Below are 144,179 nucleotides of genomic sequence, written 5' to 3'. Positions count from 1 at the left end.
TAGTTTTGAGGGGAAAGCGCGAGAAGAGGTTCAAAAATGTCTCTGAGCACTGTGGGACTTCTGAGATCACCAGTCCCCTAAAACTTAGAACTACTTACACCTAACTAACCTAAGGACATCACACACATCCATGCCCGAGGCAGGATTTGAACATGCGACCGTAGCGCGAGAAGAGGTGTTTTGGTAGTTCTGCCGAGGAGGCGCAAGATCACCTCGATACGGCTCTGATCGGAGCTGGTCGTTTAGTGCTGAGGATATATCACAAGTTGTTTTGCACAGTGCCCAACAAGCACAGAACACTTCGATACAAGTCAAAAAATGGCTCTGAGCACTACTTCAACCTAACTAACCTAAGGACATCACACTCATCCATGCCCGAGGCAGGATTCGAACCTGCGACCGTAGCAGTCGCGCGGTTCCAGACTGAAGCTCCTAGAACCGCTCGGCCACTGCGGCCGGCCCATACAAGTCAGAACACTTACTACGCGTAGACCGAAACCCAAGTACCCAGCGTAAAGCGAAAAACAGCTAGAGCGCATCCCACAGGCAAAGCCAGTCTGTTGCGAACCTCAGTCGTAAGGTAGGCCAGTAATGGAAACCTGGCTACGTTACGTGCACACACACACACACACACACACACACACACACACACACACACACACACCTTTGGAATGCTGTCATTGCGGTGATGCCTCGTTCCCTTATCTCGGCCAGAGAACGCGGGATGCCTCCGTCACAACGGGCACGTTTCTGTTTCCGTCACTTTCTGTTACAGGCTCTTGTACTGAGTTACATCACCTTCGGCGCACCTGAGCAGCACATAGGACGATTCGCACATGCTGCGGTGTTGCTATAGACAATAGGTATACCGACAATGCAATAGCAGTAGCAGCACGTTTGGAGGAACTTTAAGAGAAGGACAACACGGTGGTCACGTTAGTCAAGTCGCTGTAGCCTCCTCACATTAAAAGCAGTTCACAGTTCAGAAACCACGACTACGCGAAAGTCTCGCTGTTAATAAAAAGACGACACAGTTCTACTCCCAGGAGTTAATGAATACATACAAAGAGTAATAAAATTATAAACAGCCGACCAGTTGCAATGCATAAAGAAATTCCTTACCTAGGTTTCGACAAATATAAATTTGTCTTCTTCAGAAGGTAACAATTTTACATTAGTAAGAACAAATGTACTATCGCTGTTTTTACAACTGTCGGAATAGATCCATGTGTCAAAAATAAAATGTAGCCCTAGAATTACGGTTTGTCACGTTAATATAAAATAGCTCATGGATCTTGCAGAGCTCACAACCGACCCTGGAGTAATCTAGGTAAAGAATTTCTTTATACGTTGCAACTGGTCGGCTGTTTATAATTTTATTACGTGAAACCGCTGCTATTGTGCAGCTATGAAAATACAAAGAGTAGTTAAAAGTTATAACGGTACCGATCCTGGAGCTGGGGCTTCCACGTGTAGTGGGCGTTGCAGAGTCTAAGGGTGGCCTACCTCGGAGTCGGGTGCTATTGAACTGAATTGCTCAACATAAAACGGTTCCGTCTATAGCACGAGCGAGATTAAGTCATGCGGAGAGTCTCGGATGAAATATTAGAGGCGCAACTATGATGATTCTGTATATTTTGTGATTTATCTTTGATACTGATTTGCTATCAGGACGAATACAGAGTAAGTCTAAAAAACTAACTTACATTTCGTACAGCAGCATACCCGCTTATCAACCGAAGTAATTCATATAGTCGATCTGAAACGGCAACACGTTACATAGCTATGAAACAGATGTCGCGCAGTAAGTGACAAGAACAGTACAATGTTGCGCACTCAGCTCAGCACATCGAAGGGTACGTGGAGTACGTAATAATATAGCTTACTTTACTGTTCCAACTATCGGCCGAGCACATCGAATGGTACGTGGAGTACGTAATAATATAGCTTACTTTACTGTTCCAACTATCGGCCGGTGTAGAACAAGGAAATTACTGAAACTTCCTGGCAGATTAAAACTGTGTGCCGGACCGAGACTCGAACTCGGGACCGGCACACAGTTTAAATCTGCCAGGAAGTTTCATATCAGTGCACACTCCGCTGCAGAGTGAAAATCTCATTCTGGAGGGAAATTACTGTCACTGACGGACAGTGGCTCAAGGAATAATAGACGCAACGTGTAACGTTTGTACATATCAGCAATTTCAGATATGAGATCTACTGTAAGGGTACAACTAAGAGGGCACCTTAAATATGGCTCGCTTTAAAGGACTGGGTAAGTACCAGGCAACGTTATAAAGCCATTCGACCATACTATGCAGTGTGGCATGGTGGCTTCTTGCAGTGCCGTTCCTGTGGAAAGCTTGCCACGCTGAAAGCAGCTACATCTCCTCTCTCTCACTGGCGTCCGTTAACTTGTTGGATAGAGCAGGCAAGATTATCAGAGTTCATAGGCAAGAGCACGAAAACAAGTGTATCTGGTAAGTAGTTATCCAGCATTCCATACAGCAACTGGATCATAAGCTGAATACTGTCGTCCACCTGATTTTATTACTCCACTACAAGTAGGTTATGGTAAATTCTCGGAATCCGATTCAAGTATGCCCATTCTGATGCATTGCACACACGCATAGCTTTAAAAAGTTAAAAAAAAGAAAGAAATACTGTAGTGCTGTTTGATCTAATGACAGTCTGTGTGATGCAATCTTATCACACAGAAAATTTTTTCTATTTGTGTACTCTGTTGGAATCAAAATAAAGTTTTTTGTGTTGTAGAAATAACTTACAGAAATGATGTGAGTAGCATCTTCGACTGCCACCGATATTTCGACTGGGGCACACTCCGTCACGTTCAAGGCACAGTCACAACGGGAGATGGCTGTGCATGGCAGTTTAAGCACTCAGTTACCAGGACTGCGCCTGACAGAAACCAAAACACGGCGAAAGAAAACACATAAACACATGCCTTGAACGACTAGCACCACTACAGAACCAAACATTACCAACATTAGACATTACGGACAGTGAGACATTAAACCAAGTACAGGTGAGAAAGTACACTATATGATAAAAAGTACTGTAGTTTGATCCCATAATACCTTACCACAAATTTCCAAATTTTTGTGGGGCCACCCTTAGCCTTGATGACAGTTTCCACTCTCACAGGCATACATTCAGTCAGGTGCTGGAAGGTTTCTTGGGGAATGGCAGCCCATTCTTCACGGATTGCTGCACTGAGAAGAGATATCGATATCAGTCGGTGAGATGAAATCGCCATCCCCGAATTGCTCGTCAACAGTGGGAAGCAAGAAGATGCTTAAAACATCAGTGTAGGCCTGTCTGTGTTAGTGCCGGGCAAAACAACAAGGGGTGCAAGCCCCTTCCATCAAAAACACGACCACACCATAACACCAGCGCCTCCGAATTTTATTGTTTGCACACACTGGCAGATGATGTTCACCAGGCATTCACCATACCCGCACCCTGCCATCAGGTCGCCACATTGTGTGAGCGTGGGAGTTGCTATTCTGTCATTCTCCGCAACGGATTAATCTGAGATGTGCCCTTTACCCTGTGGCTCCTGCAAGATGCAATTTCCACCCCGACACTACTACAGAAGTCAGACAGACGCTCCTAACGTTCTAAAGAGAAATGCCTGAAAAACCTTCAGCAATAAATATCTTCTGGAGTCGTCTGTTGTAAGGAAATGACACAAAAATTCACAAAATTTCTTACGTAACTAGTGGGATACTTGGGTACTGGAGTAGTGCTAGTTAGTGTAAGAAAAACATGAAACTAACGAAAATTATTATTTATTTTGCTAAAATTCTGAGAAATCACAATGGCACCTATAGTTATGAACTGAACAAGTTATTTCCGGGTTCTTTTCGGAATGTGAAGTTACCTCTCAAGGATAGGATTCGCTAATGAAATTTCTATACAAAGTTTACGATTGTTATTGACTTGGCATAATGGCTGAGAGCCGCGGCTACTCAACTTGAATAATTATCCATTAGAATGTTGCTAGGTATGGTCAACGCTGTCGCATGTGAAATGCAGTGAAGTGTACTGTTGTGGAGGAAATATGGGGCTCGCAAGAGCTATAGCACACAATACCGTAAGCTGCGATGACTGCTGTCTGCGCCGCTCACTGCTGACAAATAAGATAACTCTCGTTCTATCTGGATTGACCTTCGCCAATCAAACTCTCCCTATGCCTTGATGAAGTCAAGGACTCCTATTCGCTCCTAGTCTAACTATAGGCGTGGTACACCGGTCAGATATCAGTCCACTGCGATGCCACTCAAAAATTCGCTCGCAGGCGTTTAACTATAACTCTCTCCGTTCACACCGCACAACAAGTGTGGCGACCAACACAGTGAACAATGCTTAATCGCAAGGACTCAATATAGAGTCACACTATGATTTGTTCTCGACAGAGGTGCTCTCCCAGTGAAGTACTGAGGAGAGACTTGTTCCTCGCTCTTTGAGTACACGTAAGAGTGCGCACGCTCCAAGAGCGACAACGGAACGGCCCCTCTCCATGCCAGATGTGAAGGGGTATATCTTTCGGTCTCTTCCATTACTCCTTCAGCTCAAGGCATCAGAAATATCGTCTGCCAATCAGCATTGCTCTTGTAAAACAGGAGAATGACGTTTCGTTTAAGGCGACCAATCCAGAAATATGTAGCATTGGCGTTTGGCGTTTGCTGTCTCCCTGTGAAAACCTCTGAAACTGCGTGATATATTTGTAAAGAATGCATAGGCTGGGCACTCCCACACAGCGTAGCGGAATTTGCTTTTAAGCCGAACATGGGGTCATTCTTCCTTTCACTCGGGCAAATGCTGTCTGCTCTGTGGGCGGTCACCGGCCGACATAGATAGGTTGAGTCGTCCTCTGATGGGACCAGCCCCCCGGCGTGCAGTTTGCGTCTCCCGAACTAAAAGCCCCTGCGACCCTGTGTGTGTGTGTGTGTGTGTGTGTGTGTGTGTACGCCAGCCTCTAGTATTTCAATCTCGGAGCGCATTTGCGATTTACTAGTTATTTGCATATCGTTTACTTGAATTCATACAACATTGACTTTATCTTATCGAGTTTGGGTTCGAATGAAGCGTCTTGATGTGCGGAATATGATTGTGACTGCGGAATATGTAACCAATGAAGGTCAGGAGACCACGATGTCTTACAATTGTTTACTGTGATTCGACACTCCACACAACATTTTTACACTGTTCAATTGTTCAATGTTTACGCTCCTTACATCAAGCGAGGCGTCGTTTGGCATTTGCCAGCGTGATGTGTCTCTTCTGAGCAGCTGCTTCACAATGAAATCCAAGTTTTCTCAACTCCCGCCTAACTGTCATAGTACTTGCAGTGGATCTTGATGCAGTTTGGAATTCCTGTGTGATGGTCTGGATAGTCAACTGTCGGCGGTCTCTATCAGTCAACAGACGAGGTCGGCCTGTACGCTTTTGCACTGTACATGTCCTTTCACGTTTCCACTTCACTATCACACCGGAAACAATGGACCTAGGGATGCTTAGGAGTGTGGAAATCTCGCGTACAGACGTATGACACAAGTGACACTTAATCACCTGACCACGTTCGAAGCCTGTGAGTTCCGCAGATCGCCCCATTCAGCTCTCTTACGATGACTACTGAGATCGGTGATAGGGAGTACCTGGCAGTAGGTGGCATCACAATGCACCTAATATGAGTATGTGACTGGATACTTTTGATCACATGTGTAGTTGTATCTCTGTCTCTGTGTTGTTTAACCAGGAAAAGAACATAATTCCAAGAAAAATTTAGGAAAAATCCTCTACAGTGTCTGACAGAAACGCTGAAACACCCAGAAGGGAAGGAGGAGCGGAAATAAAGTATAACATGTTAAGAGAATATTTGATGTTAATGCAGTGGTTACAAAATCGATTGAAGTTTAGAAAGAACTTAACGGAATCAGCCCACTTACCACGATGACGTTGCGCCCGCCCCCACTGGCTTGGATGCAAGCGCTGATTCGATTGGGAACAGCGTCAAAATGTCTACATCTACATGTTTACTCTGCAATTCACATTTAAGTGCTTGGCAGAGGGTTCATCGAACCACAATCATTCTATCTCCCTACCATTCCACTCCCGAACAGCGCGCGGGAAAAACGAACACCTAAACCATTCTGTTAGAGCTCTGATTTCTCTTATTTTATTTTGATGATCATTCCTACCTATGTAGGTTGGCCTCAACAAAATATTTTTGCATTCGGAAGAGAAAGTTGGTGACTGAAATTTCGTAAATAGATCTCGCCGCGACGAAAAACGTCTTTGCTTTAATGACTTCCATCCCAACTCGCGTACCATATCTGCCACACTCTCTCCCCTATTACGTGATAATTCAAAACGAGCTGCCCTTTTTTTGCACCCTTTCGATGTCCTCCGTCAATCCCACCTGGTAAGGATCGCACACCGCGCAGCAATATTCTAACAGAGGACGAACGAGTGTAGTGTAAGCTGTCTCTTTAGAGGACTTGTTGCATCTACTAAGTGTCATGCCAATGAAACGCCACCTTTGGCTCATCTTCCCCACAATATTATCTATGTGGTCTTTCCAACTGAAGTTGTTCGTAATTTTTACACCCAAGTACTTAGTTGAATTGACAGCCTTGAGAATTGTACTATTTATCGAGTAATCGAATTCCAATGGATTTCTTTTGGAACTCACGTGGATCACCTCACACTTTTCGTTATTTAGCGTCAACTGCCATCTGCCACACCATACAGCAATCTTTTCTAAATCGCTTTGCAACTGATACTGGTCTTCGGATGACCTTACTAGACGGTAAATTACAGCATCATCTGCGAACAACCTAAGAGAACTGCTCAGATTGTCACCCAGGTCATTTATATAGATCAGGAACAGCAGAGGTCGCAGGACGCTTCCCTGGGGAACACCTGATATCACTTCAGTTTTACTCGATGATTTGCCGTCTATTACTACGAACTGCGACCTTCCTGACAGGAAATCACGAATCCAGTCGCACAACTGCGACGATACCCCATAGGCCCGCAGCTTGATTAGAAGTCGCTTGTGAGGAATGGTGTCAAAAGCTTTCCAGGAAATCTAGAAATACGGAATCAACTTGAGATCCCCTGTCGATAGCGGCCATTACTTCGTGCGAATAAAGAGCTAGCTGCGTTGCACAAGAACGATGTTTTCTGAAACCATGCTGATTACATATCAATAGATCGTTCCGATCGAGGTGATTCATAATGTTTGAATGCAGTATATGCTCCAAAACCCTACTGCGAACCGACGTCAATGATATAGGTCTGTAGTTCGATGGATTACTCCTGCTACCCTTCTTAAACACTGGTGCGACCTGCGCAATTTTCCAATCTGCAGGTACAGATCTATCGGTGAGCGAGCGGTTGTATATGATTGCTAAGTAGGGATCTATTGTATCAGCGTAATCTGAAAGGAACCTAATCGGTATACAATCTGGACCTGAAGACTTGCCCGTATCAAGCGATTTGAGTTGCTTCGCAACCCCTAAGGTATCTACTTCTAAGAAACTCATGCTAGCAGCTGTTCGTGTTTCATATTCTGGAATATTCCATTTGTCTTCCCTGGTGAAGAAATTTCGGAAAACTGCGTTCAATAACTCCTCTTTAGCGGCACAGTCATCGGTAACAGTACCATCGGCACTGCGCAGCGAAGGTATTGACTGCGTATTGCCGCTTGTGTACTTTACATACGACCAGACTTTCTTCGGATTTTCTACCAAATTTCGAGACAATGTTTCGTTGTGGAACCTATTAAAGGCATCTCGCATTGAAGTCCGTGCCAAATTTCGCGCGTCTGTAAATTTTAGCCAATCTTCGGGATTTCGCGTTCTTCTGAACTTCGCATGCTTTTTCCGTTGCCTCTGCAACAGCGTTGGGACCTGTTTTGTGTACCATGGGGGATCAGTTCCATCTCTTACCAATTTATGAGGTATGAATCTCTCAGTTGCTGTTGCTAGTGTATCTTTGCATAGTCAGTTCGGAACGAATGGAGATTGTCTCTTAGGAAGGCTTCTAGAGACACTTTATCCGCTTTTTTAAATAAAATTATTTTGCGTTTGTTTCTGATGGATTTGGAAGAAACGATATTGATCCTAGCTACAACGACCTTATGATCACTAATCCCTGTATCAGTCATGATGCTCTCTATTAGCTCTGGATTGTTTGTGGCTAAGAGGTCAAGCGTGTTTTCGCAACCATTTACGATTCGCATGGGTTCGTGAACTAACTGCTCGAAATAATTTTCGGAGAAAGCATTTAGGACAATCTCGGAAGATGTTTTCTGCCTACCACCGGTTTTGAGCAAGTATTTTTGCCAACATATCGAGGGAAGGTTGAAGTCCCCACCAACTATAACCGTATGAGTGGGGTATTTATTTGTTACGAGACTCAAATTTTCTTTGAGTTGTTCAGCAACTATATCATCGGAGTCTGGGGGTCGGTAGAAGGAGCCAATTATTAACTTAGTTCGGCTGTTAAGTATAACCTCCACCCATACCAACTCGCATGGAGTATCTACTTCGACTTCACTACAAGATAAACCGCTACTGACACAGACACAAACACTGCACCACCAATTCTGCCTAATCTATCTTTCCTGAACACCGTCTGAGACTTTGTAAAAATTTCTGCAGAACTCATTTCAGGCTTTAGCCAGCTTTCTGAACCTATAACGATTTCAGCTTCTGTGCTTTCTATTAGCGCTTGAAGCTCAGGGACTTTCCCAGCACAACTACAACAATTTACAACTACAATTCCGACTGTTCCTTGATCCAAGCACGTCCTGTATTTGCCATGCACCCTTTGAGATTGCAGCCCACCCCGTACTTTCCCGAGGTCTTCTAACGTAAAAAACTGCCCAGTCCACGCCACACAGCCTCCGCTACCCATGTAGCCGCCAGCTGAGTTTAGTGAACTCCTGACCTATTCAGCGGAACCCGAAACCACACCACCCCATGGCGCAAGTCAAGGAATCTGCAGCCAACACGGTCGCCAAACCTTCTGAGCCTCTGATTCAGACCCTCCACCCGGCTCTGCACCAAAGGTCCGCAGTCGGTTCTGTCAACGATGCTGCAGATGGTGAGCTCTGCCTTCATCTCGTAAGCAAGACCGGCAGCCTTCACCAAATCAGATAACCGATGGAATCCAGAGAGAATTTCCTCAGATCCAAAGCGACACACGTCATTAGTGCCGACATGTGCCACCACCTGCAGCTGGCTGCACCCTGTGCTCTTCATGGCATCCGGAAGGACCCTTTCCACATCAGGAATGACTCCACCCAGAATGCACACGGAGTGCACACTGGATTTCTTCCCCTCCTTAGCCTCCATATCCCTAAGGGGCCCCATTATGCGTCTAACATTGGAGCTCCCAACTACCAATAAGCCCACCCTCTGCGATTGCCCAGCCCTTGAAGACCGAGAATCATCCTCTGAAACAGGGCAGGCAGCTGCATCTGGCTCAGCTGGAGGCAGTACCTGAAACCTGTTTGTCAGACGCACCGGGGAGGCTTTCTGAGCCTCCGGGGACGTCTTTCGCTGCCTGCCACGCCTTGGAACGACCTCCCAATCAACCACAGGCGAGGTCTCAGCCCCACTGCGGGCAGCAACCAGGGCAACCACAGCGCCAGACCGATCTGGCGACAGATGGGACGAGGTTGACATCCCCGTGATACCCAAGTCCGGCTCCCCATAGTGGTCCCCATTGGCAACAGTTTCAAGCTGCGCAGTCGAAGTCAGCACCGCCTGCAGCTGTGAACGAAGGGACGCCAACTCAGTCCTCATCCGAACACAGCAATCACAGTCCCTGTCCATTCTAATCGATGTTGAACAACAGTTACTCAAACACGAGTCCGTGCCTAGATAACGCAAGGGAAACACGCAAAGAATTTATGAATTAACTTGTACAAATGCCTAACGACTGCGCTACAATCTGCCTTAATTTACGATTACAGTAACTAAAACTCGAAATTACACCTCCTACACGAAACTATGTAACAAATAAGTGAGCTAGGAGTATACGACTTGCTGCTGGCAGCTGCTTATTCAACGGCGGCAGAGGCAAGCTGCTGTGTAACTTTGCAACTGGTCCTTGATATGCTTCATACTGGGACGGATTTGATGTTCGAGGTGGTCCCACACATTTTCTATCAGGGACATATCTGGGGATACTGCGCACCATGCAAGTACCTCATCATAACGCAGACGCTGTCCCACTTGCGGAGGAGCGATGTCCTGTCGAAGAATGGGATCATGATTCTGTAACATTAGAGGTAACACGACAAGAATCAGGATGACCTTGACCTACCGTTGAGCTTTCAGGAAACACAACCGTTCGTGTTGTGGAGTCAGCGGCAACCTATGCATGGGACGGTAATTCGCCTGTCCAGCTGCTGTCAGTCACCAACCAATGGTGCGGGATGAGACAGAATGTTGCAGAGAGTAATTGCCTGGTCTTAAATGGAGACATATATGTGATGGACTATGTTCTTGGTGCACAATAAGCCGATCCTCCCTTGTTATGGTCAGTCGATAGAGACACATGCCATTGTACTCCTGAAAAATGACATCACTATGCTGTCCCATGAGATGTAGCACTCCAGGATGCAGGAAGTTCATGAAGTACCTTCCTGTCGTCACAGTCCCATCAATCATTCTCAGCCGTGAACCGAAGTCACACCTGGTGGGTTTCCACATCACGACGCCAGGAATATTGAAAAAAATGCGGTTTCTACCCAGGTTACCACCGTACTCACTTAGATGGGATGCGGGGCACAGTCCTTGCTTTCCGGCATGATATCTCCCCAAACGCGGCCGTTTGTGTTCTGGCGTACACATGGAATGGTGTCTCTATGTTGACTGCTGGTTATCTCCAACCAATGGTGCGCAATGACACAGAATATTGCGCATAGGCCAGTATTTGTTCTTCCTTCCTTCTAGTGGACAGATGTGGTCGTCTGGAACCATGACTACGAGTAAACTTGCCGTCAAGTCTCCAAGAAATTCAACATCGGCTCATTATTTTTTTTAAATATCTCACAAATCTGGAAATTATAAGATTCGATCAACTGCCCAAGTGGAAACCCACAATGAGACCATTTCAAATTTCAGTCAGATGACGATAACGCTGTCTGTCACGAGAAAACGGCATCTCCGTGTCCCTCACAGTAATCACTCAACTTCTGACGCTGCTAACGCCCCTTGCATGCTTCACAAGTCCTTGTAACAGCGCTGAACACAAAAGTCGTTAACTCACTCTGGTGGCCTTTCCTACCTGTCATAGATAATTGCATTTCGAATCTTTTGGATACCCGTCGATGGTACAGGGTGTTTCAAAAATGACCGGTATATTTGAAACGGCAATAAAAACTAAACGAGCAGCTATAGAAATACACCGATTGTTGCAATATGCTTGGGACAACAGTACATTTTCAGGCAGACAAACTTTCGAAATTACAGTAGTTACAATTTTCAACAACAGATGGCGCTGCGGTCTGGGAAACTCTATAGTACGATATTTTCCACATATCTACCATGCGTAGCAATAATATGGCGTAGTCTCTGAATGAAATTACCCGAAACCTTTGACAACGTGTCTGGCGGAATGGCTTCACATGCAGATGAGATGTACTGCTTCAGCTGTTCAATTGTTTCTGGATTCTGGCGGTACACCTGGTCTTTCAAGTGTCCCCACAGAAAGAAGTCACAGGGGTTCATGTCTGGCGAATAGGGAGGCCAATCCACGCCGCCTCCTGTTTGTTTCGGATAGCCCAAAGCAATCACACGATCATCGAAATATTCATTCCGGAAATTAAAGACGTCGGCCATGCGATGTGGCCGGGCGCCATCTTGCATAAACCATGAGGTGTTCGCAGTGTCGTCTAAGGCAGTTTGTAACGCCACAAATTCACGAAGAATGTCCAGATAGCGTGATGCAGTAATCGTTTCGAATCTGAAAAATGGGCCAATGATTCCTTTGGAAGAAATGGCGGCCCAGACCAGTACTTTTTGAGGATGCAGGGACGATGCAACATGGGGCTTTTCGGTTCCCCATATGCGCCAGTTCTGTTTATTGACGAAGCCATCCAGGTAAAAATAAGCTTCGTCAGTAAACCAAATGCTGCCCACATGCATATCGCCGTAATCAATCCTGTGCACTATATCGTTAGCGAATGTCTCTCGTGCAGCAATGGTAGCGGCGCTGAGGGGTTGCCACGTTTGAATTTTGTATGGATAGAGGTGTAAACTCTGGCGCATGAGACGATACATGGACGTTGGCGTCATTTGGACCGCAGCTGCAACACGGCGAACGGAAACCTGAGGCTGCTGTTGGATCACCTGCTGCACTAGCTGCGCGTTGCCCTCTGTGGTTGCCGTACACGGTCGCCCTACCTTTCCAGCATGTTCATCCGTCAGGTTCCCAGTCCGTTGAAATTTTTCAAACAGATCCTTTATTGTATCGTTTTTCGGTCCTTTGGTTACATTAAACCTCCGTTGAAAACTTCGTCTTGTTGCAACAACACTGTGTTCTAGGCGGTGGAATTCCAACACCAGAAAAATCCTCTGTTCTAAGGAATAAACCATGTTGTCTACAGCACATTTGCACGTTGTGAACAGCACACGCTTACAGCAGAAATACGACGTACAGAATGGCGCACCCACAGACTGCGTTGTCTTCTATATCTTTCACATCACTTGCAGCGCCATCTGTTGTTGAAAATTGTGACTACTGTAATTTCGAAAGTTTGTCCGCCTGAAAATGTGCTGTTGTCCCAAGCATATTGCAACAAACGGTGTATTTCTATCGCTGCTCGTTTAGTTTTTATTGCCGTTTCAAATATACCGGTCATTTTTGAAACACCCTGTATGTATGTGTACGTGTTACATTGATACTCGATCTTCTTTTCTGTTGCTTCACTTGTTTTGTTAGGCAGTCTATGAGGCCACTTGCTAGTTCACTCTGAACAGCCTCCTCAATAGCACTATCCCAATAACTGTAAGTAATCATCGGAATATATACGTTGTTGTACTCCATTGGATGATCAGTAAATATCAAGGCATTGTTCTAGAATAGCAGATTTGCCTGGCTGTTGTAAGCTTATCTGCAACACAGAGATCCTCTCAAGGTCGCCACGTTCGAGGCCGCGTAAATGAGCGCCGCCACCACATCTCTAACAAACAATTAATAATTCATAAATCATCAATCTAATTACCTACCCACGACTGATTTCGTATTAGTACTGTTATTATTTTTTTTCAAACTTCTTTAAATTTCATTTCGAAGTGAACCCGTTAGTAAAGATCCCAGTGGCAAGGGGAATGTAGTAAACAGATTCATAAACTACTCAAGGACTGAAACCTGGAATTAAATTTATTGAAATTTTGCAAAATTTCAGACGGAATCTCCTTCCTCGTGGAAGACAAGGAACAGAGTGATAAACTGTGACAAAATCCGAAACTTCTGTCGGTATAACACTCGGTCTGTTCCCATTGTCACAGCTCCCCCGTGCTAGTTGCCATCGGCCCTATTTTTTGCGGATCTGACGTTCACTTGCGAGCTGTGTCTCCGATGGCAAAAAATTCCGGAGCACAGTGCTCCAGCACATACTGGTTTGCTTGCAGGACGCACTTTGCTCGTGCCACTTGCTGCCTTGCAACTAGTTACAGCCGGCCGCGGTGGCCCAGCGGTTCTAGGCGCTTCAGTCCGGAACCGCGCTGCTGCTATGGTCGCAGGTTCGAATCCTGCCTCGGGCATCGATGTGTGTGATGTCCTTAGATTAGTTACGTTTAAATAGTTCTAGGGGACTGATGACCTTAATGTTAAGTCCCATAGTGCTCAGAGCCATTTGAACCATTTTTTGAAATAGTTACAGTTTGCCTGCTGATTACCTTGAGAGTAATTACCCCACTCGCGTGCAGATGTCTCTGTTTTCATCAAGTATGTGCGATCACTTTGCACCTTAGCAAACGCTAACAGCCTCATGTGATGAGAAATACCACAATCGTTTAATCAGTGATTAAAACTTCAATAAATGAACCTTGTGTTTCTGTGTATTACGAAAAAATCACTGAATGCTAATCGCGGCTCATGTTTGTGGATTTGTATTATCTTCTTCTTATTATTATCATTATTCTTCTTCTTGAGTCACAGCCTCTTTAGGATCACAGGTAGCCCCTTCACGGATTGTACTTTGTTCTCCTCTCTGGACCCCATCATCATTGTCCTCTCCCTTGCCGTTCTTCCTAAATCTTCGGTATCCTCTTTTCTTGTCTACTCCACTGTTGACTCTCTCCTCTTCCTGTATACTTCTCTGTCGTCGAACGCTGGCGTATTGGTCAGTGTGTACTTGCTTCTCCAATTTTCCTCCCCTTCCATCCAGATCTCCATTTCTGTCCAATCATTCCATTGGCCAACAACCCTCTTGGTCCGTGTCTTTCGTCTTGACACACCTGTTGTTTTCCATACTCTTATCGTCATTCTATCCATGTTCGTCCTGATCACAGGTGCAGCAAACACTGTCCTTTTCAGTCTGATTTCTCGTGACACAGTCCATTACATTTCTCTCGTAGTATTTTACTTAGAGTTTTCGTCTCTACTTTCTCTAGATATTCTGCATAATTTCTTCCCAATGTTATCACCTCAGCTGCATATATATCGGATTCGTTTCCATTGCCTTGTGGTCTGTAATCTTTAGGTCTGTACATACACTCTTTTTATTGTACAAGTCTTTCGTCATACAGAAGTCTAGCCTAGTCTTCTACATCCGCCCTATTTGTCCCTCTTTACTTATGTTTCTTTCTGTTACATATTCTCGCAGTTACCTAAGTTTTTCCACGTTACGTACGTTACCATCCCCTGCGATATTAAATGTCTTTGTCTTGTTGCAGGCGACCCTCAGTGCCTGTGGGTATCATGCTTAGGTCGTCGGATTGTGTCTTTGCGTTTTCTTGCGACTCACGATCGCCACATCGTCTGCAAAGACTAGTCAGTGCACTTGGACCCTATTGCTTTTTTTGTTTACCACGTGCGTCTTTGGTATTCCTATTTTCTCTTTTATTGCTCTTCACTGCCTGAACACCTACTCCGCTGTGTTGAACAAAATGGGTAACAATCAGTCTCCCTGTTGACATCACTCATGGTTTCCCATATCATTCCACGGAGGCTGAGCCTTACAACCGTTAGAATTTCCTTTGTTACTTCCGGTATACTTCCCTGTTCTTTAGAGTCCTTAAAAGTGTCTATCTATCTATCCATCATCAGAGTATATTTAATCGTAAATGTTTAACTTGTTCTTCAGTTCGAGTCTTAACCCCTATCCACCTGCATCAGTCTCTTAATTAATGTGTGACCCAGCCGTAAACATATTCCATGATACTTTCTCGATTTGGGACTGAGCAGAAAGTCAACGTAGACCTCATAGACTGGGTCGAGCTCTTCACAGACTGCCGCCTTTGGCTGACCGTTCACTGCAGAAGATACAACGCTTATCCTCTATGCAGTGGTTCTTCTCGGTCCTGATGGTCTAACTCATTTACGACATTCCACAATTGGAGGGTATTTGACAGTCACCTCCCTCACCCAAACCAAGATCGCTCTTGACAGACACGAAAATGGCCCTCATCTTAGACAGTGGTAGAAAAATATACTTCAAACGTTTTTTCTTTAGAATATGACCAATACTGTCGGAAATGTTCTGCCTGTGGCAAAAAATGCTCGAGACTCACGTGCCACCTCATTATTCTCATCAGTTGCCCAATTCACAGTTGAACGGTAGTGCAACATTGATCTGTGTCTCACTGTGACCTTTCTGGTGAAATATAACATGAACGTAGGCTAAGTCAGCTGACAGACTTTCAGGCTCCAAGATGATATGGACCCTAGGCATCTACATACAAAGTACTCCGGCAAATTGAGCTGAATGTTGAAAATTATCAGCCTGTATATAAAAATCAGTGCCAGTTTGGTTTCTACATTGAGCAACACAATTAAAGAATTACGTTTTCGATACCCTGTAATTGACACCCATTGTGACGTATAAGTTTGAAAGTGGATTCGAAGGTGCCTACAACCTTCCTCTGTAATAGTGCAAAAGCGTCGCGATCCACGTTGGACTCGGATATGATTCAGACAGCAAGATGTCGACAAATGTGAAAAAAATACCATAACTCAGAAGTCCATGAGACATGTAAGGCCACGTTGGTTCCAAATTTCTGCCCAGCCCCTCCGTGGACGTGTCATTCGACGAGAAGGTCGTCACAGTCCCTCTCACCCACATGCCACCCCTCCTTTTGACTCCTCTGCGATAGTGGTCTGAACGGCGACACCCAGTGCTGAAGTCAAGCAATTTTCTTATGTGTGACCGAGGGAAAGACGTCAGGAGGCAGCGTAAAGGGCATCAATGAAACCAGCTGTTTCCCCGGAGCGTTGCTTCCCACACATTTAGGGGTAGAAACCTTTGACGCTGCAGACAACCTCGGATGTTTAAACCCCTGTCTAAGGACATTGTGGAGCTGAATACCCATTGAACGTGAAGGGAGCTCCTTGGAGAACAGCGTGACTGAAACATTTGCTGAGATATACAGGGTGGAACCACTAGGGGCCGCTGAAAACCATTTGACGAAATTTCAAAGTGATGCGAAGCAGCAAAAGGAGCTTATACTTTTTGAGCCCTCCTGTTTACGCCCTCCATTAGCGTGATCATGGAGGATGAGGCATTGAGTCATGTGTAAATACTACTAGTTTTGCAGCACCCTCTGCGGCACCTACCCCCATTTATCGAGAATTTTTTAAAAAAAGAAATGCCTTTACATAGACAACCTTCGAAGTAATCCTTAAACTCTGCAGGCAGGCAACCATGTGACACACCTCCGATGTCAGCTGCTTGCCTGCACGCTTTCAGGTATACTTCAAAGATAGTCTCTGAACAAGCACATTTTTTTAAAAATTCTCAATAAAAGTGGACATGTGTCACAGAGGGTGTTACCAAGTTGAGAGTCTCAGAGGGACCTTTCGTCGTAGGACTCACGCATGTGTCAATGCAGCACCCCTCCGTGATCACATCAGAGGAGGGCGCGAAAATGAAGGGCTCAAAAATCATGAGGACATTTTGCTGCTTCGGATCACGATCAAATTTCGTCGAATGATTTTGGACGGTCCGGAGTGGTTCCAAACTGTACACAAGAAAAAAGCGATCACGTTCAATTGCGATGCAGCCCCACACTGCTCTTAGAGACGCCATGTAACGTCCGCGGTTGTCAGCAGCGTAAAAGGTTGTCAAGAACGTCATTCTCTTGCTGATCGCACTGGATACTGTTGTTTTCGACCAACAGGAAGCAACGTCCCAAGCAAAAGGCTGGTTTCATTGACGCTCTTTACGCCACCACCTCAGGCCTTTTCATATCGATTCAGAGCGGCGGTGTGTCTGAAATTTTACCCTCGGTCACCCACAAGAAATTCGCGTGATTTCAGCGTTGAGTGTCGCAGTTCTGACGACCATCGAAGAGGAGTCAAAAGAAGGGCTAGGTTGTGGGTAAGTGGGAGCGTGACGACCTTGGTTTCGTGTGACAGGTCCACCGTGGCGTTGGTCAGAATTGTGGTGAAATTTGGAGCGAGTCTGACACCATTAACGTATCGTACACGTAACATGAACTTTCTTTTAGCGTGTGTCGATACGTTTCTACATCTACATCTACCTCCCTACTCCGCAAGCCACCTGACGGTGTGTGGCGGAGGGTACTTTGAGTACGTCTATCGAGTCTACCTTCTGTTCCAGTCTTGTATTGTTCGTGGAAAGAAAGATTGTCGGTATGCGTCTGTGTGGGCTTTAATCTCTCTGATTTTATCCTCATGGTCTCTTCGCGAGATATATGTAGGAGGCAGCAATATACCGCTTTGCTCCTTGGTGAAGGTATGTTCACGATACTTCAACAAAAGCCCGTACCGAGCTACTGAGCGTCTCTCCTGCAGAGTCTTCCACTGGAGTTTATATATCATCTCCGTAAAGCTCTCGCGATTACCAAATGATCCTGTAACGAAGCGCGCTGCTCTCCGTTGGATTTTCTCTATCTCTTCCATCAACTCTATCGCCGGCCGGTGTGGCCGTGTGGTTCTAAGCGCGTCAGTGTGGAACCGCGTGACCGCTACGGTCGCAGGTTCAAATCCTGCCTCGGGCATGGATGTGTGGAATGTCCTTAGGTTAGTTAGGTTTAAGTAGTTCTAAGTTCTAGGGGACTGATGACCTCAGTAGTTGTCCCATAGTGCTCAGAGCCATTTATCAAATCTATCTGGTACGGATCCCATACTGGTGAGCAATATTCATGCAGTGGGCGAACAAGTGTACTGTAACCTACTTCCTTTGTTTTCGGATTGCATTTCCTTAGGATTCTTCCAATGAATCTCACTCTGGCATCCGCTTTACCTACGATCATTGCATTTTAAATCACTTCTAATACCTACTACCAGATAATTCACGGAATTAACTTCAAATGGTTCAAATGGCTCTGAGCACTATGGGACTTAACAGCTGTGCTCATCAGTCCCCTAGAACTCAGAACTACTTAAACCTAACTAACCTAAGGACATCACACACATCCATTCCCGAGGCAGGATTCGAACCTGCGACCGTAACAGTCGCGCGGTTCCGGACTGCGCGCCTAGAACCGCGAGACCACCGCGGCCGGCTCGAAATTTACTGCTTCCAGTTGTTGACTTGCTATATTGTAGCTAAATGATAAATGATCTTTCTTTCTATGTATTCGCAACACACTACACTTCTTTACATTGAGATTCAATTGCCATTCCCTGCACCAAGCGTCAATTCGTTGCAGATCCTCTTGCATTTCCGTACAATTTTCCATTGTTACAACCTCTCGATATACCACAGCATCATCCGCAAAAAGCCTGAGTGAACTTCCGATGTTATCCACAAGGTCATTTGTGTCTATTGTGAATATCAACGGTCCTACGACACTCCCCTGCGGCACACCTGAAATCACTCTCGCTTCGGAACACTTCTCTCCATTGAGAATGACATGTTGCGTTCTGTTATCTAGGAACTCTTCAATCCAATCACACAATTGGTCTGCTAGCCCATATGCTCTTACTTTGTCCATTAAACGACTGTGGGGAACTGTATCGAACGGTTTGCGGAAGTCAAGAAACACGGCGTCTACCTGGGAACCCGTGTCTATGGCCCTCTGAGTCTCGTGAACAAATAGCGCGAGCTGGGTTTCACACGATCGTCTTTTTCGAAACCCATGCTGATTCCTACAGAGTAGATTTCTAGTCTCCAGAAAAGTCATTATACTCGGACATAATACGTATTCCAAAATTCTACAACTGATCGACGTTAGAGATATAGGTCTATAGTTCTGCACGTCTGTTCGACGTCCCTTCTTGAAAACGGGGATGACCTGTACCCTTTTCCAATCTTTTAGAACGCTACGCTCTTCTAGAGACCTACGGTACACCGCTGCAAGAAGGGGGCAAGTTCCTTCGCGTACTCTGTGTAAAATCGAACTGGTATCCCATCAGGTCTAGCGGCCTTTCCTCTCTTGAACAATTTTAATCGTTTCTCTATCCCTCTGTCGTCTATTTCGATATCTACCATTTTGTCATCTGTGCGACAATCTAGAGAAGGAACTACAGTGCAGTCTTCCTCTGTGAAACAGCTTTGGAAAAAAGACATTTAGTATTTCGGCCTTTAGTCTGTCATCCTCTGTTTCAGTACCACTTTGGTCACAGAGTTGTTTTGATCCACCTACCGCTTTCACATAAGACCAAAATTACGTTGCCGTTTGAAGTGTCGCAGAACCCGAGGGTGAAGTCGCAGGACACCATGCTTTTGCATCTGTACATAGGAAGCCTGTAGGGACCTTTGACCCTACTTTCAAACGTATATTTCGCAATGGGAGACAATTACGGGGTTTCTAAAACGTGGTCTTTTAATTATATGGCGCTCTCTATAAACGGCACGTTCCAACGTAGCTTCAGTATTCCTCTTGTCGAACGTCTCAGGTAACGAAAGCATTCGCCTACAGTGTTCTGTTGTGGTGCCAGTGTGTGTTATCTGTCTTCATGCTTCGTCTTCTGATTTCCACATTGAGGGTTTAAATTACCATCAACAGAGATTCCTCGCTGAATGTGTGCCTTGAAAACGACTGAGCATTTATCTACCGTAATATCGGCGTTTGTAAAACTCATTTAAACTGTCGATACGCAGATAAAAGCGCAAGTTAAAAAATTATAAAATGCAATGAACTATAGGAAGTATCTACTGAAATGGCCTAAGGCAGCTGACATACACTTTATGGTTCTTTATTTTTTGAATATAAATTTAATAATTTGGATTTTCACCTAGCGAATGTGTTTCGTTGTTGTGCCTGGCAGACGGCATTCCTGGAGGTGGTGATCCCACCGGACATCATCTACGAGGAGACGTCCGGAGACCTCATGGTTCCCGAAGGAGGCTCGGCGAAGCTGGTGTGCAAGGCGCGCGGCTACCCCAAGCCCAAGGTGGTCTGGAGGCGGGAGGACGGTGGCGACATCGTGCTGCGCGGGGGCCAGAGCTCGAAGACCAGGGGTAAGCACAAGCTCCACCAACACTGCTCCGCTAGAGTTGTCAGAGGATCCACAGTGAGGGGCACGACGCAATTATTCTCACGATTCCCTTCAAACAAGATTTAGCAACAAGCCCACATTAGAAGCTTGTGAAGTTACATTATTTACACCACACCTGTCCAAAACTTCTTCACGTCATCATTGTCCAATGATTTCAGCGGCTTCCTACGGAACGATTAAATGAAAGTTTTCCATACAGTCTCAGAAAGAGTGACGTATGATATTGTCTCCTGAGAATGAACCCCACTTGGCTCACTTTAGTCTCTTTCTGTAACAGAGTGCATCACGATCCTCAGTTCACTACTTATCATTAAGGCACCAGCTGTTCTTATTCAGGGTGGGACTACCTTCCGAACTATCAGTACCTACAAAAAGACGCCACCTATTCCCTGCTGAAAAATACATAACTTATTAACACAGTTTCGATTTCAGTGCTGAGGTTAGACTGGACAAATATGAAGACTGTATGCCTCACTGGTTGCTGTGCAGCTACTGTCGTCTGAAGATGTTTAGTACATTAATTTAAATGGTCTCATTGATATTGTTGCAGTGGATGAGATCTTCATTCAGAAGATAACTATGCTACATCCCTCCAAGCTAGTGTATCTTGAGAAAGGGTCTTTATACGTAACTACTTTAAGCTAGATCTATGTGAAGTTTATTGTAGTACTCAACCCTTCATCTCCATCTACAATTTTTACCACCAACACTTGTCTCTGTTACCACCTTTACCAATCATCGATAACCCAGAATGTGTCATATCAACTGATCCTTCTTTTAGTCACATCTACATCTACATCTACATTTATATTCTCCAAACCACCCAATGATATGTGGCGGAGGGCACTTTACGTGCCACTGTCATTACCTCCCTTTCCTGTTCCAGTCGCGTATGGTTCGCGGGAAGAACGACTGCCGGAAAGCCTCCGTCCGCGCTCGAATCTCTCTAATTTTACATTCGTCATGTCCTCGGGAGGTATAAGTAGAGGGAAGCAATATATTCGATACCTCATCCAGAAACGGACCCTCTCGAAACCTGGCGAGCAAGCTACACCGCGATGCAGAGCGCCTCTCTTGCAGAGTCTGCCACTTGAGTTTGCTAAACATCTCCGTAAAGCTATCACGCTTATCAAATAACCCTGTGACGAAACGCGCGCTCTTCTTTGGATCTTCTCTATCTCCTCTGTCAACTCCTGGTACGGATCCCACACTGATGAGTAATACTCAAGTATAAGTCGAACGGGTGTTTTGTAAGCCACCTCCTTTGTTGATGGACTACATTTTCTAAGGACTCTCCCAATGAATCTCAACCTGATACCCGCCTTATCAACAATTAATTTTATATCATCATTCCACTTCAAATCGTTCCGCACGCATACTCCCAGATATTTTACAGAAGTAGCTGCTACCAGTGTTTGTTCCGCTATCATATAATCATACAATAAAGGATCCTTCTTTCTATGTATTCGCAATACATTACATTTGTCTATGTTAAGAGTCAGTTTCCACTCAGTGCACCAAGTGCCTATCCGCTGCAGATCTTCCTGCATTTCGCTGCAATTTTCTAATGCTGAAACGTCTCTGTATACTACAGCATCATCAGAGAAAAGCCGCATGGAACTTCCGACACTATCTACAAGGTCATTTATATATATTGTGAAAAGCTATGTTCCCATAACACTCCCCTGTGGCACACCAGAGGTTACTTTAACGTCTGCAGACGTCTCTTCAGTGAGAACAACATGCTGTGTTCTGTTTGCTAAGAACTCTTCAATCCAGCCACACAACTGGTCTGATATTCCGTAGGCTCTAACTTTTGTTTATCAGGCGACAGTGCGGAACTGTATCGAACGCCTTCCGGAAGTCAGGGAAAATGGCATCTACCTGGGAGCCTGTATCTAATATTTTTTGGGTCTCATGAACAAATAAAGCGAGTTGGGTCTCATACGATCGCTGTTTCCGGAATCCATGTTGATTCCTACAGAGTAGATTCTGGGTTTCCAGAAATGACATGATACGCGAGCAAAAAACATGTTCTAAAATTCTACAACAGATCGACGTCAGAGATATAGGTCTATAGTTTTGCGCATCTGCTCGACGACCCTTCTTGAAGACTGGGACTACCTGTGCTTTTTCCAATTATTTGGAACCTTCCGTTCCTCTAGAGACTTGCGGTACACGGCTGTTAGAAGTGGGGCAAGTTCTTTCGCGTACTCTGTGTAGAATCGAATTGGTATCCCGTCAGGTCCAATGGACTTTCCTCTGTTGAGTGATTTCAGTTGCTTTTCTATTCCTTGGACTCTTATTTCGATGTCAGCCATTTTTTCGTTTGTGCGAGGATTTAGAGAAGGAACTGCAGTGCGGTCTTCCTCTGTGAAACAGCTTTGGAAAAAGTTGTTTAGTATTTCAGCTTTACGCGTGTCATCCTGTGTTTCAATGCCATCATCACCTCTTACATAGTCGTTGTGCTATAATTTTTTTCTCATTGCTATTCAGTATCTGTTCATCTTAATTCTGCCTATCCACGTGACTGTCAGTATTTTTAAAATTTTTATGTTTCAGAAAATACTTTTGCTATTGCCATTCCATATATTATATCGTCATTAAACTTCAGCCACTGTCAGTTACATATTTCAAAATTCAGCTGTAGACTACTCCACATGACATTGTGTCAAATCTTTACTGAGCACTAATCTTGTTATCAGATGTTATCATGTTCGTTCCCTGATTTGTACCTCTTCATCAAACTTCCATCAGCAGTTGTGGGTGGTTACATAGGAGTTCACAGCGTAAGTGGAAATGTGTGGGTGTTTGAGGCCCCAGATGGATTGCATTATCTTTCCTGGTTTTCAGGTTTCTGTGCTTCTGTCCTTTCTTATACTATCATATATTGATTTATAAATGCACTGCAGCTATAAATCTCTTAATTTAGAATGAAATAAATGTAAACTATATATCTAGGAATTGAGTGATAAATTTCGTGCAGTTGGGGATGTTTACAGCGAAAATTTTTTATTACAATATGTGTCTGGCATGTAAATATTTTGATTGTTTTCTTATACATAATAAATGTAGTTTAGTTCTTTGACTGTATGCATTCACTGTGCTGAAGAGTACAGGTATTGTAAGTTGTAAATTCTCACTCAGTCATTCCTGTGCTGTGGCCACAGGCAAAAAGAAAGTAAATCTCAGGCAACAAATCTAGTTCTGTGTCACAGTACTTTTTCTGTCACTGTTTGGTTGTTTACCTTTTCTCACTGATTTGTAAATGTGAAGTATGCAATCAGTCTTCATGATTCCACAGTGTAGAACTTTTGGTCCATAAAACAGCAGAAATTCAGCCAAATTTAGCCTTCTGCTGTTACAACTGAAGTCTGGCATTGTTGCTGATGATGAATGACAACTTGCACCACAGTTCCTAATCAACAGTCAACTTGGAGTACCACTGTAAATAAGTGTGTAAGTTAGTTATGAGGTCAGAGGATTGCAAGTGCATGCCACACCTAATACCACAGTGACTAGTGAAGCACTGTGGTGTCCAAAGCAGTCTTCAGTTTAATGAGTGATGTACCTTTCCCTGTTCCAGCAAAGAGCAGGTGACACATACACATACAAAGATGTGTAGTTGCCTAGACTTGTAGAAACTGTTGCAGACTTGTACACTAAGTGTAACTAATAGTGTGGTGACTGTAGTAGCAAGTTAGGGATAAAGGGCAGTACGAAAGACAGTTCAAGGTCACCCCAGAGATGGTGATGTGAGGTGGGGTGGGGCAGAGTGGAGTGGAAGGGTGTGGCTGGCCTTGAACAGTTCAAGGTCACCCCAGAGATGGTGATGTGAAGTGGGGTGGGGCAGAGTGGAGAGGAAGGGTGTGGCTGGCCTTGAACTGTCCTCGTACTGTCCTCTGTCTCCTGCTGCAGCAGTGCTGTGTCTGCTGACTCTGCCACTCTGCCGTGTGCCAGCAGTGCAGTCGGTGGAGGGGGAGGTGCTGACGCTGACCAAGGTCACCCGCTCCGAGATGGGCGCCTACCTCTGCATCGCCGCCAACGGCGTCCCGCCCTCCGTCAGCAAGAGGATGATGGTGCACGTGCACTGTGAGTCACCCAGCACCTCAAATATGTCTGCTGCTGCCAAACGCTGCTGTTTGTGCTCGTAACAGCCTGTCTTCATTCTAACTGAAACAGTTGTGAGTCAACCACCTGACATAATATGTAAGCACGATTGCTACCCAGGCAATCACATTTACACACTGATGTGAAGTGACACATCATGACACTATTTTCTAGCATTTGATGAAATGCTCATTTTCACATTAACTTGTTTATGAACTGTTAATCTTTTTCAATAATTACACACTGTGGGAGAGTACAAACTGTACTGTAGTTATTCAGTGCAACGGGGCAGGGTCGGGGAGGGGGCAGGCGATAGGCAGAGACACAAGGAAAGCAGCGACACTTCAAAAAACAATAACTCTGATAGCGTCTTCACATTTCAAATTTGTGTGAATTTCTAAGGGACCAAACTGCTGAGGTTATCAGTCACTAGACTTACACACTACTTAAACTAACTTAAATAGTAAATAATAGATTTCAGCTATCAGTCGTCCTTTTTTAAATTTTATTGGCAGATTTATATTTCAGCTAGAAACTAGCCATTCTCAATGCACTATCATTTTTGATCAATGCATTGAATACTCAATGAGTATTCAATGAACTGTGGATGGAGCCTGACCAACAGGCATTATATGCATTGATCAAAAATGATAGTGCATTGAGAATGACTAGTTTCTAGCTGAAACCTAGATCTGCCAATAAAATTTCAAAAGGACGACTGATATCAGAAATCTACGCTACTGTCCATTAAAATTGCTGCACCAAGATGACGTGCTACAGACGCGAAATATAACCGACAGGGAGAAGATGATGTGATATGCAAATGATTAGCTTTTCAGAGCATTCACACAAGGTGAGGAATGTTTGCAACTGATTTCTCATACACAAACAGTAGTTGACCGGCGTTGCCTGATGAAACGTTGTAGTGCTGCCTCGTGTAAGGAGGAGAAATGCGTACCATCAGGTTTCCGACTTCGATAAAGGTCGGATTGTAGCCTATCACGATTGCGGTTTATCGTATCGCGACATTGCTGCTCGCGTTGGTCAATATCCAATGACTGTTAGCAGAATATGAAATCGGTGGGTTCAGGAGGGTAATACGGAACGCCGTGCTGGATCCCAACGGCCTCGTATCACTAGCAGTCGAGCTGACAGGCATCTTATCGGCATGGCTGTAACGGATCGTGCAGCCACCTCTCGATCCCTGATTCAACAGATGGGGACGTTTGCAAGACAGCAACCATCTGCACGAACGGTTCGACGACGTTTTCAGCAGCATGGACTATCAGCTCGGAGACCATGACTGCGGTTACCCTTGATGCTGCATCACAGACAGGAGCGCCTGCGATGGAGTATTGAACGACGAACCTGCGTGCATGAATGGCAAAACGTCATTTTTTCGGATGAATCCAGGTTCTGCTTACAGCATCATGACGGTCGCATCCGTGTTTGGCGACATCGCGATGAACGGACATTGGAAACGTGTATTCCTCAACGCCATACTGGCCTATCATCCGGCCTGATGGTATGGGGTGCCGTTGGTTACACGTCTCGCTCACCTCTTGTTCGCACCGACGGCACTTTGAACAGTGGACGTTACGTTTCAGATGTGTTACGACCCGTGGCTCTACCCTTCATTCAATCCCTGCGAAACCCTACATTTCAGCAAGATAATGCATGGGCGCATGTTGCAGTTCCTGTACGGGCCTTTCTGGATACAGAAAATGTTCCACGGCTGCCCTGGCCAGCACATCAGATCTCTCACCAATTGAAAACGTCTGGTCAATAGTGGCCGAGCAACTGGCTCGTCACAATACGCCAGTCACTACTCTTGATGAACTGTGGTATCGTGCTGAGGCTGCATGGGCAGCTGTACCTGTACGCGCCATCCAAGCTTCTTTTGACTCAATGCCCAGGAGTATGAAGACCGTTATTACGGCCAGAGGTGATTGTTCTGGGTACTGATTTCTCAGGATCTATGCACCCAAATTGCGTGAAAATGTAATCATATGTCAATTCTAGTATAATATATTTGTCCAATGAATACCCGTTTATCATCTGCATTTCTTCTTGGTGTAGCAATTTTAATGACCATTAGTGTATTATTTACAAGTCAGTATAACAGTCGCTGCATGCAACAGTCTCTGAATGGAGGGTAACCTGATAACTTAAAGTAACTTATGCTAAGAACAACACATACATCCAAGCCCAAGGGAGGACTCGAACTTCCTACGGGAGGGGGCGCGCAATCCATTACACGGCGCCTCAAACTGCGCGACCACTCAGCGTGGCGTTAGCGTCTTCCAGGCAGACTAGATGAAGGTCTAAGGGATCCATTCCAAGGATTCTTCCTACTCTGCACTTCAGCGATTGTACTAGGACAGAGGAAGCAGTGAAAAGGTGCATGGAGCTTTATAAATATCACCAACTAAACAATAGAAACTTCCTGGCAGATTAAAACTACGTGCCGGATTGGGAATTGAGCTTGGAAGCTTTGGGTTTCCTGTGCAAATGCTCTACTGACTGAACAATCCAAACATTACTCACGAACTATTCTTACAGCTTTACTGCCGCCAGTTTTCCTATCTTCTAAAGCTGACAGTATACCCCGCAGTACAGGCACCTGTGGGAGAAAGACTGGCAGCAGCCACTAGTGCTGGCGAAACGTTAGAAAAATCGTTAAGCAGACGTCGGCCTAATTTCTGAAGACAAAATAGCAGTGGGCAATACGACAAAAGTCATCAAGGAAACCTCAACAATTTTACAATCTGGTTTGTGTTGTACGAGTGCCGTTTCGAAAGTCCTGCACCATGCACATGCGCTACCGTTACGGTGGCTTAATCACGTCGAAATTCATGTCAGTTATGAGCAAGACTTTAGGAGTGGTGATCGTATTTGTGTTTGCCGTATCGCGTGGCTGCGTCGTGAGTAATGCAGTTTCAAAATTGCAGCTGAAACCAACACAGGCCGGATTATACGCGTAGACCAGCGTTCCTACATGAAATCGAATCTCTACGTGGAAACACCACAACGGAAATTTACGACGCTTCGAAAGATGAGTGCGGATATAGTGTAGTGGATCGCAGCGCAGTATCACGTTGGTCTTCTGGATTCCGTGAAGGTCAGATGAAAACTGAGGGAAAGCCAAGAGCTGCAAGGCCATCAACGGCAACAGACTACACATCTCAGGTTGTTATTAATAACAATTTCAGAGAGGATTGAAGAAAAAAATGAGACGAAGTGTATATCAGACCAGAATGTCTCTCACTTGCGTTTACAGAATCGTAGTTGAAAGGTCAGAGGTGAGAAAAATTGCTGCGTGACGGGTTCCGCATGAGCTGAGTGAAGAATAGGAAGCAGACTGCAGAAGAATTGCTTCAACATTATTGCACACAAGGCGAACAGTATATGAAAAAGATTGTCGTACTTGACGAAACCTGGAATCGAGACATTGAGCCAGAATTGAAGTTTCAGTCGTCACAATGAAAAAGTTTCGACTCTCCACACCCGAAAAAATACCTCCGCGAACAATGATAGGTGTAACTGATGAGGAGCTTTGCGTGTGGCATGGATGGAGTCATAACTACGAGCAGAGGGCCCCAGGGGACGTATGTAATAGGCACATACTACAAACTGTTTCTGCAAAATGTTTTGCACCAGAAAATTCGGCAAAGAAGATTTGAAATGCTTGCAGCTCATTTTGCACGATAATGCAAGACCGCATATTTCCCTACCAGTGACAGAAACGGTCGACAAATATGGATGGGAAATACCTCCCCACCTACCATACAGTCCTGATATGGGGTTATATTGAAGGCTCAAAACGGGATTTTGTAAAACAAATTGTTTTCTTCAATTCTGTCTTACAGCGAGCAGAACTTTTGAAATGACTCTCGTATGATTTCAACTGAGTGTGGTAGCATAACTGACCATGGTTTGGTCGCTTATTAGCAGATATGAGGAGTTATTTCCGTTTTATTTTTAGCAGACTCCATAGAATTTATAGTCCTGCAATTTTCTATTCTTTTGCGGTTAAAGTGCATAATTTCTACGTATTCAAAGTTGTCATCTGTTATTCTACACCACTGTCATGAATTTGAATTAATTAATGCTATAAAATTGTTTCTGTTATGTTATATGTGGCCTAATACAAAAATCCGATTGAAAAAGTTCTGATGGACCCCCGTGGTACTGTTTCAGATACTAGAGCATCCAGATGCCTAGAAACTATGTCCAGAAAACAGAAGAATTAAGCACCTAATATTACCAGTCTTACAAGGGGATCGCGCCTACATCACCGATTTCATACGCTTTTATTGTGTATGCAGGGTTGAAAGTGATGGAAGTGATGGCTCCAGATGGTCAAGCGTTTTGAGGAAAAAAACAGCGCTTTTGGCTCGGGTAGGGCGTTCAAAACGGGTCAAATGGCTCTGAGCACTATGGGACTTAACATCTGTGGTCATCAGTCCCCTAGAACTTAGAACTACTTAAACCTAACTAACCTAAGGACATCACTCATATCCATGCCCGAGGCAGGATTCGAACCTGCGACCGTAGCGGTCACGCGGTTCAAAACTGAAGCGCCTAGAACCGCACGGCCACACCGGCCGGCTGGGTAGGGCGAGACAGAAGAAAAGAGTACAGAGTGGCAATGCGAGGGTCGTGGGTTCGAATCACTATGTGGAAATTCTTTCCTTCTTATTTTCAGTTTTTACGTTACTGCTCTAGAATAAACAGAGATGACGCTCAGAGTATTGTATTTGATGTGATGAAACCCTATGTGCAGGTAAACAAATTTCATGTGTTAACTGAGTCGTCTGCAGGACAGCCATAGTTATACGACGACATTTTTCAAGATGGGGGAGGGTTACCATCGTGCGGTATTAAAGTGATTTCTCCCTAAACGCACTCCGCTAGTCCAACCCTGCAAATGTCCAATTTTGCTCATCAGTTGAAGATATTGATCAAAAAGCTTAAAGACTTCTTATCTCTTCGAGAGAGGAAAAGAAATGTCATGCCGAGAAGACTGCATCAAAATTCATTTCGCTGTATATCAACAGCCATCCCTGCCGATATTTGGCGAAACCACGCGCTATGCGTGGTTTGCTGCCAGATTGTGCGGTGATACAGAAATTTTTGTGAATGTAAACCATGTTTGTTTTTGTTACAGATACTTTAAAACAAATACGTAAGTGTAAAAATGCGGCGTTTACAACGTGTACAACATGGCTAGAAAATTACTGGTTAATAAAGCTTACAATTTCATATACAAAGGTCTCACGTATGCAGTGCATTACATTTCTGGAAATGTATTTGCAGTCCGAGGTTTTCCTCTGCCTTTACTTCTATTAAAATATTAATAAATACAATAGATTAAGCATTATTTTGGTTACTGTAAGTAACGTAAAAACTGAAAATAAAGAAAGAAATGTTTCCACGAAGTGACTTGAACTCAGGACCCTCGAATTACCGTGCTGTGCTTTTTCCACTGCAGTATCCGCTGACTACTTCAACATAAATGCCTCATGTCGCGCCCGACCAGCGTCAAAAAACCTATTTTATTTTCCAAACGCTTGGCCCACTTCTGTCAGTTTCATTTCCGGCCAAAACCATGTATATAACATAAATGTAGACGAAATCGGTACTGACGAGTAGGCGCGGCCCACCCTTGTTAGAAAGCCTACCTCGATGGCTAGTGGACTAACTGTTAATAAGGTCAACGAAGACAAAATTTTAAATTCTCAAAATAGTGCAAGTAAATCAGTTTCATCCTGATCATAACATGTATGTGGATGCAACCGTTGACTGTTCAACGCAAGAACACGAAGTCAATGGCGTTAATTCAGATGAAATAGAATTGATGGCTAGTTTCGGAGTGTCTATGTCGACAATGGTTGTTTTATGCCGCTAGATTGGGAAAAATACGGAAGGCTTCAGAAGAATGCATATAGGCCCTACTTGTTATCTATGTTTTACGTGTAAATACTTTTTGTGATAGCTAATGTCGATTAAAAATATGTAAGCGACAAGCTTCTATCAACAACCGTGGTTTGGTGAAAATTCAGTTTCCGTTTCAGTGGCCACTTTAGTGCTCCTTCCCCTACGACTTCGCGTTGTTTCATATCAAACATCGCATACTGAACAGAACTTATAAAAGCCCCGAATTCAACAGGCAGAGGATTTGCATATCTGCCTAACAAATTCTCTCATCCTTTAGTTCGAAAGATAATGGAAGCCTTACTTTACAGAAACTTATAGTGGCCTGTCTGATGAACGTATTAGATTCAGACAGGGACATTTTTCAGATAGAAAGACGGTATGAAAGAAAATGTGTATTCGTACATTAGTGGATGATAAGTGTTGTGGACTGGCAAGACAGCCAATCCACAGTGACGGGTAGCCGAAAGGCACGCGTTTAAGCTCACGCAGGCTGGCGTGAGGTCTGGAACTGGACAAGGTAATTAATATAGCCAATAACGTACGTAGCTGCTGGAATACTTAACTTTAATCCACAATTGGTGAACATCGGTCTGACGGTACATGCATCACAAGATACATAGCAATTGATAATGGCGCCTTGCTAAGTCGTAGCAAATGACGTAGCTGAAGGCTATGCTAACTATCGTCTCGGCAAATGAGAGCGTAATTTGTCAGTGAACCATCGCTAGCAAAGTCGGATGTACAACTGGGGCGAGTGCTAGGACGTCTCTCTAGACCTGCCGTGTGGCGGCGCTCGGTCTGCAATCACTGACAGTGGCGACACGCGGGTCCGACGTATACTAGCGGACCGCGGCCGAATTAAAGGCTACCACCCAGCAAGTGTGGTGTCTGGCGGTGACACCACAATAAGAAACAGACAAGAAAGACACCGAAGGAGAAAAGTATGATGTATCCCTCTGTCTGGAGACCCATTTCTCCACACAATGCAGGCGTTCGGGGAAGGTAGTTGCATGCTTTTTGATTTTCTTATGCGCATTATGCTTTGCTCTGAGGCGTGTTTCCCTGCCAAACGTTCCGACTCATAATTCCTGAAATATCGTCAGAGGCTACCTAAACTCAGCAAGCCGAACTGTTTTAAGTTTGAAAGTGCTGTCAGATTCTTTGTAGTCTCTGATGATGCCTCCGACATTATGAGACGATATATTATGCAGACCAGTATGCCGTGGACCACGGCCTAATGCCCATCAAACAAAAACCACCGGGGCTCACAAAAATATTCATTTAGAATAAACGTTACAGAGCGAATGCCACGAAAAATTGTGCCATATGTTAGTTTTAGGCCTTTTTTTAAGTCAACTTAGTAACATCATAAAAAAATTGGTCATCATCATTATTTAAGACTGATTATGCGATTCAGCGTTCAGTCTGGAGCATGGTCCTCCTTATAAAATTCTTCCATAATCCACTGTTCAGTGCTAACATTGGTGCCTCTTCTGATGTTAAGCCTATTACTTCAAAATAATTCTTAACGGAATCCAGATACCTTCTCCTTGGTCTACCCCGACTCCTCCTACCCTCTACTGCTGAACCCATGAGTCTCTTGGGTAACCTTGCTTCTCCCATGCGTGTAACATGACCCCGCCATCTAAGCATGTTCGCCCTGACTGCTAAATCTGTAGAGTTCATTCCCAGTTTTTCTTTGATTTCCTCATCGTGGACACCCACCTGCCGTTGTTCCCATCTACTAGTACCTGCAACCATCCTAGCTACTTTCATATCCGTAACCTGAACCTTATTGATAAGGTAACCTGAATCCACCCAGCTTTCGCTCCCATACAACAAAGTTGGTCGAAAAATTGAACGGTGCACATATAACTTAGTCTTGGTACTGACTTCCTTCTTGCAGAAGAGAGTAGATCGCAGCTGAGCGCTCACTGCATTAGCTTTGCTACACCTCGCTTCCAGTTCTTTCACTATGTTGCCATCCTGTGAGAATATGCATCCTAAGTACTTGAAACCGTCCACCTGTTCTAACTTTGTTCCTCCTATTTGGCACTCAATCCGTTTATATCTTTCGTTTTGGAGATGCTGATCTTCATAACATAGTCCTTACATTTATGATCTAGCTCTGAAATATTACTTTGCAACTTTCAATCGAATCTGCCATCATAACTAAGTCATTCGCATATGCGAGACTGCTTATTTTGTGTTCACATATCTTAATCTCTCCCAGCCAGTCTATTGTTTTCAACATATGATCCATAAATAATATGAACAACAGTGGAGACCGGTTGCAGTCTTGTCTTTCCCCTGAAACTACTCTGAACCATGAGCTCAATTTACCGTCAGCTCAAACTGCTGCCTGACTACCTATGTAAACACCTTTAATTGCTTGCAAAAGTTTGCCTCCTATTCCATAATCTCGTAGAACAGTCAAGATCTTCCTCTTAGGAACCCGGTCATATGCCTTTTCTACATCTATAAAGCATAGATACAATTTCCTGTTCCACACCAAAAAATTGATCTAGTTTTCGAAATCCACTATATAATACGTATGTAAAAAAAAAAGAAAAATACTCTAAACAGGTTAGAATTCAGCAGTCAGCTTGTTTTATGATGATGATGTTTGGTTTGTTGGGCGCTCAACTACACGATCATCAGCGCCAGGCTTGTATTACAGATGCTTGTTTTATAGTTGTGTGCAGTCAACTATTATACATAAACATTAAGAGTCAAGTTTCTAGACCGGTATTCAGCTGCACCGTTTCGCACATGCTGTTGTCCGCAGAAATCAGTCGCGTACAGTGTACTCTCCCATGTAGGCACGCTGCCACTCCAGACAGCCGTAACAGCGTAGTTTCCGCGCAGCTCATTACGCCAACGCGAGTCGTTCTCCTGGCCAGGACACGGTCAGATAAGGCCACCACTATCGCCTAAGTTGCGTAAATTACCGTTCCTTTATTTTTTTCCCCGCTTGTGAACACAGCTGTGTATCACTGAGGTCACTGTTCACTTTTATCACGCTCTTTGTTGCTTCCTCTTATCTTGAGCACGTAACCTAGAACCTCTTGCGAGCAGTTTCTAAGAAAACAGTACAGTCGTTTGAGTTCAGTCTGTTGCGCAGTCCAGAATAAACAATAGACCCTGCATAAGTAACATTTTCGTAGGATTTTACTTTGCGTTAGCAAATGGGTCAGCAGTGACGGAACTTAGATTAATTTTTAATTCTACTGTGAGTTTCATGGAATACCTTGTCTAGTTGATCGTGCTGTAATTTTAACGTCCACTTTTTCATATCAGAAAATATATTTTTATACTGTACTTTTAAAGCTCCTTATTTTCTATGAGTCTGAATGTTCCTTCTTCAGTGCGTAACGGATCTAAAATTAAATTAAGCTTATTACTTCTCCTTTTTTGTATCTCCCCCCCCCCCCCCCCCCACGTTTAAAATTAGTGATTCAGTGTAGTTGGTGTAGTGCCTCGTTCTTATAAATCCGAAGGATGTTTTCATTTGTTGATAACGAATTTCACAGCCAAACCTTCCTCGGTCAGTCTCTTGCACGCTTTAGCATAAATATTTGAAATGAACAACTCTCAATTTCTTCGTATGTAGTTTCCAGTATTCTGGGTGACAGATTCTTCCTAGAATGCCTGGTGCTCCGCAGCTTAAAATAGTTATTAATAGACATTTAAACACCGTGAGCCACAACTGAAACCATTGTCTGCCAAACCGGTATCTGTATGCACAACCCATCGTCTGTGGCATCTGATGCAGAACAACAAAGGCATGCATATCAATTTCTACAACTTAGTGCTTAAAAGATGTCCTTTCATAGATTCTTCCTAGACGTGTACCGTATTTCTCGACATGATGTTTGGAGACCCTATCTGTTTCTTTATTTTATCATATCATACAGCCATCAACGTATTACACGTTTTTAGCACAAATATATTACAAGAGTTTCTTCTCGAAGCTACAGTTCTTTTTTTAATAAATGAGTTATCGTAACACAAAAATAGTATTTTACACCTGCTCGTATCGTTACTGAACTACAAACAGTAGACAACAGTTTGTAGCTGTTGCTTAGAGTAAATACTAGTAAAAAGGTCAGTCTATTTCACAGCTGATAGTCGTACCGCGTCCAGTAAGAAAACACATGTAGTTCAAATCACCAACAGGTCATACTGGGCCTCAGTAATCCTTACTAGCTGCCGATGACTAGGGAATGAACTGTGGGTGAACATCATTCTTCCTTTAAATGAAGTAAAACGTCATTCCTCTTTTCTGGCTCGGGTGGTGGTTTGATAGTTTTGCAGTTATCGGTCCTTGTGACGAGCACACCTAGAAATGGTAGTTTTTTGTCCTTTTCTACTTCCATTGTAAATTTTATGTTGGCATTGAGGCTGTTCAAGTGTCTTAGGAAGTCACCGAGCCGTTCTTCAACATTTCTCCACACAACGAAAGTATCACCGACGTATCCGTGCCACACCTTGGTTTACAAGTCGCCAAGTCCAGAGCCTGTGCTTCGAAATGTTCCCACTGGACTAAGGGGACCACCCAAGGCGACGCCTTCCAGCTGTGAAATAGCTCGTGGTGGGACACTCATGAAAGAGCTTTGTGATGTCTTGCGGGAAAATGGAACCGATGTGCCCCAGAGAGTCCTTGAGTTGCACTTTTGTAAACAAGGAAACAACATCAAAACTGACCAGGATGCCCTTTGGTGCAAGTTTCAGTTTCTTCAGCTTCTCAATGAAATGTGCTGAGCCTTAATGTATGTGTCATCTTCACCACGTGCGTTTGGAGCAGAGAGGCCAAGTGTTTTGCCAGTTTATACGTCGGTGAGCCAAGAGCGCTAACAATCGGTCTTAGTGGAACGTTGTTCTTATGGATCTTAGGTAATCCATACAGCCGAGGTGGTAGGGCTTCTGCGTTGCGCAGGATCCTCTGTAAGTCTGCCGACAGAGAAGAAGCCTTGATTAACCGATTCGTATACCGTGTGATACGCTGCGTCGGATCTGCGCTTGGTTTTCGGTACGTCGTCGGATCTAATACGTCATAGATCGTCAAAGTCTTCCGTCTTCATTACGACGGTCGCATTTCCCTTATCGGCAGGCAGTACCAATATACTATTGTCGGCAGTAAAATCATCAGACGAACGTCGGTTGAAGAACTTGAGACAGAAGCCAATGGGCAGTTTCTCATTTCGGGGAATTTCTTCCATACTTTTGCGCAACATTTCCTTTTATAAATTAGGTTGACAGCTTCGTTATTTAAAGATACTGTTATTTCAGTTCGTGATAGTTTGAAATAAGTGTTTGTGAGTATACTTGTTGACTTTTTGTAGGTCTATCCAAGTGCTCATAGAATCTTAACCCATATGTCGTCCCTCACTCAAATTGATTGTGCCTGGCGCCCACCTTTGCTGTTTTTCCACTTCTTGCATGATATCCAGAAATGTTTGTCGGGTCCCTTCTTCATACTGAACCACTACATAGATTGAAGTATGCTCTTGGTATCTGATATGATAAGGAGGGTGAGCAGTGCGTGGCTCGTGTTCCCGCCATCATGCATTTTACACCCTGTTTTTAACGTACTTCCACCTCATTACGTTCATTTAAATTACTACTGTCCCTGAGTTGGTGCTTTGCCTGACCGTGACCGGCGCTAGCAGCGCGTATCGATATAGCCCCTCTCGTAGTATCTTTGCTCGACTGCTATTACTTCCCGTTCGCTGTCCGTCGTAAGTGAGTTCGAGTCGCGAGTTCGGGCTACCAGTCAGTTGGAACGTGTCTGGAGCGCAGTCCAGACCTACCAGTCGGGGAGTTGCAATGCGGCCCTAGCGCAGTCGGGTTGGAGCAGCAGTGAGGTCTGCTTCGACATGGCTCGCCCCACCATTGCCGCCATGCATCACTTGAGCCGGGCCACGGTCTTGGTGGATCGTCGGTCGGTCGTCCTACCAGATGACGCGTTTGGGCTCGCCGATCGTTCATGAGTCGGCTGTGTGTGTGTGTGTGTGTGTGTGTGTGTGTGTGTGTTTGTGTGTGCATCGACTCCCGATTTGTCTTCGTGCTTGCTTAGTTACCGTTGGGTATCGTTCAGGTCTTCGTGCAAGTGTATGTCAGGTTGCGAGTCTAGTTGGCGTTATTTTCACAGACAACTATTTTAGATGTTGTCGGCATTTGCGGAGAGTCTGTCGATTGTTGCGGACCAGGACGTCAGAGTTCAGTATTGGTTTCAACTACCAAAGCCACGTCCATTCATGTTGTGGTGGTTCGTTTCGGTGGTTCACTGTTGGGGAGGTTTTCATGTGAGCAACACCGAATGTTTCTGTTGCTGAAATTTAGCCGCCATGCGGTGCAATTTTGGTTGACTACAATTCAAGTGCACCAGCGGAATTTTCTGCCTTGTGGCCGTTAGTGTTTTGGGTTACCTGCCCTGGCCACTAATGTAATTTCAGGCAGCGCCCTTTCCTCACATGTTGTCGCTGTCCAACATGGTGTGTACTTTTGACAGATTAATACATATTTCATTGTGGATAATCACGTTCGTGACTTTTTGTGTTTGAGTTCTCATGTACCGATTGGTTGCAAGCAAGTCGTTTTGTCGGTCGGTGGGTGGCTGTCCCGTGGTTGGGTTCCGACGGCTCAAGTGTTGTTGGGCTCACCACCTGTCTCACCTAAGTGAACGAGGGCAGTCCGACCTCCCTGGAGGCTTCTGAGTGCCGTTTTCTTTACTGTCCTTCTCACCGGTGTTTGTCTGTTAATAATCTATCATAGCCAATGATTTAAAAATTCTTGTTTTTACTGGACTTTAAGTATTTTGAATTTAGAAAAATCAACTGTGGGCCTTAATCCGCTTAAAACCTTATTCTTGAAATTACCTTTTAAGCAAAATCATTGCGGCATTCTGCCGTAAAAGATTATGGTTATATATTTTAAAATATTGAAATTTAATTCTTGCCCTCAGCCGCTTGTATTGCACCTTGCATATGTTTGTTGTATCTACTTTTTTCTTGATGCTTTACAGCCTAGCTGTGATAACATAAATATTTTAATTATTTTATTTGCTATTTTAAGTGCATTTTTATTTTGACTTTTAAGATTTCTTGTTTGGAGACCCTTAGCCGTGAAATAATTTCCTTTTTGAAACTCGTAGGTCTAAATGTTCGGCTACGTGCCGTTTTGGTTTAAAGGTGGTATTAAATTATAATAAATTACAATTTTGAGTGAACCTGACCAACACCTTATTTGGCCCTTTCCACAATCCTAATCACCTGTTCTGTCTGCGGGTTTAGCGGGCGTCTCAGAGGGGCTTAGGAGAGACTTTCCTAACATACAAGTATATCACTTTATTTCGAATGATATACGTGGTCCGCTTTTGATACCGTTTCACTATCTCTCAATACATTCGCCTTCAGAGTTTACACATTCTTGCCTGCACTCCAACCAATCCTGGAAATGTCTTTTTTTCTCTTTTCTATTGTTTCTACAAATCATCCTGTTGGAAAGATTAAATAGTATTTCTTGTAGTGATTTTGTCACGCATTTTTTATTCGACGTAAGGAAAGAAATAGATTTCTATATCCTTTAAATCAGGTGAATGGAGACGTTTTGTCCGTCAAATAACTTTAACTTACTGTGTGACATTTGGCGTTGTCATGATAGATGTTGCGACGTTTGCCGGCCGGTATGGCCATGCGGTTCTAGGCGCTTCAGTTCGGAACCGCACGGCCGCTACGGTCGCAGGTTCGAATCCTGCCTCGGGCATGGATGTGTGTGATGTCCTTAGGTTAGTTAGGTTTGAGTATTTCTAAGTTATAGGGGACTGATGACCTCAGATGTTAAGTTCCATAGTGCTCCGAGCCATTTGAACCGTTTGTTGCGACGTTTCTGATTGGTTCTGATAAATTCATTAATTACTTGTGACAAGCAAGTTGTTCTATTCCATTCAGTATTCACTGCTCTTCGATCATCTGAGGCAGTGGTTGTAATATGTTGAGAGCAAGCAAAGAAAAAGTCGATCATATTCTCCAAAGTGCTTCGCGAACGAGCAGTTTTGTCGGCATCGGGTCTTTTCGAAACACCCGTACATTTATCGCTGCTTAGTTTGTGGTTGGTATGTATCTATTCACGTTTAGTCTCTCGTTACGATGTTGTACATTGATTTGGCACTTCCTCTGTCGCACTTCTTGAGCAATCTCTTATTCCAGTTGGTTCGGCTCTGTATTTGAGATTTGTTCAAATTTTGCGGAATCTGCGAGAAACAGGTCTTTTTAGCAGCTCATGCAAAATCGAATTTGCTGCAGTCTTTAATATACCTTATTTAGCTAATGCTGTTAGTTTCATGTTCTATGTATCATTTGTAATATTAATTGTGTTCCTTTGTAACGAGTCATTTTACATTCACGTTACACATTCATACGCAAGTATGACTACATAATGATCATTTAGATGATTAAAAAAAATACCGATGTGAGTTAGTTACACATACTAATCATCTTTTACGGATTGCAAAACCTGAAATTCTTCTGCAGGATAGAAGGAGCTATTAATAAGAAACTTTTTCACTTTGTTTTCTGATTTAACTTTGCTCTGTGTCAGACATTTTATATCAGTGGGTGACTGGCCAACAATTGTAGTGGCGGCATTGTGCACCCCCTCTCAGTGCTAAATATAACCTTAATGTAGGGTAATAAATGTCATTTTTTCTTCTCGTATTGTACTTATGTACATCATTGTTCATATTGAGCTGTAGTGGATTATTTACCACAAACTTCGTAAGAGAATAAATATACTGTGAATCAGTAGCCAAATGGTTCAAATGGCTCTGAGCACTATGGGACTTAACTTCTGAGGTCATCAGTCCCCTAGAACTTAGAACTACTTAAACCTAACTAACCTAAGGATATCACGTACATCCATGCGCGAGGCAGGATTCGAACCTGCGACCGTAGCGGTCGCACAGTTAGACTGTAGCGCCTAGAACCGCTCGGCCACCCCGGCCGGCAAATCAGTAGCCAAAAATGCCTAACGCATTAGACAGATGTACTGTATCTTGCGGGTTATAAGACTCTGCAAACTATAGGACGTACCTTAAATTTTAAGCAATTTTTTTTAAATAATATTTTTATCATTTTCATTGTTAGATTGCAAACCCAGACTAAAAAAAATTCTTAGCTTATAAAACCGAACTGACCTTTAAAATCACTGAAAATCGATATCTGAACTTTCTTCTTCTTTTTCGTTGTCATCTTGATATATAAGATGAGCTTCGCGTGTTTGATTGCAGGTCGTTTTAAAGCTCCCTTCGATGTGAATTAATGTTGTGCTCCGTCCATCGTCCATTTGTTCCATTCCTCTCTCATATAGACTTTATATCGTTTATTTATCGAGACGTCAAGAGATCGCAATATTGAAGTAAGTCCTCCCGGGATAGCACCAAACTCTGCATTTCCCTGTCTCAGTTTCTCTTCCGCAGAATTATTTAAATGACCACTAAACTGATGTAGCGCAAGAAGAGAACTCTTCTTCAGCACAGCTCCTTTCCTTCTCTCACACACTACGGTAAGCTGTAATTTCAGTATTTCGCGAGGCTATGGCATTGTTTTGCGATAGAAAATGACTACTGGGTGGAGTTTAGTACCGTCAGCACAACACGGAAGGAAAAAAGTGCACTGCATTTTTCTGATGACCACATGTTTTTATAGCTGCAGTTTTAGGATCTTTCATGACAACAGTTCTGTTAGTCGGCAGATCAAAATTCAGAGGAGTTTCGTCCATATTCGCTATTTGGCTTAGTTCCAACCTGGTTTTATTTAGATATTGAATAGTAAAGCGAGGGAAAGATATTTTCTCTTCATACTTTTGTGACATTTTCGAAGACATTTTAATTTTGGTTCACATGATAAGCCCATGACACTTCCTAAACATGTAGCACGAACCAACTCCACCCTTTGAGTCTGTTAAATTTTCCATTAGTATTAGCTTACGATCGTGTGTTTGCATCATCTTTGTATTAATTCTAATGACATTTTGACGATGTCCTCGAATCCATTTCAATGTTTTATCTTCTAGTTTTGGCCATTTTGCATTCAGTCCTGCATTTGCACATTTAGTCTTCCTCATTTCTTTTAGTTTTTCTTTACTAGACCGCCAATCACGAATGGAGTTTTTCTGTCGGTGAACGGCAGAAATGAAACTCAGTTGCTCTGTTTCCATATTCTTCTGCATATGTTACTACTTTCAATTTATAGCCCGCATCATATGAGTATCTGTAGTTTTTAATTTTTTTTCATTACAAAACTAGTTACTAACGTAAATATTGTACTGCTACCAACAACACAAGCCACTTTCAGTTCAATTTCACTGTTATCGTAGACTGCGTAGACTGCAATGACGCATCATAAGCTAGACAGTGTTCCGGGTTTGTCACGGTGTGGCTGGAGGAAGACAGTCTTAGCAAGCTTGGAATCACGCAACTCATGTTCGTCACATCGGTACACTGCTGCTGCTAGTTGAATCCACTGTTGCCAGATAGATAGGTTTCCTGCGGCATCGAATGGCGAGACTTAAAAATCAAACACTCGTCATTTTTATATTAATTTCGAACATAAGACGAACTTGAATTTTGGGGGCAATTTTTTGAAGAAAAAAATGGGTTTTATAGTCCGTACAGTGTGGTATACAACATGGTCGTGGGTGAGCACTATATATTCTTCTTAAAGCATGTTTTCGAGCAATGAAGACTTTCTTTCTGAACGGCGAGTTATCGCAGAACATTATTCCATGTGAGATTACTGAATGAAAATACGCAACATTTGTCAAATTACTGGTTTGTCTCCTCCCCAGATTTGCGATAATTTGAAATACAAATGTGGATGGGCAACGTTGTTTTAGAAATTCCAAAGTGTTTTTTTTTTTACTTTAAACTCTCATCAATATGGACATCTAAAATTTTTGAAGTTTCCACGCTAGTTGTTATTTATTTACCATATGTAAATCGCGAAGTACCAGTAGAAGTGAAGAATTTAACATGTTATATCATTCTGAAATGGGAGTGATAAGGCTATGCGCAGAAAATCACTTTTAAGAATATTGTTTACTATTTCTTCTATTGTTGTACGGATGTTCGGATTAATTACAATACTGGTATGACCCGCAAAAAGAACTAAATCTTCTTCTTGCATATCAGACGGAAATCGTTTACATACTTGTGAAACAATAGCTTATCTAAGATTGAACCTTGTGGGGTCTCATACGTAATATCCCCGCAATCGGAAGAATCTCACCTCTTACATTGGTTGAACTATTTGTAAGGCTACTGTATATTTTTGAAATACACGAGATACCTACAGATATGCTCTACTATCATCCCCAGGGACAAAGACGACCTGAATATCCACTACAACTTATGGATTTTGTTTAACTGGAACCGAAACGGAATAATAATAATAATAATAATAATAATGCTAGCCAACTGGAAAATGATTTAAATCCAAATAGAGGTGTTTTGCAGGATATGCTTCCTGCAACCACCCTAGAAGGAAAACAAAGACAGAGGATGAGATGGTCAGATAAATTTCAGCGACACCTCATGTTCTGTTATTACCAAGCAACAAACCTAGGAACCAACACAACTGGATACAGATCACAAGTATACGCAACATTTATTACCAGATACACGGAATTAAAATTTTTAACAGAACAATGACTAGCTGATCAGATCCGTGTAATAATAAAAAATAACAGGATACCACAGTCAGAATTAGAAAACATCAGACAACAAGTACAGCAAATTCTGGAACAAAATTATGTGCAATTAGAAGAAGAAGAAAATACAGTAATGGACTCAAACATCCCAGAGCAAACAAACAAAGAACAACACGCATCAATTAAACAATCAGAGGAAAACAAAATCTTAAGACAGCCACCAGAACAAGCACAAATAGAACACGAAGTGACACACATGTTAGATATAGAAGAGAAATTTCAGATGACATATATAGAATACAAAGACACAAATACAGACATTAGACCATTCTCGCATAGACCACCAAATAACCCACAAGTCGAAGCAACAATAACAACTATCAACACAATCATACAGAACAAAATTAATGAAAATACAACTATGGAAGAGTTACAACTACTGGTTTATGTAGGAGCACTCACTACACTAAATATACACACTAGGCATAGATCAGAACCAACCAACACACAGAAGAAACCCACAAAACCAGCATGGCAACACAGGCTACAGATCAGAATAAAAAAACTGAGAAAAGACATCGGACAGCTAACACAATTTATAAGAAATGAAATATCAGACAAAAAACGAAAAAGGTTAGGCAAAATCTCACAACAAGAAGCAATAGAGCAATTAGATGAAAAGAAGCAGAAATTACAAGCATTGGCCAAACGACTTAGAAGATACAGAAAAAGTGAAAATAGAAGGAAACAAAACCAAACATTCAACACAAACCAAAAGAGATTTTACCAAACAATAGATAACACACACATTAAAATAGACAATCCACCAAACATAACAAACATGGAACACTTCTGGAGCAACATATGGTCAAACCCGGTACAACATAACAGGCATGCACGGTGGATACAAGCAGAAACAGACTCATACAAGATGATACCACAAATGCCTGAAGTGATAATTTTGCAACATGAAGTTACCCGAGCAATTAATTCTAGGCACAATTGGAAAGCCCCTGGAAATGATAAAATAGCAAATTTCTGGCTAAAGAAGTTCACCTCAACACATTAACATCTAACTAAAATATTTAACAGTTACATTGCAGACCCATACACATTCCCTGATACACTTACTCATGGAATAAGCTATCTGAAACCTAAAGATCAAGCAGACACAGCAAACCCAGCTAAATATCGCCCCATAACATGCCTACCAACAATCTATAAAATATTAACTTCAGTCTTTACACAGAAATTAATGACACATACAACACAGTCAAAATTATAAATGAAGAACAAAAAGACTGCTGCAAAGGAGCACAAGGATGTAAAGAGCAACTGATAATAGATACAGAGGTGACATATCAAGCTAAAACTAAACAAAGGTCGCTACACTATGCATACATTGATTACCAAAAAGCTTTTGATATTGGAAATATACAAAGTAGATCCTAAATTGATACAGTTCCTAAACATAGTAATGAAAAACTGGAAAACCACACTTAATATCCAAACAAATTCAGATAATATCACATCACAGCCAATATAGATTAAGCGTGGAATATACCAAGGAGACTCATTAAGTCCTTTCTGGTTCTGTCTTGCTCTGAACCCACTATCCAACATGCTAAATAATACAAATTATGGATATAATATTACTGGAACATACCCACACAAAGTCACACATTTGCTATACATGGATGATCTAAAACTACTGGCAGCAACCAATCAACAACTCAACCAATTACTAAAGATAACAGAAGTATTCAGCAATGATATAAATATGGCTTTTGGAACAGACAAATGTAAGAAAAATAGCATAGTCACGGGAAAACACAATAAACAAGAAGATTACATATTGAATAACCACAGTGACTCCATAGAAGCAATGGAAAAAACAGATACCTATAAATATCTAGGATACAGACAAAAAATTGGAATAGATAATACAAATATTAAAGAAGAACTAAAAGAAAAATATAGACAAAGACTAACAAAAATACTGGAAACAGAATTGACAGCAAGAAACAAGACAAAAGCTATAAATACTTATGCTATACCAATATTGACCTACTCATTTGGAGTAGTGAAATGGAGTAACACAGACCTAGAAGCACTGAATACACTTACACGTTCACAATGCCACAAATATAGAATACATCACATACATTCAGCAACAGAAAGATTCACATTAAGCAGAAAGGAAGGAGGAAGGGGATTCATTGACATAAAAAACCTACGTTATGGACAGGTAGACAGTTTAAGAAAATTCTTTCTAGAACGAGCAGAAACCAGCAAAATACACAAAGCAATCAGTCGTACAAATACATCGGCTACACCATTGCAATTTCATAACCACTTCTACAACACTTTAGATCACATAACATCAACAGATACGAAGAAAGTAAATTGGAAAAAGAAAACACTACATGGCAAGCACCCGTATCATCTAACACAGCCACACATCGATCAAGACGCATCCAACATGTGGCTAAGAAAAGGCAATATATACAGTGAGACGGAAGGATTCATGATTGCAATACAGGATCAAACAATAAACACCAGATATTACAGCAAGCATATTATTAAAGATCCCAATACCATAACAGATAAATGCAGACTTTGCAAACAACAAATAGAAACAGTAGATCACATCACAAGTGGATGTACAATACTAGCAAATACAGAATACCCCAGAAGACATGACAATGTAGCAAAAATAATACATCAACAACTTGCCATAAAACATAAACTAATAAAACAACACATTCCCACATACAAGTATGCACCACAAAATGTACTGGAGAATGAGGAATACAAAGTATACTGGAACAGAACCATTATAACAGATAAAACAACACCACGTAACAAACCTGACATCATACTCACCAATAAAAAGAAGAAATTAACACAACTAATCGAAATATCCGTAGCCAATACAACAAATATACAGAAGAAAACAGGAGAAAAAATTGAAAAATACATCCAACTGGCTGAGGAAGTAAAGCACATGTGGCATCAGGATAAAGTTGACATTATACCAATTATACTATCAACTACAGGAGTCATACCACACAATATCCACCAGTACATCAACACAATACAGCTACATGCAAACTTATATAAACAACTACAGAAATCTGTAATTATTGATACGTGTTCAATAACCCGAAAGTTCCTAAATACAATGTAACATATTCCGTACAGTTAAAAGGAAGTCACGCTTGATGAAGGTCCGCGTCACTTTCCATTTTTAACCAGACTTAACGTCTGAGAAAGTAAAGAAATAATAATAATATTATGACGACTTTTACCGTCGATATTCATGTAAGGAAACTGCATTGCATAGGTAAAAGGAGCCATTTTTATTTATATAATGCTAGTACAAAGTAGGTAAAAGAAAGAGCACATTCGCATTTAAAACAATTTAACATTTCTCATAAATCTTTCATGCCTAGAACAAACCTCATGCAGGCATTCATGTTGGCTTATTTACATATTTTGCACTGGCGTGAATATTTTCACAAATCTTTCGGAGACCCAACGGTCTGTCATACATTTTCATGCATAGGAAAGCGAAATTAGATTTTAGCATTAAAGAATTTGCCATCGTAGATTCCAAAATATTGGTTTTTACACATGACCAGTACTTATTCATTTTTCCAAAATACTTTTTATGGGTGCATTTGAGCTAGGAAGGCAAAGGATAAACACTATGACTTAGGGAGGATTGTTATTTCAATGTTTTTCTCCTTGAATAGTTTGAAAATTTCCACCCATCTATCCTGTATCGCTACACTGTTAGCATTCCATTCACATAATTTTTCTAATATAATCGTTTTAGCCATACAAAATTCATCAAACGAGATTGAACAGTCAAGGATAACATTAACTGTGCCTTCTTTTGTTGACATCCTGGCCTCAACATCTATTTTGTTTTGATTTCACACCAACAGAAATCGGTGTCATATGAAAATTTCTGAATCCCTGAAACCAAATAGTCATATGCTACACAGTAGAACATATTTACAGGTGAATAAAATCTATCTACAGCTGGTCACTCACACTCACACTCAAGGATTTAGCTTGGAGTTTCAAAAAATTCTCTCTCCTATTTTTTACCTTTGTTTTCAGTAGCTCATGACAGCCTAACGCTTCTGCAACACAAATATTCTGCCTTTCAGTTTCTATAATTCTGATTTGAAAGATATGTAGCTGACTGTGCACAAACTGTAACCATTATTCTGACTCCTCGTTATTGAAAAATGAATGCAAAGCAGCAGGGCACACTGTTTCTGACAAGAAAAATGATTTTAAAGCAGGATACAATTTCACAGTCCTTTCAAGTGAAGGCAGTAATGCTAACCTGCTTGTGCTGCTGTGAGCCAGTACTTGCTGGTATGCAATATTCACTATTTGGCAGAATTCCTTTAGTCGTTCCACCCTGTAAATAGAAATACTTATAAATTTTACACACAGTGTTTTCTACGTCGATTGGTAACTTGCCTACTACTGTTTATACGTTTCTGTGAATTACATGTGCCATGCAACCAATCCATACAAGAGACATTTTCAGACTTACTTCTAATTTGCTTAAAACGTTTTCTTTACCTCCTTTCTTAACCCCAGCAGATTTACTATTCGCATTGCCATCTGAGAGACACACAGATTTTGACTCCAAACAGTGGGCCTATAGAACATGCTGTACACGCTGTAATAAGACAGCTGATGTTCCTTTTTCGAGAGAACAGAAATCTAACAACTTTACATGTAGCTCAATTTCAGGTTTGAAATATCTGACAATGAGAGGAAATAATTTAGTAGATTAATGATTGTCGGTATCGATAGAAATAGTTACAAAATTCGCTTCATTAAGGTATTAAGTAAGAAGCTCTTTGCACCATGGAGCCAATACATTGTTAACAATACATTTGGTGTTTTTTCCTTGCACAACTAAAGTTGATATCGTACAGTTTCTTAATCATTTTCGAGTCCGTGGAACTACAGCAAATTACTTAATTTGTTCACAACAGGTTTCGAAGCTTAAAGCTTCATCTTCAGGTGCCACCAAATAATTATAGGAACATAAATGTGAGGCGGTCGGGCCAGTCAGTCATGTGGGGATCACACCCGGCACGACACGGAAGCATGTTGTAAATACATGGGTGGGATAAAAAGTAGTGCTGACACGGCTATAGTTCATACAAGACGACACTGAAAGGCGTTCACCGTTTTACATGCGCTCATTAAATCGCCACACATCACTATCAACTTTCACCGCAGAGATGGAAGGTGTCGTACACTGTCAATGCATCCATCTCTGACGATATCTTGGAAGGACCACATTGTGGCACGAACGGTGTTTCATCTCGTGTTGTAGCGCGTGCCACGAAGAGGTTCCTTTGTTTTAGAGAACAGGTCGTAATTGCATCGGGTGAATACGGTGAACGTTCCGGCATCTCCCACCCCCATGTGAGCAGGAGCGCCTGCACGGGATTCGCCACGAAGCATTGTACACTGTCATGAAGAATGTGTGGGATGCAGTGCCAGAAGGAGACACTGTTGAGCCCTTTCACCTTGTGTACTTCACTGTTGATACACGCACGTTGTTCGTGTTTCTTAAGCATTTGGGTCACTCGAACTGGCATTCCGCGCTGTCAGACAGTACGCCCTGCAACAGACGTCGCCGTACATCGCACTACTTCAGCTGACCTACTGTCAGATACACACAGCGGACGTGCCAAGTGACGCACATACAACACATTACGGTGGTGTTGCCACTGTTCTTTATCCAACCTACGTTTTTATGACACCAGATTATGGTTTGTGGACTGAAACTGATTGTATAGTACGGAAATTTTTATCAGGAGCTGTTGGTGGTGAATCACGACTTTTTGAAATAACACGAGGTTTGGAACAGCACCCTCTTAAAATATATTGTTTCATTACTTGGAATAAAACTGTCTACGGAATTATTTACTTTTACAAAGACCCTCGTAGACGGAGATGAGTGTTGAGAAGTGTTACTGGTACGCAGCAACAGCAAATCGCGGGCTGTAAGCGGGCCTTAAGAGGCCCAGAGGGGACTGAAGGGAAGGAAAGGGATGGAAAGCCAGGGAAGGGAATGGAAGGGAAGTGTCACCGCTTGACAGGACTGGGGTTGGGGGTTGGGGGGTGAGGGTAGGTAGGCGTGGCGAGAGGATGCCATGTGTCTTGTCCGGGCAGGAATTCCAATAAACGGCACTGCGTGACCCGGGGCGTCTGTCGTCGCGTCCGCTGAGCGCCTCGCGTTTAAAAACTGTGAAGCGGGGGCGGGGGGTTGGGGGCGGGGGTTGGGATTGAGGTTGGGGTTGGGGGCGGGTGCGGGGGCGAGCCGAGCCAGTACCCGACCGCCTTGCAGGGGCGGCTGAAACTGTTTCTGCCGGCACCTGGCCGCTACAGTGTCAGTATCATCAGGCAGAAAAACAACTTAGGCGTTTGCTGATCCATATCTTCCATACTGCATCCTGTGATTAGTTCACTTTGCTGTGGTACCTTTCGCCTGCCCTCCACCTCATGGTGGCTTTCGCATGTACGCAGCACGGGATGGGGCCGTCCGAAAGCCACACGGAAACTGTGGCGTTAACACGGTCACGTGTGGGGCAGTGAGTGCTTCAGTCTAGTTTACATGCACGCACTCGGTTGCAAAACGTGTTCGTCGAAACGAGCGTTGCAAAAAAAAAAAAAAAAAAAAAATGGTTCAAATGGCTCTGAGCACTATGGGACTTAACTTCCGTGGTCATCAGTCCCCTAGAACTTAGAACTACTTAAACCTAACTAATCTAAGGACATCATACACAGCCATGCCCGAGGCAGGATTCGAACCTGCGACCGTAGCGGTCACGCGGTTCCAGACTGAAGCGCCTTTAACCGCACGGCCACACCGGCCGGCTCGAGCGTTGCAAAGTTACTCTGGAGCGCAGAGTTAACGATGAAGGTAACTTTTGCACGATGTTTGTCTGCGATGTAACTTAGCTCGTTGAAACTTGGACCACACATAAAAGAATTGGCACAGTATACTACAGATGGTAACTGAAAGAAATACGCAATGAGACGAACACAAATGACACTTTTATCGCAAGAATGTGATTCACTGAAGTCACCGCGAGTCACGAAGGTTCCTCAGGTCATTACAAAATGGGAAACGTGGTTCTTAATAGGGTGTCTGATCATAATCATCGCGCACGGCAATGCATACTCTGCAATGTGCACCCATGCTGGTCGCAAGGCGCTGTAGTCATGGACTATGCGGCTGGTCCCGGCGGAGGTTCGAGTCCTCCCTCGAGCATGGACGTGTGTGTTTGTCCTTAGGATAATTTAGGTTAAGTAGTGTGTACGCTCAGGGACTGATGACCTTAGCAGTTAAGTCCCATAAGATTTCACCCACATTTGAACATCTGATAACTGCTGGATGCTCGTTGTCACATGAAGACGTACTGTAATACGTCCTCGAAAACCGTCCCTTGAAGTCAGAGGAGTGGGAAGGCCAGTTTATTCGCAATACATCCTCAGTTTCCACCAACTCCACCTGCGCGTTGTCGAACATGATCATTTTGTTGACACACGTGTTACTGTATGTAGAGACATAATGTTGCGTTGGCATAGCGACCTCAAAATTTTTCAAAGCGTTATACTCAACAACCAGCATTATTATGGCACTGTACTCATTTCTCTTTCGCCACTTGTCAGGGTGCATTCGTCTATGACTTTGTACACTACTGGTCATTAAAATTGCTACATCACGAAGATGACGTACTACAGACGCGAAATTCAACCGACAGGAAGAAGGTGCTGTGATATGCAAATGATTAGCTTTCCAGAGCATTCACACAAGGTTGGCGCCAGTGGCGACACCCACAACGTGCTGACATGAGGAAAGTTTTCAACCGATTTCTCATGCACAAACAGCAGTTTACCGCTGTTTCCTGGTGAAACGTTGTTGTGATGCCTCGTGTAAGGAGGAGAAATGCGTACCATCACGTTTCCGACTTTGATAAAGGTCGGATTGTAGCCTATCGCGATTGCGGTTTATCGTATCGCGACATTGCTGCTCTCGTTGGTCGATTTCAAATGACTGTTAGCAGAATATGGAATCGGTGGATACCAACGGCCTCGTATCACTAGCAGTCATGACAGGCGTTTTATCCGCATGGCTCTAACGGATCGTGCAGCCACGTCTTGATCCCTGTGTCAACTATGGGACGTTCGCAAGACAACAACCATCTGCACGAACACTTCGACGACGTTTGCAGCAGCATGAACTATCAACTCTGAGACCACGGCTGCGGTTCCCCTTGACTCTGCATCACAGACAGGAGCGCCTGTGATGGTGTACTCAACGACGAACCTGGGTGCACGAATCGCAAAACGTCATTTTTTCGGATGAATCCAGGTTCTGTTTACAGCGTCATGATGGTCGAATCCGTGTTTGGCGACATGGCGGTGAACGCACATTGGAAGCGTGTATTCGTCATCGCTATACTGGCGTATCAACCGGCGTGACGGAATGGGGTGCCATTGGTTACATGTCTCGGTCACCTCTTGTTCACATTGATGGCACTTTGAACAGTGGACGTTACATTTCAGATGTGTTACAACCCGTGGCTCTACCCTTCATTCGATCCCTGCGAAGCCCTACATTTCATCACGATAATGCACGACCGCATGTTGTAGGTGGTGTACGGGTATTTCTGGATAAATAAAATGTTCGACTGCTGCCCTGACCAGCACATTCTTCAGATCTCTCACTAATTGAAAACGTCTAGTCAATAGTGGCCGAGCAACTGGCTCGTCGCAATACGCCAGTCACTACTCTTGATGAACTGTGGTATCGCGTTGAGGCTGCATGGGCAGCTGTACCTGTACACGCCATCCAAACTCTGTTTGACTCAATGCCTAGGCGTATCAAGGCCGTTATTACGGCCAGAAGTGGTTGTTGTGGGTACTGATTTTTCATGATTTATGCGCCCGAATGCGTGAAAATGTAATCACATGTCCGTTCTAGTATAATATATTTGTCCAATGAATATCCGTTTATCATCCGCATTTCGTCTTGGTGTAGCAATTTTAATGGTCAGTAGTGTACTTGTGGATGACAATTCGCCTATCCCATTTGCCCGACTGACATCCCTTCGAGGAAATGTGAATTGCCTTCGGAAGAGATATCGCAGCATGTCCACGCGCACCAACGGCCATCCAGCAGTTTTCAATTGCACTGGCGGAGAAATGGAACGCCCTGCCATAAGAATTCTTTTCCAGTGTTATGACCAGCATGGGAACACGTTGGTGAGCCCGTGGTGATCACACAATCTATTACCAACCATGTCCCGTTCTTTATAATGTCCAGGGGACCGTCACGAATCGCGGTAACTTCAGTACAGTCATTGCCTTTTACTGAAACTATCATTTCTGTTCGTGTCAATGTGCATTTCTTTCAGTTACCGTCTGTGCTGTACTGGAGTGTCCTTTACGGTAGTGTAGACGCATCGTCCAAGTTTCATCAAGCTATTCTACTTGGCAGTTACACATTCTGCGAAAGTTACTTTCGTCCTTACGTTCTGCACACCAGGAAGTGGTTTTACTGTATGGTGATGTGAGGGTACACTACAGTTCCGGTGTATTATGAGTACCACGAGTACCGAAGCTGCACCTTCGTCACAGTAATGAGTGTTGTCACCAGATGAAACTGTTTTGGTCTGGACATAGCTGTGGGTTCTTTGGTTTCTCTGGAAGCAGTCTCATCAAACAAAACACATGAAATATTAGTTAACGTTACTGCATAAATGAGTAAGAGATTTGCCTAACTTTGACACACTCCTTCGCCACGGGAGTAATGGGTAATTTACGCTGTCATGGAATGAGTTAGCGTCATTTGATGCACTAAGTAACAAACTGTTCTCTTAAGGTATAATCCCAGACATTTACAACAGTACAAGTTCGTCTAAAATTTTGACTGCCACAATGACGCTGACTGCTGTCGCAGAGCTCGCGGACTGGGCAGAGCTCACGTATGCTCCGCGCTATATTGGTCTCAGTGTGAGGGCGCTGATGTTGCTGGGGTGGAGGTGTGGTCGAGTGCCTATCACTGGCTGTTGGGGTTTGCAGCCATCCCTCCCTAATGCCTTTGTTTCAAGTCGCGCTGCTGACTTTGGTGAGGCTCCACAATCCCTGGACAATACCAACCTGCTGTTGGACTTCAGGCTCGTCTGCTCAAAATCGGTACAAATGAGGTAAAAGAAACATGTTTGAATTTCGTGATTCGATAAAGAAAATGTCAGCTCGGTGCTTAGCTACGAAATTTTTGTAGATTACTCCAGAAGGTGCTTCAACCTTTTAATAATGGCATTAGGACAATCCAACGGTTCTTAACAGGGATCAAGATGCTTTAAGGAAATCAGATACCGTTGCGTGAAGTATTATCATTGGAATTGAGACTGGAGAACACACAGCGTTTCTCTGGCGAGCATACATTTTTCGCAAACCGTTTCTAATGGATCAAATCAGATTTTGATTCCTTGTCTCAATAATATCCACATGGTGTTGCAAATTCCACGACTGCCAAATATGATCAAGACTTTTGTAACGCTACCTAACTGGGTAATTCTTTCGGATACCAAAGTTTTGGCTTCATCCATATGGAATAGGTCAAATTGTATTTTTGGTTAGCTTCCGCATTTACGCAACTGTGATTCTGCTGAGGTGACTCTTCAGGACACCTCTGGATTTACATGCACCATCGACAGAAGTTTCCAAACACAGAAAGTAATCTCCATTAATCTTACGTTCATAATTACTTCTTACAGAACGTATGTTAGTCAGTAACTCCGACATCATCAAACCTTCGACTCTCAACTCAAGAAGAACTGTGTCGAGTACAGCAGTCCTTCGCACATTGTTCTTGTAATGATTTCCATAATGTCCCACAAGCGCCTACGCATAGCTTAACTGCCCCAAAACCATTAATTTTCCCTGTTCCATGTCGCATTCGTTGAAATTCCAGCTAACCTAAAAATGTAAACAAGTGATAGTTTAGCGTCGTGAAAATTGGAACGCTCCAAAGCTGAATTGTTTCGCCAGTCAGTTTTGCTTAATATTCCGATGACTATTTCCGTGTACCTTCAACTTCTAGAAAGATATAATTGAAAGTTCTCCTTGCATCTATTAAGATACTTTCTCCATATAGCCGAAGAAGGCATCTTTGCAGTCGAAACGCAACATCCCCATCGAAGATAATTTGTGTCATACATCAGTAGCCCATGTAATTCATCGAATATACTGGAAGAATTACTCAGTGACATTACAGAGCTGTTGAAATAGGGTGTGAAAGTACCCGCATCCGTTCCTGTTAAATTTATGGAATCAATCCACTGTATCCTGTTTTTCCCTTTTAAATGACTATTAACTAAAACCCGTGCTATCGTTTGTACCCATTCCATTTCGCTGACACTACAATGAGATACTGGGGAGGAATGAAACAAAGCGAGGTATCACGCCCTGCAGCAGCCGTGTCAGCATCAGATCACTGCTGTGGCGTGCCGTGTGTACGCCACCGTCTAGACGTCTACTACATAAGTGTGAAGTAGACTCCAGAGAAGGTCACTAGGGAACGGATTTTTATGCGCTAAAAGGCTTCAAAACATTTTATTTCTGTTACGTAGGAAAAATATAAAAAATATGCATAAAAATAAAAAAAATATTTTATTTCAGTATTACAAAACTGTAAATACTTACCTTGAAAATAACTCACCAATCAGGCTCACTCAGTGGTGGACTGAAATTACTGCTTTCTCCAAGTTTCCATGATAATGTTAATTGTCTCGAAACAATGCACGATGCCGGGAGAAGGACCGATCAACATCGCGTGATGGCAGTCTTAGATATTTCATCTAAGGAATATCACTGATACACACATTTTCAATTTCACCAACGTCTATTTTCTCTTCCAAAATCGTGCCACTGTTACACATAGTACGAAATCTACAATTTTTTTCGAACACACTTTTAAAATTTCTGTTTAATTTCTTCTACTTTAGGACGTTTGAATGAATTAATCTTTTTTTCAGTATCTACACCTACATCTACATGGATACTCTGCAAATCACATTTAAGTGTCTGACAGAGGGTTCATCGAACCACCTTCACAGTTCTCTATTATTCCAATCTCGTATAGCGTACGAGCTCTTATTTCCCTTATTTTATCGCGGTGATCGTTTCTCCCTATGTTGATTGGCGTCAATAAAATATTTTCGTATTCAGAGAAATTTGGTGATGTGTTATGTTAGCCTTCCTCACAACATTTTATAAATGTCCTTTCCAGTTTAAGTTGTTCGTAGTTGTAATTCCTAGTGTTTAGTTAAATTTACGGCCTTTAGGTTTGACTGATTTATCGTGTAACTGAAGTTTAAAGAATTCGTTTTAGCATTCATGTGTATAATCTCACACTTTGCGTTATTTAAAGAAAATTCCCAATTTTTGCACGATACAGATATCTTTTCTCTATCGTTTTGCAATTTGTTTTGATCTTCTGAGGACTTTACTAGTCGATAAGCGACAGGTCATCTGCCGACAACCTAAGATGGCTGGTCAGATTGTCTTCCAAATCGTTTGTATCGATAAGGAACAGCAAAGGGCCTATAACACTACCTTGGGGAACGCCAGAAGTCACTTCTTTTATTCGCTGACTTATCGTCAATTACTAGAAACTGTGACCTCTCTGACAGGAAATCACGAATCCAATGACATAACTGAGACGATATCCCATAAGCACGCAATTTCACTACAAGCGGCGTGCGTGATACAGTGTCAAAAGTCTTCCGGAAATCCAGAAATACGGAATCAATCTGAAATCCTTTGTCAATAACACCCACCACTTCGTGCGAGTAAAGAGCTAGTTGCGTTTCACAAGAACGATGTTTTCTAAATCCCTGTTGACTGTGTGCCAATAGACCGTTTTCTTCGAGGTAATTCATAATGGTCGAAGTGGTACGGATCTTTCGTAGAGTGAACGGTTCTATATGATTTTTAAGTATGGAGCTAATGCATCAGCATACTTCGAAAGGGACCTAATTGGTATACAATCTGGACTAGAAGACTCCATTTTATTGAGTGATTTAAGTTGCTTCACTACTCCGAGGCTATCTACTTCTACGTTACTCATGTTGGCAGCAGTTCTTGATTCGAATTCTGGAATATTTACTTCGTCTTCTTTTGTGAAGGCATTTCGGAAGGCTGTATTTTATAACTCTGCTTTGGTAGCACTGTCTTCGATAGTATTTCCATTGCCATCGCGGACAAAAGGCATTGATTGTATTTTGCCGCTAGCATACTTCACGTACGACCAGAATCTCTTTGGATTTTCTGCCAGGTTTCTTTGTGGAAACTATTATAAGCATCTCGCATTGAAGTCAGCGTTAAATTTCGAGCTTTTGTAAAACAACGCCAATCCTAGAGATTCTGCGTCTGTTTAAATTCGTCATGTTTCTTTCGTTGTTTCTGTAACTGTGTTCTGATCCGTTTTGTGTACCAAGGACTATCAGCTACGTCGCTTGAAAATTGATTTGGTATAGATCTTGGGAAAGATCAAAAAGGGCTCCAGTCTCAAAGATTACAAGGCAAGGAAACGACGAGAATCGACCAAGCAACAGTCGGCATTGTAGTTGTAAATTGTAGCTGTGTTAGAAAAGTACCAGAGCTTCAAGCGCTGATAGAAAGCACTGAAGCTGAAATCGTTGTAGGAACAGAAAACTGGATAAAGCCGCAGATAAATTCTGCCGAAATTTTTACAGAGGCGCAAACCGTGTTCAGGAAGGATACATTAAATAAAGTAGGTGGTGGTGTGTGTGTGTCTGTTGGTAGTAGTTTAACTTTTAGTGAAGTTGAAATAGATAGTTCCTGTGAATTACTATGGGTAGAGGTTATACTCAACAACAAAGTAGTAATTGACTTCTTCTACCGACCCCCGACTCAGATGATATAGTAGCTGAACGGTTCAAAGAAAACTTGAATCTCATTACAAATAAGTACCCCACTCATACAGTTATAATTGCTGGAGACTTCAATCTGCCCTCGATTTGTTGGCGAAAATATATGTTCAAAGCAGGTGGCAGACAGAAAACATCTTCCGAAATTGTACTAGACGTCTTTTCTGAGAATTGCTTTCAATAATTAGTTCAAAGATAAGCACCCCCCCCCCCCCCCCATGAACCATGGACCTTGCCGTTGGTGGGGAGGCTTGCGTACCTCAGCGATACAGATGGCCGTACCGTAGGTGCAACCACAACGGAGGGGTATCTGTTGAGAGGCCAGACAAACGTATGGTTCCTGAAGAGGGGCAGTAGCCTTTTCAGTAGTTGCAGGGGCAACAGTCTGGATGATTGACTGATCTGGCCTTGTAACAATAACCAAAACGGCCTTGCTGTGCTGGTACTGCGAACGGCTGAAAGCAAGGGGAAACTACAGTCGTAATTTTTCCCGAGGGCATGCAGTTTTACTGTATGGTTAAATGATGATAGCGTTCTCTTGGGTAAAATATTGCGGAGGTAAAATAGTCCCCCATTCGGATCTCCGGGCGGGGACTACTCAAGAGGACGTCGTTATCAGGAGAATGAAAACTGGCGTTCTACGTATCGGAGCGTGGAATGTCAGATCCCTTAATCGAGCAGGTAGGTTAGAAAATTTAAAAAGGGAAATGGATAGGTTAAAGTTAGATATAGTGGGAATTAGTGAAGTTCGGTGGCAGGAGGAACAAGACTTTTGGTCAGGTGAATACAGGGTTATAAATACAAAATCAAATAGAGGTAATGCTGGAGTAGGTTTAATAATAAATAAAAAAACAGGCGTGCGGGTAAGGTACTACAAACAGCATAGTGAACGCATTATTGTGGCCAAGATAGACACGAAGCCCACGCCTACTACAGTAGTACAAGTTTATATGCCAACTAGCTCTGCAGATGAAGAAATTGATGAAATGTATGATGAAATAAAAGAAATTATTCAGATAGTGAAGGGAGACGAAAATTTAATAGTCATGGGTGACTGGAATTCGAGTGTAGGAAAAAGGAGAGAAGGAAACATAGTAGATGAATATGGATTCGGGCTAAGAAATGAAAGAGAAAGCCATCCGGTAGAATTTTGCACAGAGCATAACTTAATCATAGCTAACACGGTTCAGGAATCATAAAAGAAGGTTGTATACATGGAAGAATCCCGGAGATACTAAAAGGTATCAGATAGATTATATAATGGTAAGACAGAGATTTAGGAACCAGGTTTTAAATTGTAAGACGTTTCCAGGGGCAGATGTGAGACCACAATCTATTGGATATGAACTGTAGATTAAAACTGAAGAAACTGCAAAAAGGTGGGAATTTAAGGAGATGGGACCTGGATAAACTGAAAGAACCAGAGGCTGTACAGAGTTTCAGGGAGAGCATAAGGGAACAATTGACAGCAGTGGGGGAAAGAAGTACAGTAGATGAAGAATGGGTAGCTCTGAGGGATGAAGTAGTGAAGGCAGCAGAGGATCAAGTAGGTAAAAAGACGAGGGCTAGTAGAAATCCTTGGGTAACAGAAGAAGTATTGAATTTAATTGATGAGAGGAGAAAATATAAAAATAAAGTAAATGAAGCAGGCAAAAAGGAATACAAACGACTCAAAAATGAGATCGACAGGAAGTGCAAAATGGCTAAGCAGGGATGGCTAGAGGTCAAATGTAAGGATGTAGAGGCATATCTCACTAGGGGTAAGATAGATACTGCCTACAGGTAAATTAAAGAGACCTTTGGAGAAAAGAGAACCACTTGAATGAATATCAAGAGCTCAGATGGCAACCCAGTTCTAACCAAAGAAGGGAAAGATTGATGGAGTATATAGAGGGTCTATACAAGGGCGATGTACTTGAGGACAATATTATGGAAATGGAAGAGAATGTAGATGAAGATGAAATGGGAGATGCGATACTGCGTGAAGAGTTTGACAGAGCAGTGAAAGAAATGAGCCGAAACAAGGCCCCTGGAGTAAATAACATTCCATTAGAACTACTGATGGCCTTGGGTGGGCCAGTCCTGACAAAACTCTACCATCTGGTGAGGAAGATGTATGAGACAGGCAAAGTACCCTCAGACTTCAAGAAGAATAAAATAATTCCAATCCCAAAGAAAGCACGTGTTGACAGATGTGAAAATTACCGAACTATCAGTTTAATAAGTCACAGCTGCAAAATACTAACGCGAATTCTTTACAGACGAATGGAAAAACTGGTAGAAGCGGACATCGGGGAAGATCCGTTTGGATTCCGTAGAAATCTTGGAACACGTGAGGCAATACTCACCTTACAACTTATCTTAGAAGAAAGATTAAGGAAGGCAAACCTACGTTTCTAGCATTTGTAGACTTAGAGAAAGCTTTTGACAATGTTGATTGGAATACTCTCTTCCAAATTCTAAAGGTGGCAGGGGAAAATACAGGGAGCGAAAGGCTGTTTACATTTTGTACAGAAACCAGATGGCAGATGTAAGAGTCGAGGGATATGAAAGGGAAGCAGTGGTTGGGAAAGGAGTGAGACAGGGTTGTAGCCTCTCCCCGATGTTATTCAATCTGTATACTGAGCAAGCAGTAAAGGAGACAAAAGAAAAATTCGGAGTAGGTATTAAAATCCATGGAGAAGAAATAAAAACTTTGAGGTTCGCCGATGACATTGTAATTCTGTCAGAGACAGCAAAGGACTTTGAAGAGCAGTTGAACGGAATGGACATTTTCTTCAAAGGAGGATATAAGATCAACATCAACAAAAGCAACACGAGGATAATGGAATGTAGTCGAATTAAGTCGGGCGATGCTGAGGGAATTAGATTAGGAAAGACACTTAAGCTGGTAAAGGAGTTTTGCTATTTGGGAGCAAAATAACTGATGATGGTCGAAGTAGAGAGGATATAAAATGTAGACTGGCAATGGCAAGGAAAGCGTTTCTGAAGAAGAGAAATTTGTTAACATCGAGTATAGATTTGTCAGGAAGTTGTTTCTGAAAGTATTTGTATGGAGTTTAGAAATGTATGGAAGTGAAACATGGACGATAAATAGTTTGAACAGGAAGAGAATAGAAGCTTTCGAAATGTGGTGCTACAGAAGAATGCTGAAGATTAGATGGGTAGATCACATAACTAATGAGGAGGTATTGAATAGAATTGGGGAGAAGAGGAGTTTGTGGCACAACTTGACGAGAAGGGACCGGTTGGTAGGACATGTTCTGAGACATCAAGGGATCACAAATTTAGCACTGGAGGGCAGCGTGGAGGGTAAAAATCGTAGAGGGAGACCAAGATATGAATACACTAAGCAGACTCAGAAGGTACTGGGAGATGAAGAAACTTGCACAGGATAGGGTAGCATGGAGAGCTGCATCAAACCAGTCTCAGGACTGAAGACCACAACAACAATTAGTTCATGAGCCTACACTAATTTTAAATGGTTTCGAAAACACAGTTGACTTCTTTGCCACAAATAATCCTGAACTAATAGAGACCGTCATGACGGATACAGGGATTAGTGAACGCCAGGTCATTGTAGCGCGGCTCAAAACCATATCAATTAAAACTATTAAAAATAAACGCAAAATATATCTATTTAAAACAGCAGATAAAAATTCGCTTCATGCCTTCCTAAGAGGGAGTCTCCATTCCATCCAAGCTAATTATGTAAGTGTAGACCAGATACGGCTCCTATTCAAAGATACAGTATTGACAGCAATAGATAGATTCATATCGCTTGAGTTAATAAGAGACGGGACTGGTCCACCACGTACACGAAACAAGTCAGAACACTGTTGCAGAAGCAACGAAAAAAGGATGTCAAATTCAGAAGAACGCAAAATCCACAAGACTGTCTAAGTTTCACGGAAGCTCGAAATTTAGTGCGGACGTCAATGCGGGATGCCTTTAATAGTTTCCACAATGAAATATTGTCTCAAAATATGCTAGAAAACCCAAAGAGATTCTGGTCGAATGTAAAGTACACCAGTGGCAAAAAAAAAAAAACAAACAGCCAATACTGTCACTAGCGAAAGCGATGGGAATGTTACCGATGGTGTGCCACTAAAGCGGAGTTACTAAATACAGTTTTCCGTAATTCCTTCACGAAAGAAGACGAAGTGAATATTACAGAATTCTAAACCAAAACAGGTGTTTGCATGAGTGAAATAAAAGTAGATATCTTAGGTGTTGCGAAACAACTCAAATCACTTAAGAAAAGCAAGTTTTCCGGTCCAGATAGTATACCAATCAGGTTCCTCTCAGAGTATGCAGACACAATAGCGCCTTTCTTAGCAATCATATACAACCGCTCACTTGACGAAAGGTTTGTTCCTAAAGACTGTAAAGTAGCACAGGTCACACCAATATTCAAGAAAGGAAATAGGAGTAACCCACTGAATTACCGACCCATATCACTGACCTCAACTTGCAGTAGGATTTTGGAGCATATACTGTACTCTAACATTATAAATCAACTTGAAGAAAATGACCTATTGATACATAACCAATACGGATTCAGAAAATATGGTTCGTGTGCAACACAGCTAGCTCTTAAAATGCCATGAAGTAATGAGCGCTGTCGACATGGGATCTCAGATCGATTCCATATTCCTAGATTTCCAGAAGGTTTTTGATGCCGTTCCTCACAAGCGACTATTAATCAAATTGCGTGCACATGGAGTATCGTCTCAGTTGTGTGACTGCATTCGTGATTTCCTCTCAGAGAGGTCACACTACGTAGTGATGGACGGTAAATCAACAGAAGTGATATCTGGCGCTCCGCAAGGTAGTGTCACAGGCCCTCTGCTGTTCCTGGTTTATATAAGTGATCTAGGTGATAATCTGAGCAGCCGCATTAGATTGTTTGCAGATGACGCTGTAATTTACCGTCTAGTAAAATCGGCAGACAATCAGTTCCAATTACAAAATGATAGAGAATTTCTTAATGGTGTGAAAAGTGGCAATTAGCACTAAACAAAGAAAAGTGCGAGGTCATCCACTTGGGTACTAAAAGATATCCGATAAATTTTGGGTATACGATAAATAGCACAAATCTAAGGGCTGTCAATGCGACTAAATACCTAGGAATTACAAGCAACTTAAATTGGAGAGACCACATAGATAATATTGTGGGGAAGGCGAAACAAAGACTGCGCTTTCTTGGCAGAACACTTAGAAGATGCGACAAACCCGCTAAAGAGACAGTCTACATTACACTTGAGGATCCTTACCAGGTAGAATTGACGGAGGACATCGAAAAGTTGCAGATAAGGGCAGCTCGTTTCATATTATCGCGCAATAGGGGTGAAAGTGTCACTGGCATGATACGCAAGTTGGGGCGGTAGTTACTGAAACAAAGGCGGTTTTCTCTGCGGCGAGATCTATTTACGAAATTTCAGTCAGCAACTTCCTCCTCCGAATGCGTAAATATTTTGTTGACACCCACCTACGCAGGGAGAAATGATCATCATAGTAAGAAATCAGAGCTCGAACGGAAAGATTTAGGAGTTCCTTTTCCCCACGCGCCATTCGAGAGTGGAATGGTATAGTAGTAGTATGAAAATGGCTCGATGTACCCACTGCAACGCACTTAAGTGTGAATTGCAGAGTAACCATGTAGATGTAGATGCAGATATAAGTTATGTGTATCATGTCTGGGAAGCTTACTTAAAGGCCTTTGGCTGCTTTCTTCACACATGGAGCACCATCCGTAAGCAAAACAGCATCAAATTTCACTCCGTTCGGCCAGAAAAACTGCAGATAAAAAACGCCAAGTGGAAGCTATTTCGTCATTTATTAGCACACCTACCTCACTATTTCCCGCTTACCTACCGCTAGCGTCTGGCGATTTGTCAATGCTTACGCGTATTTTTCATTATTTTCACGTTCTTTTCTGGTTTTTCTTAGCATTTCTTCGCAACAGGCTGACTCATACAATTTTCTTAATGTTGATTTATTCTTCTGGTGTTTCAAAATTTGTGTATTTCGTAACAAAATTTCTGAGCGCTGGGCCTCTCAGTTCATATAAAGTCTTATCACACGAAAGAAAAGTGGTGCATAAATCTGGGTAATAGTCTAGGTATGAAACAAGGGTATGTGACGAAGAAGCTGCTTCACCAAAAAAAACTTGTCCAGAAGTTGTAAGCGAAGCGGCTGTTCTGTGTTTTCTACCTGCTAAATGCTGCAAGGCTTGAGATCACTGGTGTCTATTTATTGATTTCTCACATTTTTGATAGTATAGAATTTTTCCGTCACCTGTCAAGATGCCACTAAATTCGGCAACATGTTATTGCAAGCAAGAGCGAGCATTTGACTTTACTATTGATTTGGTGCAATTATAATTTCCTTGAGACGTACGAAATTTAACTATACCTTCCATAATGATAGAAGCTAAAGAAATGAATTAAGATTTTTGTCGTATCCGTGACTTGAAGCTGAATCTCCTCTTTACTACGCAGATATGCTAACAATTACATCACCATAGCAGTATGGCTAAGAGACCTTCCTCCAACGCCGCCATATCGCCAATTCACGCCTTCAGCACTGGACTGGGGTACTCGGTGCAGGTGTGTTAGCCATTCTGCTATGGCGGTGTACTTGTTAACACATCTGCCTTTACTAGGCAGACCTAGGAGACCTGCGTTCAAGTTCTGGCCATGGCACAAATTTTAATTCATTTCTTGAGCTTCTGTAATTGCGGAAGATAAAGTTGATACTTATATGTTGTTGTTGTTATGGTCTTCAGTCCTGAGACTGGTTTGATGCAGCTCTCCATGCTACTCTATCCTGTGCAAGCTTCTTCATCTCCCAGTACCTACTGAAAGCTACATCCTTCTGAATCTGATTAGTGTATTCATCTCTTGGTCTCCATCTACGATTTTTACCCTCCACACTGCCCTCCAATGCTAATTTTGTGATCCCTTGATGCCTCAAAACATGTCCTACCAAGCGATCCCTTCTTCTGGTCAAGTTGTGCCACAAACTTCTCTTCTCCCCAATCCTATTCAATATCTCCTCATTAGTTACGTGATCTACCCACCTTATCTTCAGCATTCTTCTGTAGCACCACATTTCGAAAGCTTCTCTTCTCTTCTTGTCCAAACTAGTTATCGTCCATGTTTCACTTCCATACATGGCTACACGCCATACAAATACTTTCAGAAACAACTTCCTGACGCTTAAATCTATACTCGATGTTAACAAATTTCTCTTCTTCAGAAACGCTTTCCTTGCCATTGCCAGTCTACATTTTATATCCTCTCTACGTGATCTACCCACCTTATCTTCAGCATTCTTCTGTAGCACCACATTTCGAAAGCTTCTCTTCTCTTCTTGTCCAAACTAGTTATCGTCCATGTTTCACTTCCATACATGGCTACACGCCATACAAATACTTTCAGAAACAACTTCCTGACGCTTAAATCTATACTCGATGTTAACAAATTTCTCTTCTTCAGAAACGCTTTCCTTGCCATTGCCAGTCTACATTTTATATCCTCTCTACTTCGACCATCATCAGTTATTTTGCTCCCCAAATAGCAAAACTCCTTTACTACTTTAAGTGTCTCATTTCCTAATCTAATTCCCTCAGCATCACCCGACTTAATTAGACTACATTCCATTATCCTCGTTTTGCTTTTGTTGATGTTCATCTTATATCCTCCTTTCAAGACACTGTCCATTCCGCTCAACTGCTCTTCAAAGTCCTTTGCTGTCTCTGACAGAATTACAATGTCATCGGCGAACCTCAAAGTTTTTATTTCTTCTCCATGGATTTTAATACCTACTTCAAATTTTTCTTTTTTTTTCCTTTACTGCTTGCTCAATATACAGATTGAATAACATCGGGGAGAGGCTACAACCCTGTCTCACTCCTTTCCCAACCACTGCTTCCCTTTCATGTCCCTCGACTCTCACAACTGCCACCTGGTTTCTGTACAAATTGTAAACAGCCTTTCGCTCCCTGTATTTTACCCCTGCCACCTTTAGAATTTGGAAGAGAGTATTCCAATCAACATTGTCAAAAGCTTTCTCTAAGTCTACAAATGCTAGAAACGTAGGTTTGCCTTCCTTAGTCTTTCTTCTAAGATAAGTCGTAAGGTGAGTATTGCCTCACGTGTTCCAATATTTCTACGGAATCCAAACGGATCTTCCCCGAGGTCCGCTTCTACCAGTTTTTCCATTCGTCTGTAAAGAATTCGCGTTAGTATTTTGCAGCTGTGACTTATTAAACTGATAGTTCGGTAATTTTCACATCTGTCAACACGTGCTTTCTTTGGGATTGGAATTATCATATTCTTCTTGAAGTCTGAGGGTATTTCGCCTGTCTCATACATCGTGCTCACCAGATGGTAGAGTTTTGTCATGACTGGCTCTCCCGAGGCCATCAGTAGTTCTAATGGAATGTTGTCTACTCCCGGGGCCTTGTTTCGACTCAGGTCTTTCAGTGCTCTGTCAAACTCCTCACGCAGTATATTATCTCCCATTTCGTCTTCATCTACATCCTCTTCCATTTCCATAATATTGTCCTCAAGTACATCGCCCTTGTATAAACCCTCTATATACTCCTTCCACCTTTCTGCCTTCCCTTCTTTGCTTAGAACTGGGTTGCCATCTGAGCTCTTGATATTCATACAAGTGGTTCTCTTCTCTCCAAAGGTCTCTATAATTTTCCTGTAGGCAGTATCTATCTTACCCCTAGTGAGACAAGCCTCTACATCCTTACATTTGTCCTCTAGCCATCCCTGCTTAGCCATTTTGCACTTATATATATCTCAGAGGAAATTGTAATTCCATTAGCTTAGTTGATCGCCTATGCCTGAGGTATACACAGGATTTGCCCGTTACGTACAAAGCTGGGGTGCTGCTCCAATACCGGTGAGCCTCGGCAGTAGTGACGATTTAAAGAAGAGGAAAATGGGCTGAAAGTGTGAATCGAAGTCTGTGTTAGGCAGGGAACTGGATTAGGGTAGTCCATGCAGCTGTGTTATCCATAGTGCTATGGTGGTGTAATTGTTAACACATCTGGCTAGTAAGCGAGTGAATAAGTCCCGACGTTGCTGCAATTTTTAATTCGGTTCTTCAGCTTCTGTCGTTATCGAAGTTTACGTTCTGCATTATATCACCAGTCACTTCACTTAAGATAACTTACAGTACAAACAGCCCACTTTAAACAAGATGAATGCAATGACTGAAGACTGCTGTGTACAGAGCCCCAGCCATCCACGTCATAAATAATGGATTACCATTTCAAACAGCGAGGTAGCTCATGTAGTGGTGATCACTCTCTATGCAGTATGTCTATGAATGAGGTTCATTCAAATTGCGTTCTCATAATATGACAGTGCACCGGATTTTCTGTTACATTTAAATATCATAACAAAGAAAGACGATAAATTATGTTTTTAGCAAAATTATTTAAAAAATTTATTTACATAAAATATTACAAACATTCGTATTTTTATGTGTAACAGAGTTTTGTGTATGCCTGAAGTGTGCTCTGTTCTAAGAATTTCAGTCTTAGTTACAGTTTTTTTATCAATAAGCAAACAAAAATATTTATTTACATAAAAGTCCGTTCCCTACAAGTCTGTAAGTGTCCTCGTTCTCAAATACTGGATTAACAAAATCTGGGAAATCGTGCATCGTGGGCTGCATTTCTTCTTCACTCCTTTGATGTGCATGGAGTTTTTCTCCAACCCTAATTCTTCGCAAGCCCATGCGATGTGTGTCGCAAGTTTGGTTGGAACTGATCCAGTGGTTTCGGAGATGATGTGGAACGTGCATACATTATGCATCCATACATACATATATACATTTCTTTAATTTATACCGATGTCTTTTTTTTTCGTAAATAGGTTTTGTTGAAATAGAAGCTATTCGGTGCCCCAAGCTGTGCTCAGATTACTTGCGAAATGCGCATAAAAATTTATCTAATAATTTTGGAGAAGCGTGTTTAGACAGACAACCAGTAAAACACGACAATTTTACAGAATTACCATTAGTACATACGGATCAAGTTTCAATAGTGATCTAGTAACAATTAAAGAAAAAGTTACAAAAGGAGATAAAGGAAGCCATTATGGGAAGGAGATGAGCAGGACAGAGAAATAACTAGCTGTGAGGATCAACAGCGGATCGTGTTGGTGTCAGTGTTAATCTAGCTTTAGCCGGTAGGCGGTACCATCTGGCTGTGGTTTGGACACGGCAGCCGGCGGTGCTCTTACGATCGTGTGAATCGCGTAGATAACCCACGTTTCACCAATAGTAAACGTCGTACTAGAGTTTCTGACGGTGTCACCACACCTACACACACAGAAAACAGTTTTGCATCACCTTGGCTCCGAGAGTTTCGGAAGCTGTACAGAAAATTGGAATAGAGATCAACATAAATATCATTTACGCCCTTTATATTGCTTATGAAAACCACACATTGCATGTTGTACCACCATACAGCGAGACCTTCAGACGTGGTGGTCCAGATTGCCGTACACACTGGTACCTCTAATGCCCAGTAGCACGTCCTCTTGCACTGATGCATGCCTGTATTCGTCGTGGCATACTATCAATAAGTTCATCAAGGCACTGCTGGTCCAGGTTGTCCCACTCTTCAACGGCGATTCGGTGTAGATCTCTCAGATTGGTGAGTCACGTCGTCCATAAAGAGCCATTTTCAGTCTATCCCAGGCATGTTCGATAAGGTTCATGTCTGACCAATCTAGTTGAGCGATGTCTTCTGGTGCTAGAATTAGCCCTGGGGGGGGGGCTGGAGTCAGCTTTAAAATTTCAAATGGGAACCCCCATTTTGTACTGCAGAATCAGATTGTACATAAAAAAACTACGTACGTTTTGTCTTAAACATTTGTTTTGATTCTTGGTAGTTGGCGCTGTAATTCAAAAAAATCCATGTTCTCATTTTTGCGTGGAAAATGGTTAAGGATAAATAAAAAAATGGCTCTGAGCACTATGGGACTCAACTGCTGAGGTCATTAGTCCCCTAGAACTTAGAACTAGTTAAACCTAACTAACCTAAGGACATCACAAACATCCATGCCCGAGGCAGGATTCGAACCTGCGACCGTAGCAGTCTTGCGGTTCCAGACTGCAGTGCCTTTAACCGCACGGCCACTTCGGCCGGCGATAAATAAAAAGTAGGATGTTTGGTTAGTTATTTAGCTAGTCAGATGATTTGTTTCGTGGCTTCACGACCACGAAACAAATAAAACTGATCCGAATCTGCGGAAAAAATTAGTACAGTATTTAGGTCAACATTTGTAAAACTCTGTTTTCTCTCTCACCCCCCAACCTATGGGGAGAGAGGGAGAGTTGTAGTTTTACGAATCAAAATTTACGACGTAAACATTTTTTATTTATCCGTAACCATTTTCTACGAAAAAATGAGAACATGGATTTTCTTGAATTACAGCGCCAACTACCAAGAATCAAAACAAATGTTTAAGACAAAACGTACGTAGTTTTTTTATGTAGAATCTGATTCTGCAATAAAAAATGGGAGTTCCCATTTGAAATTTTAAAGTTGACTCCCGTCCCACCCGCAGGGGGCTAGGTTGGCGGGTTAGCACCAGCAGATGTCCTCCTCGAAAATAATCAACTTTGGATTCTACACATTTTTTCGTGTGAAGCTTATTTTTCGAGTTATTCTGGTTTGTCCACTTAAAATTTACATCCCGTGTAATACAAAGTGTCAGTAATGTATCGCTGTCATGGATTAAAATGCATAGTCATCGACTAAAACTTTGGGATATGCGTGCTTGAAAAGGACAAGCACAATGCTGTACTTATCTGAAAATGCTTGGAATAAGCACGGGCAGGAGTACGCGTTCGGCACAGAACAGCAAGCAGCGCTATACAGCTCTGACCGGGCACGATGCTCAGTGAAGCATATTAGTGTACAGACAAACAAATATGACACTTCACAAGTGGCGTCAAATGCCTGTATTGCTTCGACATAAATCATTCAACTCAAATAAGAGTTACCTTAAGCCGCATAAGCCGCCTCCATAGCTGTATGGCCAAAACGGTTGCCTGACACACACAGGACACCCGTTCGTTTCCCGGTACAGCCAGTGATTTTTCCTTGGATGGAGGACTGGAATGGAGTGCGGTCAGCCTCGCGATGCCAATTGGGGAGCTACTTGATCGAGAGGTAACGGCTCCAGGTCACAAAAACGAACAGCGGCCGGCTCTGTGCTGACCGGATCCACCGACGCCGTGGCCAGAGGATATAATGCAGCGATCGGTCGGTACCGATGCGCTCACCAGGGCATGTGGACGAACTTCGTGTTAACGCTCAGGGATTCCTTCGATTCTTTACGTTGCCTGGTCATTCCCGTTTAACATGTCCAATGAGGCGACAAAAGTGGCGGGATAGCGATACGCACATATAAACAAGGCGATAGTATCGCATACACAAGGTATAAAAGGACAGTACATTCGCAGAGCTGTCATTCGTACTCAGGTGGTTCACACGAAAAGGTTTCCGATGTGATTATGGCCGCACGACGGCAATTAACAGACTTTGAACGCGGAATGGTAGTTGGCGGTAGACGCATGGGACATATCACTTCGGAAATCGTTAGGGAATTCAATATTCCGAGATCCACAGTATGAAGACTATGTCGAGAACACCAGATTTTAGGAATTACCAGTCACCAAGGGCAGCGCGGCATTTGCTTAGAGTTCTCAGTACTAATAGACAAGCGTGAAATAGTCGCAGAAACGAACGTGGGACGTGCGAAGAACACTCCCATTAGGTCATTGTGGCGAAACTTTGCGTTAGTGGGCTGTGGCAGCAGATGACCGAGGCGAGTGCCTCTGCTAACAGCACGACATCGCCTGCAGCGCCTCCCCTGGGCTCGCGAACCATATACGGTTGGACCATATACGACTGGACAACCATGATCTGGTCACATGAGTCCAGATTTTAGTTGTTAAGAGCTGATGGTAGGGTTCGAGTGTAGTGCAGACCCCACTAAACATGGATCAAAGACGTCAACAAGGCACTGTGCAAGCTGGTGGTGGCTGTGTTACATGGAATGGACTGTCCCCTCTCGTCCAACTGAACCCATCATTGTCTGTAAATGGTTATCTTCGGCTACCGGGAGACCACTTGCAGCCAGCCATTCGTGGACTTAATGTTCCCAAAAAACCATGGAATTTTTATGGATTACAATGTGCCACGTCACCGGGTCACAACCGTTTGCGAGTGGTTTGAAGAACATTCTGGACAGTTCGAGCAAATGATTTGGTCACTCTGATCGCTCGACATGAATGCAATCGTACATTTATGGGACATAATCGAGGGACCGGTTCGTACACAAAATCCTGCACCGGCAACTCTTTCGCAATTATGGACGGCTATGGAGGGAGCATATCTCAATATTTCTGAAGGGAATTTCCAAAGGCTTGTGGAGTCCATGCCACGTCGAGTTGCTGCACTACGCCGGGCAAAAGGAGACCCGACACGATATTAGGAGGGATCTCATGACTTTTGTCACCTCAGTCTATATAGGACCCAGTGCGATCCAACGAATTTCAAGGGGGAATTATCACTGAGGAGACAAGAGTGCGTCTTGTGAGCAATGTGAAATACAAAACTCAATTAAGTAACTCAGTTTTGGATGAGATATTTCCAGCTCCATTCCTTTCTGTCTACCTGTATGTCGGCGATGTGAAATCAGCCGTATATCATAAGACGAAAGACAAATCACGCTACTTGTCCTTCCTGACGCGACCAGAAAATTAGGATAGTATGACAACAAATTAGAAAATACCTTTCTGCTGGGCAGCTTAAAAATGTTCAAATGTGTGTGAAATCTTATTGGACTTAGCTGCTAAGGTCATCAGTCCCTAAGGTTACACACTGCTTAACCTAAATTATCCTAAGGACAAAACACACACACGAGGGAGGACTCGAACCTCCGCCGGGACCAGCCGCACAGTTCGTGACTGTAGCGCCTAAGACCGCTCGGCTAATCCCGCGCGGCAGCTGGGCAGCTTAAAATTGTATACATACAGTCAGTATAGTGATAGTAGTAGGTCGCTTTCTACTTCGTTACGTAGTCCATTTCTTGTCACGCTTATGAAATATTTGCACGTACTGTGAAGATTGAAATAGTGATTCTCTTCCCTCAGTGACCAAATACACAACAATATTATAAGATAGGAACTCAATATACCCAGTATAAAAGAAAAAATGGAGCAAGGATGCATGAAATGAAAATATAGAATGAGGGAAGACAGATTATTAGTTACCACGCAGCTGCTACGGTCGCAGGTTCGTATCCTGCCTTGGGCATGGATGTGTATGATGTCCTTAGGTTAGTTATTTTATTTTAATTATTTCAACTAATGGGAAAGTACGGAAGTGTGGTTTTTGCATGAATTTTGCTAAATGTTTCAAAGAGGTACTGAAGCTAACAACAAAGAGAGCGTCAAAATTTAATAAACTGGAGCTCTAATTATAAAGTACACAAAATTATGTTCCCACCTCTGGCTGTAATGTGTGATGCATTCAATGTGTGACAACTTTATCTACATGACTGAGAAGAGCGCGCGCGCGCTTTTGTGTGTGTGTGTGTGTGTGTGTGTGTGTGTGTGTGTGTGTGTATTCTTTTTTTGCAACTATGTAGGCTTATCCTAAAAAAATCACCTGTGTTGCTGCCTACTTGACTTCAGTTACATGTACTCCACGCTTGGAGTTACAGGCAAAGCATAGGAAAAACCTAGGGTCACACATCTGTACGCATAACCCTCCATAGCAAAGTATTACTTGCGACTATCTATACAAACTGGTTACGAGTTCAATCTCTGTCCTCGGAAAGGACAAGTTTATGCTTGGGTTATCTCAGTTTCTCACAAATTCTTCCACGAGTGACCTATAATCTATGTTAAATTACCACTTTATTTTATGTTCACCTTAGCCGTTCCGCTTCCTGTCCTTCTACGGTGCCACATCATTTATACTTGTGCTTGTTGTGCCTCACTTCATGACAACCTAACTGGGTAGGTCTCATTTCAACATGAAACCAATCTTTACTAGTATTTCAATATAATAATCAACATCGGTTCCATGCATAAAAACTGACTGTCGTGGACCGATGAGGCTTCCCCTTTTATAAGCTGTGGACAGCTTTACCCCTGACGAAGATGACAGAGGTAGTTATTGAAAGCTTGGGATTTTATCCAAATTTGACGCGGCAAGTAAACCGAGAACTTTTTATTGCAAGGACTCCATCGCGATAGACTTCGTAGTCAAAATTGGTTCCAGAAGGTATGGTTATAGCCTTGTTATGATATTACATTATCATATGCAAGATGATATTATGATTATCCCACACTTCCCCCGGTGTAAACTCCTACTCTGACCTTTTAAATAATCGTACTCTTCTGTTTCCAATGTCTGTGACTTTTGGCACAAAAATGATGGTATTTCTAGGTAAGGCCTTTAGTTGCCCTCCTACAGGTACCCATTGTAGAGAAAATAAGCTACAATACAAGCTTTCACTGTGCTGCGACCTTTATTCTTAGAAGTAATTGTGATCTTGTAGACTCCAACCTTAAAAAAGCAGCAGCCATGTTGCTGCCTGCACAACATAAATAACACGTACGACATACCTGAAGTGGACAGCAAAGTCTGTTGAAACCGCATGTCTTAGATAAAGAAATATTTTACGCAACCTTGGCTGTTGACTGTTCTTTTTTTTTACATTACATATTAAACAGTAACATGGGCGACATTCAGCTGAATAGGCGGCTTAAATGATTCACTTTGGTAACATTGTTTCTGTTTCTCCTATTACTCGCATTCACGAATTTGCTGTAACACAAGATTCTTTTGTTGTTGAAAGATCATAGCAAATGTCAGTTGCAGACACCACCGCAGCACCAACATATATGATGGCACCGTACGCTTTCAACCGTTTCTGAGATGATATATGTTACATCACAAGCAGCTCCAGTTTTATAAAATAATTTCGTACGAGTAGACATGAAAGTGCAAAGAAATCTTTTTACATGCCCTATTTCAACAATGCTGAATCAGAGTTATCCCTCATAGATGTGGAGAAAAATGGGGTTTCGCAGATGACGCTGGAAAAATATATCAAATTATTTTGTTCTTATTTTTTTAACGGAAATTCATACAGTATGGACCAGTTATTCTTTCTGATCTGTCATATCCTTTATACTGCAACGTAAGATAAAAAATAACAATTAATGAAGAACAATTAAGGAACAATGAATAAAGAAGAACAATAATGTCAACATCCACAGCCACAAATTACCATTAACTCTAGTAAAAAGTACTGTAAAATGGGAAATTGGTGATAACACATCACGTATGGCTAAAAACGATCGAGGCAATGGCCGCTATCATAGTCTGATATCTCAAAATAGCGCATTCATTGATGAAAGCAATGACCATAAGAGAATTGTAAGTTTTTTAATGTTCTGAGACCGTTTTCAGATTTTCGTAGGCAGTACTAGCCTGTTTAACATGGAAGTTTAGTTTTGCTTCTAGTTCCTTCCTCTTCTGGCCGTTTCTCTCACATGAAGTTTCCATCTTAACGCGATGCTGGTTTCGCAAATTCAATATTGAAAAACGGATAAAGTATTTTGCAACACAGGCCATGCTAAGAACTTCCTTGTTGCTGTTCTTGCACTTATATTGATAAAGACTGTACATCTTGCTAATGTTTGGATCTGCACATGGATACGTCATGCTGGAATTCATTTTCCCGAATTGTTAGCTGACTGCGTAGGGAAACTATTTACTCGTACACGAGACTTTGCAGTTCCTGGTCTTCCTCGATGCATTTATTTGGGCGATTGTTACGTCTCTCCCGCTTATTCACCTTAAATGAAATATTTAGCTTTTAATGTCATATTGCACATAAATCTATCATTGGGAATGTACGTATAGTGTTTTGTTGCTTAATGGAACACAGAAACTAACTTCAGGAATTCCAGATATTTTATTTTCTCGATTCACACGGGATTGGCGTCCATTGCTTATATCGAAGATTGCTAGATAAGCTTCCATAAAAATCTGAACGTCTACTTCACCAACAGTCACCTCATAGAAGTTGGTTGTCTAACGCCTACTCCTACCTGGATGATCACTATACCTCCGCTTGACGGGGGTTCACATTCACACATCCAAATATATATAAGAATTTTGACGATCTTTGTTACTTGGATTTCGGCCCGTGTTCCTGCAGGTACAATATCGAAACATTTTCTCGCATAGGGTCAGTCTGAGTCTTATTTTGCGTTTTTCACTACACCCTCATAATCACAGTACTCTTTGTTTCGGTTCTTCTTCTCAACATTTTTGCGCCAATTCTGTGGAATACGCTTCCTCTTTCGATTAAATCCACTGGTTTTGCACACTTTCGTCAACATTTCCCATTTCTATATCCGCCGTGTGCGCTCTGTGTATCCTGTACTGAATACGCCAGCTGAAGACATCAAACACTCTGAACTAGGTTCATAACGTGATTTATATTGCATATTACACAAGGATTATATTTCGTGTTTACACTGTTATTGATTCCAACAAAATCTACTTCAGCCCCGAAACCTTTCCAAATTGTATTTAATTATCTATTGTCCGTTTATCATATGGCACAGTATTGGCTGTCTAGCTACTCAGCATCTTGCCGCTGAAGGGAAGCCAAAGTGTAGCACAAGGTTAGCCCGTTTTTGACACCACGCAAATCATACCTAGCGAAACGCAAGAAATTCTCCACGTTTTATTTCATCCTAATATGATATTTACTACTGAGACCAATGTCAGTTTTGATACTTCCGGTAACAAGCAAAAGAAGGCAACACTGATCTCCAAGTTTTTACGTTAGCCCGGTTTTCCGCGCATATCTTCAATTATCCATATTTTATCTTTTACATGCTGTTGAAGTCCTACGCTTTCAAGAGTTTCTATATTGCACCATGTGATCAAAAGTATGCGGACACGTGGCTGAAAATGACCTTCAAGTTCTTGGCGTCCTCCGTCGGTAATGCTGGAATTCAGTATGATGTTGGCCCATTATTATCCTTGATGACAGCTTTCACTCTCGCAGGCATACGTTCAATCAGGTTCTGGAAGGTTTCTTGGGGAATGGTAGGCAATTCTTCACGGACTGCTGCACTGAGGAGAGGTATCAATGTCGATCGGTGAGGCCTGGCACGAAGTCGGCGTTCCAGAACATGTCAAAGGTGTCCTATAGGATTCAAGTCAGGACTCTGTCCAGGCCAGTCCATTACAGGGATGTGATCGTGTAACCACTCCGCCACAGGCCGTACATTATGAATAGATGCTGGATCGTTTTGAAAGATGCAATCGACATCCCCGAATTGTTCCTCAACAGTGGAAAGCAAGATGGTTCTTAAAACGTCAACGTAGGCCTGTGCTGTGATAGTGACGCACAATACAACAAGGGGTGCAAGCCCCCTACATGGAAAAACACGATCAGACCGTAATACCACCGCCTCCGAATTTTACTGTTGGCACTACACACGCTGGCAGATGTTGTTCACTGGCCATTCGCCATATCCACATCAGATTACCACATTGTGTACCACGATTCGTCACTCCACACAACGTTTTTCCACTGTTCAGTCGTCCAATGTTTACCCTCCTTACACCAATCGAGGCAGCGTTTTGCTTTTACCGGCGTGAAGTGTGGCTTATGAGCGGCGCTCGACCACGAAATCCACGTTTTCTCACCTCCGGCGTTTTCATAGTACTTGTAGTGGATCCTGATGCAGTTTGGAATTCCTGTGTGATGGTCTGGGTAGATGTCTTCCTATTACACCTTACGAAGTGTCGGAAGTCCCATGCGGCTTTTCGCGGATGATGCTGTAGTATACAGAGAAGTTGCAGCATTAGAAAATTGTAGCGAAATGCAGGAAGATCTGCAGCGGATAGGCACTTGGTGCAGGGAGTGGCAACTGACCCTTAACATAGACAAATGTAATGTATTGCGAATACATAGAGAGAAGGATTCTTTATTGTATGATTATATGATAGAGGAACAAACACTGGTAGCAGTTACTTCTGTAAAATATCTGGGAGTATGCGTGCGGAACGATTTGAAGTGGAATGATCATATAAAATTAATTGTTGGTAAGGCGGGTACCAGGTTGAGATTCATTGGGAGAGTCCTTACAAAATGTAGTCCATCAACAAAGGAGGTGGCTTACAAAACACTCGTTCGACCTATACTCGAGTATTGCTCATCAGTGTGGGATCCGTACCAGATCGGGTTGACGGAGGAGATAGAGAAGATCCAAAGAAGAGCGGCGCGTTTCGTCACAGGGTTATTTGGTAACCGTGATAGTGTTACGGAGATGTTTAACGAACTCAAGTGGCAGACTCTGCAAGAGAGGCGCTCTGCATCGCGGTGTAGCTTGCTCGCCAGGTTTCGAGAGGGTGCGTTTCTGGATGAGGTATCTAATATATTGCTTCCCCCTACTTATACCTCCCGAGGATATTACGAATGTAAAATTAGAGAGATTTGAGCGCGCACGGAGGCTTTCAGACAGTCGTTCTTCCCGCGAACCACACGCGACTGGAACAGGAAAGGGAGGTAATGACAGTGGCACGTAAAGTGCCCTCCGCCACACACCGTTGGGTGGCTTGCGGAGTATAAATGTAGATGTAGATGTAGATGTAGACCCTCTTCAACTGTTGGCGGTCTCTGTCGACAGACGAGGTCGGCCTGTACGCTTTTGTGCTGTACGAATGCTTTCACGTTTCCACTTCACTATCACATCGGTAAGAGTGGACCTAGGGATGTTTAGGAGTGTGGGTATCTCGCGTACAAGTGATACCCAATCACCTGACCACATTCGAAGTCCGTGAGTTCCGCAGAGCGCCCCAGGGTGCTCTCTCACGATACCTAATGACCACTGAAGTCGCTGATTTGGAGTACCTGGCAGTAGGTGGCATAACAATGCACCTAATATGAAAAATGTATGTTTTTTTTTGGGGGGGGAGGGGGTTCGGAAACTTTTGATCACATGGTGTACCTTCATGTTTTGAGAAAGTATTACGTATTTAGAACCGGAAGCTTGTTTATTTAGATTAGGCACCTGACTAAATAACATCTTCGAGTGGGAAGAATAAGCAAACATGTACCTGAGACAGCAACAGTGGTACTCTGTAACCTCAATGCTCGCTACCGCTTTGCCCGGATTCCCCGGCCTGCGTCTCTTCCCGCCAGACCGACGGATTTGCTCCTCGGTTATGAAATGCCAGTTGTAATTTTACGCTGTGGCAGCGTAATTCTTTCATAATATGGGTGATATTACCTTCAAAATGGCACACAGTATTATCACGAGCAGTCGCGACATTAAGGTTGTTTGCGCGCGGGTGCAACAAGTGTCAACCCTTAATCTGCTGGTGGGGCGGTTTTATATTGTCATATCTCGTCAGCTAAATGAAAGGCGCCACTGGAACTAATTTTACTCTTAGTTTACATTGTAGTTTTAACACTGAATGGACTGCTGTGAATTACTGCAGGTCCAAGATGAAGTTTTAGAAGGTGTAGCCGTTTGGATCACAACAGCAAGTAATAGTATACTTGTTCTTCCCCTATCGCTTTTTAACTCAAGTGTCGTTGAGTATGCTAAATCCTATTCGCGGTAGTTGCCATTTATCGTTGGTCTTGCTACATATTCTGACAGAACGTATTATTAATTTATGGTAAACGCGTGAAAACTATCTGCCGTGCCCCCTAAAGACGTTGGAGTTTTCAATGATGTACACCTCTGGGATTCACACGATGAAACTCATGCTGTATTGTGTAGCCCATATTCAGACTTCCTGCAGGTAAAGAGGGCAAAAGTCCAGATTCATACAACTCTTACTTACGAAAAATGGTTCATTGGTAATGGATTCTCTTTCTCTATGATGTTGTTCCACCAGTTCTGAAACCTTATTACTCGTGAACCGCTCTCCTTTCGACATATAAAACAGTTAAGATGTCTTAGATACACTGACGCAACACTTTGTGATCTAACGTGTACCAAATGTAAAACTGTCACAGGAAGCAAACGACGCAAAATCCTAGAATTTTGCATGGTTTGTAAGTTATTTTTGAAATATCAGCCACCCCAAGTCCAGAGAGCAGTGAAAATCGATCAGGATCTAAACACACAAGTTAAAGTCCCCCACTGTGGTTTTCTGTCTGTGTGTTGAACACTAATCTCAGTAAATACCATATGGTTTTTGCGCAGTTCTCACTAGTAGACGACTGATTTATGAGGGAGGTCTGTGTTTATAGCTACATCCTACTAACAAGTTTTCTGGCACTCGTGCGAAGCTGGGATGGCTCGCTAGTTGAAAATGATTTGAAGCTCACTGCTCTGAAACAATATAAACTCACTATTTCACACACAGAGACACGTCACGTACTTGCATTACTTTTTAGTCACTAACATCACGATTGCCAGAAGTACAAAGGTAGGAATGAAGGAAGATTGTGTTTAACGTCCCGTCGACATCGAGGTCATCAGAGACGAACAGCAGCTCGGATTGTGTCAAGGATGGAGAAGGAAATCGGCCGTGCACTTTCAGAGGAAACATCCAGCATTTGCCTGGAGCGAATTTGACATTCCATGTCTCGTGAAGGAACAGAGTGAGCTGAGTCTGTAACTTCTGTGGCGGTGAAGACTGTTGCGCACCAATCTTACTCAAGATCTCTCCATATGCGTGCATATCGAGGAGGCTAGCACCCATTATCGCTGCATAGTAGACATGAGTGTCGTGGTGATACGACAGACAGTTAAGAAGAAATGTGTGGGTTGTGCGTGACGAAGTTCCCTATGGACAGAGTTTGTAACATTTTACGTAAATCAGCTGTGCTATCAATTCTGGAGTATCATTCCAGTGTATGGAGTCAGTACCACGAAGGTAGTGGCAATAGAGGAATGATGGTAGAGCTTCACACGCACTCCTAAGGCTGCATGATTCTGCACCTAAAAGCGATATATTCTTAGAGCCATATCGTTTCCGACGCATTAGTCCCGTGGAACACAACACTCTTAATACACTAATGCACGTGACATACAAAATAGCATACAAAATATCGGAATTCGGACGGTCATGTGGTATCATGGCGGATCTATAAGTGTATAAACGGAGGTGTGAGAGGCGCAGCAGGATGCCTTGGTTTGTCATGATTACTGGTGTAGCTAGACAATTTTGTTACAAAATATTTGTAAGATAACTTGCATCAAAGATGTCATGCTTTTTTCAGCACGAGTTTAACTGTGCTACATACCCTACAGAACAGCTTTGCGAAGAGTATTTTGTTATTTGCAGGGCTGTAGCACTGTGGAAAATAATTTACAAGTGGTTGAAATCGAGACTTTGCGATTGGTAATATGCACGCATAGTTTCTATGTGTATGTGTGTAGACTGTTGCGATACGAATGCATAGCTTGCTAACTGTTGGTCTACAAATTATCCTGCTGGGGAGATGCACTCTGTAAGTGTGAAGGAGAGAAACTCTTATGGTCCAGGATCAAAAATGCAGTCAACACACTGTCAACTATCGAATAACTTGTTAATGGGGTAAAATAAAGAATACCAGAAATCTACAGCTTGTAGATTTTCTGACAGGGTCTGGAAACGTATGAGAGTTGGAAGGTATAAACAAAAGTAGCGAAGCTCATCTGTTAAGCAAGAAGAGCATATACATATGGGAATAATATCAGAGCAGCAACAGAAATTAACTCTGCACACGTGTCAGCTCCCTATTGCACATCCCTTACACGACGAAGTCAAATGAACATGTGGAACAGACTTTAAGTTTCCATCACGCGTATCACTATATGAGTCTGCGGTCAAGCTCTCTGCTGTGTCATTAAAGTGCACGGAATTGTTTCTAGACTTTGTGTCTGAAATGTGTGGTAGGGAGCTGGTGTTGAATGGAAGGCTACGTTGCCATAATGAAATTATTAACGTGTCTAAAAACACTGATGAATCTATTTTTAAACAGCAAAAATCCGAGAATAGCATTAACAGATTGCCTCCAGAACTGAAAAGACTAAATTTCAATAACACAACTGGTAGCAAACACCGGAAAACAGAAACGGTATAAAATCACATCCTTTTAGCGAAAAACATTAAAAATACATTTACATTACTAACAGCAAAACATATGACCAAATGAATAAGTCACAAATATTAACCATCTCCTATTGCCAGTAATTATTAAAACATCATTGCCTTCGAAGTAGCGAAAATGGCTTCAAATTTATTGTGACAGATGAATAATTCCTCCTTCTCTAGTGACATAGCATGGCGGTTGCCGCTACCACAGTACTAGAAACCTTCATTAAAAATTTCAGTCATGGTACACAGGCACCTTTAACTGGACCACAAGACAAGAGATACAATCACCTAACCTGTAACACAGAGACAATTCGTGAATTATTTAGTAAAAATTAAACGTACTACAAATGCAGAAAAGTACGAACGTTATGCAGGAAACTTTGACTTGACTCCTGAGGCATATTTCTTTTTTTTTTTTTTTTGTGCACTCAATTTAGTAAACAGTTCTAACTCGTGACGCTAACCAACAGATAACTATAGACATGCCTCAGAAATAAAGTAGCTAGATTAAACAATTTTCACAGACTATAAAGTACAATTCGTAAATCAGAAGACTTACATCTGCATTATATACCCTGAGATTCTAAAATCAGTTTGGAACGGTGACAGCCACAAGCCCACACACACTGACAGAACTGAACCCAAGTAGTACCAGGCAAAACCTTCATAAATAACACATTTACATATACAGAACAACGGGGAACCAGGATACGGAGTCAAAATAGCCACCCCGCAACACCATGAGACGAGCACACTAATCGGATGCTCACCGTGATTTCTCATAAAATCCAGCACCCACTGACAAACGCTTGCTTAGAGAGCGCCGAGAGAAGGATGTAACGAAGATTACTTGCGGTCGGAAATCCACGGGTATCATACAGCAGACGCCACCGCGTCCAGTACTTGCAAAGGTCAAACTGGACTCCAACCCGGCACCACAATGGACACAAACTGCTTGCAACTTCAGTAGCAGAGGACACGTCGAATACTGTGTGTCCTGCAGAAGTAGCTTTAAACGATCAATGTCCACGGCTGCGAGCAACACTCGGCCCCGCCAAACCCGCTGTGAGCAAATGCACCACTCTTGCCAACGGGCCACGGCAGACCCTTGGCCACACCAACACGCCGCCTCACTTTCGTTCCTCGCCGCCATTGTTACACTCTCCTTTTCTCCAGGTCGCCGCAGCCCTCAACTACCTTTCCCTCCGACCTGCCCTCTATCGGCGACAGTAACGCTCCATGCGCTCTTGCGGCCAGAGGGATTCCAGATTCGCGGGAATTACGCGAAATTAAATGCGGGCGCACGGCACAGTGTCATCAATGTAACCATCATCTGCACCTCTCACTGAGCCTCATCTAGTTACAAACCGAATGTTACTATACTTTTCAAGATCGCCACATCCAAAACGCATGCATGTAGATTGTCGGTAAGAGGGGAATTGTTAGAATTTTTAATACATACAAATATCCTCGTTTAAAATCTGAAACTGCATGAGTTTGTCAGTAATATCATCATATACATAACTATTGAAAAAAACATGAAAAATCACATAAAATCGGTAAAAATCAAGAAAACCTGGTATAATCACTACAAATTGATGGGAAATACGTAAAATTGAGGGCACTACGACGAAATATGTAAAATCGCGAAAATCTAGCAAAATTACGTAAACTGACTGAGAATACAGAAAATTAGAGAAAAAATACCATGAAATGAGGGGAACTGAGTTGGGTTGGGGTAGAGCGACACTCAAAAACCGGAAAAAGCGTAGAAATTATGCTCTGGCTGTATTCAGCTATAACCCTTCCCCTCCCACTGTAAGCTACGTGGGTTTTCGTAACACACACTTCAACAACGGCGATATAATTACAATATTACATAGAAGATCTATGTTAAAGCGGGCGAAACATATGTATCCCAATCCAAGACATTGTTCTCACACATACAGTCGAACATAGATATTACCAAATCACGGATAATTCTCACAAGGAATGTTATTCCGTAAGTATTAAGGAGCTGAATCAGCATGTTAAACAGACTTAAGCCATTCCGTACCGTGTTCTGCAGGAGAGTGGATTGATGCCACATGTATCTGCCTTAATAGTGTGTAGAAGGTGTGCTCTAGAGACGTGGTGTAATGACGAAATTATCCTAAACGTGAGGAAAAGTAGCTGACATCAGACCATGATTTCTGTGTGCAGGAGGAAGGCTGCTAGGGCTGCGTTCATGCTACTGTAAGCACCCCAAAAAAGGCGCATAAAATCCGTTAGCTTTCTAAGAGTCAGACCAGCAATCCCCCCAACTTCCTTTAGTTGGTTTACATGCAGTTAGAGCGATACCTTCGCAGTGAGGAACAGTTTGGTCACTTCCTAGGGCATGAGAATAGTGTAGGAGGAAGTAGTTTTATCGTCGTAAGGTTTGTAGCTGTATTGACTGGGGTAGAAAACTTGCAAGGTGGTTGTATGTCAGATGAAGGACGTGTGTGTCCTGCATTAGAATATTAAGAGCATTGCATCCCACACGACTAATATTTTGCAAACATCATTTTAACAATATAGCGTTTTTAGGTGTAGCACCATTTCACTCCTGCTAGTACCGTCATGATACTGACGCCAGACACTGGAATAATACTCCACAATTGATAGTACAGGCGTGAGAAGTCGATCAAGTGCCCTGGAATAGACAACGAAATAAGACAACCCTTCGTCCTAACATCGCTATGATTTCTACACGGTGGTCTTAATGCTATTTTCATCTCAGCGAACGAATAACCGTTCTTGAGTAATGCACTCGTGAGATGCAGTCGAAAACGGCCAATTGCCCTCGCGTATTCAAAAACATGTGATGTCAAGCCACTGCGCGGAAGCGGAATTTTGCTGTAGTCAGTAGCGAGCTAGGATGTGAATCGTACATTCAAAAAAGCTACGACACTCCTTGAAAATGTCCTCCCCAGATGTAGAAGAAACTTTGGGTTTTAAGGTGAAATCCATTCGGCCATCCCGGAACATTTTAGTAATTGTCTCATTTCCGACCGTGAAAGTTTACATTTTACAGACATTCATGTTGCAGGCGGTCAAGTTAGCAAGGGACACCAACGAATGATCTCGTTCAGCGAGTGGATAAGACAACTGGAGCAAACTGTCTACGAAGGGTAATTCAGAACAAACAAAGAGGAATGACAATACTCTGCCGCACACTGCAGCTGTAACAAACACGCTCCTGCAGCGTTTTCGCTGGGAACTTCGCTACCTCTGATTTTCGCCTCTCTCTTCAGATGAACCGATGCTATGAGAAAGAGGCAACAAAACGACTATTCGCGTTGGTGTGTAGAATATATGAGTCTGGCGACATACCATTTGACTTTCGGAAAAGCCTCATCCATACAATTCCGAAGACGGCAAGAGCTGACAAGTGCGAGAATTATCGCACAATCAGCTTAACAGCTCATGCATCGAAGCTGCTTTCAAGAATAATATACAGAAGAATGGAAAAGAAAATTGAAAATGCGCTAGGTGACGATCAGTTTGGCTTTAGGAAAAGTTAAGGGACGAGAGAGGCAATTCTGACGTTACGGCTAATAATGGAAGCAAGGCTAAAGAAAAATCAAGACACTTTCATAGGATTTGTCGACCTGGAAAAAGCGTTCGACAATATAAAATGGTGCAAGCTGTTCGAGATTCTCAAAAAAAGTAGGGGTAAGCTATAGGGAGAGACGGGTCATATACAATATGTACAACAACCAAGAGGGAATAATAAGAGTGGACGAACAAGAACGAAGTGCTCGTATTAAGAAGGGGGTAAGACAAGGCTGTAGCCTTTCGCCCCTACTCATCAATCTGTAGATCGAGGAAGCAATGATGGAAATAAAAGAAAGGTTCAGGAGTGGAATTAGAATACGAGGTGAAAGGATATCAGTGATACGATTCGCTGATGACATTGCTATCCTGAGTGAAAGTGAAGAAGAATTAAATGATCTGCTGAACGGAATGAACAGTCTGAGTACACAGTATGGTTTGAGAGTAAATCGGAGAAAGACGAAGGTAATGAGAAGTAGTAGAAATGAGAACAGCGAGAAACTTAACATCAGGGTTGATGGTCACGAAGTCAATGAAGTTAAGGAATTCTGCTACCTAGGCAGTAAAATAACCAATGACGGACGGAGCAACGAGGACATCAAAAGCAGACTCGCTATGGCGAAAAAGGCATTTCTGGCCAAGAGAAGTCTACTAATATCAAATACCGGCCTTAATTTGAGGAAGAAATTTCTGAGGAGGTCCGTCTGGAGTACAGCATTGTATGGTAGTGAAACGTGGACTGTGGGAAAACCGGAACAGAAGAGAATCGAAGCATTTGAGATGTGGTGCTATAGACGAATGTTGAAAATTAGGTGGACTGATAAGGTAAGGAATGAGGAGGTTCTACGCAGAATCGGAGAGGAAAGGAATATGTGGAAAACACTGATAAGGAGAAGGGACAGGATGATAGGACATCTGCTAAGACATGAGGGAATGACTTCTATGGTACTAGAGGGAGCTGTAGAGGACAAAAACTGTAGAGGAAGACAGAGATTGGAATACGTCAAGCAAATAATTGAGGACGTAGACGTAGGTTGCAAGTGCTACTCTGAGATGAAGAGGTTAGCACAGGAAAGGAATTCGTGGCGGGCCGCATCAAACCAGTCAGTAGACTGATGACCAAAAAAAAAAAAAAATTTGACCACGAACGGCACCTATGCAATGTCCTCAATACGTCACAAGTGTCAGCCGTGGTCAAAATAGTGTTCTGAGTAGTTGTGAACGCATTATATCGGAGCTAAGTGAATTCGAACGTGGAGAGAGTGTTGATACTCCAGTATCAGTGCTGGTTGCTTCCGGAAACGAGGTAGCCAACGTCTTTGTTGTCTCAGGAGGCAGCGTATCGAAGATCCATACTGCATACAGGGAAAATGGAAAAGTATCATAGGCTAACCCACAACACGGACTCAAGTATGTATTGAGGAGGTTTGTGACGAAAAATAAGAGAACGGCAGCTGCAAAATGTACTGTAGAACTGAACGTCGCACTCGCGAACTCTGTCAGCACCAAAACAAGACGAAGAGAGCTCCAGCCGAGCGGGGTAGCCGCGCGGTCTTGGGCGCCTTGTCACGGTTCGTGCGGCTCCCCCCGTTCGGAGGTTCGAGTCCTCCCACGTTCATGGGTGTGTGTGTTGTCCTTAGCGTAAGCTAAGTTAGTTTAATTAGTGTGAAAGCTAGGGACCGATGACCTCAGCAGTTTAGTCCCATAGAACATTACCATAATTTTCCAAAAAAGAGCTCCAGAAGTAGGGAATTGCAGTGAGAGATGGAATTCGAAAACCACTCATCAGTGATGCAGATGACTAAACAATGAAGCAATGAACAGAAGTCGTTTGGTAGCACGAGTCTCGCTGCACACAGTGGCCGACATCACGCCAGGAGAATGAAGCACGGCGACGGTTCTGTGATGATTTTGGCAGCCATATTGGTGGATCCCATGGGTTCCATGGATACTCGGCGAGGTGGCATAACGGCGAAGGATTATGTGACCTTTCTGGCTGATCAGGTCCTTCCCACGGTACAGTGTTTGTTCCCCAATGATGATGCTGTGTTCCACGACGACAAGACCTCTGTTCACAAAACTCGCATCGCCGAGGGCTGGTTATGTGAGCACGACGATGAACCGTCGCATCTTCCTGGTCACTTCAGTCACAAGATGTCAATATTACTGAGTCTTTGTGGTCTATGTTGGAGAGAAGGGCACGTGATCGCTATCCACCTCCATCGTGGTTAGTGAAATTTGCTACTACCTTGCAGGAGTAATGGTGTAAGATTGCCTTGGAAACTACATAGAATCTTTATCCATTCTGAGACGACTGCCAGCTGCTTTGAAAGTCATCGGTTTTGCTAAACCGTATTATGCATGATAATGTGTTGTATTTCCATATTTTTGTCCACCCCCAGGTATGTCCATGCAGAGCCGTGTAGACCTACTTCAATCAGTATACCAAGACAAACACAAAACTTGCTTCTCGTCGCGAAACAACACAGACATGGTTTGCATCGTGCTTGGCGCACATTCAGAAATGACATAGTGCTTCAGACAGAACATATCGTGCTCTTCATTGTGACCCAGAACCGCAGCGCTCTGCGGCGGCAGTTGTCCGCTACATCTAGCGGAGAAATCACACGGTTTGTTTGCCATAATATTTTAGCTCTGTTAAAACGTGGATTTCCTCCCTTACCTGCGTGCTAGCCATGATGTTCTGTCTGTAGTATACATAAATAAAACTTCAATATTCTTAATGTGATACAAGACATGAAAAAATGTCCGTGTGCAGACAATAAGGACATCACATTTAAAATATGCACTACAAATAGTGCGATGCTACAGTACAGTAATCTGCCTCGTTTTTGCTGTTGTGAGTGTTGTTGTGGTCTTGAGTCTTAGGAGTGATTTGACTTAGTTCTCCGCGCCAGTCTATCGTATGCAGTCCTCTTCATCTCTGAGTGACCACTTCAAACTACATCCATCTGAATATGATACTGTATTTTACTATTGGTCTCTCTGCATTACCAAACTGTCGATTCTTTGATGCCTCAGGATTCGTCTCATCACTCGTCTCTTCCTTTCTGTCCTTTTAGCCATTAATTTCTTTAATTTCGTTTTACGCAGTTCAATTCTGCACCTCCTCATTAGTTACTCGAGCTATTCACCTAATATTCAGCATTTTTCTCTACCATCACGTTTCAAAATCTTCTATTCTGTTCTTGCCTAACAGCTTGCCATCCTCGTGTAACTCCTACAGAAGGCTACACTACACTTCAGACAAATATCTTCAGAAAAAACTTCCTAACACTAACAATTATTCCCTATATTAACAAAAATAAATGCTTTTCTTGCCACTGCCAGTCTGCGTTTTATATTTTGTCTACTTCGGCCATCAACTGCTATTTCGCATCCAAAGAGAAAAACTGAACTACTAGTCTGATACGTATCTCTTTACTTTATCTAATTCTCTCAGCATTGCATGAGCTAATTCTACTTCATGCTAATACCCTAGTTTCACTTATGTTGATGTTCGCCTTATAACATGTTATTACGAAACTATCAATTCCGTTTAGCTGCTGTTCGAAGGCCTGTGCTGTACCTGACAGACTTACGATGTTATAGGTGAGTTTCAGAGTTGTTATTTCTTCTCCTGGACTTTAATTCCGTTTTGCACTTTCTTCTTCATTTTCTTTAGCACCAGCTATATCTACAGGCTGAATATCAACGGGGATGGACTACAGCACTGTCTCACTCCCTTCTCCCCGCCAGCTTTTCTTTCATTTCTTTCGTTATAACTATAGTCTCATTGGGTAAAAGTTGTAGGTAACCTTTTGTTCCTTCTATTTTATCTCTACGATCTTCTGAATGTGAAAGAGAGTATTATATTAAACATTTTAGAAATCTTTCTCAGAATATATTTTCTAAGGCAAGTCATAGGGTCAGTACGATCTTGTCTGTCTCTACATTTCCCAGAAAACCATCTTCACCGAGGTTGGCTTCTTCCGTAATTATTCTGTAACAAATTCCTGTTTGTATTTTGCAAGAATGACTTATTAAACTGATAGTTCGGTAAAGCTCACACCTGCCAGCATCTTTCTTCTCTGGAATTGGAATAAAAATATGTCTTCCTCATCAGATCAAAATTATTGTTTCATTCTCACTTTTTTGTAAAACCCTATGGACATTTTTATTACGTCACTGCATCTGCTCAGCAGCAGAATTTTTATAGAGTACTATGTTCAATACATATGAAAGAAGGAAGTGTAAAATCTCGTACTGCGAGTAGTCAAGGTCACTTGTAAATACAGACCAAAAACCATTTATTTACTGCAATATTACTGTGAAATTATGTACTTGATGTAAGGGTAAGTGTTCGTATGTGTGTGTGTGTGTGTGTGTGTGTGTGTGTGTGTGTGTGTGTGTGTGGTTGATGGACGTTTCTTAGGATTTTACGCGCCGTGCTCGCGGGTATGTCCAATGTTGGGTTAATTCTCCGTGCACTGCACGTTTACACACCACCACGCGTCTCCTCCTGCACTGTTGTGGGCACTGCTTCTACTAACGTCAATTCGTTTCCTCCATCTGCCAGGTTTCACACCAAAAGAACTCATCTATTCGAATTTCCGAATCATTTTCTCCAGACCCACGGCAGTCATCGGACCAACGCCTTTTTTCTAACCCTTCAATGTCCGGAACTTCCACAGAGCGACATGTGCACAGTCATCATTCTTGTAATACAGCTTTACAAGCAGAGCGCGATCCTGCATTGAGACAGTCATGGCGGACGTCGCAGACGCGAAAGGAGGAAAAGCCGTGTACCCGGCGTGTTTATACCAACTTCATTGGGTCGTGGGCAATGACAAGTGTTTTCATTTTCTGACACATACAGTGCCGTTTTTCTTTTCTTCTGCCATACGTTTTCCTCCTCCTTCGATAATATTCTGTTGCAATTTAACCCCATTCTGACCAGTGGTGTTAAATCTACAGCGTTCTGAAAGTTTAACTTTAATTATAATCACCCTGTATAAAATAAATGATTTTACATTTACTCTTCGTTGTATTTCGTCTGGAGGAAAACTTTATTGTGTTACACGGTTTGTTATTTAATCTCTAAATTAGGATAGTGAGAGTTAACACAAATATTCTGCACATATTCATCAGCATGTGGTGTTAAAGGGAAGAAACACCTAGGGAAGGACATGCCCTAATTGCATACTGCAGTGTGTAATTATTGTATGTTACTAATAGAGAGTGATTGTTAACCTTGCGTTAAGGCGTAATAAATATGTGTATTCTGCCGGCCGTTGTGGCCGAGCTGTTCTAGGCGCTTCAGTCAGGAACCGCGCTGCTGCTACGGTCGCAGGTTCGAATCCTGTCTCGGGCATGGATGTGTGTAATGTCTTTAGGTTAGCTAGGTTTAAGTAGTTCTAAGTCTAGGGGACTGATGACCTCAGATGGTAAGTCTTATAGGGGTCAGAGCCGTTTGAACCATATGTGTATTCTCAACACCATTTCGTCAGTTGATACAAATTCCCAAGTGCTGTCCACAGACTGTCAGTAATCGTTATTGACTTGGTGACAGGAAAATGTATCAGTTACAGTTACAATTTAGAAGACAACTACTGTGAAAAGAATAAAAAAGAAAGAGCCGTAATAAGAGAAAAGAGTATCTCGACATCTTCCGCAACACTACGAGGAAACGGATGATTTTCGACAAAACGATCACTGATGCATACAAACTTAGTGAAAGTAGTTTTATAGTAAAAAAAGTCAGTCAACAACAGAAGAAAGAAAGATGATACCTGAGAAAAGGATATGATAGGAATGCCCCCAGTCCCTCGAATTGTTCTGTCTGTACACTGAAGCAGCACAAAAGCAAATTAAGGGCATACTTGGAAAAACAAGTAAATGTCAACGAAACATGTTAGAACTATGAAGTCTGCCGATTACACTGTAATTCTCTCACAGACGGCAGAGAACTCGCAAGTCAGTTGAACGGCATGGACAGTGTCTTATAAAGGCGATGAAATTAATGTTAACCTAGTAAAACAAATGTATTGAACTGGAGGCGAATTTTAAAATCAGAGGATGTTGAGGAATTAGATTACGAAGTGAATCACTGAAACCAAACGACGAGTTTTGATGTATGCGCAGCAGAACAGCTGATAGTGATGGTAGTAATATTTAGCCTCACAACAGCTCTTCTTGTCAAGTAGCGTTGTGTGGAAGCGAAACGTGGGCAATAAAGAGTGCAGACAGTTTGGTGCTATAGAAGAATGCGTTACACTAGAGATCAAATAAGTGAAGAACATATAATGAATCAAATTGGAGAGAAAATTCTTTTGTGGCACTCACTGGCAGGAGCAGGTTGATGCGACACATCCTGGACACCAGGATGTGAAAATGTTCCGACAGTTGTAGGTTTTGTATAATGTTGTTCACGCGCAACAATCTCTTAAGGCTCCCACATAGTTTTGCAATATGCTAATGTATACAGTACAAGTATCTTGAAACAGTTTCATAATACCTTACCAACTGTAAGCCTTGAAGTGAATGCTTTTGACTGTCTCGCTTCCTACAGGCACAAATTGTTATTCTATGGTATTTGTTCGATTTAACTATTGCCAGTTGTCACTCATCAATCCTGTACAAAAAGCTACTATATTGTTTATTTTGAAGCACACAAGTTTACATTTCTTATGCGCGAACAAGTAGTTTATAATTTTCAGGAGATTACAACGTATTACTGCAATGTTGATTTGATGAGACATTTTCACAGATTACCACAAAATCGACTGTAAATGCTGTATATGTTACCACAAAAATGCTTTGTGTGATTTAGGTAAAACATTAAACACTACCTAAAAAGTAAACTTCACGTTGCCCCTAGGAAAAAGAACCAACATCAAATTCTCGAATGGGAAAAATAGTACAAAAGTTTCATCGTTGAAGTAAGCTTCACGTTGCCCCGAGGAAAACGAACCAACATCAAATTCTGGAATGGGAAAAATAGTACAAAAGTGTCATCGCTGACAAGATTTCTTAAAACTTAGTCATTGCTCTTTCTATGTTACTTCGTGAGTGCCACAGGTTTTGTGATTATAAAGAGACTAGCTGAGCACCAACTGCTTGGCTCGTGTACATTGTGTGGTATGCACATATTTTGTCTTTTGTTTTCGTTTAATCGAATTTGCAACACCTTCTAAACATTCCACACGAGTTCACGCCATAGAAGCATGGTCTTTTTCGAATGTATTTCTGACCAAAAGCCAATTCTGGCAGCTGGTTTCTGTTAATCATGTCTTTTGCGTTCTTGTGGTGATATTTCCATAGGAACTTTATCCCCTAACACGTATTTCGTTGATCGAGAGGTGAGATACCAGTTTTAATAGGTTAGTTTTAAAAATATTTTAATTTTCTTAAAATTTTTCATCCTCCATTCCACCATCCCTGTGGGGGGTTCAGCTCTACAGTTAGCGGTTTAGGCGGTGGGATGACGAGTTGGTGAATCAGTGGGGCCCTACTGCATCCTCTTTGGGGTTCCAAAAACAGTGGAACATGTATTCTTTTCATTTCTAACGTAGAAGAAAAATACCGACTTTCAAAGATTTAGCTTTTAAAATGGTTTCAAAATGAAATATTTTCATAAAAATTCTCATCCCTGTTTCAACCCCTTGGAGGCTGAATTTCCAAAAACAGTGAAATATGTATTTTTAATTTGTATCAAAGAAGCCAATTACAAATCTTCATGACTTTACCCTTCAAAAATGATTGCAAAATTAATATTATCATCTCTTATGTCATCCTCATAGCGGCTGAATTTCCAAAAACACTGAAACATGTATTTTTTTCTTTGAGACTGACAGGACAAATACCAATTATCATACATGTAGTTTTAAAAATCCTTTAGTAGTTCTTTAATAATATTTATTTAATAAAAAAATTTTCTCGCGCTACTTCACCCCGTAGGGGTTAAAATTCGAGAAATCGTGAAACACCTATATCTTTATACACTACGTGATCAAAAGTATCCGAACACCCCCCAGAACATAGTTTTTCACGTTAGGTGCATTGTGCTGCGACCTGCTGTCAGGTACTCCATGTCATTAGACGTCGTGAGAGGGCAGAATGGGGAGCTCCGCGGAAATCACGGACTTCGAACGTAGTAGAGTGATTGGGTGTCACTTGTGTCGTACGTCTGTGCGCGAGATTTCCACACTTCTAAACATCCCTAGGTCAACTATTTCCGATGTGATAGTGAAGTGGAAACGTGAAGGGACACGTTCAGCACAAAAGCGTACTGGCCGACCTCGTCTGTTGACTGACAGAGACCGTCGACAGTTGAAGAGGGTTGTAATGTGTAACAGAAAGACATTTAGCCAGACCATCACACAGGAATTTCAAACTGCATCAGGATCCACTGCAAGTACTATCACAGTTAGGCGGGAGGTGAGAATACTTGAATTTAATGGTCGAGCGCCTGCTCATAAGCCACACATGACGCCGGTAAATGCCAAACGACGCCTCGCTTGGTGTAAGGAAAGTATACATTGGACGATTGAACAGTTTAGAAACGTTGTGTGGAGTGACAAATAACGGAACACAGTGTGGCGATCAGATGGAAGGGTGTGGGTATGGCGAATGCCCGCTGAACGTCATCTGCCAGCGTGTGTAGTGCCAACAGTAAAATTCGGAGGCGGTGGTGTTATGGTGTGGTCGTGTTTTTCATGGAGGGGGCTTGCACCCCTTGTTGTATTTCGTGGCACTATCACAGCCCAGGCCTAAATTGACGTTTTAAGCACATTCTTGCTTCCCACTGTTGAAGAGCAATTCGGGGATGGCCATTGCATCTTTCAACACGATCGAGCACCTGTTCATAATGCACGGCGTGTGGCGGAAAGGTTACACGACAATAACATCCATGTAGTGGACTGGCCTGCGCAGAGTCCTGACGTGAATCCTAGAGAACACCTTTGGGATGTTTTGGAACGCCGACTTCGTGCCAGGCCTTACCGACCGACATAGATACCTCTCCTCGGTGCATCACTCCGTGAAGAATGTGCTGCCATTCCCCAAGAAACCTTCCACACACCTGATTGAACTTATGTCTGCGAGAGTGGAAGCTGTCATCAAGGCGTAAGGGTGGGCCAACACCATATTGAATTTCAGCATTGCCGATGGAGGGCGCCACGAACTTCAAAGTCACTTTCAGCCAGGTGTCTGGATACTTTTGATCACATAGTGTGTTTGCCCGAGACACCAAATACCAATTTTCGTTGGTCTAGCTTCAAAACAGCCTTTAAGCAACATTTTCAAAAAGCCTTTCATCTCCTATTTCTTCCCCTTAGGGACAGAATTTCGATGAAATACCTTCTTGAACGACGCCTACAGTGTAAGAGGAACATCGTTTGAGAATCTGAGATTTTTATTCTTAGCGTTTTCGGCTGGGCGATGATAGTCAGTGGGTGGATCAGACACTCGACACATTGCCTTTTACATATTGTGATTGTAGTTTCATTATAATCTCTTGCACCGTATCGTGTATCTTGCTTTAAGTCAACGACTCTTGCCGTTATAGAAAGGATCACACACCGTCAGCTGAACGTACGAGTCAAATCGCTGTCATAGTGTTGTATAACGAACATCCTAAAACACAAAAGTCAATCAAACCCACATCTTAGGGTCTGACTTTCATGATGCAGTGAGCCCATTATGAACATGTTTTTCCGAAAAGGTTGTTTTATAATACGCTTAATTGTACGGCAAAACATATTGCACACAACAGCACTCCTTTGTACTGTTACAGAGAAGAAGCTGTGAAACTGTGGAGTAGACATAGGACACACAACATATTATGAACAGTAACTCTTTCCTGACAATTTTCGGGATGATACCCAAAATTGCATCTGTGCATATCAATAAATCCCTGTCGTATATAATGTACTTAGTACTACCGGTCAAGAGTGTATCACAGAAGTCAGTCGCAAATTCAGATTTTGTACCTAGCACGGTGTTATTTTGTTATGTGTGGTACTACAGTGTTAATGTGGGAGGACTTGTGTTATGTGTGGTACTACAGTGTTAATGTGGGAGGACTTGACTGTTCAATGAACATCAGTGCGGCGTTCCGACGTCATTGGCGTGACGTGCACCCGGAAGAAAAAAGTGTTGACTGAGGATGTCAGCGTTTGACGGATCGCTGCGGACACATGACGCCGCCAACTTTGGTAATAACACGGCGCCGAGGGCCCTCCAATCTGGCTGCGCCCCAGCAAACAGCACCCCGTCACCCACCCCAACCCCCGCCACTCAGCCAGGGACCCGCAAGTTTGTTTCGAGTTAGGCCGATAGGCGGCGGAATGAAACAACTTGGGATTCTTTCAATATCGGCTGCGAAAGGGCGAGCCGGAAGGGGTGGCCAATGTTTCGATAATGCCCTGGCTGGGCCTCGGCTGGCCCCGCCCGGCACACTTCATCCCCCCCCCCACGCCACCCCCCCCCCATTCCCGTCGTACCGTCCCCTACCCTCCTAAACCACGCCCCGCGGTTCATTTTTGCCGCCAACCTGCATGACCGCCGCCTCTCTCTCGAGCCCCTAAAGTAACGCCGAGACTCGCCTTGTGATAGCGTCGGCGCTGCTGCAGGTTATTTGCTTGTGAGACCGGGCCGTATATTGCTTATTACCATGGCGAGATAGGATCGCCTGAAAATTTTTTGGGGATCTTCCATTAACGAGGAGGTTTACGTTTGCTGTCGACGAATTTGGTGTAAATACACATAGTTGTTTGGGCACCGAACGGTCGAAGAAGCTGTTCATGACATACAGTACCCAGACTCACGTCATATAATGGTGGGCATGCAGGAACATTAGTAATCCGGTCAACGAGCATGTTTACAATGGATAGTTATAAAGTTTTCATTGCTGTTGCTGTTGTGGTCGTCAGTCCGAAGACTGGTTTGATGCAGCTTTCCATGATGCTCCATCCAGTGCAAGCCTCTTCGTCTCTGAATAACTACTGCAACTAACACCCTTCGGAATCTGCTTACTGTATTCGTCTCTTGGTTTCCCTCTACAATTTTTACCCCACAAATTTTCGCGCAATACTAAACTGGTGATCCCTTGATGTCTCAGACTGTTTCCTGTCAACTGAACCCTTCTTTTAGATGGATTGTGCCACAAATTCCTTTTCTCTCCAATTCTTTTCAGTACTTTATCATTAGTTCCATTATCTACCCATCCAATCTTCAGCATTCTACTGTAGCACCACATTTCAAAAGCTTCTATTCTCATCTTGCCCAAACTGTTCATCGTCCATGTTTCACTTCCATACTTGGCTACACTTCATACAAATACTTTGAGAAAAAAATCCTAACACTTAAGTCTATATTCGATGTTAACAAATTTCTCTTCTTCAAAAATGCTTTTCCTGTCAGTGCCATTCTAGATTTTATACCTTTATGCATTGGCCACTATCAGTTATTTTGCTGTCAAAACAGCTAAATTTATCTGCTAATTAAATGTCTCCATTCCTAATGTAGTTACCTTAACATCACCTGATTTAATTGGAGTACATTCCATTATCCTTCTTTTCCTTTTGTTGATGTTCATCTGATATTATCCTTTCAAGGCTCTGTCCATTCTGCTCAACTGCTCTTCCGAGCACTCTGTCGTCACTTACAGAATTACTGTGTAATCTGAAAACATTAAAGCTTTTATTTCTTTTCGCTGAACTTTCTTCCTTCAAATTTGTCTTTCGTTTCCTTTACTGCTTGCTCAGTGTACAGATTGAACAACAATGGAGGTAGGCTAGATCCCTGTATCACTCGCTTCTCAATCTCTGCTTCCTTTTCATGCCTCGCGAGTCTTATAACTGCCGCCTGATTTCTGTAAAAGTTGTAAATATCCTTTACCTCGCTATATTTCTCCTCTTCCAACTTCAGAATTTCAGTGAGCATTGTCAAATACTTTCTTCAAGCCGCCTTTGCTCTAAATGTAGATTTGTCGTACTACAACCTAACCATGATCTTCTTCAAGGTCAGCTTCGATCAGTTTTTCCACTCTTTGTAAGGAATTCAAGTTAATATTAATTATTAAATTGATAGATTGATAGTATTCACGCCTATCAGCACATACTTTGTTTTTGATTATTACCTCGAAAGACAATGTTACTCTACTTAACAGATTACTGTACTTAATAGATTTTTAATTTCTTTAAGTGGCTATCGTGTGCGGCTTGCAGTGTGTACCACAACAGCAAACATGTGCCTGAAAACAAACAAAAAAGTAATTGCATAACTTACATTTTCCTACATCATAATTCAAACTTATATACTTGAATGATATGTAGCGGCTCCAAGGTCTGGAAAGCCGACAACTGACAAGAGAGGCACGTGCTGACTCTATGTCCTACCACACTTCATCTCAATGACACCAAATGGCGGAGGATGACACAGCAGTGATTCCGCATCACATTTGCTCCTGGACCTGATCACGGCATCGTACACCAGCTGTAAATGCATATAAGTGCAGATATTTTTGTGTGTGGTACCTTAATACGATTTTTCCGTGTCGAACAGTCTTCCCACCAACATGTTTGAAACTCTATGATCTGATGTTTTCCGCATGGTTGTAACTGCACCACCAAGTGGACTACATCTGTCAGTTTAGACTAACTGCTTTGCATCCACTGACCTGCTGCCCAGGGGAAAATAAACAATAATGGCTTGCTCTGGCCACATATACTTGGAGATACTACCCATCCTAAAAATATGCAACTCGTAGTAGCTGTAGTTATTTCTCTGCAAATAACGTAAATACTGATGTAATGTTGTTCAGTATGCGGTCTTCAAAGTGGTTCAAATGGCTCTAAGCACTATGGGACTTAACATCTGAGGTCACCAGTCCCCTAGACTTAGAACTACTTAAGCCTAACTAACCTAAGGACATCACACACATCCATGCCCGTGGCAGGACTCGAACCTGCGACCGTAGCAGCCGCTTGGTTCCGGACTGAAGCGCCTAGAACCGCTCGATCACAGCGGCTGGCACGCCGTCCTCATTCACCAATTAAAATATCTGCACTTCAACCGTTACACACAGTATATACAGGGTGTTTCAAAAATGACCGGTATATTTGAAACGGCAATAAAAACTAAACGAGCAGCGATAGAAATACACCGTTTGTTGCAATATGCTTGGGACAACAGTACATTTTCAGGCAGACAAACTTTCGAGATTACAGTAGTTACAATTTTCAACAACAGATGGCGCTGCGGTCTGGGAAACTCTATAGTGCGATATTTTCCACATATCCACCATGCGTTGCAATAATATGGCGTAGTCTCTGAATGAAATTACCCAAAACCTTTGACAACGTGTCTGGCGGAATGGCTTCTCATGCAGATGAGATGTACTGCTTCAGCTGTTCAATTGTTTCTGGATTCTGGCGGTACACCTGGTCTTTCAAGTGTCCCCACAGAAAGAAGTCACAGGGGTTCATGTCTGGCAAATAGGGAGGCCAATCCACGCCGTCTCCTGTATGTTTCGGATAGCCCAAAGTAATCACACGATCATCGAAATATTCATTCAGGAAATTAAAGACGTCGGCCGTGCGATGTGGCCGGGAACCATCTTGCATAAACCACGAGGTGTTCGCAGTGTCGTCTAAGGCAGTTTGTACCGCCACAAATTCACGAAGAATGTCCAGATAGCGTGATGCAGTAATCGTTTCGGATCTGAAAAATGGGCCAAAGATTCCTTTGGAAGAAATGGCGGCCCAGACCAGTACTTTTTGAGGATGCAGGGACGATGGGACTGCAACATGGGGCTTTCGGTTCCCCATATGCGCCAGTTTTGTTTATTGACGAAGCCGTCCAGGTAAAAATAAGCTTCGTCAGTAAACCAAATGCTGCCCACATGCATATCGCCGTCATCAATCCTGTACACCATATCGTTAGCGAATGTCTCTCGTGCAGCAATGGTAGCGGCGCTGAGGGGTTGCCGCGTTTGAATTTTGTATGGATAGAGGTGTAAACTCTGGCGCATGAGACGATATGTGGACGTTGGCGTCATTTGGACCGCAGCTGCAACACGGCGAACGGAAACCTGAGGCCGCTGTTGGATCACCTGCTGCACTAGCTGCGCGTTGCCCTCTGTGGTTGCCGTACGTGGTCGCCCTACTTTTCCAGCACGTTCATCCGTCACGTTCCCAGTCCGTTGAAATTTTTCAAACAGATCCTTTATTGTATCGCTTTTCGGTCCTTTGGTTACATTAAACCTCCGTTGAAAACTTCGTCTTGTTGCAACAACACTGTGTTCTAGGCGGTGGAATTCCAACACCAGAAAAATCCTCTGTTCTAAGGAATAAACCATGTTGTCTACAGCACACTTGAACGTTGTGAACAGCACACACTTACAGCAGAAAGACGACGTACAGAATGGCGCACCCACAGAATGCGTTGTCTTCTATATCTTTCACATCACTTGCAGCGTCATCTGTTGTTGAAAATTGTAACTACTGTAATTTCGAAAGTTTGTCCGCCTGAAAATGTACTGTTGTCCCAAGCATATTGCAACAAATGGTGTATTTCTATCGCTGCTCGTTTAGTTTTTATTGCCGTTTCAAATATACCGGTCATTTTTGAAACACCCTGTACACACACTGGTGTGCAAAACTTGTTGATGAAAATAATTGTATCAAGTTACCTTCCATTCAGAAGGCCGTTGCACGCAGCGACTGTTATATTGACTTATAAATAATACATTCCAGCTATCAGCCGTACTTTTGAAATTTTATTGGAAGATCAAGATTTCAGCTAGAAACTAGCCATTCTCGATGCACTATAATTTTTGATTAATGCATGTAATGCCTGTTGGTCGGGCTTCATCCACAGTTCATTGATCAAAAATGATAGTGCATTGAGAGTGGCTAGTTTCTAGCTGAAAACTAGATCTGCCAATAAAATTTCGAAAGGACGACTGATAGCTGGAATCTATCATTTACAAGACAAATAATTGTATCATGATGTGACACTGCCAAACAACATAGCTCGATGAAACTTTGACCATAGATAGATAGATAGATAGAACTCATACACTATGCTACAGAAGCTAACTCAAAAAATTTGTAGTCAGACGAACGGGAGTGAAGCTGTTATGCAAAGAGAATAATTACACTGAAGTCATGACGATTTAGTGACGGTTCTATGGGCATTACAAAAGGCAGGACATGATTCTTAATAGGATGTGTGAGCACCACGGTCAGAACTGTATGCTCTGCAACATAGTCCCATGCTGGCAACAAGGTTAGTAAGGAGTTGTTGTGGTAGGGCGTTCCATGTCTACAGTTACACAGTTGACAACTGCAGCACAGTCTCTGATGCAGTGAACGTGCTGCACTACGCGTCCACATCTGCTAGATGGCACTGAAGTCGGGAGAATGGGCAGGCCAGTCCGTTTGCCGAATATCTACACGTTTCAAGAACTTCTTAACCAGCGCAGTTCGAGGCAGTCGGTCATTGTCATCCATAAAAGTAAATTTTTCACGCCCATGCAGCATTAACGTTTTGCCACACCAGAACACGTGGACCAACAAAACGATCATCTTCAACAATGTTCCTGAGTGCATGACGTGTTCCCACTTCTCGCCATATGAGGGTACGGCCAGCATTACTGCACGAACAGCAAAAATCTAAGAGATAAACTTTTTTTCATTTCATAATTTTGTGTAAGTGTGTCAGCGAGGAAAGCTTCGTGAAGGTTTGAAACTATATATAAAGTTTGTTGGGAGTAGCTAAGATTATTCTCAAATACGAGACGAATATGGTTTGTGTAATTTGCACGCTGTTAGTTATGATGGCTCATGACGTATACACACATCTAATATTCATAGTTGTCTTACTGTTAAGTAGTAGTAGTATGGTATTCTGCCTTACGGCAGGTCTTGTCATGGCGTAAGCCTCTTCCACTTTTGTCTGTCAGTAGCCAGTCCTTTCATTTCCGAATACTTGTCTCCTTTGATATTGTCCGGCATTTTATATCTTCTTTTTCCTCTCCCCTTTTTCCCCCCACCATTCCTTCTATTCCTACCTTCAACAAACAGTCCCTCCTCAAACAGTGTCCATTCCAGTTCCGTTTTCTGTTTCTGATGACTTTCAGCATATTTCTTTCTTCTCCAACTCTTCTTAATACTTCTTCATTCCTTACTCGGTCTTCCCATTTCACTTCTTCCATCTCCCCTCCTCAATGTCCAGGACTCCGCACCATGCAGTGCAACGCTTCAGATGTAACATTTGGCAAGTCTTTTCCTCAGATCTTTGTTTAGTGGTCCACACAGTAATTTCTGTTTCCTCTTGAATCCTTCTTTTGCCATTGCAATTCTTTTCCTAATTTCTGTTGAGTAGTACATATAATCCATTATTAAACTTCCCAAGTAATTGAAGTTACTCACTTGCTCTATTTCTTCTCCCCCTATTTTCATACGGCATTTTCTCCCCTTTCCTCCAGTTACCGTGTTTTTCGTTTTCTTCTTGTTAATTTTCATTTCATATTATTCTAATTTTGTGTTTAGACCATCTAACATTTGTTCCATCTCTCTTGCACTCTCTGCCACCACAACCATGTCGTTTGCAAATCTTATACACTCCACTCTCCGACCTCCTCTGCAAACTCCTCTTCTTCCATAAAAACTTTCACTAATAATTTCCTCCAGATATATATTCAACAGTGTTGGTGATAAACAACAACCTTGTCTTACACCTCTTCCCAGTTCAGTTTCTTCTCTCATCACACCTCCTGTTCTTATTCTTGCTCTCTGGTTCAAATATAAATTTATAATTAGCCGTCTATCCCTCCAGTCAAGTCTGTTAGAACCTTTAATATTAATCCGCGCACGACAATGCATAGTACCAATTCGTTTCAAAAAGCAGCGCGTGAAAATGCAATTTTTCCGGGGGTCATATATCAGGTTCGCTTTATCACAGAGATAAGGAGGCAAGTGTTGCGGAAAGACCTTGGCCTAGCAACCATTTATATACCTGTCAACGTTTGGGCATACTAAAGCTGTCCTATTCTTGAGGGCAAAATTTAAACCTTACACATTTCACTCAGTGCAGGCAAATAGAGCGGTTCTTTTCCAGTGACAGTGATCAAGAGTGGACCCGAGGCAGTTCCAAAAAGCACCATTTGTTCGTGGGTGGTTACTGAGAAAACCGCGAAAAACCATGATTTTTTCGGTATCATAACTACCAGTTGTGGGGATGGCCACTTCTATAATTTCTGTTTTTGGCAGATCGTGGAAATTTTTACCATATGTTTTAAAGGAGATATTCTCGAGAAACTGACGGCCGATGGTGGCCGAGCGGTTCTCGGCGCTTCAGTCTGTAACCGCAGGACCGCTACGGTCGCAGATTCGAATCCTGCCTCGGGCATGGATGTGTGTGATGTCTTTAGGTTAGGTTTAAGTAGTTCTAAGTTCTAGGGAACTGATGACCTGAGATGTTAAGTCCCATAGTGCTCAGAGCCATTTGAACCATTCTCGGGGAACTTCTTATATTTTCGATACCATTATCCATTACCGAGATCCAGAGGTTCAAAGTTATCGTACTTCGCAGGAAGCCACAAAAACCGGATTTTAGCCTTTTATGTACCACGAGCCGCAATTATCTAAATAATTGTCCACAGCAAATGGCTCAGATTTTCACTCTACATAATTTAGACACTCATCTAGGAGAGCCATTTTCTCGTTTTCGAAAACCTGATTTTTCGTTACCAATAACACCAGTTGTGGGGTTGACCACGTCCGTAGTTCACATTCATGGCAAACTGTCGAAATTTTTACCATATACTCTTAAGGTGATGTTTTCGGGATAACTTGCAAATTTTTTCGGTATTACCCACTACCAACAGCCAGAGCTTCAAAGTTACCGTACTTGTGCACATGTTGTTGTTGTGGTCTTCAGTCCTGAGACTGGTTTGATGCAGCTCTCCATGCTACTCTATCCTATTCAATACTTCCTCATTAGTTATGTGATCTACCCATCTAATCTTCAGCATTCTTCTGTAGCACCACATTTCGAAAGCTTCTATTCTCTTCTTGTCCAAACTATTTATCGTCCATGTTTCACACTCCATACGAATACTTTCAGAAATGACTTCCTGACACTTAAATCAATACTGGATGTTAACAAATTTCTCTTCTTCAGAAACGCTTTCCTTGCCATTGCCAGCCTACATTTTATATCCTCTCTACTTCGACCATCATCAGTTATTTTGCTCCCCAAATAGCAAAACTCCTTTACTAATTTAAGTGCCTCATTTCCTAATCTAATTCCCTCAGCATCACCCGACTTAATTAGATTACATTCCATTATCCTTGTTTTGCTTTTGTTGATGTTCATCTTATATCCTCCTTTCAAGACACTGTCCATTCCATTCAACTGCTCTTCCAAGTCCTTTGCTGTCTCTGACAGAATTACAATGTCATCGGCGAACCTCAAAGTTTTTATTTCTTCTCCATGAATTTTAATACCTACTCCGAATTTTTCTTTTGTTTCCTTTACTGCTTGCTCAATATACAGATTGAACAACATCGGGGAGAGGCTACAACCCTGTCTTACTCCCTTCCCAACCACTGCTTCCCTTTCATGTCCCTCGACTCTTATAACTGCCATCTGGTTTCTGTACAAATTGTAAATAGCCTTTCGCTCCCTGTATTTTACCCCTGCCACCTTTAGAATTTGAAAGAGAGTATTCCAGTCAACATTGTCAAAAGCTTTCTCTAAGTCCACAAATGCTAGAAACGTAGGTTTGCCTTTCCTTAATCTTTCTTCTAAGATAAGTCGTAAGGTCAGTATTGCCTCACGTGTTCCAGTGTTTCTACGGAATCCAAACTGATCTTCCCCGAGGTTGGCTTCTACTAGTTTTTCCATTCGTCTGTAAAGAATTCGTGTTAGTATTTTGCAGCTGTGACTTATTAAGCTGATAGTTCGGTAATTTTCACATCTGTCAACACCTGCCTTCTTTGGGATTGGAATTATTATATTCTTCTTGAAGTCTGAGGGTATTTCGCCTCTTTCATACATCTTGCTCACCAGATGGTAGAGTTTTGTCAGCACTGGCTCTCCCACGGCCGTCAGTAGTTCCAATGGAATATTGTCTGCTGCGGGGGCCTTGTTTCGACTCAGGTCTTTCAGTGCTCTGTCAAACTCTTCACGCAGTATCATATCTCCCATTTCATCTTCATCTACATCCTCTTCCATTTCCATAATATTGTCCTCAAGTACATCGCCCTTGTATAGACCCTCTATATACTCCTTCCACATTTCTGCTTTCCCTTCTCTGCTTAGAACTGGGTTTCCATCTGACTCTTGATATTCATACAAGTGGTTCTCTTATCTCCAAAGGTCTCTTTAATTTTCCTATAGGCGGTATCTATCTTACCCCTAGTGAGATAGGCCTCTACATCCTTACATTTGTCCTCTAGCCATCCCTGCTTAGCCATTTTGCACTTCCTGTCGATCTCATTTTTGAGACGTTTGTATTCCTTTTCGCCTGTTTCACTTACTGCATTTTTATATTTTCTCCTTTCATCAACTAAATTCAATATTTCTTCTGTTACTCAAGGATTTCTACTAGCCCTCGTCTTTTTACCTACTTGATCCTCTGCTGCCTTCACTACTTCATCCCTCAAAGCTACCCATTCTTCTTCTACTGTATCTATTTCCACCATTCCTGTCAATTGCTCCCTTATGCTCTCCCTGAATCTCTGTACAACCTCTGGTTCTTTTAGTTTATCCAGGTCCCATCTCCTTAAATTCCCACCTTTTTGCAGTTTCTTCAGTTTTAATCTACAGGTCATAACCAATAGATTGTGGTCAGAGTCCACATCTGCCCCTGGAAATGTCTTACAATTTAAAACCTGGTTCCTAGATCTCTGTCTTACCATTATATAATCTATCTGATACCTTTTAGTATCTCCAGGGTTCTTCCATGTATACAACCTTCTTTCATGATTCTTAAACCAAGTGTTAGTTATGATTATGTTGTGCTCTGTGCAAAATTCGACCAGGCGGCTTCCTCTTTCATTTCTGTCCCCCAATCCATATTCACCTACTATGTTTCCGTCTCTCCCTTTTCCTACACTCGAATTCCAGTCACCCATGACTATTAAATTTTCGTCTCCCTTCACAATCTGAATAATTTCTTTTATTTCATCATACATTTCTTCAATTTCTTCGTCATCTGCAGAGCTAGTTGGCATATAAACTTGTAGTACTGTAGTAGGCGTGGGCTTCGTATCTATCTTGGCCACAATAATGCGTTCACTATGCTGTTTGTAGTAGCTTACCCGCATTCCTATTTTCCTATTCATTATTAAACCTACTCCTGCATTACCCCTATTTGATTTTGTGTTTATAACCCTGTAGTCACCTGACCAGAAGTCTTGTTCCTCCTGCCACCGAACTTCACTAAATATATATATATATATATATATATATATATATATATATATATATAATACATATAAATGTAAATAAAATCCAGTCTGAGACACAAATGTAATTTTAATGGAAGTAGTGAATGCAACGCAAGGTTTCTAACTTCACCGCAGGGATTCTGAGGTCACCAAAATATGTTTTTAGTTGGTACTGTTTCACTGGTAAAACGTCTTGAAGTACTGTCTCTATGTAACGGTTAATTCACGCACATATAAATAAGCCCAAGCAGTACTACAGTGAAGAAAAGGGGGGTTAAAATGGGTGTTATCTTGCCTGAAAACAACTTAAAATGACCTCTAAAAGCTACGAAAAACTACAAAGACCGCAAATTCAACAAAATATTTGTAATAATATTTTTACTCTCTTAAGATACAAGTCATAAGCGTTTTCAATGAATTGTAGTCAATGAGCAAAATATCCATAAACACAAGGGAAGCAAAACTTTTTGTGTTAAACTTATATTATGCATACTAATTTGTTGTTTATATGTGCCAAGGAATATAAATGTGTTGAAGTGCATAAATAAACTGTCAACACCTTTACTTACTTATATAATTCGTTTTATGTAGGGTATTAGGTGTACAGCTAAAGATGTTGTGCCGGCCGCGGTGGCCGAGCGGTTCTAGGCGCTTCATTCCGGAACCGCGCCACTGCTACGGTTGCAGTTCGAATCCTGCCTTTGGCATGGATGTGTACGATGTCCTTAGATTAGTTCTAGGGGACGGATGACCTCAGATGTTAAGTCCCATAGGTCTTAGAGCCATTTGAACCTTTTTTTTTTTTTTTTTTGATATTGTGATAAGTAGTACCTTAGTGTCTATCCACTTAAGTGTGTTCGTTGCTTTTTCCCTGTGTCTAGCAGTCTCTTGTCAAATACGTCACATAATTTATTACCCGATGTTTTCTGCACAGTAGTAATTGCTGTGAACTGGACTATGCCTGTGTAGTGTAGACTTCCCGTTTTGCGTGCACGCGCCCACACTTCAATTTTTAACCTGCTGTTCCGGGGAAAATAAATATTAACGACTTTCTTGTGCCACATGTACTTGGACGTACGAACCATTCTGAAAACGTACGAGCCGTAAGGTATATACCTATTACTCTTCATCTGAGGTAAATACTGATGCAATGTTTTTAGGACACTCATTATTTATCAGTAGAAATATGTGTACTTATACTCCTAATAGCCTGCACATGCAGCACACCTTGCAGTAGTGGGGAAAAGGAGGGAAGCAGCGGAAAAACGCTCCTGTCAGAGCATGAAAGAGGGGAACATATTCCTCTCTAAAATACTCTGACAGAAAACTGGGGAACCAGTCTCAATCGTCATTCAACCTTCCTCACTAAAATTTTTTGCATGCGAACATATTTGCGTACTTTTGTGATGCTCGTGAGTAGCAGAGAGACAGCGGCAGTGAGGGCGAGTGGAGTCAGTGCTAGTACGAGAGAATGAGAGGGGAGACAGCGATGGTCGATGACAGACATTGGTATTAAAAAGAAAGAGAAATGGAAAGAGATAGAAGCAGTGGGTGCAAAAGAGAGAGAGGACAGATAACTGGGGATCTTACATGGGTTTGGAGGGTCTGGATCCGTACCAGACTGGAAAACACGTAGATACAGGGGAGGGCGCACTTTGGACGAAAAATGGTACAGATTTTACTGTACGAGAAAGTAAGATTACAGACATAATATTTGACACAAGTCAGACTCCCATCACAAAGGTCAATGTCGAAATGTCAGTAAGGAATATTTGCCCGCCCGGTTAGAACGCCTGGTCCCCGTCACGAATCCGCCCGGCGGACTTTGTGTCGAGGTCCGGTGAGCCGGCAAGTCTGTGGATGGTTTTTAGGCGGTTTTCCATCTGACTCGGCGAATGCGGGCTGGTTCCCCTTATTCAGCCTCAGCTGCACTATGTCGGCGATTGCTGCGCAAACACGTTCTCCACGTACGCGTACACCACCATTACTCTACCACGCAAACATAGGCGTTACACTTGTCTGGTGTGAGACGTTCCCTAGGGGCTGGGGAGGTGTCCACCGGGGGCGAACTGCACAATAACCCTGGGTTCAGTGTGGCGCGGTGGAGGGGTGAAGTGGACTGCGGTAGTCGTCTTGGGGTTGTGGACTATTGCGGCTGAGGCGGGGACGGAGCCTCTCCGTCGTTTCTAGGTCCTCGGTTAACATACAACACACAATGAATATTTTCTCGTCGGGCACTAATGGATATTTAGCACCTGTTATTAATGCTGGCTGCCAAACTATTGAGGAATTCTTAGGGGATGTTGTCCCACTCCTCTCTCAAGGCGGTCTTCATTTCTTATATGGTTCTGGGAGGGGATGTTCGTTGGAAAACACGTCTGTCAAGGGCATCCCAGGCATATTCTAAAGGGTTTCTGTCTGGGGAGTACGCAGGCCATTCCACACATTCAGTGTCTCCACTTTCCAGCGTGACCGATACCTCAGCAGTCCTCTGTGGGGGTTGATATTATCGTCCATAAACAGAAAGTCGGAATCTACGGCATCCCTAAACAGACGGATATGATCCAGAATAATCTCCCTGCAACATCTCTGTGCTGTAACGGCAACTCGTGCACAGATATGCGTCGGTATTCTGTCATTGTGCGTAATGTTTGCCATACCGATGACGTTCATGAGCATTCTGTGGTGTGTAACGCGTCCGCCAGTCTCTCCTTGCTAGCCAGACTCACTTGCCACAGTGGAGCGGGAATCATCGGAGGACATCGCTCTGGAGCACTGTTGCTGACCCCAACCGACATGCTCCCTACACCATCGAACTGTTTTTCCGCGATGTCGTTGGTGAAGTGGGATGCTTGTGACGATCTTCCGAGCATACGAGCGAGCCCTTTTAATCATCGCGAAAAAGTTCCAGCAGAAGCACGTGTACCAATATCGGTTGCAAGGTCTGCAGCCATCTGCCTAGGAGTGAGATGTAAATTACTTTTCGCCACTGTGGCAACATATCGGTCCTTTTGAGGTTTGGTGGCCCGTCTACGACCACCAGCATGTTTTCTCATAGCATTTTCACTTCAGCGGCCTTTTTTAATCGCGACACTTTTGGACACACCCATTACTGTAGACACAGTAGTGACACTTTGACGGGCCTGAGCCGTCCAACTGCTCGTCCACGATCGTAAGCACTCAAATGCCGCCTCGCAGACATGTTACCGTCCCACACCAAGTGGCGCCCTAATCGGTTCCACAACGACCTTCGTCACACAGCGCACTGCATGAACTGTCGAATGCGTACAGAGCGTTCGTGTTAACTCTTCCGCCCTATACATTTGGTTATTCAGTAGTTCAGTTGTTCAGCAGCAATGGGCAGTTGTTCCTTAGCAATTGTCAAGTAGTGTATGCGGAACCCCATAATTTTTGAGCTGCCGATGTATGGCAGACACAGTGGCTGCGGGAAAGAAAGACAAAAGGAGACAGAGCGAGAGAAGAGACAGTGGCATTGGGAGTGGGATATATTGTAAATCAATGGGAGAAAAGGGAGACGGCGAGCGACGTATAGACATTGGGAGTGAGTGAGAGATGCCGAGTATGAAGGCCTAAGTACAGAGAGAGAGACTGGGTAAACGGCTTTCGAATGTTCTGTGCTAAAAGAGCGCGAAATGTGTTCGCATGCAAAAATTTTTGTTGAGGAAGGCGGAATGAGAACTGAGGTATCGCTCCGCTTTTATGTCAAGAATCTTTTATAAGAGTAACATATTCGCCTTTTATGTCCTCCGGTAGGAGTATTTTTCCACTTTACCTCACAATGAGTAGATTGCGAGAACATTTTAAATTTTTTTTAAACTCTGGCTTTAATTATCTGAAGTCATTGAGGTTCCCTTGGAAGTCTTTAGATAGGTAACTTGCAAATAGGTCTTGAGGCTGGGTGCCGGTTCTAGCCTCCTACTGATATTGCTTCCGTGGCTTATGTCAATATGCGCGAAATGTGCTGTGAGCTGGCTGTAGATGAGAACCGTTTTTCAAAACTCGCTTTCTGGAAAAATGGATAAACTGTACTATTTTTTTAGATAGCCGCCTGCTTATTTACAAAACCTTTTTTTCCCAAGACTCAGGTACTTCCATTGTTAGAACCTACCAAATGTCCTCCGTTATTCCAAATCTCGCTTTCTACCATGTAACTGATATAGCAAATGTAGCTTTCTGCAGTTAATTTTTGTAGGATGAATAATCTTTTGATTTTAATAACGCCACTTCCAAGTATGTGTTGGTTGGTTGGTTGGTTGTTTCGGGGAAGGAGACCAGACAGCGAGGTCATCGGATTAGGGAAGAACGGGGAAGGAAGTCGGCCGTGCCCTTTGAAAGGAACCATCCCGGCATTTGCCTGGAGCGATTTAGGGAAATCACGGAAAACCTAAATCAGGATGGCCGGACGCGGGATTGAACCGTCGTCCTCCCGAATCCGAGTCCAGTGTCTAATATGTGTTGGTAACATTTGCAGATGTAACAATACAGCCTTGCGGCATTTGCCTTCTCTCCATTTGTATTATTTTCAGGTCATTGTCAGTGGTAAGACTGCCTGTCTAAGATGGCAAGCTTGCTTCATGTATTCTTAGCCTGCGTTTAAAAGATTATTTTTAAATAAAATTTTTAAAATAACAGACAAAAGGAAAACTCTCAACCTGTAGTAGAAGTTGAACGAGGGAGGAAGAGAGTCGTGACTTATGACCACTACTTTCCTACGCAGGCCACACCTATGTGTCTACTCATTGGTTTTCCGATAATGTGGAAGAAAAATCCAGAGAGAAAGAAGAAATCATACCATCTAAGCCGTATCATGACATTCCCAAAAACCTGGTGGCGTCAAAGTAAAGGTGACTGGAATGTGTGTTATCTCAGTTAGAAGAGTAGTTGTACCTTAAAGTCCATATTGTCTTTCAGCATTGCCAAAGTTATTCAGTAAAAAAAGCATAGCAACTTCGAAGTGCTTATTTCTATATTGTTAAGGCCTTCTTGGCCACTTGTTGACAAACTGCCTGTTGGCTTCTGTCTCGGGCTCTTTGGCCGACGTATGTTTGATGGTTTTTCTGACGTTTCGCCAACACGAGTGGCTGACATTGTCAAACCTTTACCGAGCACAGCTGAAGGTAGGCTGGAGTCGAGCAGGTTATCCGAGTATGTATATGGGGCGCAAATGTCCGAGGACTTTTCCGTGGGCACTTCCTATGCGGTTCTCGTCTTCCTACCTGCAACGGTCGTTCGCTGTAGCACGGGAATCCAAGATCGATTCACCTTGAGGCTTTCTTCTTTCTTCTGAAAGCTGTTCTCATGATCGTGTATTTCTATAGCTTTTCTGAACAGGCGGGAGTGATAGTTCTTCTCTACAGCCAGAACTTCAGCGTCAGCGAATTTTACAATGTGGTCAGTCTCACAAAGCGCGTGTTTCGCCATAGCCGATTTCTCCACCTGCATCGGCCTGCAGTACCATGTCCGGTGATCCTGGTGTTGACTGATCGTCCAGTCATTCCAGCATAACTTTTCCACATGTATATGGGATGCGGTACATTCCTGACATTGTAAGAGGGTCCCTTTTCTCCTTCGACGATCTGAGACACTCTTTGACCTTCTTTGTCGTTTATAAACAGTCTTTACGCCGTGTTTGCTCAATATATGCCCGATTCTGACTGTCACTATGGAAATCTGTGGCCTCAGGTTTTGACCATTGCTGTGACCAGCACATCTAGAAAGGGTAGGACCTTTTCTCCCTCCATCGTAAATTTTATGTTGGCACGAAGGCTGTTTAAGTTTCCGGGGAAGTCACCGACCTGTTTCTCACTTTGGCTCCAATGCCATACTAAGAAAACTTTTATAAATGTAAATATCATCAACATTTCGCGGCACTGTCAGCAACTGATAAATATTAATTTTAATTTTAATAATGAAAAGCCTCAGTTGCACCGTCTACCTAGAAATTTACCTAGGTTTCAGTCGGGATAACCCAACCTTCTTCAGAATAACAGTTACCTATCGTTTCAGTACAGCACTCGTGGCTGCCGCATCGTGGTCGCGAAGTGGGGCCAAATACATTTTATATTCTGACGATAATTCATGGGTTTGTAGTTTAAGCTTGACGATGCCCACTATGGACAAATGATAGATACTGTTATTGTGAAGTATCCCGACTGAAACCTAGGTAAATTTCTAGGTAAACGGTGCAACTGAGGCTGTTCATTATTAAAATTAAAATTAATTTTTATAAATCTACATATTCATTCACTCGAGACAACACGTAAATACTCACTCACTGAGATAAGATACTATAGTTTCTGTTTACAAGCCGATTAAAAATTGTTTTCCGGCCTTTGTAGGTACAAGCTACATACTAAATAGTTCAACCAGTAATAGTATCTCTTAACAAGTCTTACAGCTTAATGATTTGTTTTATTAAAGAAAGATAAGATAATAAAGCTAATTGGTTACACTGGTACTTAATATATGCAGGTACCGATTCCCCTCTATTTAATGACCATTAGCTACATTAAACTTAATTTCGTATCAACATTTTTGATAGGAACGTTCCGGTCCATCTCATAATATTCCTATTTTCGAGACTGAATACGGCTTGAAATTAACTTAAGCCTCTCACTTACTAGTATTAAAAATAAATAGCCAGTTAAGGACGACTTACCAAATGTCTGGAACCAACGAATAAATTGCGTCTCAGTCTGTCACACACACACACACACACACACACACACACACACACACAAACATGAGGTACGGGACAGATACTTCTGAATCCCTCGAGGCCAGTTCATGTGAAATAAAACCCGTTTCTAAAAAGCGTAAGTAATATCGCAGTGCAAATTATCATATGAAAAGGTTTTTTTTAGAGACTGATACCAGCTACAAAATTCTGTTGACTTTCTTAAATTAGTATCTGAGGCAACATATTGCTGGCTACAGTAGCAATAAAAGGCATTCAACAGTTGAACACGTAGCTAATACTGATGTTCTTTACGGTATCGGCACGTTCTGTGGTCGTTGTATAGAGAAAGAGACAATTAAGCTAATTTATTGGTCTGCTGTTCACAATGAAAATTTTAAAATAATCACTCACTTCGTTCGTATGACACAGCTGGCTTCTTGTGCTGCGTTCAGTTGCCTCTGTTACCATGTTTCTTTTGGCCTTGTTAATCACTGTTCGTAAAACTACGTCTTGCTGTCGCATCTCTGATGTTTGTTGGAGATATTCATTACAATACTAGATACTATTTATGGCAATCAGATGTTAAAAATTAAAGTATAAGATTAATTTTAAACCATTACAAAGATATTGTTATTGGAATAGAGATATAGATGTATTCTTATCGTTGTCTACAGTGTGGAACACATTTAAAGGATCACTTTTTCGAAACGCCATAATTGTCTCTCATTGCGACGCAGAAATTTGAAATTTGGGTGAGAGGTGTCTAAAATATTCCTTTGTAATGGAACGAAAGCAGGTCGTCCTGCGAAGTCACTCACGGGCTCAGCGACGCATCATACTGCAAAGTGTCGACACGTGATGGAAGGAGGTCAGAGCCCGGAAGTTCACGTGAGTTGTAAGGTAGGTTAATGATGTCACATTGTCACCAAACTTCACCACAATTCTGTCCAACTTGACCGTGGACGTGTCACATGATGGGAAGGTCGACACATCCCCTCTTATTAACTTTTCATACCTTCTTACTCACATGCCACCCCTTCCTTTGACGCCAGTGCGATGGAAGTCAGAACCGCGACACCCAGCGTTCAAATCACGCGGTTTTCTTATGGATGGTCAAGGAAAACATTTCGGACACACCGCCGTTTATAGTCGATACGAAAAGCCTTGGGTCGGGCAAAGGAGCCGTCATTGAAACTACCATTTCCCTTGGGACGTTGGTTCCCATGCACTTCACTGTCGAACAACAGGGCGAAGTTGGCAATCTTTGGGAATGCTGACAGCCTCACTTCTCTTAAACACATCATGACCAGCAAACCTACTAAATGTTGATCGTAGCCATTTGGAGCGGTTTATGCTCTGGTGTACACGTTGCAACCAATAGGAGTTCTATTTGACTAAATTTGAAGGCGATCCGAAGCAGCGGACGCTATTTATGCTTTTTAAGCCCTGCTGCTTCGCGACTTGTTGTGGCATGATTATGGATGTGTGAAAAACTGACACATGCATGAATGAAACGGCAAAGGCGGCCTCTGCGACCCCCTATTTCGGCAACAACCTCACTGCCAGCCACCCACCTTGTACCTGTACAAAGACGACCTACGAAGAGAGTCCTAGGTGCCTGCAGGCAGGCTATGCTACTGCTCTGCACATGCTAGTAGACATGTGGAATCAGAGGGGTGTGAAAGAGTTGCCTGTCCGCAAGCTCCTAGGAAACCGTCACAGTTTGCTTCTGTACAGGCACTTTTTTTTAAAGTGCTCAACAAAGGCAGGCAGGTGGCATGGGGCTGTTCTGGAACTCTCTGGTCATCCTGCATTCGTCAATGTCACCACCATGATAATGTCACAAGAAGGCACGAAACAGGGGCGTAAACACTCCTTCCTGCTTCGGATCAGATTCAGATTCGGTCGAATGGTTTTCAACGGATCCTAGTGGTTCCACCCTGTACACCAGAGCAAAACTTGCGGTCGCACGCCGTCCAGACGGGTGCGATCATATTCATTGGAGTTGCTGGCCCTCAAGGTCCTTAGAGAAGGGTAAAATCATCCGGATGGTCTCACCAGTGTCAATGATTCTAAAAATCGCCGTTCTAGAGGCGTTCAATGAAGGGGTGAAATGTGGGGAAGATGAGCTGTGACGACTTTCCTATCGTGTGACACATCCCGGTGACGTTGGGCAGAAATATGGCGAAATTTGGTGCCAATGTGACACGATTAACACAGCTTTACGGTTAACCTCAGATTAACTTCCGACCTGTGGCCTTTTTTCTTTCTGTTTGAAACATCGCCCAGCACGAGGGTAAGGTAGCAGGGCGCCACGTTTTTGTACCGTTACAGGGGGAAAGTTGTAGGCAACTCTGAGCCAAACTTCGCAATGCGATATGTGGTCCTTTAACTATATTGTGCAATATATTACCTGTTTTAACTGTAAAGAATTAAAGGAAGACGAGAACCTGCAGTTCCGTTAAGGCTCTCCTTTTCCCACTTTTGGCCGTTTCCATTTCCTCCAAGATGTCCATTTCCTAACTGTTCTGTGCGGCTGATCCCGGCGGAGGTTCGAATCTTCCCTCGGGCATGGGTGTGAGTGTTTGCCCTCAGGAAGATTAAGGTTAAGTAGTGTGTAAGCTTAGGGACTGATGACCTTAGCAGTCAAGTCCCGTAAGATTTCACACACATTCCTAACTGTTCTCTAAAGTATGCAGTGCCTTAACATCGTTGTCTACTTCAACAGTGCGTCTTGTTTCGTCCATATCCTTCGCAAGAGCTGATTTCTTAGCTTTATCAACTGTGAAGCAGGTGTAAAATTTCTGCTGAATGTATTTCTTGCAGTGTCTGCGTCTCGCTTCAGAGATTCCTGATCTGCTAAGTTTCTGAATTGGTTATGAACTGTGATGCGCCAGTTTCTTTGTTGGGTTGTTAGTGGTGGCAAAAGTTATCCTGATGGCTGTGATCTTAAAACAGCTTGGTTATTTTGTCTGGAACAACCCATAAATATGGAATAGGTATGTAGTCAGGTTCTTGTACGTGTTTTACATGGTGGCCATCCGGGTTCCTTTGTTTTCGATTTTTGTTCTGTGTCGTGAAAGTGTGTCTATTTCACGTTAGTGATTGCCATTGTTATGTGCAACAGATTTGACTGTGTTCACTTCTCGCTCATAGTCTCTAGCAATAAGTGGTAATCTCCGTTTCCTGCCTTATTGGGAATGTATCCCCTTTTTCGCGGTCAGAAAGTTCTTAACAAAAACAGTGACCACAAAACAATAGGAAAAAAATCTCTCGCCTACTACTTTTATTCTTGGTCTGGCCTCTAGGTTAGTGCTAGTTTGAAAGATTTTGTTTGTATACTCTATCGCACGTTGATTATTCACTAACTGTATCTTCGGTTATTGTGATTGCTTATGTTCTTTTCTATTGTTGTGGTTTTCAGTCCGAAGACTGGTTTGATGCAGCTGTCCGTTCTGCGCTATTCTGTACAAACCCATTCTTCCCTTCATTCTTCTTTACACCTCAGCAAGTGTCATATCAGTTCATCTATTCTTTTTTCCCAGTAGTGCTATAAATATCGATTTCTTGCTCATTACATTCAGTACCTCTTCGTTTTCCAATTTACTCGTGTACTCTCCAGCATTCGTCTCGTCCACGTTTCACTTATGAAACACTGCTTCCAGTTACCTGTTTAACAATGTTTCACATAGTGTTTATTGTACTGTTGTATATTTAATTGTAGGTGTGACCTACCAGTCATTGCTGTAACATCTGGTAAACTGAGGTACAGTTACGACCGTGGTAACTAGAAGCTGTTGCATTTAACGCCTCTACCCAGTTTAGTGTGGCTCAGCAAGGACCAGGCCTCTAGATTCACTGTTGGTGTGTTCACTTTCACAACCCCTCTCATTTCCCTCAAAGAGTCGAAGGATCGGCATTCAGGAGCTATCCGCTTTCGATTTTAGTGGGCCACTACAAGGTACCGGGCTGCTGACCTACCATCTGCGTGCCACTAGCAACAGAATATAGAGCACTACAGGTTCAGAATATTTGTTGTACATACCTCCTTCGGGAAACGGTTTCTTCTTCTCCTTTACTTTCCCAATTTTTCTAAATACACTTGTTGTTAACACCCCAACTCGCTGGTTTTGTAATAAATTTCCTCCCTAGACTCTGTTATTACACAATGTCCAAAGAGAATATAATGCCCAGAATATGATAAATCCAGCACTATAATACAATAAAAAGTGAGATCACTAATTTTCATAATGTCTTATGTCTGCTTACAATGTTTAGCTTGATACTTATAACGTTAAATTTCGAACACTTTACTAAACTTCTAGTTTAAATTGTTGTTTTAAACTATTTGTTCATTCTGTTACTTTGACGTTCAAAACGCAGTGTAAATAGCACTTGATATTTCCCATTAGCATTCTAAATAAAATAAAAGTTTTTCCGAAGTTAATGATGATATACAAATATTACTTCCTATAGGCATCATCGCTTACACCTTATTATCCTGTAATTTGCTGCGTCTAAATGAGAATCTGATGTAAACAAGAAACAACTTACCTTCAGCTACCATTGTCCAGCACACTTACAGGTCAGACTTAGCCTGGAGCTAAACGTTTGACATTGCCTAGAGCTAAACGTTTGAAATTGATGTCATACTCATTAACTTGTACTTGAAAAGAAAATCTCTGTTATCAATGACGGCATACTCGTAAGGTTCCAAGGTAACTACAAAGAATAAATAAAAGAATTCAACAGTGAAGGGAACAGATTGTTCGTCAGTTGTATTAAACCACCAACTGAAATTTAAGTTTAATCGAAAAAGTTTTTTCGTTACTGAAAAACCTTTGAGGTCTATTATCATTCTGTCCGTAATTTTCGCGGACGTTCGGCAAATAGTCTGGTACAATACGGCATTTCTGTCGCCCAAATTGGAATATTCGATCCGGTTAAATACTTCAAACCTGAGGCTGAATCCTTCCCTCAACGTTCATGAGGTTTGTGTTTGACTCACCACTGCAGCAATCATTCATCGCGGTAAACCTACACAACCTCAATTATGCACATCTCAACGGATCTTTATCGTCATGTCCTTCAAATATAAATCACGCACAGCTGAGAACATTTTTGCGCTCGCTGTCGATTCCAATCCACCGCTGTTCGTTTGATTAAAGTTAAGTTGACTGCAAAGTGTTGTCCTCACACACATACATTGTTTCAACGACACTTAAAAGTTTCTCTGCTCACTCTCTGATGTCATGAAGCCCGCAAACGACTCTAAGACACCGTTTTCGTTTACATTATAGTAACAAAATAATGCTAGAAATTATTTCTATTCTCGTCGAATATTCTAAACGTTGTAAGGTCGCCTCGTCTTCTAGACTTGAAACCAACCTTCCTCGAACGTTTCACGCTCCTAACCATATTAATCAATGTTGAGGCACAGTGGTATTTTCGTGTGAGTGAGGGTGACAGAATGAGGTACTTCGTCATTGAGACCCTCCCGTCGTCCGTCTCGCAGCAGCCCCAAAAAGTTACGTACTCCAGACAAATACTTCTGGAAAAGAATTCCCAATACTTAAATTTATATTAGGTGTTAATATATTACCCTCTCTCGGAAACACTTTTCTTACTTTTTTCAGCCCGCATTTTTAATACTCTCTATACGGCTATCGTCAGCAGAAATCATTTGCTACTTTTAGTGTTTCATTTCCGGATCTAATAGACTAAGAACTTTTTTTCAAATTATGAAAATATTTTATTGTTTTTGATGCATTCTTTTACCAGATTCCAGAAATATTTTAAATTTTTCAGTTAAACTTAACCGAAAAATTTAAGTCTTAGTAGTTGATGTCACTTTCCCCAGTGAAAGTCATATTCGATACTTTCAGGTGTAGGACCTTACTCGCGTTCAGTACTTCTTTAACAAGTATGTTATGAGCAAAACCCAACATACATTAACGAAATTTGCATCAATTTTTTGTCATCATAGTGCAGTTGATAGTACAAGTTCTGGTTTCTAGTTACACATCAGTATCTCTTTAAAAAGAATGTTGTTAACATAAGTCAGCAACAACTAATGAATTTTACTTTCTTCAGATTCTTTTAGGGTGGCACAGTCTTCCTCATCCCCTTGGTAACGGGAGTTATCGCAAATGCGCTGGTAGTGCTGGGGTTAATATACAGCTTCAATAACATCTGGGGCAGACTACAACTCTTTCTCACTCCCTTCTCAGCTACCTTCACACTTAAATGCCCTTCAACACATGCAATAATTACAGTCTATGTTGTGGATAATCTTTCATTCCCTGCGCCTACCTCCGCCACCTTCAGAATTTCAAAGAATGTTTTCCAGTTAACACTGTCGAGCGCCATATCAAAATCTGCAACTACTATAAATGTAGCTTTGTCTTAATTCAGACTATCTCTCGAGATAAGTTGTAGGTTCTGCAGTGCTTCTCGTGATCCTCCTTGAGTTCTCCTGCTACCGGTTTTCCATTCTCCTGTAAATAATTCGATTTACTATTTTGCGTCCATGACTTATTAAAGTGATAATTTGATAATATTCACGTCTGTCAGCACCTTATTTCTTTCGAATTGTAGTTGTAATGAATGCTACAGTTTTGAAAATGGCTGTCCTTCAACAATCGTATATAAGTTTCTACGGAGAAGTAACACAGCCAAACCATTGCAAATAATTTTTTAATACATTGACCTAGGTTTTGACACCTCTAAGGATGTCTTCATCAGAATGAAATTTTAACAAATGTAAAATTACAATGCGAGAAGGCAATAGTCAAAGTTTCGATCAGACATGCTCAAGTCAAAAATTAAAAAACCAAACGCTAGAACATTTTTAATTTTTTATATGAGCATGTCTGCTCGAAACTTTGACTATTGGCTACTTCCCCGTTGTAATGACTGCGTGTGACTTGTTCTGACATAGACCTTTCAGAGCGCTACCAAATTCTATCACAGTATCGTATCTCCCATCGCATCCTCATCTGCTTCCTTTTATCCTTCTGTAATAAATATAGTCTTCAAGTTTATTTTCCTTATATAAACCCAGTATGCATTCCTTCCACCTTGCAGCCTTCTCTTGTTTTCTTATAAGTAGGATGGCATATGGGATCTTGACATTCATAAAATTCCACATTTCTCCAAAGGTGTCCTCAATGTTCCGATTGGCGGCCTCTGTCTTTCCCAAACTCATGCTATTTTTCTCCAGCTTTGCATTTATCCTCTAGCCAGTCCTGATTTGGAACTTTGTGTTCCTGCCAATCTCGCTTTTAGACGTCTCTATATCGTCTTGCCTGGTTCGTTTCAGTATCCCACGTATTACTAAGGAATTGTTACGAAGCCCTGTCCCACTGCCTAGTTTTTCCTCAACTGTCTACACTATACCATCTGTCAAAGCTTTTTACACACCTTCTATTGTCACTTTTCTATTTTTTATTGTATCTTCTGTTGTGCTTTTTCTGTCAATATACACTCTGAGAGAAAGAGTACGACGCACCACGAAGGAATTAGCTGAATGAGACGGTAATCGGCAGATGCGATGTACGTGTACAAACATGTGATTACAACATCGGAAGATTTGGATGATTTATTCAAAAGAAATAATTTCACAAGGTGATCACGTCAAAAACACGTTGGTCCACCTCTGGCCCTTATTCAAGTAGTTATTTGGCTTGGTATTGATTGCCAAATTATTTCCAAATGACGGAATAGATCGTCAAAATCCCGAGATGCTGGAAGCGTTCCCAATTGGGGAGAACCTGCGATCTTGCTGTCCAAGGCATGGTTTGGCAAGCACGAAGACAAGCAGCATAAATTCTCCCTGTGAGCGGGAGTGCATTACCTTGTTAAAATGTAAGACGAGAATGGCTTGCCATTAAGAGCAACAAACCTATGCGTAGAATGTCGTCGACGTACCGCTGTGCTGCAAGAGTGTCGCGGATAACACGTCACGCCGGACCTTCACTCCTGGTTGTCATGCCATATGGCGGGCGGCAGTCATGTAGGTATCACAACACTGTCCGGGGTTGTCTCCAGACACGTCTTCGCTGGTCATTGAGACCCAGCTGGAGACGGAACCGAACACTGAAGACTGTTGTACTCCAGCCAATGAGATCCCAGGCCGAATGTGCCCGACGTCACTGCAGACGGGCTCCTTGGTGTACAAAGGTGAATGGTAGCCGACGCAAGTGGAGACGTGAGCTCAGCTGCCTTTCTGGTAAGCCGCCTACTTGATGGTCCTTGTAGTCACTGAAGCACCAGCTGCACGTCGGATCGATGACAAGGATGGATCCGGGGCTCCGAGTGGTTCTCTGACGACTGCTCGCACCTCTCGTTCTCTCGTCTCTCTAGGTCGACCGCTTCCTGTTTGATTGTGGGTTCATCCATTCCTGCCAACACCGCCGAATAGTGGCATCGCTCCTATTCAAATGGCAAGTGATTCGCCGATTACGCCAACCGGCTTCATTGAGTACGGTTATATATCGTGCTGACATCTGCGTATGTTGTTCGTGCGCCTGTTTGTGGGGCAGAGTTACTGTCCAGCTGAGTACGCGGACCGGGAGGAGTGGTCGTGCGGTTCTAGGGGCTACAGTCTGGAGCCGAGCGACGGCTACGGTCGCAGGTTCGAATTCTGCCTCGGGCATCGATGTGTGTAATGTCCTTAGGTTAGTTTGCTTTAATTAGTTCTAAGTTCTAGGCGACTGATGACCTTAGAAGTTAAGTCGCATAGTGCTCAGAGTCATTTGAACCATTTTTTGAGTACACGGAAAGAAATTCGTCAAAACGTTATGCCCCGGTATCAGCATGTCCCCTGTTTACTTTCTTCGCTAGCTGGGCTGTGAAATTGCGCTGCAATGTCACACATTCATCCATCGGCCGCCAAAGTTAACAGTTTTGCAATTTCCGTCCGCACCTGTTTTAATATCAATTTGCGAGCAATCTGCTAACTCCTTCGAGTGTATTGTTTCCCTTAGAGTGTATGAATGAAGCTCCCTTTGAAACTCTCAACAACTTCCGGTACTTTTCTTGAACCGACTGTTAATCATTTTACCTCGAGGGTTCCCCTGACATTCCTTTTCCTATTTATTCCTATTTTTCCTTCTCTTCCTTTTTCTGTTATTAAATTTCTGTCCCACATCACAATTCATTTTTCGTCTTGTTCAACGAACTAAATAATTTATGTTTTCACATTATTATTTTCTGGGCTAGCAGGCATGTACAGGGTCTTAACAACAATGTTGAAATACTATGAGAAATTCATTCTTCAGTACAAGTGCAGGTGCTAGCACATGTCTGCATGTTTCGCTGTTCCTTTTGACCAGGAACGGCACCTGTGCAAAGTTCTCAATACAGTGCAAGCATCAGCCTTGGTCAGAACAGTGTTCTGTGTAATTACAAGTTCCCTAAGTGAATTCGTAGGTCAATCAATTGTTCTTAGTCTTATGGTGGGTGCTTCCATAAACAGGGCAGTCGAAGTATTTGGTGTTTCAGAAGACAGAGTACCGAAAATTTTCTGCATACAGGGAAGGTGGGAAAATAGCATCCGTTAAGTTACAACGTGGATGAGGTTTTGTTATCTTGATAGACATTAATTGCAGAGAATATGCGTAGCTCCATAGTCAAGCTGGCTAAGCCACATAAACGTCATAGAGCAGCTGAAGAACGACTTTGTTGATCAAAGATCAAAAAGTATGCATGACGCGTTTCAGAATTATTTCTGTCTTCAGAAATTCAAGTATAAAACTGGCACAAGGGTTACCAATTCTGTGTGTAACATAAGATGACAGAGTCAACTTAATTACAGATGTACGCATATTTACAAGAATGGTCGGTAGAGTCCTACGTGGCTTTATGTCGCACATTAATTGACTGAAGAGGATTGTGACGAAAAGAAACCATGCGGAACTGAATCTTGCACTCTCGAACCCTGTCAGCACAAAAACAACACGATGGGAGCACCAGAAGCAGGGAACTCTAGGGCAAACTGCAATTCCAAAACCACTCGTCAGTGATACAAATGCCCTTAAGAGAACGTGGTGACGAAGCCATAAGACCTGGGCTATGGAACAATGGAAGAATGTCATTTATGTAATAGGATGACTGGAGTAGATGACGTGGTCAGGGTTGTAGGGCGTGGCTGGGTAGAAGAAGGTGGCTGTTTTTGGCAATCTTCCTCTTTATTGTTGGTTCTTCCAATACATATTCCGGTAGCTCAGCCCCACCGCTCGTGTAACGGTGGAGACGTGCTGATGCATGCAGTCCGGGGAACGCGACGCCGCGCTTGGTAAGCGGCTGCGCAGGCGGTAGGAGGTTAGCGGCACGAGGCGCGGCCCAGATCGCAGACGCGGCGGCTCGTGACGACGCCGGGAGTCGCCGATGCAGCAGCGGACAACGCCCCCCGCCGGCCGGTCCTCAGAGACAGCGTCACTGATGACGACGACGTGACAGCGACCGAACGCCCAGTCGGTCGAACCGAATGCCGATGCCCACCTCTGGTGCCCTTAAATAGTGCAGAACGCTGCTCAATCCGTGTTTATTAGAAGGTTCTTGATGAGTTGGCTAACGCAACCGCGCCACACGCGGCCCGCGCCTGCGTAATTCTGCTAATGCTGCGTTCTGCTGGCTGCTGTGCACGTACACACATACTGATGCTCGTTGCAAAACTGTGTCACCTGCATAACGCGCTGGCCGGCCTTCGTCTGCCGTTTGCCGTGAAGCTGGCGCATCGCACGCTGAAACACACTAAATCACAATTTCACACCGTATTTCCTAAAAATAACCCCTTGTCCTCTACAATTCCTCCCTCGTATGAAAAGAATTCCTCCCCTAATTCAACCATAAAGTCAAAACAACTACAGTTCACTTCACAAACACCAAAAATGCAATGTATTCACTATTTACACTGTGTTCATTCACTTCTATCTTCAGTCTAATCTTTGTCCATAAATATTACTTAGTGTTCTGCTGCAGCGCCTCACAACTGTTCAGTGATTTTATCTGGACCCTTAGGTTAAAGGTTGGAAGGGGGCGGGATTTCGGCTACCTTCCTCTTGAGCCGATAGTACACTAATCCTACGACAAAGATAAAAATACAGGTGGGGGTGGTTGATGATCCAATAACTAGTAAGCTTTGCTTATGCTCATTACGGTACTCATGTACTCGTTGAAAAAGATAATGGTTATATATCCATCCTGAGCTGCTAGCATCCGGTCCAAAGAGGCGAGCAAAGTCGGGTCTAGTGTGCGATTCAAAAGAGTGAGGTTTTCTTTCGTGACGAATTGCACCAGTTGGTTGGGTACATTGATCAATGTGCGTGTTATGTTCATGGTTGTAGTTCCTGTAATCACGGCGTGTAAACTTAAAGTTGGCCCTGAAATGTCACACTAGATGGCTAGAGGGATGGCTAGAGGACAAATGTAAGGATGTAGAGGGTTATCTCACTAGGGGTAAGATAGATACTGCCTACAGGAAAGTTAAAGAGACCTTTGGAGAACAGAGAACCACTTGTATGAATATCAAGGGCTCAAATGGAAACCCAGTTCTAAGCAAAGAAGGGAAAGCAGAAAGGTGGAGGGAGTATATAGAGGGCCTATAAAAGGACAATGCACTTGAGGACAATATTATGGAAATGGAAGAGGATGTAGATGAAGATGAAATGGGAGATACAATTCTGCGTGAAGAGTTTGACAGAGCACTGAAAGACCTGAGTCGAAACAAGGCCCCGCGAGTAGACTACATTCCATTAGAACTACTGACGGCCTTGGGAGGGCCAGTCCTGACAAAACTCTACCATCTGGTGAGCAAGATGTATGAGACAGGCGAAATGCCCTCAGACTTCAAGAAGAATGTAATAATTCCGATCCCAAAGAAAGCAGGTGTTGACAGATGTGAAAATTACCGAATAATCAGTTTAATAAGTCACGGATGCCAAATACTAACGCGTATTCTCTACAGACGAATGGAAAAACTGGTAGAAGCGGACCTCGGGGAAGATCAGTTTGGATTCCGTAGAAATGTTGGAACACGTGAGGCAATACTGACCCTACGACTTATCGTAGAAGCTAGATTAAGGAAAGGCAAACCTACGTTTCTAGCATTTGTAGGATTAGAGAAAGCTTTTGACAACGTTGACTGGAATACTCTCTTTCAAATTCTGAAGGTGGCAGGGGTAAAATAAAGGGAGCGGAAGGCTATTTATAATTTGTACAGAAACCAGATGGCAGTTGTAATAGTTGAGGGACATGAAAGGGAAGCAGTGGTTGGGAAGGGAGTGAGACAGGGTTGTAGCCTATCCCCGATGTTATTCAATCTGTATATTGAGCAAGCAGTGAAGGAAACAAAAGAAAAATTCGGAGTATATTCAATCTGTATATTGAGCAAGCAGTGAAGGAAACAAAAGAAAAATTCGGAGTAGGTATTAAAATCCATGAAGAAGAAATAAGAACTTTGAGGTTCGCCGATGACACTGTAATTCTGTCAGAGACAGCAAAGGATTTGGAAGAGCAGTTGAATGGAATGGACAGTCTTGAAAGGAGGATATAAGATGAACATCAAAAAAAGCAAAACGAGGATAATGGAATGTAGTCGAATTAAGTCGGGTGATGCTGAGGGAATTAGATTAGGAAATGAGACACTCAAAGTAATAAAGGAGTTTTGCTATTTGGGGACCAAAATAACTGATGATGGTCGAAGTAGAGAGGATATCAAATGTAGACTGGCAATGGCATGGAAAGCGTTTCTGAAGAAGAGAAATTTGTTAACATCGAGTATTGATTTAAGTGTCAGGAAGTCGTTTCTGAAAGTATATGTATGGAACGTAGCCATGTATGGAAGTGAAACATGGACGATAACTAGTTTGGACAAAAGAATAGAAACTTTCGAAATGTGGTGCTACAGAAGAATGGTAAGGATTAGATGGGTAGATCATATAACTAATGAGGAGGTATTGAATAGGATTGGGGAGAAGAGATGTTTGTGGCACAACTTAACTAGAAGAAGGGATCGGTTGGTAGGACATGTTCTGAGGCACCATGGGATCACCAATTTAGTATTGGAGGGCAGCGTGGAGGGTAAGAATCGTAGAGGGAGACCAAGAGATGAATACACTAAACAAATTCAGAAGGATGTAGGTTGCAGTAGGTACTGGGAAATGAAGAAGCTTGCACAGGATAGAGTAGCATGGAGAGCTGCATCAAACCAGTCTCAGGACTGAAGATCACAACAACAACATTTTAATGGTATTATGATATGAATTCTCTGCAGGGTACCCGTCCGCGTATTGGTAACAGTGGCCATTTTGTAGTACAGAGGTAAGTGTTCGTCTGTTAATGTCGTCAGTTGCTCCAGGGATGCGGGCAGTGCCGATTGGACTTTCCGTAATCCTTCCCGAAGTTGTTCCGAAGGGGCACCAGTGTAAGGTGCCCGCGCATTGCGTCCAACAAAGCCTCCTGCAGTTCCGTGGCTTCTATGCATGCTTCCGTAAAACTATCAGCAAGAAAATGGAGCAGCTTAGCGATTATCAGCTGTGAATCGATGTTATCCAACTGGTACTTGATTATACCCAAGTCGTGATTGGTTGTGTCGGCTGTGGCCTTAATGTGGGACATCAAGGTCGCGGCCAAAGCTCGCAATTGGCGCGTATTATTAATTATATCTTTCTCCAAACTCTCTAATTGGGTTATGTGAAGATCTAGCATTCCCTGGTTGCTATTCACATTATTCTGTACCTGCTGTGGCGTTTCATTAATACTTTTAATATCTTCAGCGGTCCTAAAAACAGTTTTTAGGATACGGCCACCTGCATCTAACCATCCTCTTTTCCTACGGACGTGCGGGATTTACCCTGCAGTTTGCCGCAACTGAGCTTGTAAGCGTGCGAAAGCTGATCATAGTAACTGATATTCCCCCGGTGTGTCATTAAACCTTGACTGGTTAGCCACAATGGAATGAAGTTCATTAAATGTATCCTCTAATTTACGGATTTCGTCTACAACCGCCCAAATATTACAGTCCACCCTTAAGTTCCATGATGTCCGGACATAATTACGTCCCCTTGTCGCGAGAACAAAACACCACTTGATATAGGACGTACTTTCAAGGTTTCAGCTAAGTTGCAACAGCAAAACAGAATAACTATGCTGAGAGATAGTGCACACCTTCCCTCTTCAGCGCAACCCATGACGCTGGAACTGCTGGTCTTACCAGAACGTCACGCCTCCTGAGAGACAAAAGAAAAATAACTCACATTAGCTCTTCCTTTTTACGCGTGGCCTAAGAGCATAATAGTATGTCTGATCGCTTCCACAATTAACTTCGTTCTCTTATCTATTCCTTTCTTATTCTTTTTCTTAGATTCATCTTTCTCTCCACTAGAAGTTACTGCAGACAATGAAGGAAGTTCCTGAAAATTCCCCTTGAAAGGCCTAATTCGGCTCACATGCTCAACAGTAGGGCGAGTTGGAAGCTGTAATTTTACATTCACCGGCGATGCCATTTCGATCACCTGGAAAGGACCTTGATAAAGGGATACAAATTTTTTCGTTTTACCTTTTGGCACGTACGCATTAATCATCATCACCCATTGTCCTACATGATATTTGGGTAAAGCCGCCTTTATATTGTGAACTTTGTCCTGTCTCTCTAACACTTTAGTGTTCATTTTTTTAACCTGCCGCCAGATTATTTTCAACTTTGTGCATAAATCCTTAACAGCCGAAATATCGGTTCCTGATGGGGTGTTGAGCAATTCAAACGGAGATGGCATCTTCCGACCGAACAGTGCTTCATATTGAGACAATCCTGTACTTTCATGCACTTTTGAGTTATACCCAATTGGGTATCCCAATTGTTGTGCTGAGAATTTACATAATAACTTAACATCTTAGCTATTGTACGATGGCCAGCTGGCGTGGCCGAGCGGTTCTAGACGCTACAGTCTGGAACCGCGCGACCGCTGAGGTCGGAGGTTCGAATCCTGCCTCGGGCATGGATGTGTGTGATGTCCTTATTAGGTTAGTTAGGCTTAAGTAGTTCTAAGTTCTAGGGGACTGATGACCACAACAGTTAACTCTCATAGTGCTCAGAGCCATTTGAACCATTTTTTTATTGTACGATGAACTCTCTCGGTCAGACCATTAGCCTGCGGGTGTAACGCCCTCGTTCAATTACTTTACATGCAACAACTTGCATAACTGTTTCATTAAATTGGACATGAAGTTTGACCTTTCATCTTTAATTATAGTTTCAGGTGTTCCGAATTTCAATATTCATTGAAGTACCATGGCGTGAGCCACTGTTTCCGCTCGCTGGTCTGGAAGCGATTACCCGTTGGTGTTTGCACAAACGGTTCTAAGACGTCTACGCCAAGTAATTGGAGAGGTCTATCTGCTTACGGTAGTCGTTGCAACACAATTTTCTGATGACTCAATTCCGCCCGTTGAGCACACGGAATGCAATTCTTTACGTGCTGATCGACATCTTGCCCATGCTTTGACCACCAATAACTCTGTGCTACTCTCCTTTCCGTTGCTCTTCGACCCGAATGACCAGAAAACATTGAATCATATGCTTGCCTTAAAATTTCCCTTCGCAATTTTTCTGGTACGACTATGCGTGGATCGTTCCTAGTTTTACAGCACAATATACCGTCTTCCACGACGAACTGTCGCTACGAGGTGAATCGTTGACAATCTGTGTTGGCCGTTTGTGCCTCCACCCACTCGTTCTCATTTATTCCTGTGCATTCCATGGCGCATACTTTACGACTCAGACCATCCGCGTTTCCGTGCGATTTACCCGGTCGATGAATCACTTCAAAATCGTACTCACTAAGACGCAAAGCTCACTTAGTTAATCTACTCGTTGGGTCTTTAATCCATAACAACCACTAAAAGTGCTCCATTGTCAGTAATCACCTTGAAACTTCGTCCATACAAATAACACCGGAAATAGCTTATTCCGAAAATTAATGCCAATAACTCCTTCCCGGTTGTTGAGTAATTTTTTCTGAATTGTTTAGCTGTCTGGAAGCATATGCTATCGGGTGTTCCTGCCCATCTATTTCCTGAGATAATATAATACCCAAAGCACACATTGCTATAGTCACAAGATAATATAAACTGTTTACTAAATTCTGGAAAAGCCAAAACCGGACCTGATGTTCACAATTTTTTTAACTTTTGAAAAGCCTCTTCGCATTCTGCTGGCCAATGAAATTTTGCTCCCTTCTTCAACAACTGTGTGAGGGGCCTTGCAATTTCCACGAATTTTGGAATATACCTCCTGTAAAAATTGGCGAGACCTAAATAAGACTGCAACTATTTTACTTTTGTAGGAGTCGGAAAATTCATTACCGCCTCTACAAGTTTTGGATCCGTGCGGATACCCTCTTGTCCTAAAATATGACCTTAATAACGGACTTCTTGCAGCAAAAAATGACATTTTTCCATATGAAGAGTTAACCGCGCTGCTTTCAGACGATCGAAAACTTCGCGCAAACGGCGCACGTGTTGTTGCACGTCCTTTGAGGAAACAATTATGTCGTCCAAATATACCATAGTCTGATTAGGTTTCAGCCCTCGTAACACGCTATCTAGTAACCGTTGGAAGGTTGCTGGAGCATTTTTGAGTCCGTAAGGCATTCGCCGATACTGAAAATGACCTGTAGTTGTTGAAAAAGCTGTCTTCGATCAGTCTTCCGGGGTGACCTCCAACTGGTGGTTCCCGCTTCGAAGATCCAGGTTCGTGAAGTACCGACACTGACCCAAATAATCCAGAGTTTCAGTCATATTAGGCATTGAGTATGCATCTGATACAGTTTTTTGATTCAGGAAACGATAATCAGAACAAAAACGATATGCCTTGCCCCCATCACATGATTTTTTACCCACTATCACGACAGGAGCGGACCAGGGACCACTACTGGTTTCTATTAACCCATCCCTAAGCTGTTGATTAATAAATTCTTCCATGACAGGCTGTAAACTTTTTGGAACACGATACGGGCATTTATACACTGGTGCTTCATTCCCAGTGGGGATGTAATGCTGAACTAACGGTGTGGCGGGCAGTGGACCATGAGAATTAAATAACTCTTTATATTCCGCAAAAGGTTCTCCATGACTTCTCTGTCTTGCCCTTCTAAATGTGCTACTTTACACCTCAGTGCGGACCAGCTGACAGACTCTCCCGGCATTGTGTAATCTGCTGCGAAATCCTTATCCAGTTCATCTTCCCCTATTATCTCCAGATTCACTATTACGGTACCCCGTGCTAACTGCACCTCTTCAAGGCCAAAATTATCAATACTGACAGGCACAACCTTTTTTCCTTCTATCTCCCGCACGTAGGACACGCTACAGTGCGTAAAACACTTCATTTTATCCAGCAGCTCATTCTCAGACAAAGGTTCAACGACACACAACGAATTTACCGGCACGCTAGCTCCAACATCTGCCCAGCTTATTTTCCCTGTACCCTTCGGTATAGTATCCTGCGAGTTAACCCTAAGCGACCTGTACGCAGTTTAGGTGGCCCACCCGACGTCTGGGCGGTTCCTTGCGACAGTAATGGTTTTTCGGCCGCAGAACCTAGGCGAAATTGTATTCCGTCCAGTTCTACCGTACGCCGTTCCAGGTTAACTTTCGCGTGATGCGCAACCAGGAAATCCAATCCGAGTATGACATCATAGCTGCTGCCAACAACTGGAAGAACTTCTACATTCATCTGGAAGCTCCTCATTTCCACTCGGAAGTTTAACACCGCTGATCTGAGTGACTTCACCTGTCCCCCACCCACGTCACTTAACACTCAGCATGGTGGTTTTAATTCTACTTTACCGAGTACATTTCTACTCGCCACGGATACCTGAGACCCGGTATCCAATAAAAATTTGCACGTGCTGCCCCTCACCAAGACGGTCAGAAAAAATTCTGCCACTGATTCTGCACTAGCATTAATCCTTACCGGTGGTGTTGCACAGTGGACACACCACCCCCTGCCCCGTTTAATTGAGGGGACTGAGGCCCATCTTGCGGTTTCCTACCGTGATTCTGCCAGGACCCATTGCAATTACGCTCCTGATGACCCCAACGTCTGCATTTCCTGCACTGCACTTCCTTGCAATCGCGTCTAATGTGTCCCATCTGACCACATCTCAAACATTTTATTTCTGCATTAAACACTGCTTTCCTGTCCCGCGTCTTTGTTACTGCTTCAACTTCCTCTAGCGCCACAACGAGTCTGACAGCCCCACTGAGAGTCTTAGGGAATTCCATCCTAATCTTGCAGGAGGTTTTGGGTTGCATTCCCCGCAAAAATGCATCTTGTGCCCTCTGCTCAGGTTCCTGCAGAATGACTTCATTAACCCTATCGGAATCTGTTAGCTCATAGGAATTAAGATTATTTATTCTAATTCGTCCTACAAAAGGTTCTAATGATTCCCCATTCCTTTGATACATTCTATTCAATCATTCCCGATAATATCTATACGCATTTTTCCTCCGATATCTTTCCAGCAACACTTTTTTGAATACTTCAAATGTCCGAGCATCCCTTAATTCTTCATGGCATGTAAGGTACGCACCGGCATCCCCAGTTACTTTCAACTTAGCCACATGCAAAAACGTTTCTACACCCCAATTTCCCAATTTAGCGGCCATGCTAAGGTTCTCAAAAAAAAATCATAACGTCCTCCCCAGCTTTGCCCGAGAAAGGGGTGACCAAAGACGCAGCATTAGCGTCAAGAATTACTGCGTTAACAGGAAACCGTTGCTTGCACGCTTCTTTAGACCAAGCAAGCTCTAATTCCGACACTCGCCCAAGTAGGTACTGAATAGCCACCTCGGCTGACACAGATTGCTCCGTCACTACCAGCTATCCAATCAAGACTACAGTAAGCCCAGAAAGAAGAACAGGAAGGGAAGACAGACTATGCTACAGGTTCAGACAAACCACCAAACGAAAAATTGGCACTTGTCATGTTGCAGGAGTTTCTGATCCATTGTTGCCCTTCTCAGGTGCCACATATCCTCGTCGATTACCAGCCACAATTTCCTCCTCATCCAGGGAGAAAACCACTACTGTAACCACTTGGAATAGGAGTATGTGATGTGCAGGTTGCCCGACTGACACCACTTGTAATAGCATGACCGGAGCGGGTGACATGGTCGGGGTTGTAGGGCTTGGCTGGGAAGAAGAAGGTGGCTGTCTTTAGCAGTCTTCCTCTTTATTGTTGGTTCTTCCAATACGTATTCCGGTAGCTCAACCACACCGATCGTGTTGTGGTGGAGACGTGCTGATGCATGCAGTCCAGGGAACGCGACGCCGCGCTTGGTAAGCGGCTGCGCAGGCGGTAGGAGGTTAGCGGCACGAGGCGCGGCCCAGATCGCAGACGCGGCGGCTCGTGACGACGCCGGGAGTCGCCGATGCAGCAGCGGACAACGCCCCCCGCCGGCCGGTCCTCGGAGACAGCGTCACTGACGACGACGACGTGACAGCGACCGAACGCCCAGTCGGTCGAACCGAATGCTGACGCCCACCTCTGGTGCCCTTAAATAGTGCAGACCGCTGCTCAATCCGCCGGTTACGCGGCGGCGTGTTTATTAGAAGGTTCTTGATGAGTTGGCTAACGCAACCTGGCGTAATTCTGCTAATGCTGCGTTCTGCTGGCTGCTGTGCACGTACATACATACCGATGTCACCGGCATAACGTGCTGGCCAGCCTTCATCCGCCGTTTCTTGTGAGGCTGGCGCATCGCGCACTGAAACACACTGTATTTCCTAAAAATAACCCCTTGTCCTCTATATTTAATCGGATCAGTCTTGTTTCTAACTTATTTCAACTGCTAGCCGAGTTTACGTCCATCGAACACATTCTGAAGCCTGCGTATGAGGCTGGCTGATTTCTTTCGAGAGCGAAATATTGCGGAGATTCTGTGATTATTTGGACAGCCATATTATGGTACACCACAGGCTCCATGGCTGCTATGCAAGGTCGCATTACTGCCAAGAATTATGTGACCATTTTGACTGATCAGGTCGATCCTATGGTACGACGTTCGTTGCTCAATGGTGTAGTTACTTAGTATTCACCTGACCAGAAATCCTGTCTTCTTACCACGAAACTTCACTGACTGCGACTAACATCTACCTGACCATTTTTCTTTTTAAGTTCTCTAACCTGCTTATCGATTAAGGGGTCTGACATTACATTCTCTTACACCCAGACGACCAGTATGAGTATTCGTGACTACAACATCCTCCTGACTGTTCCCTACCTGGAGATACAAACTAGGTTTTGTGGCGGTGTTCGTAGCGACAAACACTTGGCTGTACAAATGGCTTACGAAGTCACCGCCACACTTTTAATAGCGGGCCGACCGGTCCGCTGGAACAGTAAACAGAAAGATGAAACCTCAAACACTCTGATTAAATAAAAGTCGGTACTTATCTTTATTGATGAAGATACAGAAACACAATAGTGAACTCGGTGTCTACAGAAATCTGTCTAGTTCGAGTCGGAGCGGCTAGGTCAGCGTCGGCTGACGACAAACAACAACTCTGCCGCGATGAACACACAACTGACTAGCAAGTACACAATTCGGCGGCGAGTATACTACTGAGCGGCGAATACAGAACTGTCCTAGCGCTCGCGACTCCAGCGCTTAAGAGGCCAGAAGCCAGCGGTGGCGCGCGCAGACTTGCGGCGATTTGCTGTCTCGCTGGCGCTGCTTATGCGGACGGCGTCCGGACTTTGATGCTGCCAACCTTTTGGCAGCGGGCTCGGTTGGCATTACTGGCCAGGACATAACACTAGGGACTATTTTACCCTCAGAATATTTCAAGGAAGAGGCTATTATCACCTTTAAGCCATATGGTAGAGCTACTTGTGTATGGTAAAAATAACAGCTATAATTTTTCCTTCCTCTCAACCATGTTGGCTAATGTTAGAAAGGGACATCATTCAGTTATCCGTACTGTTGACTTTGCAATAACTGAACGCCTCAGGAACCATAGGTTAGTTCTACCTCTCCACAGATACCCATGCGATATGGCTGCACCAATTCTGCGACTATCTGTATCGTTGACACACGCAAGCCACCCCACTGCCGCCAGGTCTGTGGCTCGTTGGAGGTAGTGTGCGCTTCCATTCATGTACCGATATTTCTGTCATCTGTATGGCGTATAAAGTAGTCTATCCATGAAACTTCCTGGCAGATTAAAACTGTGTGCCGGACCGAGACTCGAAGTCAGGACCTTTGCCTTTCGCGGGCAGGTGCTCTACCGACTGAGCTACCCAAGCACCACTCACGCCCCGTCCCCACAGCTTTAATTCCGCCAGTACCTCGTCTCCTACCTTCCAAACTTCACAGAAGCTCTCCTGCGAACCTTGCAGAACTAGCACTCCTGGAAGAAAGGATACTGCGGAGACATGGCTTAGTCACATCCTAGGTGATGTTTCTAGAATGAAATTTTTACTCTACAACGGAGTGTGCGCTGATATGAAACTTCCTGGCATATTAAAACTGTGTGCCGGACTGAGACTCGAACTCGGGACCTTTGCCTTTCGCTGTAGAGTGAAAATTTCATTCTAGAAACATCCCCTAGGCTGTGGCTAAGCCATGCCTCCGCAATACCCTTTCTTCCAGGAGTGCTAGTTCTGCAAGGTTCGCAGGAGAGCTTCTGTGAAGTTTGGAAGGTTGGAGACGAGGTACTGGCGGAAGTAAAGCTGTGGGGACGGGTCGTGAGTGGTGCTTGGGTAGCTCAGTTGGTAGAGCACTTGCCCGCGAAAGGAAAAGGTCCCGAGTTCGAGTCTCGGTCCGGCACAGTTTTAATCTGCCAGGAAGTTTCATATCAGCGCACACTCCGCTGTAGAGTGAAAATTTCATTCTAGTTTATCCATAATGCGATGCCACAGCCAAGTAGACATTGCACAGCAAATGATAAACTACTATCTGGGCTGTCGATATTTCTCGTATTCCTCTCTTATCTACAACCGACCTTTAGCTCATTATCAACTGCTGGGTCAGAATAGGATATGCAGATCTCTTAACGACAATCCCGATTCAGAACGGAGACCCAATACACTTGCCACATCAAACGTTGCAAAATGATGGATGCTTTAATAACCGTCCGGGAGATTTTAATTAGCTGCTACATATCGAGAAAGAATGTGAATTTAATATCTCACTTGACCCAATATAAATGTGTATTAATGCCACTAGGAGAATCAGAATGTAAGATGCCGCTGGTGAGAGGTGAACAGTCCGGAAAGACTGCTATGTTCGCTTTCGGGCACGGACTGTCTGCGAAGAGTGGCCAGTTAGCGCTGCCTTTCAATTCGCGCGAGTCAATACCGGAAGGCGGCCCTCTGGATAGCTAATTTCCGCTTCCGCCCAGATAAACTTAGTGCAGTTCCGCTCTATTAACAATGACGGACGGCGGCCCGATCCAACTGCGTAGCCGCCTGCATTATTAAATCTAATCAGACGGGACCCGTGCGTGGCGCTCGGAGTATTTCAGCCGAAACGCGTCTACCCTGGCTGGCTTACGGCAGTAAATAACGCCAGCCAACTCACGCTGGGTACGCCTCCAATATAAGGCCTCCTTGAGCCAAACACTAGCATTAACTCTTGTTGACACGATAAATAATTATTTGCAGTCTTTTACAAGGACGAGACTTCGCCTAGGTACATAAATTACATACTCTCTATACGGCGAACGATGCTTTTGTAGATAAAAAGTTCTTGGACCGTACGATGCAGGCTTTCACATCTTGTATTTGCATCCCTATTGATTTTCGTAACATGTTCGTAAAGATGTGGTGCGTGTGGCTAACGGTTGAGAGTTTGTCCTGGAGGATGGCTGTAGGTTTTTGGAGACTTCCCTGCACGAGGTTCATCCTCAACGTGTTCTCTGCCTTCCGAAATTTATTTGTACGAGCCAAAAACTTGTGCTCTTGATGTTCCCCATAGGCCTGATCCAAAGGTCACTCTCGTTGATTCCCCAAGTGTAACATAAAACATGATGGTATAACGTTGCTCTAAATTCCGCTGTTCCATTTTTGTAACCCACAACAAGAACACAACTTCACTGCTGGCGCTCTCAAAAATCACGTGACGGGTGTACAGAATCGTAACTCGTACCGAGCATCTGGAGGGGATGAACACACCGGTCAACTCAAGTAGAGCAACACAGCTTTGCCATATATCGCTCGCAGTGTCAGTCTCATTACTTTTCTCACACAGCTCGTATAGCAGCTGTGTCCGTCATCTGTTGCGATGCCAGCTTTACTTTCTAATTGTTACTCGGTATACATACGCAAAGCAGACGCATTTAACGCATTTACATGTGCAAAATAAAAGAGAATGATTCTCTTTGCATTAACTTAAATTTTAAAAAAAGTCTATTCAAGTGATTTAGGATATACAATGGTTTTTATTTTTCCAAGCCGGCCGGGATGGCCGAGCGGATCTAGGCGCTTCAGTCTGGAACCGCGCGACCTCTACGGTCGCAGGTTTGAATCCTGCCTCGGATATGGATGTGTGTGATGTCCTTAGGTTGGTTAGGATTAAGTAGTTCTAAGTTATAGGGGACTGATGAAGTCCCATAGTGCTCAGAGCCATTTGAAACATTTTATCTTTCCATCTTCTGCAAAAACAGGTAAATTTTCGGCTATCCCAGTCATGACACAGATAAGAGATGATTGCGATTCATACATTTAAAGTGTCAACTAAGAAATGTCTACAGATCGTTTACTGATGTTTCGAAATGTCATCCCTTCCCATTCTCACTCCCACCACCAGCGGCAGCAGGACTATTTTATTCCAACACTATTTGTGTACAAATAATGCTTCATGTAGATACGAAATTTGGTTGAAATTCCTCTAGACCTTCCTGAGTTGTGCTTCTATGTAACTCCTTTTGACCTCTAAAGCCTCTGCCGTGTGGTACTACAAGTGTGTTAATGTCACGGTAAATTATTATAGACAGTAATATGTGTGCTAATTTTGGTACGAAATCCCCTGCTCCAAAGATGAAAAGTCATCGAGACTGTCACCAATAAATCTGATGGGTATAGCTAGAGTACTTGATAATCGAGTAACAGGAGACGAAGCTTTAGACACCCAAACATGCCTTTGAAGACGGCCAAGAAAAATAAGCAGTGGTGAACGGATCTTTCAGTATTTTTATATATTAAATATTGGCAGAAATCATCCAAGTAAAGTTGACCAAGGCCGGATAAAGAGAAAGTATTAGCATTTCTTTGTGTTTCTACTTTACTTTGGCTCATAGGTATGAGAAGACTTACAGAAATTCCGAATCACTGACTGTAAGAACTCAGTAGACATCGTAGGTGAGAGGTAATGTCTGCAAAGTGGTGTTCTCGGAACACTCTTTACACTGTGTTTCTCGGAATATTGAATTCCTTAACGATTTCCGATATGGACTGTCCCATGAGTCTAGCTTCAACTACTACTTCGCGTTCAAAGTCTGTTAACTTCCGACGAGTGGCCATAGCCATGTCGGAAATCTTTTCACATGAATCACTTGGGTAACAATGGCAGCTGCGCCAATGGATTGTCCTATTATTCTGTATATGGGCATATCGCTGTCCATGACTTTCGTCACCTCAGTGTAAGCGTACGCCGTTTTTGTCAATTATACTATTATTTTTTATCATACTTGAAACATCGCGAAGATTCCTATAGAGAGAACGAGAAGCACAACGTGCCGCTGAGAGAACGTATCTCAGTTTACTCACTTGTTGTTAATAGTACGAGTATATAAGACGTCTGTTTCTGTGTTAATTTTTCTTGCACTTCTCGTTTCACTGCACTGTCCTTCTTCAGTGTTTTCAGTTAACTTTTACTTCTGGACATAGATCAACAGCGTATTACGTTGAAAGCACACAGCTAAACAATTAGTAGCGGTGGAAAATCGAGGGCAGCTAATAACACAGTACTGTCGTACCATTTAAGTACAACAAATATCCAGACGCTTCACACTTTCATAACTAGCTGGACGCAGTAAGTAGTTTAAGTCAATAAGCATGCGAAAACAGTAAGACGAAAGAATTGAGAAGCAGCACAGATGTCAGCGACAAATTTAATATAAGACTTGGAAACAGCACCGTACACGGAGTATGAGAATTACGATTTAAAAAAATGGTGCAAATGGCTCTGAGCACTATGGGACTTAAATTCTGAGGTCATCAGTTCCCCAGAACTTAGAACTACTTAAACCTAACTAACCTAAGGACATCACACACATCCATGCCCGAGGCAGGATCGAACCTGCGACCGTAGCGGTCCCGCGGTTCCAGACTGTAGCGCCTAGAACCGCTGGGCCACCCAGGCCGGCGAGAATTACGATACTTTGAAGGCAATATAACGTTTGACATACCAAGCAAGATGAACAAAAGGAACAGGTTACAATAGGTAAACAATTCTGCTAGTATGAAACAATGATCAAGTTTCGAAATAAATTTCACCACAGCATTGTACGGCAGTGAATGATGGAGTGTGGAAAAGCGACGAGTCTAAGATGTGATTTTGCAGAGGGAGGTTGATAAGAAACGTGAATGTGCTCCATAGAATTGGCGAGAAAATGACATGTCGAAAACACTGTCTAGAAGAATGGACATGGTGAAAAAAAAATGGTTCAAATGGCTCTGAGCACTATGGGACTTAACATGTGAGGTTATCACTCTCCTAGAACTTAGATCTACTTCAACCTAACTAACCTAAGGACATCATAGACACCAATGCCCGAGGCAGGATTCGAACCTGCGACCGTAGCGGTCGCGTGGTTCCAGACTGGAGTGCGTAGAACTGTTCAGCCACAACGGCCGGCGGACATGGTGACACGACGTGAATGAAGACATCAGTGAATAAGCTTCCATGCAACGAGAGAAATCTGTAGAGTGTAAAATTGTGAGAGAAGGCCGAGATTATAATGCACACAACAAAAAACTGAGCATCTTGGGCGTAAGTGTTACTCGCAGCTGAAGAAGATAGTGGAGGAGACGAAAACGTGACGAGGTGCATGAAATTAGTGTGAGTGAGTGTGTGTGTGTGTGTGTGTGTGTGTGTGTGTGAGAAAATACTACAAATTTAAAGCTAAATACGAGCAGGAGGGGAAACGGGACATTTGGCGATACATAGCCCCTGGTAACGTGGCAGTGCGATTTTAAACGATTGTTGCATCTTAGGATAGGAAGTGAGAGCACGTCTGTGAAGTTCAAACTTGACCAAGAAGTCAAATACGATGTCAGAAACATATGTCATGCAGAAACCGAAACAGACGTTGAAACCTAACAGAGAGAGAAAGCATTTGTTGTGCCGTACCTGTGTTAAGAGTGGAAGAGGAGCGAAGAGGTGGGCTGGCAATAGCAGGCAACCGCCGTAAACAGGCGAGCTGTTGTAGTCGAGCCAAAGGTAATGTCCAGACCGGCACTTTGTTAGGAGATGGACACGTTGTACGACCGTCTCCGTGAAAGATGAGTCTCTGCTTGAAATACTGCATTGTTGAGATTAATCGTAACATCAAGCATTCATAATTAATGGCCAAGACTATTTGAAGTTTGGTGAAAAGCCAAACAGTTTGGTTGGTATTCCGACAACTTCCGCGTTCGGCTTTTGGAGCGCATGTACCACAGAGGTCATTATGTCACTCCAGCAAACCACTTAACAATACACAGATAATCTTTCCACGCATTTATTTCGGCCTAAAACGAATTCTCATTACCGCTACAGACGGGAACATTAAGAATATGGTACAACTACGTGCTGGACGACCGTGAAGGCATATTTATACAAGAGGAAAGAGTTCGTTATATTAAACACGGATAATTAGGTTTGTCTCAGACTTTGTCGAGCGTTAACAATCCAAACAAGTGTGAGAACTATTTTCAGAGCAATATTCGGAATGGTTTCAAAAATGAACCATTCGATTGCTATTGCATGTATTCTCAGCAAATGTGTTGCTGTTGTTTTCGTTAGTCCTGTTATTGTGAACGTTAGGTCCAAGGAATATTTTGATTCACCTACAGGATGTGCTGCGCGAGTCTCCCATTTTCGCATAACTGTTACGACCTACATCATCCCCACACCTTCCTCCATTACCAAGAAGAAGTGTCTGATCAGTTGGTCTTGACGAACGCGTGATTTAAAGTCTTCCCGCTTTTCAAACAGTGGCGCGCTCGGATGCGCGGTCATCGGCGCCCGTACAAAGTCCCAATTTTTTTCGCAGTCCAATTTTGTACACAGTTCAAACTATTCACTGTCACGAATGAAGAGGATGATAATGAAATGATGAGGACAACACAAGCACCCAGTCCCGGGTAGAGAAAATTCCACAACCCGGCCGGGCATCGAACCCAGGACCTCGTGATCCAGAGGCAGCAACGCCAGCCACTAGACCACGAACAGTGTTGAACCCTTCGTTCTGCACGAATTTTCGGCTATGAGGGTTGCTGCCATCTTAAGGTAACTGCTGAGTAAAGGTGGTCTGACCAATTGAACTGGCTGCGCATGTCCACGGCGCTTCACAAGAAACAACGGCTTCGTTACACTTCATCTTCTGATCTGTGCTGCCGATCGGTATGGTTTTTATGAGGTACATGGCTCACAAAATGGTTCAAATGGCTCTGAGCACTATGCGACTTTCCCACGCCCGATTCCCGGCGTGGTCAGGGATTTTCTCTGCCTCGTGATGACTGGGTGTTGTGTGATGTGCTTAGGTTAGTTAGGTTTAAGTAGTTCTAAGTTCTAGGGGGCTGATGACCATAGATGTTAAGTCCCATCGCGCTCAGAGCCATTTGAACTACGCGACTTAACTTCTGAGGTCATCAGTCGCCTAGAACTTAGAACTAATTAAACCTAACTAATCTAAGGACATCACACATATCCATGCCCGAGGAAGGATTCGAACCTGCGACCGTAGCGGTCGCTCGGCTCGAAAATGTAGCGCCTAGAACCGCACGGCTACAAGGCTCACAGAATTCATCAATATGATGCAGGAATGGCACGTGGCTTAGTTCGTGTGGCACATTTTCTTCATGTTAGACGGTTGTTGCATTATCCACTAAGGTCGTCAGCGCATTGCGCTTGAATGTCAGGTGGCGCTGTCTTAAGGGCCCAACACACGAGCGACGGACCGCAGCGATACGTCGTATGCAATATCGCCCGCAACCAGTCGCTCGCCACGGTACAATACACAGGAGCGATATGCCAAGCAATTGCAGTCAGTATTCTGAACGTCACTGTGTCGAGAAGTTCTGCTACGGAAAATGAACTGCTACGTTTAGCAGCACTTGCAGTTGATTTCCATATCCCTACAAATACTTGCAAAACATAAATTTAAAATCTACTAGAGTTATATGTTACTAAGCATGTTTTGAAATGCTTTTCTTGGGAACTGTAGGTTACTTCGCCGAATATATTACGTGTCCATTGACGCCAAATTGGTTGTGTGAATCTTTCCAGTGTGCCAATACGTTTCACGTTTATTACTGCTGAATTCCTTTTTTCATTCAACAGTCTTATTGTTTAATTGGAAGTCTTCGGTGTTCCTATAGGGATGCTGTCAATAGCAGCACTACTGATTGCCATAACCCTTGTTACAAGTTGTATGAAGGAGAATAGGATTACATGAAATGACAAGGGACTTGAGTGTAACTCTATGACAGATTTGCGCTGAACGTTTAAATTAAAATGTCCTCTTGACGTTACAGTAGGCAGTGTGTCATTCTGTTTAGAATTCAAAACCTTTAATAATGCATATAATTATTTAATCGATAACACGGAGTCATAAGACAGAGCCCTTTCTATCGCGAGTATTACTAAGAACTTCCCATCACTTCTACTTCTAAAGCACAAGCTTCAAAACGCTAATTCTACATCTACATCCATACTCCGCAAGCCACCTGACGGTGTGTGGCGGAGGGTACCTTGAGTACCTCTATCGGTTCTCCCTTCTATTCCAGTCTCGTATTGTTTGTGGATAGAAAGATTGTCGGTATGCCTCTGTGTGGGCTCTAATCTCTCTGATTTTATCCTCATGGTCTCTTCGCGAGATATACGTAGGAGGGAGCAATATACTGCTTGACTCTTCGGTGAAGGTATGTTCTCGAAACTTTGACAAAAGCCCGTACCGAGCTACTGAGCGTCTCTCCTGCAGAGTCTTCCACTGGAGTTTATCTATCATCTCCGTAACGCTTTCGCGATTACTAAATGATCCTGTAACGAAGCGCGCTGCTCTCCGTTGGATCTTCTTTATATCTTCTATCAACCCTATCTGGTACGGATCCCACACTGCTGAGCAGTATTCAAGCAGTGGGCGAACAAGCGTACTGTAACCTACTTCCTTTGTTTTCGGATTGCATTTCCTTAGGATTCTTCCAATGAATCTCAGTCTGGCATCTGCTTTACCGACGATCAACATTATATGATCATTCCACTTTAAATCACTCCTAATGCGTACTCCCAGATAATTTATGGTATTAACTGCTTCCAGTTGCTGACCTGCTATTTTGTAGCTAAATGATAAAGGATCTATCTTTCTGTGTATTCGCAGCACATTACACTTGTCTACATTGAGATTAAATTGCCATTCCCTGCACCATGCGTCAATTCGCTGCAGATCCTCCTGCATTTCAGTACAATTTTCCATTGTTACAACATCTCGATACACCACAGCATCATCCGCAAAAAGCCTCAGTGAACTTCCGATGTCATGCACAAGGTCATTTATGTATATTGTGAATAGTAACGGTCCTATGGCACTCCCCTGCGGCACACCTGAAATCACTCTTACTGCAGAATCGGAGGGTGTACTTTGTATTACTTCTTTATATAAACGGCAACTCCGACTCCCACTTCTCAGGGTAGTTCGTGTCCCCTGGATAACTATAAATTCTAACAAATATTTCTTACTGAAAATGGGCAAAGCAAAACGAAGCAAAACTGCACAGCCATATTGCCACAGGCCGCCACTAACCAGCCAAGCAGGCATATTCCGTGCACAAATCGCGTCAAACTGCCTGGAATTTTCATGCGACCAGAGATCTGCAACCGATCCCTGAGATGTGCCCACACACCTGCGGTATACGAAGCGGTCGGTCGTCCATGCGACGGATCGCTGCTATTCGTCGCTTGTCTGCGGGGCCTTTTACGTAGATCAGCTGCGTGCGGGTTTCGTATACAAGATGTAACAAAATGATAGCATCAAAACTCGAAGGTTTGCGGAAGTCTTGAGGTACAAGCTGAAGGAAGGAACCCATTTCCGGAAAAATCATGCTACAGCGTTGCGGAGCTTGGACATGACGCCTGCTGCGAAGAAATCTCTTTGGGAGGAAACACAAGATCTTACGTTGACTTATCGCAAGCGGAAACTCTCGCGATGGGCCTGGGGAAATGCAACACTTTAGATGTCGCCGAACACATTATCATCTGTCGCGACAAACGGCAAAGACGGGTAAAGAGGAGAGCACGCAGCAGTCGGATTTTTGTATTCTTTACGTTTATCGTACACGAATTTCAAAAGTTATTTATCAAGCTATCGAAGCAATTCCACCAAACTCTTAAAAATTCCCGAGAAAACAAAGTTTGAAGTTTTACGGGCACATTTATTCCCTTCAATCAACGTCGGTTTTAGGGAGGTTCACATGCCTCTGTGGTGAAGTACTCGTTTGCCACACTGGCGGCCAAGGTTCGATTTCCAACTACTGCAAATTTTTATACAAAATATGCATGCTCTACGAGCATTTCCGTAAATCGTAAAACGAATAAAGATGAAAAAATGTAATGGCTTTTTAATTTAAACAATCTTTATTAAAAATCACTCAAAAAATGGTTCAAATGGCTCTGAGCACTATGGGACTTAACATCTGTGGTCATCAGTGCCCTAGAACTTAGAACTACTTAAACCTAACTAAACCTAAGGACATCACACACATCCATGCCCGACGCAGGATTCGAACCTGCCACCGTAGCCACTCAAAAAAGATCAGTAATTAAGAATATATATTTTCAATGAAAACTCAACTTTTGCTATTGTGTGTAGTTACGAGGACGTGCTGGAACGTAATGACTCCAATTTATTTTATATGAAAACTCGTCAATCTTTTTAAATAAAACGATTGTTATTAACATTCTACATCTTTATTCTTCACGTTTCCACATTTTTACATTTACATGAACATATACATGGATGCTCTCCAAATCACACTTCAATGCCTGGCACGTGCTTCATCGAACCACTTTCACAATAATTCCTCATTATTCCACTCTCGAACAGCGAGCGGAAAGAAATCAACACATGTCTCTTTCCGTGCGGATTTACTTTATTTTGTTATGATAATCGTTTCTCTCTATGAAAGTCGGCGTTAACAAAACATTTTCGCACTTGGAGGAGAAAGTTGGAAATCGAAGTTTCGTCAGGAGATCATGCCGCAACGACAAATGCCTTTGTTTTACTGACGTGCACCTCAAATCTCTCTCATATCTCTCCGTAATACAGAACGTGCTGTCCTCCTTTGAACTTTCTCGATGTACTCCATTACCCACGTCTGGTAAGGATTCCACATCATGCAGCAGTACTCCAAAAGAGGACGGACAAAAGTTGTATAGGCAATTTCTTTTTTAGATCTGTTTCATCTTCTAAGAGTTCTGCCAGTAAAACGCCGTCTTTGGTTAGCCACCCCCACATCATTTTCTGTGTGTTCTTTCCAATTTAAGTTTTTCGTATTTGAAACCTGATTGGTAGGTAGTCAGATAGCGCACAGGATAAGGTTAAGTTTGTGGATGGGGCTGTAAACAGCTACTGTGAGTTGCAAAAACACACAACTGTATTTTTCTACGAACCACTTATTTACACAATGCCTTAAAAGATCACAGTTAAACAATACGGCTGAAGGCCTATTTAAAGTAAACGTGAGATGCTTTCTGGGCTGAAGACCCAGAACCATACAGCAAACACAAGAACGGCTGAAGGCCTGGCTTAGAAATCAAAAGCAATTAAAAATAGAAGGTAAAATAATTAATTTAAAAAAAACATGCAATAAAAACAATTAACGGCTGAAGGCCTACACTGCACGTCTGAAGGCCAACTGTAATTGTGGCACATTAACAAACATTTTTTTAAGCAAGAAAATTTCTTTTTAAAATTACAACAGAATGGCCAAAGTCTGATTAACTTATTGCACGGCTGAAAGCCACAAACAAATTTGAAACAATGGCTGAAGACCTGTACAACAAGTCAGATAAATAATTCGGAATAAACCCCTTGCTTCTTATAAAAAAATTTCCTTTAGAGAATACTCATGGCTGAAGGCCTTATTTAGAGTTCACGCAAATCCTCGGCTGAAGGCTACATATAACACATGGAACAACTAACGGCTTAGGCCTGGTTACAAACAATTTCAGATAGAATAATTTCTAAGAATAAAAAATTCTTTTCAAAACAATCAATGCTCAAATTTTTAGTTTAACAAGGCTGAAGGCTTTTATGTAAAATTAAAAAAAATGAATTAATACATGGCCAAAGGCCTCGCACAATACTTCAACTAAAACGAAAATCACAATTTAAAACAAACAGAACAAGTGGTGCTCAGAAGTGTTCAAAGGGTCGGCCTGGGAAGGTAGCTCAAACGTAACGTATGGTGAGGTGAGACAGGCAGCCAAGAGTTGAAGTTAGGTAATCGGATGGCAACCCAATCTAGGGACGACCCAAGGACTAAGCAACAATTTAACCAATTTCCTTCCGTCCGACCAATGCCAGAACGATGGAGAATATCGGCCGAAGACTAGAATAGGAACAGCTCTATGCCTCCAGAAATTGGCGCCTAAAAACAGCCAGGGGAACAATAACCACTCTAAGCAAATATGAATCAACAACTTAAAAGGCTGTCGAACTACATACCGTGCTAGACAGCAGCAACATGACGGGGAGAAGTACGCCGGTCGGGGTGGCCGAGCGGTTCTAGGCACTACAGTCTGGAACAGCGCGACCGATACGGTCGCAGGTTCGAATCCTGCCTCGGGCATGGATGTGTGTCACGTCCTTAGGTTATTTAGGTTTCTAAGTTCTAGGGGACTGATGACCTCAGAAGTTAAGTCCCATAGTGTCCAGAGCACTTTTATTTTATTTTATTTTATTTTTGAGGAAAAGTACACTGCCTACAAACTATGCTAACAACCAGGGCAGAAATTACCGCTGGTGCACTTCACTGATAAGTAACAGTGAATTTAATAATTAATCACAACATCGGAAGATGGCTGCAAGATTTCGTCGGCTCCAACACATCATACGATGCTGCTAGCCCGAACGGCCAAGGGGGCAACACGCCGCAAATGAACAAAGATATGTCACAATAGTTGAGATTTCATAACAGATGAACTGATCATTCAACTTCAGCATCCAGGTTAGATGGGCAACGAACTTGTCGCTCTCACGGCTAACACCTCACGATCCGACAGCGTGTGGACACCACCAGTGGCCCCGGCCCGGCCTCACGCCACGGAGACTCGCTTGCTGCTCCGTCCCAACCGAGTCACTCCATCCAGCACGCAGACAGCATTAAAATAACTGCTCGGTCAAAACCACACAAGCTACACACTGTTCCGCGAAATACTTCCACAAACAACTCGAACAATACTAAACCCAGCCACTGTGGAACAACAAGGACGAATCACAAGTCGACACACACAGAGAATGCGACCAAATACACGTCGTCCGATGAGACGACCGATCGAACAACCAACCAAGGTCGTCCACACTCAAGTCA

The sequence above is a fragment of the Schistocerca piceifrons genome, chromosome 5 (assembly GCF_021461385.2).
Source record: "Schistocerca piceifrons isolate TAMUIC-IGC-003096 chromosome 5, iqSchPice1.1, whole genome shotgun sequence".
Classification (NCBI taxonomy): domain Eukaryota; kingdom Metazoa; phylum Arthropoda; class Insecta; order Orthoptera; family Acrididae; genus Schistocerca; species Schistocerca piceifrons.
The sequence above is the reverse complement of the archived record's forward strand: the minus strand, read 5'-3'. Positions refer to the sequence as shown.